This window comes from Capricornis sumatraensis, chromosome 5 (assembly GCF_032405125.1).
Source record: "Capricornis sumatraensis isolate serow.1 chromosome 5, serow.2, whole genome shotgun sequence".
Classification (NCBI taxonomy): Eukaryota; Metazoa; Chordata; class Mammalia; order Artiodactyla; family Bovidae; genus Capricornis; species Capricornis sumatraensis.
Window position 1 is genome coordinate 103,541,850 of NC_091073.1, and position 116,157 is coordinate 103,658,006.

At 46.1% G+C, this 116,157-nt stretch overlaps 2 protein-coding genes and 1 pseudogene across 2 annotated transcripts; 2 read left to right on the top strand and 1 right to left on the bottom strand.

Moving 5' to 3' along the window:
• Window positions 1-317: 317 nt before the first annotated feature.
• On the top strand, window positions 318-18,948 carry STRA8 (stimulated by retinoic acid 8). The gene is made up of 8 exons (XM_068972622.1): window positions 318-461; window positions 4,281-4,356; window positions 4,967-5,051; window positions 8,187-8,399; window positions 9,474-9,750; window positions 13,421-13,494; window positions 15,519-15,630; window positions 18,772-18,948. The coding sequence occupies exons 1-8, from the start codon at window positions 318-320 to the stop codon at window positions 18,844-18,846; spliced, it is 1,056 nt and encodes a 351-aa protein (XP_068828723.1). The 3' UTR covers window positions 18,847-18,948.
• Window positions 16,829-82,875, bottom strand: LOC138079868 (solute carrier family 23 member 1-like). The gene is made up of 12 exons (XM_068972621.1): window positions 82,791-82,875; window positions 68,380-68,523; window positions 65,011-65,168; window positions 51,837-51,996; window positions 36,908-37,089; window positions 35,108-35,228; window positions 33,749-33,905; window positions 32,823-33,076; window positions 24,639-24,803; window positions 24,153-24,261; window positions 22,798-22,893; window positions 16,829-21,378 (listed from the first exon to the last, which is right to left on the bottom strand). The coding sequence occupies exons 1-12, from the start codon at window positions 82,830-82,832 to the stop codon at window positions 21,134-21,136; spliced, it is 1,833 nt and encodes a 610-aa protein (XP_068828722.1). The 5' UTR covers window positions 82,833-82,875; the 3' UTR covers window positions 16,829-21,133.
• On the top strand, window positions 28,062-28,572 carry LOC138080166 (small ribosomal subunit protein uS19 pseudogene; annotated as a pseudogene).
• Window positions 82,876-116,157: the final 33,282 nt, after the last annotated feature.

Here is a 116,157-nt window from a genome sequence, read left to right on the forward strand (position 1 = left end):
AGAACCTGCAAGTTCCTGGAGACTTCCTGCTGTAAAGCAGCAGTGCTCTTTGACTGTAAGTCAGGTATGAGCACCTTGGGTTTTCGGGAGTCGAGCTTTGATAACAGGTTTTGTATCACCTATGGTTGATTGTGTATCTGTTGTCGATTATACTCACTGGTTTGGGAACTTTTACTTGGGAATTGTTCCCCATTTGGCTACAATCTACCTTCCTTTCTCTTTAATATTTTACCTTTACTATTTAGGGCCAAGCCAAGCCTAGCACCTTGCAGCTTCTCATGGAGACTGCAGGAGAAGGCGGCAACACTGGCGGCAGAATGATGCCCCGGCGCCTGCAGGAGCTGGAGCAGCGGGTGGCCCGCAGACGCTTGTCCCAGGCCCGCCACAGAGCCACCCTGGCAGGGCTCTTCGGCAACCTCAGGAAGGCTGTTTACTCCCACTCTGATCTCACAGCCTCAAAGGTATGGGGACCGGAGGGTAGGGAGGAAAAGCTCCCACACATGGAAAGACTGTGGAGCCAGGGTGGGGACTGGCCTGGAGCTCCACCCCCGAGGGCTGTGGCTCAGGTGGGTCAGCGGCCCGCAGAGGACACCTCACAGCGCTCTGTCTGCTCTGGGCCCTACCTACCTGCTGCAGACAACCCTGGCCTCAGGAGGGAAATAACCCGCCGAGAGGCCGGGTGAGCCAGCCACACCTATGCCCATCCCTCTCATGGGCCGTGGTGAGCCTCCAGCTGCCCGGACCCTGCATTCCCACTGCAACACACACAACTCCCTCTCCCCAAAGCACACCCCCCACTACAGGCGCATGTGTGTCCCTCAGGTTTCATGCACTAACCAGGTCTTTCCCTAGGTGGCAGGACTCTCCAGGTAAGCATTTGTCTTTTCCTGATCTTAATTCTGCCTTTCTCCTTCCTGGGCTGCCGTACTGCTGATTGGTGTCTCTGGCGGAGCACAGAAGGTTTGCGTGGGTTCGGGTGGTGATGGAAGGATGGAGTTGGTATCACCAGAGGGAGCAGTCAGGAGGTCTCCAACGTGGGGGAAGTTGCGGTAGCCTCAAGGCCCCTCACCCTCTTTAACGGAGGGAACTGGAATTCAGACAGGACCTGCCAGCTGCCAGGGAGAGGCCAGGTTTGGGGATCCAGGCCAGACCCTCTTTCCACCGTCCATCTTTCTGGACCAGCCCATTGCCCTGAAACTGTGGGTTCCCGTCTGGGCTGGTGCTGCTTCCAGAGCAGGTGAACAGAAGAGCACCACCCCCCACCACTCGAGGGCACAGGGCCAGAGCCTCTGTGGAAAACAGAGGAAGGTGCCCCAAGTGCCCTTGTGCCCGGATCCAAGGGGGGCAGGAAGAATCTCAAACGAGCTCCCACCTGCTCCTCTAGAAGGGTGTGGGGGTGAGGGATTGGGGAGCACTGCTCCTCTGCCCAACACCCAGCTGTGGGCACCTCACGGTGCTCTGTCTGCTGCTGCACGCGGCTAAAGCCTGAGAGCCGCGCCTTAGCTGCCCGCTGCAGACTAGGCCACATCCGGGCCTCTCAGCAAAGAGCCTGCCCAGAACAACTCTGCTCTGTGTCCCTGGGTGACATGCATCCAGGGGTGCACAACAACCCCAAGGCCCCTGTCACTGGCCAGTGAAGAAGTATGCAGAGACAGGCAGCACGACTGAAGAAAAAAACAGGTCCTGGGGTCTGGCAGTAAGGAGTGGAAGTAAATCTAGAGGAAAACCCTCTGCACCCCTGAAAATTCACACCTCATGATGTGGTAGTGAAGAGCCTGGCTGTTAAGTGGCATCAGTCCACATGAGGTAGGTTCCTCACTAGGCTTCAGTTAACACACCGTTTAAACAGGGACACCAGTCACGGCTTTCTGAGGCCTGCTGTGGAATTTAACAAGAAAAAGCATGAAAAACATAGCACGGTCCTGGGTGGTTTAGAATGTGAATATCGTTTCCCCATGCATCACCTCATTTATTCCTCCCAACTCCGTTCATCTCACCCTCACTCTGCAGAGGAGCAAACTGAGGCTCCAGAAAGTTAGACTATTTGCCTGGGATGGCACAGCCAGGGGGCAGCCTGGAAATATCTTCTGTCCTGTCCTTCCTTTGCGCTCCTGCTGGAGGGAGAACGCTGAATTTTGCATGTGTGGTGTCCATGCAGACAGGATTTGCCTTACAAGAGTGAGATTCAGACATGTGTGGCAACAAGGTCGTACTAGTTTTCTGTGGCTGTCAAAACAAAATACCATACACGAGGTGGCTTAGAACAACAGAAATGTTTCAGAGGTCTAGCCTCTAGAGGTTCAAAATCCAGGTGCTGGCTCCCTCTGACTGCCCTAGGGGAGAACACTTCCTGCCTCTTCTGGCTTCTGGCATTTGCTGGCAATCCTTGGCCTTCCCTGGCTTACAGAGGCGTCACTCCAGTCACTGTGTGTGTCTGTCTCTGTGTCCGAATTTCCCCTTTTATAAGGACACTGGTCATACTGGGTTAGAGCCCACCCTCATGACCTCATGTTGACTTGATTACCTCGAGAAAGGCCCTGCTTCCAAATAAGGTCACGCTCACAGGCCTGGGGTTAGAACTTCAACACATCTTTTTTTAGCGGGACAGAACTCAACTCAGACAAAGGTCCTAAGAAAATCAGCCTGCCAGAAATGTTGTAGATACAGAGTTTCAGTGAACAGCACCTGGCCTACATGGCTCTGTTCTGGCCCAGGTGACGCAGTCAGACTGCAAGGTGGCCATGGGGTGGCCGTGCTGCGTGGACGCAGGTGACTGTCCTAGACCAGAGGGCTGGAAAGTCCTCGCCTCCCAAACCTGGGGTTCGGCCAGCCCGTCGGCCCCAGGTATCCCGAGTGGACAGAGTCCTTGCTGACCCAATGGTGTAACTCTGAGCCCGGGACGGGGGCCAGCAGATGGTGTAGGACGGCAGGGGCCCTGCTCTAAAGGAGCAGTCGGAGATCCCCGTGGTCTGCTGGATCTCAAGTCGCCGTCCCATGGGTCTGCAGAGTGGCGTACCTTTAGTCGCCTTCCAGTCTCCTTTTCACACACCAGTGGGGCTCAGTCGGGCCCTCCAGGAGGGGGGGGTCCCTCCACCTCCCCTGCAGGGTGCTCCCACGGTCCTCTGCGGCGCTTACCGAATTCTCCCGTTAAGAGGGGCTGTTGTGTGTTCTGTGTGATGAGCGGTTGTCTCCACGCTCACCTTCCCTATTAGAATGTCAGCAGCCTGAAAGCCGGGCAGTTTTGTTTACTCTGTGACCCCAGGTTGGGCATACAGCTGTTTGCCCTTGTGCATGCCTGAGGTCTAGGACTCCTCACAGGCACTGGGCGGTCTGAATAATACACAATATTCAGCGTTTCTCATTGTTGTAAAATCTTGCAGTTACCATTTTGACTTGAATAATGTTATATCCAGTGGTAAAGAAAGGGAAGGAGGGAGCAAGGAAATGCTTGTGATTCTATTTTTGCAGGACAGGAAATTCATAGTTCAAGCTGACAGAGCATTTGATAAGACTTTAGGTCAACTAGAATGTATGCATCTGGCAAACAAAAATACATTTTTGTATTTTTACTAACTAGTACATTTACTGGGAGAAGGCAATGGCACCCCACTCCAGTACTCTTGCCTGGACAATCCCATGGACGGAGGCACCTGGTGGGCTGCAGTCCATGGGGTCGCACCGAGTCTGACACGACTGAGCGACTTCACTTTCACTTTTCACTTTCATGCGTTAAGGAAATGGCACCCCACTGCAGTACTCTTGCCTGGAGAATCCCAGAGACAGGGGAGCCTGGTGGGCTGCCATCTATGGGGTCGCACCGAGTCTGACATGACTGAAGTGACTTAGCAGCAGCAGCAGCAGCAGTACATTTACTAATACTAAACTAGTACATTTACCGTTAACCTGCCTGTAGCACACTGTGCGAAGTGAGCAGAAGTTAATGGGGGGAGGAGGGGGCTTTGTGCTGCCTCTACAGACATTGTCCATCCCAACTTCACAGCGCCTCTATAGTCGTTTGCAGCCCTAACTGTCTGCTGAACACAGCCTAATGGTTTCCAAATGCTTTGGTATTTCTCTGAGAACCATTCCCAGAATGCAAAGTAAATGTGGTGCCTTCTGTGGCTCAGAACTAGCTCCTACCCTTTCTGTCGACGATGTCAAAGACAGACTTCGCACCCTAGGTGGGGGTGGCTTCAGGCCAGGAAAGGGGCTTCCGTGTCCACAAAACCAACTCTGCGGGGGGAGGCTGGCTTCTCCGCACTGTCTGTCTCTGTCCTCAGTGGCAAGTTTTGAATAAGGCGAAGAATCGTATTCAGGAACTGGAACAAACTTTGGATAATCTGCTAAAGCTGAAAGGTAAGCGGTACCTGCCACCCCTCTGCCTCCCAGTGTAGGGCTGGTTGGTTTTTTCTGTTGAAACCAGAGAGATTGGGGTAAGCCAAGTGAACATATATTTACTGAGAGCCTACTATGTGCCAGGCACTGCACCTGGGCCAGGGGTACGATGAGATCCATGCCCCTGTCCTCAGTGAGTTTAGGGTCTGGCAGGATGGACGAACGTCAGCGGGCTGTGTGAGCAAGAGGATTTTCTTCCCAGGTGTCTGACCTCCTCTTGAGAGGCCAGAGAAGTGGACCAGGGCTGTCCAACTCGAAAGCAAAGGGCAGAAGCTGTCTCCCTTCTTTGGCATTCAGGCTGGACATTGGGGTTTCATGAGTCAGTGGAAGCTGAATTCTCAACGGGGTGCTCTCCATGCCTTGACTGAGAAGGGCCGGCTCAAGAAGCTCTTCCCCTGTCCCTCTCCCTCTCCCATCTAAAAAGAGAGGTGAAACTGGGCTCTTGACCCCTAACACTGAACCTGGGTGGGCTCAGCAACCACCCATGGTCCACACAGTCCAAAAAGGCAGGAGAGACTGGACCAAGTCCCAACTTTATCATGTGTGACCCTTGCCTTCAACTCCTTAATAGGATCTTTCAACCTGGAGGATGGGAATGCAAACAGCTTAGAGGAGGCCAAGAAAGAATATGCCAGCATGTACTCCAGAAACCCCAGGTAAAACCCCCAAGCACCAGGAGACCCAGGACATGCCGCTCTTCTGCCACAGTGCTGCTGCAGCTCAACAGCCCACCCTTCCCTCCAGAATGCAGAACAGAGTGAGAGGCACTGCTTATCTATTTAGAACAGCTTTGTGCTGGAGAGTCCTCGTCTCCGTTTTATCCTAATCACATGTATTGGATTTTTCCTGAATATAAAAATAATCCTACTTATTAACAGAAAATGTCAAAAAGAACAGAAGTACCCGAAAAAGACCATGAAAGTACTTATCTCACCACTCAAAGAAAATCAATGTAAACCATAAAGAATATCCTCATTTTTTTATTTTGCATATTATTTTGTAGAGAAATGAGATCACAGTATTCATATAGTACTATAGCTTTAAAAAAAAAAACTTACCTAATGGTTTTACTGAAGGATATATAAGAAGATAAGGGAAATCTAAATCTCTGCCTACTTTCTAGCTTCACAGGAACCTAAGAAAAGCTAAAAAGGATGTCAGAGAAGAAAGGAAAAAGTAGTACATGCGAGTTCTACAAGGGGAAGGGGTGCTGAAAGGGGAGCCTCGTTTATAACAGCGCACTCAGACAAGAGAGGCTACCTGAGTAACGTCTCTCTCACACTTCTGTGACCTCACGTGGGACATTTAACGCTCACACCTCTTGACATGCACTTTGTAGCCTCCGTCTTTGCTGTGCTCTCAAAGGCTGGCCCAGGCCCCACGCCACCTTACCCTGCACAGCTGCTCCAAGCGCGACCTGGACTCTGGGCACAGTGGCCGGGCCCTCATCACCTCTGGTGGCACCAGGGTGTTCCCAGCACGGTGTGAGCTTAGACCGGCCTCCAAGGAGGCGCCGGAGTATGTGTGTAAACAGTTTTACTCACTCTGAAAAGGGGACTGCACATGGCTTGTGATCAGAGTCTCCCGACAACCTGCGGAAGCCAAGTGAGGTTGTTCCCCTCGTTTGGGGTGGTGTTACTGATTTCTTATATGGTCTTCTCTGCGCTTTTCTGTATTTGCAGTTTTTTAAAACAGCGAATGTGTACTATATCCTAAAGGAAATAATCAGGAGAAAAATGATTTAATTAAATTCACATTGTAGACACTGTGAGAATACAGAAAAGTATTACGAAGGATGTAATCACCTATAATCATAATCTGCACTGTTTGGTCATGTGGAAGGGAAAAGGCAAGTGGTGTATGTGTGTTTTGAGTATACGTGGCAGGGTATTTGTGGCCATATTTTACAAATCAGACTGGCCCCAGCTAGAAATCAGCCTGGGAGATGGTATCAGTGAGGCAGACGTTAGCTATTGACTCCACCCCCCATTTATTACAGACGCCATGCTCTCCCTCCTGATTTAACATATGAACACTATCACATACTAAAATCTTATTAATACTTGTATCACCCACATGTGGGTGGCTAAATTTCTTTCAGAATCATATTAATTAGGGAAGATTTTTCACTAGAATTATTATAAACCTGCAATAATTAAAACTGTGGTACCAGTGGAGGACTAGATTGATTGCATTTTATAGTTACTATATTTTGAATTAATTAAATTATGAGTAAGCTTAAGTGCCTTTGTTCAAGGTCATTTGTATTTCCCTTCCTGGAAGCTTTTTTTTACCTATTTTTTGCCCATTTTCCTGTTCGGTTGGTGGTCTTTTTCTTATTTAGTGGTAGAAGCACTTTATGTATAATGAGAAATCAGCTGTCCTTCTAGCATATAGATTACAAACAATCATACTTTGGTTGGTTGTTTTACTATTTCAGCATTTCTGTTTTTTGTTTTGTCCATGCAAAAATGAAGTCTAATCTGTCTATCTACAATGGCACCTGATGTTATGTGAATAGTCAGAAAGACTTCTTCCACTCTGAAATTAAACAGAAAGAGAGACAGCGAGAGGCTGAGACCCCTCCTATGTTTCTTCTGGTGTACTTGCTTTTTAACTCAATCTGATGCCTTGGGGATTATTCCTATCAGTATGAAGAGATTCTGGGTACAAGTTTTGGTTTTCCAAATTGAGTCATACTGTTTCATTTTCTTAAAACTATCTTCTGAAGAGCAGAATTTTGAAGTCCAATTTATTGCTTTCTTTTTTAGGTGGGGCTTTTAGTTTAAACCCAAATATTTAACCATGGTTTTGGGTGCTACTGTAAATGCTACTTTATAAAATTTCAATTTCCAGTTATTCATTGCTAGTATACAGAATACTACTGGGTTTTGTATATCAACTTTGTATTCTGAAACCTTGCTTCCTTCTTAGTTCTGGCCACATATTTTTAGGTTCTTTGGGATTTTCTGCATAGATAATCTCATTGTCGGCAAAGACAGGTTTATTTCCTCCTATCCAATCTGTACACCTTTCATTTCTTTAGTTCACCTTATGGGGTGGGCTATAATCTCCAGCATAATTTTGAATAGAAGTGGTAAGAGAGGACATCTTTCTCTTGTTCCTGATCTTGGCAGATAAACAATCTTTTACTACTAAGTATGCTGTTAGCTATAGGCTTTTTATAGATGCTCTTTATCGGGTTGAAGAAATTCCCTTCTATTCCTAGTTTCCTGAGAGTTTTTAAAAACCATGAATGAATGTTGAATTTTGCCAAGTGCTTTTCTGCACATATTGAAATTAATATTTTTCCTTTAGTCTGTTGATATGGTAAACTACACTGATTGATTTTCAAAGCTTGGATAACCATCTTATATTCCTAGGATAAACTTCACTTGGTCATAATGTATTTATACATATGTAGGGTAGGGTAGGTAGGGTAAGAGGACCATGTTGTCTGCATGCTTGGGCCATCACTCATGTCCAACTCTTTGCGACCCCATGGACTGTAGCCCACCAGGCTCCATCGTCCATGGGATTTTCCAGGCAAAAACATTGGAGCGGGTTGCTATTTCCAACTCCAGGGTATCTTCCTGACCCAGGGATCAAACCTGTGTGTCTTGTGTCTCCTGCATTGGCAGGCGGATTCTTTGCCACTGAGCCATGGCGGAAGCCCACTTATGCATAGATATAACATATATAAAATACGCTAAAACTGCGTTTAAATGTTTAGTCTTGATGTTCATGAAGGAAATTAGTCTGTAAATGTCTTGTTTCTACTTCCTCCCCAGTCTGGTGTCAAATAAAATTCATTGGAAAGGCTCGGACACTTGGTGCTCCTTCGAGGCAGCCAGGAAGGATGTGGAGGAGGAAGAAGAAGAGGAGGAGGAGGAAGACCAAGAAGAGGAGGAAGAGGATGAGGAGGTGGAGGAGGAAGAGGAGAAAAAAGTGGAGCTCTCACACTCCTCCGTCAGTGTGCTGCCAGACCTGTTGGAATTTGAACGGTGTGAAAGGCCTGGCGCCCGTGGGGGAGGGGACAAGTGCTCCAGCGGGAGCACCCTGCAGGCCCTGAGTCACGGGCCCTCCGGATTTCCGCATAGGAAGGGCTCGGGGGTGGGGCTGGCAGAGGGGCTAGAGAAATAGTCTTGAAACCACATTTGCACAGCACATGCACTGTGTTTCCTCAGACTGACTTTATCTGGGGTGCACTGTGGGGGATTTGAGGGCTAAAATGCCTCCCCACCCCCACAGCATTGCTGGTCTTGGAGCAAGGGAAGCAGTGAATGGCTAGCCCAGATTCCACCTGCTATTCACTGCTGCTGCTACTGCTAAGTCGCGTCAGTCGTGTCCGACTCTGTGCGACCCCATAGACAGAAGCCCAACAGGCTCCTCTGTCCCTGGGATTCTCCAGGCAAGAACACTGGAGTGGGTTGCCATTTCCTTCTCCAATGCATGAAAGTGAAAAGTGAAAGTGAAGTCACTCAGTCGTGTCCGACTCTTAACGACCCCATAGACGGCAGCCCACCAGGCTCCTCCATCCATGGGGTTCTCCAGGCAAGAGTACTGGAGTGGGGTGCCATTGCCTTCTCTGTGCTATTCACTGCTCCTCCGCAAACTCAAGGCTGAACACATCCATGTATGTGGGCTTGGAGGAGTTGGCCCAACAGAAAGAGGCTTACCCCACAGCTTCCAAATTTAAGCGAGCTCATACCATGTCTGCATATTCCCAGGCTCTAAATTCGAAGCCATGTTCCCCTGGTGAGAGAGTCAGCCTGCCCTGCCTCTCATCCTCTCTTCTGTCGGGCAGTGAGCTTCACAGAGGGCGCTGGGAGGACTTAGGAAGGGACCCCAAAACACAAAACTAAGTCGCCCGTGGCCCCCAAGCTGGCTCTGCACTGCTAGGGTCAGGGCTGGCAGGGACTAGTGAGGCTGAGTCCCTGGTGAACCACAGTGCGGGGCAAGGCCTGTGCTCTTCACCACCCCGCTTCCCCACCACGGGATCCCAAGGAGCCGCCGCGGGTTGGGGGACCTTGGGCCACTGGGTCCAGGTCTGGGGGTCACTGCCCTTTCGGTTGCAGGTACCTCAGCTTTTACAAGCGGACGATGGACTTTCTGGTCAGGAACAGGATCATCTCCTCCAAGGAGGTGACGCTCCCCATCGTGTCCGCGGCCATCTCCCATCTGTGGCAGACCGTCTCGGAGGAGAGGAAGACCATCTTCTTGAAGGCGTGGGAGCAGGCACAGAGCAGCCTCGTGGGGTCCTGTCCAGAGCCGGCCTGCCCTGAGGGCAGCATGAAGGACAGCGGGGTTGACAGCCAGGGGGCCAGCTGCTCGCTGGTCTCCACCCCTGAGGAGGTGAGCCAACCCAAGGGTGAGATGGAGGGTGGATAGGAAGGAATGACTCCATCACCTGCCTGGAGACGCCCGGAGAAGTTAGCAGGGTTCCCACAGCCACCTGGAGGTGCTGTCTGGATGCTGGTGCAGTACGTTTCTAATTTTCCCGACATATATGCACAACCAGAGAACATTTATTTTTCTCCTGTTACCTTCCTGGCCTTTCCATGGGGATTACAGAAGAGACGGCTTAGAAGGCTGTATCCACTTGGATTTTTTCAGCTTCAAGTACTCGCTCATTAAACCAAGAGGTGATGTACTCTGCCCACCCGGGAGGGCCTGCGCGGCAGGAGGACTTCCGCTATGTCTCCCGGCCGTGTGGCCGTAGATTCGGTTCTTTCCTTCTCCCTGCTCTGCCTCCTCTCAGGGCTGGTATCTCACCTTTCCCACCCTCCCCATTTACCGCACGGGGTATAATTGTGGAATGGCGGCCGGTAGCAATCAAGTTATTATTCCTCCTCCTCTGCATCAGTTCAGTTCAGTTCAGTTCAGTCGCTCAGCTGTGTCCAACTCTTTGCGGCCCTATCTATGGACAGCAGCACGCCAGGCCTCCCTGTCCATCACCAACTCCCGGAGTTTACTCAAACTCATGCCCATTGGGTTGGTGATGCCATCCGACCATTTCATCCTCTGTCATCCCTTTCTCCTCCTGCCTTCAATCTTTCTCAGCATCAGGATCTTTTCCAAGGAGTCAGTTCTTCACATCAGGTGGCCAAAGTATTGGAGTTTAAGCTTCAGCATCAGTCCTTCCAATGAATATTCACGACTGATTTCCTTTAGGATGGACTGGTTGGATCTCCTTGCAGTCCAAGGGACACTCAGGCGTCTTCTCCAACACCACAGTTCAAAATCATCAATTCTTCGGTGCTCAGGTTTCTTTACAGTCCAAGTCTCACATCCACACATCCTCTCCTTCAGGCAAGAGAAAAGACTGCCTCTGGCTCTTTCTTAAGCATCAGGGAGGAACATCTCCAGAAATTTCCACCCTCAGTTCCCTCCCACCCCACAGAGTATTAATAGAGCGGAGGTACCCACACCTTTACTGTAAATGCTCAGAGTTGGAGCTGTTAACCCCGGCCATGGTCAGCCAAGCGGAGCGCTGGTGGGCGTTAGCGGTAGCTGAGCGCTGAGATCAAAGTGGGCTCCTCCGCTGCTCTTTCAGAATTAGGACAGCCCGGAAGGCTGCTGCTCCCACTTGAGGCCGCATCTCTCCTCCCTGCTCTAGTGGGGCGGGCGACTCTTTGCTTCTCGGCTGCTAATCTAGTGCTCTGCAGGACATTCAGCTTGCATGGCACCACCGCCCTGCTTTGCCCTGACTTTTCAAACATTCCTCAGTGGGTGGTTTCTTTAAGGAGATGTCCGGTGTCTCTCTGGGGAGTCTTCAGCCAGAGAACCTCCAGATGCCTCTGATGCTGGGGGAACAGCCCTTGTTGCTCACTCAGTCGTATCTGACTCTTTGTGACCCCCCTGGACTGCACACGCCAGGCTTCCCTGTTCTTCACTGTCTCCTGGAGTTTGCTCAAATTCATGTCCATTAAGTTGGTGACGCCATCCAACCATCTCATCTTTTGTTGTCCCCTTCTCCTGCCTTCTATCCTTCCTTAGCATCAGGGTCTTTTTCCAATGAGTTGGCTCTTCATATCAGGTGGCCAAAGCATTGGAGCTTCAACTTCATCAGTCCTTCCAATGAATATTCAGGGTTGATTTCCTTTAAAACAGACTGGTTTAATCTCCTAGGTGTCCAAAGGACTCTCACGCGTCTTCTCCAGCACCACAGTTAGAAAGCATCAGTTCTTCAGCAGTCTTTTTTATTGTCCAGCTCGCACATCCCTGCGGGAAAAACCATAGCTTTGACTAGACGGACCTTTGTTGGCAAAGTAATGTCTCCGCTGTCTAGGTTTGTCATAGGTTTTCTTCCAAGGAGCAAGTGTCTTTTAATTTCATGGTTGCAGTCACCCTCTGCACTGATTTTCAGTTCAGTTCAGTTCAGTCACTCAGTCATGTCCGACTCTTTGCGACCCCATGAACTGCAGCACGCCAGGCCTCCCTATCCATCACCAACTCGATGGACATGAGTCGGTGATGCCATCCAGCCATCTGATCCTCTGTCGTCCCCTTTTCCTCCTGCCTCCAATCCCTCTCAGCACCAGAGTCTTTTCCAGTGAGTCAGCTTTTTGCATGAGGTGGCCAAAGTACTGGAGCTTTGGAACCCCCCAAATAAAGTCTCTCACTGTGTCCATTGTTTCCCCAGTTATTTGCCATGAAGTGGTGGGACCAGATGCCATAATCTTCATTTTTTGAATGTTGAGTTTTAAGCCAGCTTTTTCACTCTCCTTTTACTCCTTCATCAAGAAGCTCTTTAATTCCTCTTTCCTTTCTGCCATAAGGGTGGTGTCATCTGCATATCTGAAGTTATTGATATTTCTCCCAGAAATCTTGATTCCAACTTGTGCTTCATCCAACCCGGCATTTCCCATGTACTCTGCATACAAGTTAAATAAGCAGGGTGACAGTATGCAGCCTTGATGTACTCCTTTCCCAATTTGGAACCAGTCCATTGTTCCATGTCCAGTTCCAACTGTTGCTTCTTGACCTGCATACAGGTTTCTCAGGAGGCAGGTAAGGTGGTCTGGTATTCCCATCTCTAAGAATTTTCCACAGTTTGTTGTGATCTACAAAGGCTTTACCTTTGAAGTAGTCAATGAAGCAGAGGCTTTTCTGGAATTCTTTAGCTTTTTCTATGCTCCAGTAGACAGCCCTGGATGCCCCATTCTCTGGGGGACTTCCTAGACACCAGGACCCGGGCATGGAAAACTACTGTCGCCTCACCCAGTCCTTCCAGTTCACAGGTGAGGCCCAGCATGTGGGAGGACCTATCCAGGATACCTAATTCCTGCTCTAAGGATTGCATCCTTCATCACATATTCTTTTTTTTTTTTCAAATCTCTGCCCTTTGGTCTCTAGTTTATTGCTGACCCTCCAGACTTCTCAAGTGGAGTTTAGTTAAAAGGCAGGCGCTTGGCTATTACTCTAGACCCACTGAATCTGAGTCTTTGAGGGGATGGCTCAGAATCTGTTTTTATCAAGCACCCCAAGTGACTGGTGTGACTGCAAGGGACTCCCAAGGTGGAGTGAGGTTGGGGCAGGGATGTGGGAGGGAGCGGGTTGACTGTGGTATATCCACCCTGGGAGTGGGCTCTCTGCAACCTAACCCCCCAGCCCCCTTAACCTCTGTTCCCCTAGCATGAAACTGCTAGACTGTGGATCCTGGGCTCAGTCTGTCCCTTGGGCGGTGTAGATGAGCCCTTTCCCATGTAAACAAAGGCTCACCTCTGGCTCTTGCCTCTCCCACCTAAGCTCCCACCCTCTTTAGAAAGAGGAGACCGTGGTCCCCAGTGCTTCCCCATCTCTCAGCCACTCTCTGGGGTTGGCAGTTTTTTCTGGGTGGTCAAGAACTTAATATTCATCCCCTGTAAAGGTCACCAAGCAGAGACCCTGGGTTTGGGCCTCAGCTTTAACATGCATCCCTTTGGGGACAGGGGGTAGGGAGACTTTCTATCCCTTGGCAACCAAGAGCAAACATCAGAGTGTGGCAGATTTCTGACACGTGAAGTTTTGTGGTTTCTTTCAGATCCTTTTTGAAGATGCCTTCGATGTGGCAAATTCCCTGGACAAAAGTGAAGCTCCAGGCACATCTAGCCCCAGGTGAGGAGGAGTATGAGACTGTGTGTGTGTGTCCCTGTTGGGGTGTTTAGGACCCTCTCCCTTGCAGCCTCTCAGAGGGGAGCATAATTCAGTGGAAGTTCTTGGAAATCCACTTTTTCCTGTGATTCAGAAAAGGCTGGTTCTAGGATTGTGCCATTGCCCTGGGGAGGATCTTCTCTGGGGTTTCTTCAGCAGAGACAGTTCTTCCGTTGTGATCCAGGGCTGAGATACATCAGCCAGAGTTGTCAACTCTAGGTGGTTTGAACTGTCTCCTGGGGTGAGCTGGCCATGGGTGGGTTACAGCAGTCAGTCTGGTTTGAGAGGTGGACACAGAGAGGTGTTGAGAGGTTACAGCAGTCAGTCTGGTTGAGAGGTGGGCCAACATGGAAACAGGCCCCATGCCTGAGCCTTGGGGTGAGTGACTGAGTCTCTGAGCTGCACAAGGGGAGAAGCTGTTTTCACAGTGCTGATGGGAAGGATGTAGAAGGAGGGATGACCCCTTGAAGTCAGAAGAGCATCTGGCGAGATTTTAAAACAAGAAGCAGCTTGTTTTTTTTAAACACACACACACACAGAGTTGTGTTTTCTCAGAAAGAGAGAGTTTAGGACTAAAATTTCCTTGCTACTTTGAAAAGCTGTGGTCTTACAACCTACAAGCACAGCCCCCTCAGATACCTGGTTAAAAAGAAGCGTCCAGTGGTTAAGACTCCACACTTTCAAAGCAGGGGGCCCGGGATTGATCCCTGGTCAGGGAACTAGATCCTGCGTGCTGCTAGTAAGACCCACACAGCCAAATAAATAACTTTTTTTTTTTTTTTTAAAGAAGCAAGAACATGTAGCTTTCTGCCTTGGGAATGAGGTGACATTCATGTTCTCATGATCCCAAAGAACATCTCCATTCTTTCTGAGGCCTGTGGCTCCAGCCCAGAGCCCTGGCGGCCTGCAGGCAGATGAGATGTCAACATTTGCAACTCAGCTGCCACCCCCTCCCCCACCCCCAGCCCAGCCAGAGTTGCCCAAAATCTCAAAGCGATTTTCCGTGGTGACTCTTCCCGGCTATGTAGTTTGATTTTGCTGAAACCGGCTGGAGACAGACATTGCTATCTCTTTGTTGGGCTTGGGCTGTGAACACAATTTGGTTGAAAAGTGGCCAAAGTGTACTTGGCAAATAATTTTGTTAACTCCTTACCCTGCTGGTGGAATAGAAAACAACCAATTAGGGGAAAAAATTTTTTTTTCTTTCTTTCCCCAGAAAGGCAGAGGGTTGCTGCCAGGGTTCCCAAGCTGACTGTGAGGCCTCATTCCAGCAGGAAGTGAGGTCAAAGCACCACCAGCTGTCCAGGCCTGATTCACAGTCCTTGGTAGGCTTCTCCCCTTGTCCCAGGAAACAGCAGGAAAAGAATCTTCAGGGTAGCCTTCCGTCTGTGCCAGGGCTGGCGTTTCACGTTAGACCTCCTGAGCAGAGGCATGTCAAGGGACTGAACTTGATCGTGCCCTGTGCTTCCTGAGCCTGAGCAGCCACGGGTGGGGGCAGAGCCTGACTGGGCGGAGAGGAAATCTTGCTCCTTGTTCCCCAGGCCACAGCTCAGAACACTGAACTAGGACCCATGGGCCAGCCTCCCTGTAGTCTTGCTTTCCCAGCAGCTTCCAGACATGATGCTGGAACTGGGGCTGTGCAAACTTTCCACAGAAGGCTCTGGGCCACTAGAGGGTTGAGCTGCGTGCTTCAAAGTGTTTGGTTGTCATTGTAATCCAGATATTTTTAGAGGGTGCAAGCAGAGGTGGAGATTGAGGGCAGGATGAGAAGCAGGCAACAGAGGACGAGATGGCGGATGGCATCACCGAATGAATGGACATGTATTTGAGCAAACTCTGTGAGATGGTGCATGACAGGGAAGCCTAGCATGCTGCAGTCCATGGGGTTGCAAAGAGTCAGACACGACTTAGTGTCTGAACAGCAACAACAAAGTAGAGGTAAAAAGTTAGGATTCTAACTGCTGTTTCTTCCTCCTTTCTGCCCTTAGTTCCGTGCTGGCTGTCTGCAACTCAAAACATCCCGAGGATAAGTTTCAGCTCTACGTGCAGATTATCAATTTTTTCAAAGACCTTTGGTGTGTTAACACTCAAGTCAAACAGGTAGGATGGAGCAGAGTGCAGTCAGGCCTTGGCTCGTCTCCCCTCAGATGGTGGGCTCTGGAGGGGAGCACTGGCTGCAGCTCCCCCAGTTCACACCATGGGGGGACGTTCTTCCATGGATAGTTGACTTTAGTCTAATGCATCTTATGGAAGGAGAATGTCCAGGGAAGCAGGGAAGAGGCAGAGGGATGCTCTTCAGGGCACATCCGAGCCTGGGAGCCTTGAGGCAGGGACCAGACCTCAGAGGCCTGGCTCTTGGCAGGCACTCCTACATGTGTGATTCCTTGATGCCTTTCTGAGAGGCTGAACTAGTTCATCATTTTCTGAGACCCTGGGGTAATATTTGCTGTCAGCTTCTGAAGGATATTAATTTCTGCTTCCAAAAAGCTGACTGTGCAGCCCACAGTGACATGCATTGTGGGGGTCTTGGTTAGAAGGTCCATTCCTGGAAGTTTCCATGGAGGGAGGGGGTTATTCATGAGCTGCCAAGGAGACAGCCCCTTTCAGATGCACTGATTTAGCAAAAATATAGCTGTTTATTTTAAAAGGTACGTAACAGTGATGAAAATGTCCCAAAATAATCAGGGAAGCTTTTCAATGTGGCCCTTTTCCTGCTCACCCTTCACTTCCCTCTGCTGAGACCACTTGGAGCCAAGGCCCTTTCCTGCAGTTTGCTCTCTGCAGCCCCCACCAACCCTTGGCTGCCGGCCCTGACCACTGAGTCCCTTTCTCTGGACACACTGAAGTCCGGTCACTTTACCAAGGCTTTGAGAGCAGATGGATGGGATGGTCTTTGTTTTCCCCACTTCATTACTTTACACATAGCAGGAAAGAAAGAACTGGCAGGACTGGAGCTCATGTAAAGCACGGCGCTCAGACTTGACCCACCTAGGGAGCTCATTGGAATGCAAATTCCTGACATCCCCACACTCAAGATTTCCATTCAGTGCTGTGAGATGTGGCCCCAGGAATCTGTGTCTTGAACAAGCTGCCCAAGTGTCCTCATGCAGGAGGCCTCAGGCCTTGGTACAGGGTGTGTAAAGAGGGCACCTGCATTCTCTTCCTCGTTCATCCCAGTACCTGTATTGGTTTCCTAGGACTGATGTAACAAATTACCACAAACTCAGGGGCTTAAAACAACAAAAATTTATTCTCCCAGAAGGCCCAGTTGTGGTGTTGACCTGCCATGCTCCCTCTGAAAGCTTTAGGGGAGAACTGTCCCTGCCTTTTCCTGGCTCCCGGTGGCTCCCCGCAACGCTGGAGGTCCCTGCACTTGCAGCTGCATTGCTGCCTCCATCTTCTGTGTATCTCTGTGTCCCTCTCATCTTGTAAGGACACCTACCATTTGGATCGAGGGCACACCCCAAATCCAGGATGACTTCAGCTTACAGCCTTAGTTAATCACATCTGCACAGACTCTAGTTTCAAATAGGCTCCAGGTGGACATGAACTGGAGGGAATGCTACTAAACACACTTCAGCACCCAGTCCCAGCAGACACCTCTTACAGCCTAGCAGTTTCACAGATCTGCAGCTGAAGAGTCCCTCATCATCGTTTTCAGGGGCTTAGAGATGGTTGGATGGCATCACCGACTCAATGGACATGAGTTTGGGTAAACTCCGGGAGCTGGTGATGGACAGGGAGGCCTGGCGTGCTGCGGTTCATGGGGTTGCAAAGAGTTGGATGTGACTGAGTGACTGATCTGAACTGACTGAAGGAGGCAGAACATTTGGAATAACACGCAGGCCCTCTGTGACAGGCTCCAGTGTGTGGCTCCCTCCCCAGATGTTTGGCCTCGGAGCATCCTCCACATTCCAGCTCCCCCTTTTCTCAACCTTTGCCACCATCCTCACCCTAAACGAGGGGTCCGGGTGATTTTCCTTGACCAGTTCTTCCCCCTCTTGGATGCTCTGGCTCTGATGTGCCCCACCCCTATCAGGAGGGCACGGCAGATGAGGACCATTCTCTGGAGCTTCATTCTCAGAATCACCCCCAGTCTGGTCCCACATCCATGAGATGGTTGGCTGGATTAGGGGTGCTTCCCAAGGCCCAAGGGAATCAACCCTTAACGAACAGCGCTAACAAACTACAGGGGTGATTTTCTGCTGGGGTGGGGGTATGCAGGAAGAACACAAACCCAGGAATGTACTTTTAGGGGAAGAGGCAATGAGGAATCAGGTTAGCTGGTGTCATCGTTAAGGGAATGAGAAACACTTGCTAAATTAACATAATGCTGTTTCTTTTCAAAATGATCCCCAAATAGCTAACCCATGTGGTTTAAAGTTTAAATGTTACCAAAAGGTGTGCAAAGAAAAGGTAGTCTCACCTACTGATGTTCCTTGTTCCTATTGCATTCCCTCCCCTAAAGGCAAGTATCATGACCAGTTTCTTATACAGTCATCCAGAAATATTCTCCAGCTACTTATATAATCTATCAAATACAAATGGTATTCCCAGGTGGCTTTAGTGGTAAAGAATCTGCCTGCAATGCAGGAGACCCAGGTTTAGTCCCTGGCTTGGGAAGATCTCCTGGAGAAGGAAATAGCAACCCACTCCCATATTCTTGCCTGGAAAATCCCGGGGACAGAGAAGTCTAGCAGGCTACAGTCCATGGGATCGCAAAGAGTCAGACTCAGCTGAGCACACATATGTCAAATGCAAATGGCAGCCCACCATACACACTGCTCTGGACCTCGCTCTTTTAAAATAATGTATCCCACAGAGAAGGATCCCATTCCTTTTATTGGAAGCAGCTGCAGAGTATTCCATGGGTGGGTGCATCGTGATATAATTCATCATCCTCTGTTGAGGGCATCTGGATAAAGCTTTAAGATTGCCCCTGTCTCGCTCATGCGTTCGTTCTTAGAAATCCCCAGGAGAGGAGAGAAGCCAGTTCTACTGTATCCAGGAGAAGCCCTTCTGGAGACTGTAGAATATGGAGTCGAGTGAAATGGAAATGGACTCCCTGCCCCTCATTGCTCTTAACTTCCTGGCTGGAAGCTGGAGGAGAAGATACCGCTGAAGAGATGTGGGGGAGAAGCAGAGGGAGGAGGCATGCCTGAGATGGTGGGGCCATCTCCCCCACCTGAGGCCTGGAGCCCTCAAATAAAACTTGAATCCTCTTCTACTGGTGTTTTGCAGGAACCGGAGCTTCCCGTTGACGATGAGATGATAATGTTGAGGTGCACGGAGACATTTGATGATGAAGATCTGTGATGCAGGAGGGCTGGAAGCAGGAGGGGATGGAGGAGGCTGGAGGCCTCCGGCTTTGAGTTCTGGCAGCCCAAGTTGCCCCTGCCTTGGCGTTTTGGAGTGGGCTGCCCCGAAAGCATTTTGATGGTTGTAGTTTCTGGTTGTTATAAAGTATTTAAGAATAGTGTGGTTGTGTGTCTGTCTTTCGGGGTTGTTTTGAATGAGGTGCTGGCCTGCTGCAGGGGGTACCAGATGCACCCGAGGACCAGGCCATGAGTCTTTCAAGAACAGGACGGCCAGGATCTGTCCCATGACACTGGGTACTTGCAGCACACCTGGTTCAGGGCATTGTGTTGATAGGTTCTAGAGAGCTCTAGCATCCACCTCACATCCTGCAAGCTCTAAAACCCCAGGAGCAATACTGACCTCAATCTTGTGCTCCAAGATGCCAAGGCAGAATCACCTATATTTGCTTCTTCTGACAATAAAGACTCCTGAATGGAGTCCATGTCAGATCCCACAGTACTTGGAATGCTTTTTGGTGAGGCTGCTGGGCAGAATGCATCAGTGCACTTGGGCCTGTGTACTGGGGGTGATGGTTATTATTACATGTCAGCTTGGCAAGGCCATAGTACCCAGGTACTTGGTCAAACATTTTTATAGATATTTCTATGAAGGTTTTAGGTGATTTTTTTTTTTTTTTTAGAAGAGATTAACATTTAAATCAGCAGACTTTGAGTAAAGTAGATTACCCTCCATAGTGTGGGTGGGTCTCATCGAATAAGTTGAAGGACCGGACTGACCATGCTTGAGACCCTGTGGCCCTGAATTCTCCAGGCCAGGATACTGGAGTGGATAGCCTTTCACCTTGGATCATCCCAACCCAGGGATCAAACCCAGGTCTCCCATATTGCAGGCAGATTCTTTACCAGCTGAGCCACAAAGGAAGTCCAAGAATACTGGAGTGGGTAGTCTATCCTTTCTCCAGTGGAGCTTCCCAACCCAGGAATCGAACCAGGGTCTCCTGCATTGCAGGCAGATTCTTTACCAACTGAGCTATCAGGGAAGCCCTAACCTCCCTCAGGAAGAGGGAATTTCTTCCAGTCACTGCCTTCAGATTCCAGCTGCAACTCGTCCCAGCCTGCATGGCCTGCGCTGCAGACTTCAGACTTGCCAGCCTCCACAATCACCTGAGCCCAATCCTGAAGTCAATCTCTCCATCTGCCTTCCCCATATGTGTGTGTGTACATATATATCTCTAGACATATATGTGTGTATATATATATATATGTATGTACACAGACACCCTATTGGCTCTGTTTCTCTGGAGAATCCTGACTAATCCATTGAGGATGCAGAGAGAACAGGTTCACCTGGCTCTGTACAGTTTATAAATCATGACAACAGTGGTTCCACTCCACTGAAGGCCTTTCAAAGGCTTTGGCTGTTTCATGTCCCTGTGAGAACCTGCAGTGCAGGTTAAGTCTTAGGTCCAAACCTGGTGCCATCTGACTCCACACCCCTAGTGCTCACTGCCTCACCATACCATCCTGTGATGCACTATCGGACTCCAAGGACTAGCACTGGGGATATGCAGGGACTGTAGCTTTGCAGACCCTTCAGGGTTTACAGGGGCTTCCCAGGTGGCACTAATGGCAAAGAACCTGCCTGCCGAGGCAGGAGAGGTAAGAGAGGTGGGTTCCATCCCTGGGTGCAAAGATCCCCTGGGGGAGGAAGTGGCAACCCATCCCCGTATTCCTGCCTGGAGAGTCCCATGGACAGAGGAGCCTGGCGGTCTACAGTCCACAGGGTTGCACAGAGTCAGAGTCGGACACGACTGAAGTGACTTAGCACAAGCACAGCGTTTACAAATGGCAGGGGCCTGGAGGGGAGGGGCCTGATTGAGAGGAACCTGGATGGGAGGGGTCAGCAGGCCTCATACTTCTTTGCGGAGGAAGAGAAATGTTACTGTCACCTTTTAGCTAACAGCCCCATCTCTGTTCCCTGCCCCACCCAAAGCCTCTGCCTCCCAACGCATCAAAATACTGCCTAGAGGCTTTCTGTGTGGACACCCGTCTGCCCTGGTTTACCCTGGAGACGGGAGGGCTGAGCACGGTGTAAGGATGTAGCTTGAGGCCAGGCCTCGCTGAGTCGCTGACGGGGTCACAGCACGCTGGCCTGGCCTTCATCTAACACGTATCTAACTCTGCCACCACGTGTGGGGTGCAGAGGCGCTCAGGACGACAGGGCACCTCCCACAGAGGGTGGGGCGAGGAGCACACCGGGTGGGGGCCATGCAGAAGGAGCCGTCTCACATCCGGGTGTCTGTGGCGCTCGGGGGCCGCTCTCCTGAGGAGTCCCAGGGCCAGAGCGAGAGCTGGCTCACTCCCACCGCGCCTTCCCGGGGCCAGAAGGGGAGGTACTGGGCGCAGGAGGACGTGCAGAACCTGGTGCCGATCCCCCAGGGGAGGCCGTAGACCTCCAAAGCCTTCGTAGTCCCCTCAGACTCCTCCTGGACTTGATTCCATGCCAGAAGGCCTCTTTCCTCCAGACTTCCTAATAGGAGACAGCGAGCGAGGTCAGGACTGGGCCCCAAGGGAGCCGGCGGACCTGGGCAGGGGGAGCCTCTGGAGAGTTCGCAATGCCCTTGTCCTGCCGGCAGCTCCTCCTTCTCCTCCTCCCAGCCCATCCCAAGAATCAGCTCAGCTCAACTCCGCCCAACTCAACTCAATGGATGTGAGAGCAGGACCATAAGGAACACTTGAGCGCCAAAGAATTGATGCTTTAGAGCTATAGTGCTGGAGAAGACTCTTGGGAGTCCCTTGGACAGCAAGGAGATCCAACCAGTCAATCCTAAAGGAAATCAACCCTGAATATGCATTGGAAGGACTGATGCTGAAGCTGAAGCTCCCAATACTTTGACCATCTGATAAGAGCTGACTCACTGGAAAAGACCCTGATGCTGGGAAAGATTGACGGCAGGAGGAGAAGGGAACGACAGAGGATGAGATGGTTGGATGGCATCACCGACTCGGTGGACATGAGTCTGAGTAAGCTCGGGAGCTGATGATGGACAGGGAGGCCTGGCATGCTGCAGTCCTTGGGGTCACAAAGAGTCAGACACGACTGAGTGACTAAACAACAACAACTCAGCTCATCACCAGGAGTTTTCTGAGCTCTAGGGTACAACCTTCTATGTACCACTGTTCTTGCCTCATCTTCCAGGGTGGACCTTTCTATGTTTCAATGTTTCTGGAATGCAGGTGTATTTTATATTTGGTGGAGAGAAGAAACGTGGAAAACCAAATATCATGAAGCAGGAGTTATTAGAGAGGTCCTTTCAAGAAACTATCAGAGGACCAAGAAGGGAGCACGGAAAGCCACCAGTGAGGACAACTCTGCACCCTTCACCGGACTCATCCTCAGCACTGATGGGTTTGGGGTGCTCATCACCACACTCGGTGCCCTCTATTGTAATGGTCTGTGGTTGTGTCTCCCTTTCCTACAAGCCTGTGAGGCTCCAGAAGGCCGGGCATGTCCTGCTGCTCTCTATACGCTCAGTACAGAGCACCTGGAGCTCAGCACACCAGCTATGGCTTTTGCTGGAATGTGAATAGATGCATGTGTTCTCTCCCTCCCCAGCTGGACTGCAGGCTATAAGAGAGCTGGGGCTGTGCCTTTTGCGCCTTGCTTCTGGTATATTTCCCACCTTAGAGTCCTTTTATGGGCTGAACTGTGCTCACCCACCCACCCCCAAAATCATATGTTGAAGCCCTAACCCCCCTCCTCACATTCCTCAGAATGTGATTACATTTGTAGACAGGGACTTTAAATCACCCACCCAGACCCTGGACCCGCTCAGGGTATGCTGTAGCCAGCCTCACATGGGAACTGGGGCTAGGGAAGCAACGTGGGTGGCCCTAATGCTGACCGTCTACCCAAACTGCCAGCTTACAGGGCAAAGATGAGCCCTACCAGGGATGGTGTTGTCCAACAGAAATCCCAGAAATCCACCAACAAACATGCCCGTGGTCAGCAGCACCTGGATGACTTGGTCCAGCTGAATAATCCCTAGAGTGGAGACAAAAGTGACAGGGATTTAAAAACGGGCATAGGATCTTGACAGAGACTTTTCCAAAGAAGATGTCTAGATGACCAACGAGTACCTGAAAGGTGTTCAGCCTCACTGATATCAGGGAAACGCAAATCAAAATCACAGTGAGATATTCATCTCACACCTGTGAGGATGGCTTTTACCAAAAAGAACTAAGAAGTGTTGGCAAGAATGTGGAAAAATAGAAACCCTTATGCGTCATTGATGGGACTGTAAATTAGTGCAGCCATATGGAAAAGAGCCATATGGATGTTCCTCAAAAAATTAAAAATAGAACTACCATTCAGTTCAGTTCAGTCGCTCAGTTGTGTCCGACTCTTTGTGACCCCATGAATTGCAGCATGCCAGGCCTCCCTGTCCATCCATATGACCCAGCAATTCCACTTCTGGGTATTTATTCAAAGAAAATGAAAACACCAACTCAAAAAGACAGATGCACAACCACCTTCACAGTAGCATTATTTACAACAGCCAAGATATCGAAACAACCTGTGTTCATCAGTGGATGAGCTACTAAAGAAAATGTGTATGTTTACAATGGATATTATCCAGCCATAAGGAAAAGAATGAAATGTCGCTATTTACACAACATGGATAGACCTTGAGGGCATTGTGCTGTGAAATAAATCAGAGAGAGAAAAACAAATATGTATGATCTCACTTATTATATGTAGACTCTTAAAAAAAAAAAAACAACTCATAGAAAAAGAGATCAGATTTGCAGTTACCAGAAGTGGGAAGTGGGAGAAGAAGGAGGCGCTGGAGGAGGGTGATCAAAAGGTACACACTTCCGGTTATGAGATAAGTATGAGCAGTGTAATGTTCAACATGAGAACTATAGTTAATGCTGCTGTACGTTAACCATACAGTTCTTAACAGAATAAACCCTAAGAGTTCTCACTACAAGGAGAATTTTTTTTTTCTTTTTCCCCCCACTTCTCTTTATTGTATCCATATGAGATGACGGGTGTTAACTAGACTTATTTTGGTAATCATTTCACAATGGATGTACATCAAGACTTTATGCTGTATACCTGGAACTCATACAGTGATGTATGCCAGTTATATCTCAACAAAACTGGAAATAAGTAACGGCGATGTAATGTACAACATGGTGACTATAGTTAATTTAAAAGAAGTGACAGGAATTCCCGGGAACCAAGGGCCCCACTGGCTCTGCTCCTGGAATGGTCACAGTCTAGAGATGGAGAATCACCTGTGTGGAGCCTCTCTGGATTCTTGTTCACCCAGTTGGGAATGGCAAGCCCACAGAAGATGGAGAAGCCAAAGATGAAGAGATTTCTGGATGAGTTCAAGTCCACGTACTGCAAGAGAGAGGCCCGGAGCCATCAGCACCTATACTGAACACCAAGCACCCCTCCAAAGTGCCCCCTATTCGCCCATCACTGGAGGGTGGAGGGGGAAGTCGGATTCAGAGGGCACAGGCTCTCAGTCAAGTCCCAACTCCCCCTTGACCCTGGGAGCTGAGTGGTTTGGATAATCCAATCCAAACAGATGCAATTTTGTTTTTCAGAAGTTTGGATGCTCCTGGTTACTTCTTCCCTCCATTTGGCGCTGGTGCATTTGCTGGGACTGGAAGATTCCCTTCTCCCTGTCCCCAGCCTGTTCCATTCATCTCCATCCCATGGGCTCCTCTCAGGAGATGCAATGCTGCTGCTTTTCCAAGGGTGCCTTTCCTCACCTGCAGATTGGAAATCCCCACGGCAGTGATGACCCCGAACATCACCAGGAACATGCCTCCGATCACGGGTGTCGGGATGGTGGCAAAGGCAGCTCCGATCTTCCCAAATATGCCCATCAGGAGCAGCACGCAGCCCGCAACGACAATCACCATCCTGCTTCCTACCTGTAGCACTCAGGAAGAAGGGATACAGATGGTGGCTGAGCTCCAGCCAGGCCACATGCCCTGGAGACCTCTGTGCTCTTCCTGGGGAATCACAAACAACAGCTTCAGGGGACCTGCAGGAGGACCCCCCTCTACTTCTTATGGGGCTAGGGAAAGAATGAGGGTGTGACCTTGGGTCCTGGCCTCTGCCCTCTCCTCTCCTCTCTGCTGCTCTCATACCTATCTTCAAGTCCGGACTCCAGTGCTCCTTCTCTGGGCATCTTTTTGTGAAGAAGTGGCAAGAAGTCTCTTTTGGGAAGGAGTGGCCCAATGCTTAAGAATGGGGTTTGAGAGCCAGTTCCAACTCTGCCTTTAACTATCTGTGCGGCTTTATGCATGTTATCTAACCTCTCCAAATATCAGCCTTCAAATTTATCAAGTGGAATTAATGATACTTACTTCGCAAGCTTATTATAGGAGGCCAGCATTACCCTGGCAGTACCAAAGCCAGATAAGGACGCTACAAGCAAAGAAAGTACAGGTGACCCTTGAACAATGATTTGGAACTGTGTAGCTTCCTTCACATGCAGATATTTTCCAGCAGTAAACGCTGCAGCACTGAACAATCCGCGGTAGGCTGACTGTGAATGTGGAACCACAGATATGATGGAACCACGGACATGCAGGGACCACATGTACCAAGACCTGACTGTAAGTGATGCAAGGGTTTCTGGCTGCGAGGAGGGTTGGTGCACCTAATCCCACCCCATTTCCCATATTGTTCTAGGGTCAACTGTACAGACCAATATCCTTGATGAATATAGATACAAAAACTATCAAAATATTAGCAAACCAAATTTAACAGCACATTAAACGGATCATACACCATGATCAAGTGGGATTTATCTCTGGGATGCAAGGAGGTCTTGGCATATGCAAATCAGTAAATGTGATACACCACATTAATAGAAGATAAAAATATATGATCATCTCAACAGATGCAGAAAAAGCACTGGACAAAATTGAACATCCTTTCTTGATTAAAAAAAAAAACTTTCAACAAATCAAATATAGAAAGAATGTACCTAAAGGCATATATAAAAAGCCCAGAAACAAGACTAGGGTGCCAACTCTCACCACTCCTATTCAACATATTACCGGAAGTCCACAGCCATAGGAACCAGGTAACATAAAGAAATAAAAGGCATCCAAATAAAAAAGGTAGCAGTAAAATTATCTTTATTTGCAGATGATATGATCTCATATGTAGAAAATCCTAAGACTCCACTAAGAAATTGTTAGAAACAGTGAATTCAGTAAAGTTACAGGATAGAAAATCAACATACAGAAATGTCACATTTTTCTACACTAATAATAAAACATCTAAAAAAGAAATAAAACATACCCATTCATAATAACATCAAAAACAATAAAATATTTAAAGATGAATTTAAACAAGGAGGTGGAAACTATAAGACTTTGATAAAAGAAATTGAAGAAGACACAAATAAATGCAAAGGTATATTATGTCATGACTTGAAGAATTAGTATTGCTAACTGTCCATATTACTGAAGCCATCTACAGATTCAATGCAATCCCTATCAAATTTTCAACAGCATTTTCACAGGAATAGAAAAAAAATCCTAAATGCTTATATATAATAGTATAGTGTCAGTTGTTCAGTTGTGTCCACTCTCTGCAACACCATGGACTGTAGCCCACCAGGACACTCTGCCCATGGGATTCTCCAGGCAAGACTACGAGTGGGTAGCCTTCCCAACCCAAGGATCAAACCCAGATCTCCTGCATTGCAGGGGGATTCTTTACCATCTGAACCACCAGGGAAGCCCCCTAAAATGCTTATGTAAGCACAAGAGATGCCAAATAGATAAAGCAATCCTGAAAAAGAAAAATAAAGCTGGAAGCATCTCAATTCCTGATTTCAAACTATATTACAAAACTATAGTAATCAAAACAGTATGGTGCTAGCATAAAAATAGACACGTACACCAAGGGAACAGAATTGAGAGCCCACAAATAAGTCCATGCGTATATGGGCAATGTTTGACAGGGCTTCCCAGGGTGCAAGTGTCATCCCTGGTCATGGAACGAAGATCCCACATGCCATGTGGCCCAGCCAAAATGTAAAAAACAAAACAAAGAAACAAACAAAAACATTAAAATGATACTCCAGGGTAGTTTGTTTGATAGGAATAAAAAGCTCTGGAGATCTGTTGCACAGCATTGTGGATACACTTAATAGTACTGAATGGCACACTTCAAAAATATTAAGATTGTAGATTTTATGTTATTCTTTTACCACAATGTTTAAAAATTTTAAGATACTCCAGTGTCAACAACTTGAAGTCTGTTAGTGCAGTGATAAAGTAGCAGATTTTACCTTTGCTTATTTTTCTTCCCAGCTTAAGAGCACATTGGCCACTGACTGCCACCTGGTGGCTGGTGAAGGTTGACACGCTCAGCGAGGACCAGCAGTGGCACAGCCAGGGCACCAGTCACGTTCTCCAGCCACCAGTCACGTCCTCCGGCCACATGGAGTGGCTGAAGGGCGTGCCCCTGCTATTCAGGGCCTAACAAAGCATGGCCCACTGGAGAAGGGAATGGCAAACCACTTCAGTATTCTTGCCTTGAGAAGCCCATGAGCACAATTTATTTACCTGACTTCATAAGAAAACATCTGATAAGAATTTACCACATCAGCAGGCCTCCCTTGCGTGCCCGCTGCATCTCTTAAAATTATCCTATATTAATAAATCTACTTCTTGCCTATCAAAAAAAAAAAAAAAAAGAATTTACCACATCAAAGGAAACTTCTGTTTTGTTTACAACCCTAACAATGAACTGTGGGAACTAAGCATGAATCTAAGCACAATAAATCAACTTGTCAGGTTCAACCAACGCCCTTTGGATATACTGATGATCTCATAAGCGGCAGGTCCTCCCAAATCCTACCACCACAGAATTTACCACGCAGCCCTGGGCCTCTTTTGGTCTCAGGATTGACCTCTGGGCTGGAAGCTAGGACACCCTAGAGAAGTGATGGGAAGTCTCCGACCAACCTACTTCCTCCGCTGCCACCACCACCTCCCGCTGTCCACTGTCCCCCACTTCCCACCCCACCAACTAGGAGAGAACCAAGAACTAGCGAAAGGCGAAGGAGAGAAGGAAAGATATGCCCATCTGAATGCAGAGTTCCAAAGAATAGCAAGGAGAGATAAGAAAGTGAAGAGTGCAAACAAATACAGGAAAGCGAAAGAATGGGAAAGACTAGAGATCTCTTCCAGAAAATTAGAGAGAGAACGAAAGATCCTTTCTCAAGAACCGGCAAGACGGCGGAAGTAGAACAAAAGAAGAAGCGGACCTTCCGCAAGTCCACCGACCCCGGCGTAGACCTCGACCAGCTGCCGGACATGTCCTATGGGCAACTGATGCAGCTACGCTGCGCGCGCCAGCGACGGCGGCGGAACCGCGGCCTGCGGAGGAAGCAGCTCTCGTTGCTGAAGCGGCTGCGCAAGCCCAAGAAAGATGCGCCGCCCGTGGAGAAGCCCGAGGTGGTGAAGACGCACCTGCGCAACATGATCATTCTGCCCGAGATGGTGGGCAGCATGGTTGGCGTCTACAACGGCAAGACCTTCAACCAGGTGGAAATCAAGCCTGAGATGATTGGCCACTACCTAGGCGAGTTCTCCATCACCTACAAGCCCGTGAAGCACCGCCGGCCTGGTATCGGGGGCCACCCATTCCTCCCGCTTCATCCCCCTCGAGTAACCTGCTGGCCAATAAAAGCAGAGATTTCTCTAAAAAAAAAAAAAGAAAAAAAAGAAAATTAGAGATACTAAGGGAACATTTCATGCAAAGGTGGGCAAAATAAAGGACAGTATGGATCTAACAGACACAGAAGATATTAAGAAGAGGTGGAGAGAATACACAGATCTATACAAAAAAGAACTTAATGGCCCCGATAACCACAATGCTGTGATCACTCATCTAGAGCCAGACATCTTGCAGTGTGAAGTCAAGTGGGCCTTAGGAAGCATCACGAACAAAGCTAGTGGAGGTGAAGAAATTCCAGTTGAGCTGTTTCAAATCCTAAAAGATGATGCTGTGAAAGTGCTGCACTCAATATGCCAATATTTTGAAAACTCAGCAGTGGCCACAGGACTGAAAAAGGTCAGTTTTCATTCCAATCCCAAAGAAGGGCAATGCCAAAGAATGTTCAAACTACTGCACAATTGCACTCATTTCACATGAGAGCAAAGTAATGCTCAAAATTCTCTAAGCCAGGTTTCAACAACAGTACATGAACCGTGAACTTCCAGATACACAAGCTGGATTTACAAAAGACAGAGGAACCAGAAAGCAAATTGCCAATATCCACTGGATCACAGAAAAAGCAAGAAAAATCCAGAAAAACATTTACTTCTGCTTCACTGACTGTGCTAAAGCCTTTGTCTGTGTGTATCACAACAAACTGGAAAATTCTTAAAGAGACAGAAATAACAGACCACCTTACCTTCCTCCTGAGAAACCTGTATGCAGGTCAAAAAGCAGCAGTTAGAACCAGACATGGAAAAACGGACTAGTTCCAAATCGGGAAAGGAGTACATCAAGCCTGTATATTGTCACTCTGCTTATTTAACTTATATATAGAATACATCATGCACAATGCCAACCTGTATGGAGCAGAAGCTGGAATCAAGATTGCCAGGAGAAATATCAATAACCTCAGATACGCAGATGACACCATCCTTATAGCAGAAAGGAAAGAACTAAAAAGCCTCTTGATGAAAGTGAAAGAGGAGAGTGAAAAAGTTGGCTTAAAACTCAACATTCAGAAAACTAAGATCATGGCATCCGGTCCCACCACTTTATGGCAAATAGATGGGAAAACAATGGAAACAGTGACAGATTTTATTTTCTTGGGCTCCAAAATCACTGCAGATGGTGACTGCAGCCATGAAATTAAAAGATGCTTGCTCCTTGGAAGAAAATCTATGACCAACCTAGACAGCATATTAAAAAGCAGATACATTACTTCACCAAAAAGGTCTGTCTAGTCAAAGCTATGGTTTTTCCAGTAGTCATGTATGGATGTGAGAGTTGGACTATAAAGAAAGTTGACTGCCAAAAAATTGATGCTTTTGAACTGTGGTGTTGGAGAAGACTCTTGAGAGTCCCTTGGACTACAGGAGATCCAAACAGTCAATCTTAAAAGAAATCAGTCCTGAATCTTCTCTGGAAGGACTGATGCTGAAACTGAAACTCCAATACTTTGGCCACCTGATAGGAAGAACCGACTCACTGGAAAAGACTCCATTGTTGGGAAAGATTGAAGGCGGGAGGAGAAGGGGATGACAGAGGATGAGATGGGTGGATGACATCACAGACACGATGGACATGAGTTTGAGTAAACTCCTGGAGTTGGTGATGGACCAGGAAGCCTGGTGTGTTGCAGTCCATGGGGTCACAAAGATTTGGACATGACTGAACAACTGGACTGAACTGTAGTCCATGGGGTCACAATGGGTAGGATACAACTGAGCAACTGAACAACTGGATTTGCAGCCTGCTCATGTACCTTCACCCCACTCTAGTACTCTTGCCTGGAAAATCCCATGGATGGAGGAGCCTGGTGGACTGCAGTCCATGGGATCATGAAGAGTCGGACACGACTGAGTGACTTCACTTTCACTTTTCACTTTCATGCATTGGGGAAGGAAATGGCAACCCACTCCAGTGTTTTTGCCTGGAGAATCCCAGGGACAGGGGAGCCTGGTGGGCTGCCATCTATGGGGTCGCACAGAGTCGGACACGACTGAAGCGACGCAGCAGCAGCAGCAGCAGCAGCAGCATGTACCTTTCTTCCCTGCTCCTTCCTTCTACTCTCAGTTCAGTTCAGTTCAGTCGCTCAGTCGTGTCTGACTCTTTGCGACCCCATGAATCGCAGCACGCCAGGCCTCCCTGTCCATCACCAACTCCCGGAGTTCACCCAGACTCACGTCCATCGAGTCCGTAATGCCATCCAGCCATCTCATCCTCGGTCGTCCCCTTTTCCTCCTGCCCCCAATCCCTCCCAGCATCAGAGTCTTTTCCAATGAGTCAACTCTTCACATGAGGTGGCCAAAGTACTGGAGTTTCAGCTTTAGTATTATTCCTTCCAAAGAAATCCCAGGGTTGATCTCCTTCAGAATGGACTGGTTGGATCTCCTTGCAGTCCAAGGGATTCTCAAGAGTCTTCTCCAACACCACAGTTCAAAAGCATCAATTCTTCGGTGCTCAGCCTTCTTCACAGTCCAACTCTCACATCCATACATGACTACCGGAAAAACCATAGCCTTGACTAGACGGACCTTAGTCGGCAAAGTAATGTCTCTGCTTTTGAATATGCTATTTAGGTTGGTCATAACTTTTCTTCCAAGGAGTAAGCGTCTTTTAATTTCATGGCTGCAATCACCATCTGCAGTGATTTTGGAGCCTAAAAAGATAAAGTCTGACACTCTAAACAGCCTTAATTTAGAAATTATACATCAAAAAAATTTTTGTTCCATTTATTGAGTATAATTTTCTGTTCTGCATGATATTTGCTTCCTTTAGCAGAAAAAATAGTTGCTGCCTTTTACTCATATAGCCCATTCCTGTTATATTTCTGTGTGGGTCAGTGGTCCTCACATGGAAAAACATCCCTTTCACTTGCACTAAAGGTTTGGAAACTTTGGGAAAATACCCAAGCGTCCATGGTGTCAATTGCTCCAGGGGTGGGTGCTGGCTCTGCTGTTGCTCACACGCTTTAGCTCCCACTGTGGGCCCGAGGTCATGCAGATACAGAGGTGGATAGGTCTGAGGGAGCGATCAGAAAATGCAGAGAAGGGAAATGAGTAGCAGGCTCTGTATTCTCCAAAGCTGACTTCCCTTGTTCTGAGAAACACCGGCACCTCTGCACTGAAGCAGACAGGAAAGCAACATTGTAATAATATTCTTTTCTAAGCCTTCTTAGAAAGCACCGTCTTGAAGAATTCATGCTGAACTTATGGGGCTTTCCTGTGGAAAATGGGAGCCCAGAAGAGATTTTTTTTTTTTTTTCCAGAAGAGATTTTAAGTAGGGACTAATTTAATTGGGTTCTAGAAAGATCCTTGGGCAGCCACATGGCAGCTAGATGAGAGATGGGCAAGGTCCTGGGAAGAGATAGTTAGGGATGCTGCCATGTTCAGATGGTTGATCAAGCTGTGGTCCTGCTTGGAGAAAAGAGGACAGGAGGGCCACAGGCACACTGAGAAAACAGAATCCACTGTGAGGGGTACACGACAGAGACGATAAGGATGCCCTGGGTGAATTCACTAGGACAAGGTAGACAAGGAGGAGAGGTAAGACAGGGGCGTGGACTGAACATCACAGAGGCCATGCTAAGTAAGAGGTACCCTTGGGACATGGAGGTACAGGTGACCGCAACCAAGAAGGTTGAGAACAGTAAGCAGAATAATGGCTCCTCAGAGATGTCCACATCCTGATCCCAAAACTCACATGGCAAAGGGGACTGAAGGATTTTGAGATGGAGAGAGCATCCTGAATTACCCAGGTGGGCCCAATCTAATTACACATACCCACATAAGCAGATAGTCTTTCCCAGATGTAGTCAAAGGGAGACATGATAAAGGAAGAAAGGTCAGAGAGATGCAATGTTGCTGGCTTTAAGATGGGGGAGAGGGGCCATAGCCAAGGATGTGGGGAGCCTCTAGATGATGGAAAAAGCAAGGCAATGGATTCTCCCCTGGAGCCTCCAGGCAGGAATGTGACCCCGCTAATACCTTTACTGTAGTCCTGTGAGACCTGTGTTGGAGTTCTGACCTCCAGATTGGTAAGATAATAAATTTGGGTTATTGAAAGCCATTAAGGTTTTGGTAATTTGTTGCAGCAACAGTAAGAGACTACGACATGGATGACAGATCCAGGTACTTAGCCTGCACACCCACTACCCACCCCTGCCACACACATACCCATGGACCACTGTCTGCAGCCTTACCTTGGTGATGCCCAGTGCACCCACATTCTCGCTGTAGGAGGTGGTGCCATTCCCTGTCCCCCAGGCCCCTGCCAGCAGGCAGCCCAGGCCCTCGATGCCGATGCCTCGGTTGATGGCGTGCTTTGGAGGGGGTGGTGCCCCCACCAGGCGGGCACAGGCATAATAATCGCCTATTGACTCCACCATTGAGGAGATTACCCCTGCAATGATCCCAAAGACCCCAGCCAGGCTGACGGTGGGGAGGCCCCACTGACCTGAAAATGCAATGCAGAGGGAATATTAACCCAGAAGACAACAGGTTGCTGGACCCCAAATAATTTCTTTCTGAGAGGATTCTCCAGAAGGCTTTAAAAACTGGGCAACACGTCTTCCAGCCCCCACAACTGTCCTGAGACTTTGTCTTGAACCCCTGCCTTACCCATGCCTCCCTGAGGGTAGATCAGATGCCCTGACCTTGAGGTCACAGTGCGCACAAAGAGCCAGCAACCCGATCTTTTCCCAGGAAGGCCCTGAAGCATTCTGAAGTCAAGATACTCAGGGAGGCCGTAGCTCCCTAGCCCATGAGGCCACCCCTGCCTATCACCACTGAAACGTGCTTATTCACACAACCTGAGCCAAGAACTGCAGGGAAAGGAGACCAGAAGAGGCCTAAGGGATGGCCTTGACCTCCAACCCAGAAATGTTCTCATTCAGTCCTGAGCCTCCCTTGTGTGGGACCCACCAAGTCCAGGAGGAGACCCAGATACTGGCTAGAGGTCGGGGTTCCTCTGTGCTTTTCCCCACCACAGGCTGTTGTCAGATCCCTTGGAGAAGATTCTGCCCCCCACCGCCTGGCTCTATTCACCACCCGCTCTGGTGCCCTGAGCCCCATGGACAGACCTAGGAAGCATGTGTCCCAGGCAATAAGGGCCCAGTCTTCTCATTACCTGGGTAAGGGAAGCGAAACCACGGAGCCTGGCTCAGGACATTGCCTTTGGTGTCAGTGCGGGCCAGGTACCCGTAGGCTGTGGGTGCTGAAGGGAGGGCTTCGGTGACTGTGAGCACAAAGCAGAGCAGCCACGAGATGCAGAGCCCCAGCAGTACCTGCGGAGGGAGGTGCCCTTCACACCTGGTCCCACTCCCTGCCCCTGTCCACACCTCCCAGCAGGGTTGGGCAAAGGAGAGAATTCAGGAAAGCTCTTCAAAGTGAGGAAGTGCTGGATTAGGAACCCTTCCGGTAACAGAAATCTGCGTGTCCCTGGATGAGTAACGCAGTGAAGGGATACAGACAATAGACCGGAGGGAGGCCTTATGCCGGGTAGAGGCAGAAAAGTCTAGGAACGCGGACAAGGCCTGGGTCAGGAGGACTGCAAGCTGACTCCCTTTCTACTGTTTGCTGGTCACATGACTTGCTTCAAACTCCTTGAGCCTCAGTTTGCTCATGTATACAATGGAATTTCAGCCATTGCTCTGCAGAGCCTGAAGCAGGATTTCTTAAAGTGGGGTCCTCAGATGTATTTATTTATTTATTTATTTATTATTATTATTTTTTTTACTTTATTTTACTTTACAATACTGTATTGGTTTTGCCATACATTGCCATGAATCCACCACGGGGTGTATACAAGCTCCCAATCCTGAATCCCCCTCCCACCCTCAGATGTATTGATTTATAATCTCTGGTGGTAGAACTCCAGACATCTGTATTTTTAGCAATGTTCCCAAGTGAAAAAGGATCAATGAGATCATTCTATGGAAGTATCTTTTTTATAATGCAGAATGTAGTTCATAGGTGAATCAAACCTGAAAACACCTTTATGGGGTTGGCAACTGCGCCTGCTTGACAGACTGGGACAAATTCAACAGAGAAGGCTCTGAAAAAGGAGGCACCATCTGAATCATCCAGGAACCAATGAGAAAGAACCAATGAGAAAGAACCTAAGCGTCTTGGCCCTTCGCTTTGCACCCACAGTGGTGATCCTGGCTATCTCCCCCAGGGCCATGCTCTGAGGATGTCCCGGGAAACACGAGGAAGCTGTCCCGCACTGGCCACCACTGCAGCAACCTGGGGCAAGCTCTCTGCTCCCGCAGGAGAGAAGCACTGCGGGAGGAGCTGTAGGGCACTAAGCCAGTGCTCCCACCACCCATGGGCAGGGTGGGGAGGAGCAGTTAGGGGAGGCTGAGGAGGAGAGGCCACTGCGGGTAGAGAGCATTTGACCTGAGGCCCATCTGGGTGAGCAAGAGGCTGCCCCTCACTCTCCAGGTGAGTCAGCTAAGAATGGCGGCGGGTGGGGAGTGCTTCTTACAGGGAAGACCTGAAACAGGTAGAACTTAGAGGTGTGACACTTCTTCTCTCGTCCATAAATGGGCACAGGCACTGCGATGTTTTTCAGGTACTGAGAAAACAGCACGATGAGGAAGATGGTCCTGAAACAGAAACAAACCACACCCCACCTGGCGAGCTGGGGCTCATCCAGAGCGAGGATCCAGGAAGCTGGGCCACCGTGTGCCTCTGGGTCTGGGGAGCGGGGGCTGCGCTAGGAAGGTCCTCATCTAGGCCCTGCTCTGCATCCTGCCAGCTGGGAACAGGTGGGCGGGCCCCTTTCAGAGGCTGCCGGTGGCTGAAGAGGAAGAGTGGGCAGAGGACAACTATCCCTTGGGACCTGAGAAATGAGCATGACAGCTGCATAGATCCAGACTGGAGCCGATGAGGCCAGGTTCAAAGCCCATCTTCTCTCCCAGGAGGTCCTGCAGGCCCTTGAGGTCAGAGTGAATGAACACATCCATCTGTTGTTGCCAAATTCCTCCTGCCCTCTGTTTAAATGTTAAGGGCCTCTTCCCCACCCAACTCCTAAGCCTTCCTGACACTCTTCCCCTGTCCTCTCCATCCCCCACAAGCTGGCTGTCACTGCCCCATTCCCTGAACAAGCTTGACACTCTGGGACCCTCATCACTGTCTCCTGGTATCACAGGTACTTGGACTCAAGTCTTAACCCTCCGCTAAACTACCAAATGCATGAGAGCTGGGCTATGTCTCTGTACCTTTCCCAGGAGCTGGAGGTGTACAAATATTTGCTCAGTGAAAACCTAGGAGGCAAGGGACAGGTAGCATCAGCCATCTGTGGACCCTGCACTAAGTGTGTTTAGATACTGCCTGTGATGAACTCATTGTCTGTGAGGACTAACAACAAATAAATGGTAATAATACATTCTAAATAGCCATTTCACTGCTTTTTAAGGTATTATAACTAGAGAGCCTCTTGATGAGGGTGAAAGAGGAGAGTGAAAAAGTCAGCTTAAAACTCAATATTAAAAAAATTAAGATCATGTCATCTGGTCCCATCACTTCATGGCAAATAGAAGGGGGAAATTTGGAAGCAGTGACAGAGTTCCTCTTCTTGGGCTCTAAAATCACTTCAGATGGTGACCATAGCCATGAAATTAGAAGACAATTGCTTCTTGGCAGGAGAGCTATGACAAAACTAGACAGTGTGTTAAAAAGCAAAGACATCATTTTGATGACAAAGGTCCATCTACTCAAAGCTATGGTCTTTCCAGTGTCATGTATGGGTGTGAGAGCTGGACAATAAAGAAGGCAGAGTGCTGAAGAATTGATGCTTTAGAACTGTGGTTTTGGAGAAGACTCTAGAGAGTCCCTTGGAAAGCAAGATCAAACCAGTCAATCTTAAAGGAAATCAACCCTGAATACTCTTTGGAAGGACTGATGCTGAAGCTGAAGCTCCAGTACTTTGGCCACCTGATGCGAACAGCTGACTCATTGGAAAAGACCCTGACACTGGGAAAGATTGAAGGCAGAAGGAGAAGAGGGTAACAGAGGATGACATGGTTGGATGGCATCATCTATTCAGTGGACATGACCTTGGGCAAACTCCAGGAGATGGTGAGATATACAGGGAACCCTGGCATGTTGCAGTCCATGGGGTCACGAAGAGTCCGACACGACTTGGCCACTGAACAACAACAAATGTTTGTGAAAGTACTTGTAAACCACCTGAGCTTGCCAATATCCAGGACTCACTCTTTTAACTGGGTAACCTTCCTCTAGAGGGAACTCAAATGGCCCTTGCACCACGGAGGGTACTTACGTGGCAGCAATCCCCCAGTGGATCCCGGCGTCGTCACCCAAGGAATCAAAGAGAGGCAGGGCCACCAGGGAGATTGTGGGAGCAATGGTCAAGGGGCCGATGAAGCGCATGAGGAAGCCAATGAGGCCGGAGAAGCCCACCAGCATCTGGACACAGGAGGCAACCATGACGGCTCCCTGCAGCTGAAGAGGAAGAGTGGGGCTCATTGACTGAGAGCCCTGTGGTGGGGCGGGGCCTGCGGCGGGGCGGGGCCTGTGGCGGGGCGGGGCCTTAGCCCAGCCCAGCCCACCGGGATGGGTGGTACCTTCAGAGGCAGGGCTGGGGGCAAAGCTGGACCCTAAAGGAAACAACGGAAGGCGAGCTCTAACCTCACTCCTCTCTCCAGTCCTCTATTGCCAACTGTCTGTTGGACATTTTCACCTTATGTGAAGTTTTTCAGAAAGTAGACTTCAAGGTTATCATGGTGATCATGCTGATGACTTGTAATACTGGTGTTACCCAGTAGTGTATTGACCGTCTTGCTGCTTTACTTTTCTCTGGTTTCCTACTTTCTGTCTCAGAGGCTGGCAAAGGGGACAGAGAGTGAATTGTTGAGGTTCTGTGGGCTGTCAGGCTCAGTCGAAACTTTACCAGACAAGATGGGAACAAATGAGCTTGCCCATGTTCTAATAAAACTCCATGGACAGGGCTGAAATTTGTATTTTGTACAATTTGGACTTGTCATAAAATATTCTTCTTTTGATTTTTTTCAACCATTTAAAATATAAAACCGTTTTTAGCTTGCGAGCTATTCAAAAAACAAACAGAAGACAGGCAACCGGCCAGATTTGGCTCATAGGCTGTAGTTTGCCAACCCCTGAGCTATAGGACTCACTGAGTTTATTTCTCTTTTTTTTACTTTACTTATTTGGGTGTTACACTTTCCTTTTTATCCCTTGCTTTGAAGTCTGATTTCCCAGAAAAGAAAGAAGTCTGATTCCTGCTTTCTTTTGATTAGTGTTAATATAGTATATTCCTCTCCATCTATTTACTTTTAATCTACATGTATTTTTATATTTAAAGTAGGTTTCTAGAGAAAGACAAATATAATATGATATCACTTATATAGAGATCTTTTTTAAAAGGGTACAAATGAACTTATTTACAAAATAGAAATAGAGCCACAGATGTAGCAGATGAACTTATGGTTATCAGGGGATAAGAGATCCCCTGACAGGGGAGGGGTGAATTAGGAGACTGAGGATGACATATGCACACTAGTATATATAATACCGGTAACTAATAAAGACCTGCTGCATAGCATGGGAAACACGGCTCAGTACTCTGTAGTGGTCTATACATAAGGGGTGGATATATGTATATGTATAACTGATTCACTTGGCTGTACATCTGAAACTAACACAACATTGTAAATCAACTCTATTCCAATAAAATCTTTTAATAATCAAAGTAGGTTTCATCTGGACAACAGATGGTGGGGTCTCATTTTTTTATCCACTCTGACAATCTCTGGTCTTTTAATAAGTGCCTTTAGAGCAATGATGCTCAAAGTAGTTATTGATCTAGTTGGATTAATATCCACCATATCCATTACTATTTTCCATTTGTTGCCCTTGGTCTTCATTTCTTTTTTTGTCTTCTACTCTTTTTCTGCCTTTGATGGTTTTAACTGATATTTTTATATGACTCTATTTTCTCTCCTTTCTTAGCATAACTGGTATCCTTTGGTTTCCCTTTAGTGGTTGCCTTAGAGTTTGCAATAAACATTTACAGTGAACTCAAGTCCACTTTCAAATAACACTATACGACTTCCTGAGTCGCATGAATAAGTTATAGTAACAAAAGAATCCTAATTTCTCCCACCTAGCCATTTTATCATTGCTGTCATTCATTTCACTTATAAATAAGCATACACACATATATAAAATTTTTTAAACCACCATAATACCAGAAGGTGAAGTTTAAATTGATCTAATGTGTTGAAACCTGAGCTCGCCATCTCTTCCCTACCACCATTTTCTTATAATGACTATTCACCTGTCCTCTCTATCACTTCTTATCTCCCAGAAAGAAATGAAATGACTACTGATCCTGTATTTGCCTCACTTTCATTGGTGGCTGCTATTGTGATGTAGAGTTGGACTGCTAACCATTGGTGGTTTCAAGACTTGGGATGTGTGTAAATAAACATAACCCAGTGGAACATGGAAAAATCTACCTTGAATTCCAATAGGCTGGCTCAGTGAATTAAACCAATCCATTGATCAGTGAAAGGAAGTTGAAACTTGCAAAAACTTTCCCATGTTTACAGCACTGGTGAAAAACCCTGGACCAGCAGATGGAGCTAAAATACCACAGCTAATACTCTGGGTTTGTGCTCACTCTCAGACACTTGGAAGTGATGTGGGAAAGAAATTGTGGAGGCTACTGTTCTGGATCTGGGCAAGAGGAACCCCTACCCTGGGCCCTGTGCTTTAGAGCAGGGGTAGGCAAACTTTTTCTGTAACTGATCAGATAGTAAACATTTCAGGTTTTGTGGGCCACATGTAGTTTCTGTCACATATTCTTTTTTTAATTTTAAACAATTTAAAAATGTAAAAACCAGTGGTCCGGTGGTTACAACTCCACCCTTCCATGTCAGGGGGCAAAGGTTCAATAACACACACCCAGTAGCATGGTGTGGCCAATAATAAATAAATAAATAACATGCAAAAACTATTCTTAATTGGTAAGGAGTAAAAAACAGATTGAGTAACTTCCCTGGTAACTCAGCTTGTAAAGAAACCACTTGCAATGCAGGAGACTCCAGTTTGATTCCTGGGTCAGAAAGAGCCCCTGGACAAGGGATAGGCTACCCACTCCAGTATTCTTGGGCTTCCCTGGTGGCTCAGACAGTAAAGAATCCACCTGCAATGCAGGAGAACTGGGTTTGATCCCTGGGTTGGGAAGATCCCCTGGAGGAGGGCATAGCAACCCACTCCAGTATTCTTGCTGGGAGAATCCCCATGGACAGAGGAGCCTGGTGGGCTACAGTCCACAGGGTCGCAAAGGGTCGGACATGACTGAGCACAGCACAAAACAGATTACAGGTTAGATTTGGTCCAAGAGCCACAGTTTGCTGACTCTTGCTTTAGAGGACTCAGAAATACAAGAATGGTGAACATACTAAAGAAAACACGGTTATGTCTGTCACTTGGGATCCTGAGCTCGGTGCAGGCTCAGCATGACCCACATCCCTAAACATCCTCTTACTACTAATACTGGGTCCTCAAAACAAGGTAACTGCTTCTGACTATTACAGTGTTAGAGCAGCCATGTCATTAGAACACAGGAAGGATTTGAGCAACAGAAGAGCTCAGGCAGGAGAGGAGACAAACTAACTTGTTGGATCTTTCTTCTCAGATAGTACGAAGGCCAGAGGTTCTTGCATAAGAAATTTTACTTCTTGTGGCTTTCCTGGTCACTCAGTGACAAAGAATCCACTTGCCAATGCAGGACACATGGGTTCCATCCCTGATCCAGGAAGATCCCACATGACGCAGAGCAACTAAGTCCATGGGCCACCACTATTGAACCTGTGCTCTAGAGCCTGGGAGCCACAACTACTGATCCCACATGCCTCCTCTACTGAAGCCCAGGTACCCTGGAGTCCACGCTCTGCAACAAGAGAAGCCACTGAAATGAGAAGCACACGTACCACAACTAGAGAGCAGCCCCCGCTTTCCCATGCGCAGCAACGAAGGCCCAGCCCAGCCAAAACTAAATTTTTAAAAAAGGAATTATAGTTCTCAGTAAGTCTAACTGAAAGGGAAATTGTGCCCCTGGCATCTAGCAGATTAGGGTAAAGAAACTGATGAAATAAAATTCATATTCTAAGGCAGACAAGAAAAAAAATTAAATATAAAAGATGATTGCTCCTTGGAAGAAAAGCTACAACAAACCTAGACAGCATAATAAAAAAAGCAGAGACATTACTTTGCCAACAAAGGTCCGTATAGTCAAAGCTGTGGTTTTTCCAGTTGTCATGTATGGATGTGAGAGCTGGACCATAAAGAAGGCTCAGTACCAAAGAATTGATACTTTTGAATTGTGGTGCTGGAAAAGACTCTTGAGAGTCCCTTGGACTGCAAAGAGATCAAACCAGTCAATCCTAAAAGAAATAAATCCTGAATATTCATTGGAAGGGCTGATGCTGAAGCTGAAGCTCCAATCCTTTGGTCACCTGATGCAAAGAGCTGACTCACTGGAAAAGACCCTGAAGATGGGAAAGATTGAGGGCAAGAGGAGAAGGGGACAACAGAGGATGAGATGGTTGGATGGCATCACCGACTCGATGGACATGAGTTTGAGCAAACTCTGGGTGATGGTGAAGGACAGGGAGGCCTGCATGCTGCAGTCCATGGGGTCACAGAGTCAGACACAACTGAGCAACTGAACAACAACAACAAAGGAAGACAGGAAAAAAATGAAATATTAAATTCCTCCTGTTTGTTTGGGCCTCCTCCCTCCCCAAAATGCAGTGTGCATCCACATTACACATTAACCAGAGCTCTTCAAAGATGGAAGGGCCAGATAAACTGTAAAGCAGTTTTTTTTTCTTTCTTCTGATGCTAACAATGTAACTTCGTTTATTTATTTATTTATTTATCTTTTACTTGAAGGATTAGTGCTTTACAGAATTGTGTTGGTTTCTGCCAAACATCAACATAAATCAGCCATAGGTATACATATGTTCCCTCCCTCTTGAACCTCTCTCCCATCTTCTTCCCCATCCCACCCCTCTAGGTTGTAGCAATATAACTTCTTGAAAGAATAGTGTTCTTCCTCAGCTCTGTTGGGAGTCATGGTGACCTGCTACTCCCTTCTATGTGCTTACCTGGACAATGTATACCTGGTGAACTTTACATGAAATATCAGTATGTCATTTTAACAGATGATCTTTTTTCTCAAAAATATATATGACTATGAAGACTCTGATGAAGACTCTACACATGGACATCACCAGATGGTCAACACCGAAACCAGATTGATTATATTCTTTGCAGCAAAAGATGGAGAAGCTCTATACAGTCAACAAGAACAAGACCAGGAGCTGACTGTGGCTCCGATCATGAACTCCTTATTGCCAAATTCAGACTTAAATTGAAGAAAGTAGGGAAAACCGCTAGACCATTCAGGTATGACCTAAATCAAATCCCTTATGATTATACAGTGGAAGTGAGAAATAGATTTAAGGGACTAGATCTGATAGATAGAGTGCCTGATGAACTATGGAATGAGGTTCGTGACATTGTACAGGAGACAGGGATCAAGACCATCCCCATGGAAAAGAAATGCAAAAAAGCAAAATGGCTGTCTGGGGAGGCCTTACAAATAGCTGTGCAAAGAAGAGAGGCGAAAAGCAAAGGAGAAAAGGAAAGATATAAGCATCTGAATGCAGAGTTCCAAAGAATAGCAAGAAGAGATAAGAAAGCCTTCTTCAGCGATCAATGCAAAGAAATAGAGGAAAACAATGGGAAAGACTGGGAATGGGAAAGACTAGAGATCTCTTCAAGAGAATTAGAGATACCAAGGGAACATTTCATGCAAAGATGGGCTCGGTAAAGGACAGAAATGGTCTGGACCTAACAGAAGCAGAAGATATTAAGAAGAAGTGGCAAGAATACATGGAAGAACTGTACAAAAAAGATCTTCACGACCAAGATAACCATGATGGTGTGATCACTCATCTAGAGCCAGACATCCTGGAATGTGAAGTCAAGCAGGCCTTAGAAAGCATCACTATGAACAAAGCTAGTGGAGGTGATGGCATTCCAGTGGAGCTATTTCAAATCCTGAAAGATGATGCTGTGAAAGTGCTGCACTCAATATGCCAGCAAATTTGGAAAGCTCAGCAGTGGCCACAGGACTGGAAAAGGTCAGTTTTCATTCCAATCCCAAAGAAAGGCAATGCCAAACAATGCTCAAACTACCACACAATTGCACTCATCTCACATGTTAGTAAAGTAATGCTCAAAATTCTCCAAGCCAGGCTTCAGCAATACGTGAACCATGAACTCCCTAATGTTCAAGCTGGTTTTAGAAAAGGCAGAGGAACCAGAGATCAAATTGCCAACATCTGCTGGATCATGGAAAAAGCAAGAGAGTTCCAGAAAAACATCAATTTCTGCTTTATTGATTATGCCAAAGCTTTTGACTGTGTGGATCACAATAAACTGTGGAAAATTCTGAAAGAGATAGGAATACCAGACCACCTGATCTGCCTCTTGAGAAATCTGTATGCAGGTCAGGAAGCAACTGTTAGAACTGGACATGGAACAACAGACTGGTTTCAAATAGGAAAAGGAGTATGTCAAGGCTGTATATTGTCACCCTGCTTATTTAACTTATATGCAGAGTACATCATGAGAAACACTGGACTGGAAGAAACACAAGCTGGAATCAAGATTGCCAGGAGAAGTATCAATAACCTCAGATGTGCAGATGATACCACCCTGATGGCAGAAAGTGAAGAACTAAAAAGCCTCTTGGGAAAGTGAAAGAGGAGAGTGAAAAAGTTGGCCTAAAGCTTAACATTCAGAAAACTAAGATCATGGCATCCGGTCCCATCATTTCATGGGAAATAGTGGAAACAGTGTCAGACTTTATTTTGGGGGGCTCCAAAATCACTGCAGATAGTGACTGCAGCCATGAAATTAAAAGATGCTTACTCCTTGGCAGAAAAGTTATGACCAACCTAGATAGCATATTCAAAAGCAGAGACATTACTTTGCTGACTAAGGTCCATCTAGTCAAGGCTATGGTTTTTCCTGTGGTCATGTATGGATGTGAGAGTTGGACTGTGAAGAAGGCTGAGTGCTGAAGTATTGATGCTTTTGAACTGTGGTGCTGGAGAAGACTCTTGAGAGTCCCTTGGACTGCAAGGAGATCCAACCAATCCATTCTGAAGGAGATCAACCCTGGGATTTCTTTGGAAGGAATGATGCTAAAAGTGAAACTCCAGTACTTTGGCCACCTCATGTGAAGAGTTGACTCATTGGAAAAGACTCTGATGCTGGGAGGGATTGGGGGCAGGAGGAAAAGGGGATGACTGAGGATGAGATGGCTGGATGGCATCACGGACTCAATGGACGTGAGTCTGGGTGAACTCCGGGAGTTGGTGATGGAGAGGAAGGCCTGGCGTGCTGCGATTCATGGGGTCGCAAAGAGCCGGACACCACCGAGCGACTGAACTGAACTGAACTGAACTGATTCCTTTGACTTCTAACAGGTGAAACAGTTCCCAGAGCTTCCTGACAATCTGCTGCCTGGGTTATAATCCTCAGTTTGGCTCAAACAAATCCACCCCCCCCCTTTTTTTTTTTCTTAACTTGATAGTTAATTAAAATTTCCGCTTCTTATTCTTTGCTTAGTTTTAACTTGCATTTACCAAAGCCAAGTATTGCCTCCCTGGGGGAGAGCAGAAACAAAACCAAACCTCAAACCACATGTGTTTTGTGACTCATGCTATTGATGATATAATACAAATAGGCTGCACTGAAGAAGAAATACATCATGCTTTGAAAAAAGTTCGACAAATGGTATTTGAAGGTTAGCCAACTGACCTGGCAAAAATCCAGGGCCCACCAGCTTGACAAGTGAAATCCTTAGATATGTCTTGGTCTAGATCTACACGGAAAAGTTTATTAAATATTAAAAACCCTTAAATCTGAGTCCACCTTGAGAAAAGAAAGGAAGCACAAGGGCTTGATAGATCACTGAAGTACATCCGCATCTGGCGTGCTCTTGGACTGCACATCAGAGCACAGACATGTGCAGAAAGGCTGTTTTTGAAAGGGAAGAACAGCAGAAAGGTCTGGCTGAAATTCACAAGTTATGGCTCAGACTGGTCTCAGACCAGCATCCCAACCAGCACAGCGCTCCTGAGATAAAAGAAGTATTGGTGGTTGAGTCCACGCTGAATGAGGGCTGACCCTGGCAGATGCCAGATGCTTCAGCTCTGAGTGGGGCATTTGGTGCAGAGGTGGCCCAAAGGAATTACTCAACCACTCTCCCTCTGAAAGGCCATTCCTAACTAGTCTGCTACTCGGCACTGTTTGGAATTAGAGCTCTACTGACTGGCACCAAATAACTCCAAGATCAGAAATCTCAATGATATCTTGAATGCTGTCAGAAAGACATTCAAATAAGGAAGGGGCATGCGTGCATGCTAAGTCTCATCAACATAACTTGCTGATTAAAAGGAAATAGTGACATTCAGGAGAAGAAAACACAGTTACACAAGGAGGAGTTCATAAGATCCATGAAAAAGTGACAGTCCCTGCCTTCCTTGGGTGGACACTACTTCACAAGATAATCTAACTCTAGCAACCAAGATTTGGATCTCGCTATGTGGGTCTTTGAATTCAAAAAGCAAGTTGGAGTCTTGCTGAAGGTACTGCTCATCCACCTGAGAAAGACTGAGACTGAATGTAACATTTCAGTAGAAGGGCTTTGATGGAGGAAGGAAGGCAAGTCTAAGTCCAGCGAATGAACAGTGCTTGTGATGTGCCAGTGGACACGAACTTACCCAGAATCATCCCTTTAGAATTTTAGGTTCTCAAGCTGTGGCCAATGGACTAGCAGTTTGGTCTGGCAAGTCGGTCAGAGAGGCTGTACTGAAATTTCACCTTTTATGGGACAGGACTTAATATTCAAATCTCAGATACTGGTGGTTCATATCAATGTCCCTGTGTCTTAAAAAAGAGGAGGGAAGTATGACTTTGAATGTAGTCACTAGGGTCCAGGAGATGACACCTTGGGTCACAAGCCATGCACACGTGGGCTCACAAACTGCACAATCTCCATCTCTATCTGACATTGTTTGTGTTTCCCAGGATGATCCAGATTGATGACAATGATTGATTGATTGATGACAGTGGTGGGCACAGGTGCCTCTGGTGGCAGAACATGAGGATAAATGGCCCATCACAGAGCTGGTAGGCTGCCCAAACCAGACAGTCCACAGAATAGGGAAGGTTTTTAACATTCTTTAAAAACCTTGTGGTTCTGGAGAACTGTGATGCTGGAGAAGACTCTTGAGAGTCCCTTGGACAGCAAGGAGATCAAACCAGTCAATAAAGGAAATCAACCCTGAATATTCACTGGAAGCTGAAACTCTAATACTTTGGCCACCTGATGTGAAGAGCTGACTCGTTGGAAAAGATCCTGATGCTGGGAAACAATTGAGGACAGGAGGAGAAGTGGGTGACAGAGGATGAGATGGTTGGGTGGCATCACCAACTCAGTGGACATGAGTTTGAGCAGGCTCCAGGAGACAGTGAAGGACAGGGAAGCCTGGCCTGCTGCAGTCCATGGGGTCGCAGAGTCAGACATGACTTACTGACTGAACGACAACAAGAAAAACCTGGTATGGACAGTGTTTCTGATTTGAACGTTGCCTATCCTATCACTGAAGCCCCAGCCCAGGCTACAATATAGAGACTAGCAGCCCAGACTGAAATCACCATGAAGATCAGCTTATATATTAAACAGCTCAAGGATCACTTTTCACAGCATGAACATGACAGGAATGGACCAAGAAATACAATATCAATTGATATTTTCATATTTCATGACACTGTACCCCAAAGCAGTAAAATTACTGCAAAATTAGAATATGTGCTTGAATAAAATGTGGGTAACAAAGGCAGGAAGGGCAGGCTTTGCAGGGTAACACAGTGGAAGCTCAAGCTGAAAATGGGGCACAAAAGTGAGTCGCCAATGGAGCAGTTGGAGCAGAGGGTAAAGAAATCTTATTTTTCCAGGACTAGAGCTTTGGTTGTGTTCCTTAAGATGGAATACTAGAACCAATTTAATTTGACTTGCTGGTATTCTGATGGTATTTATGGGCCAGATTGGAAAGTCTGGTGTTTTTCAGGGTGCATCCTACCCAGTGGAAAGAATCCAGTGACAATATATTTATTAAATCATGTGAAAGTACCTTGGGAAAGGACACACAAAGGAAGATTTAGCAATGTTATTTTTCCTGCCCACTATTAAAAGTTAGGGGAGAAAAACTCAAAACCCCCTCTAGGTGCAAGAAAATGGGTTGAGAAGGGCTCATCACGGGAAAAAAGAAGATGGTGGAAGAAAGAATTGGAGTCACCAAATCTTCCATCAAATAATGCTACTTTTGCCCATTGTGTTTAAAATGGAAATAAGAAAATGATTTCTTTGTCATACTACTAGATACATCTTCAATCTGGGATGAGGGGTGCTGGCATCATAGTTGATTCTATGCAACTGAGCACATCTAATGAAGCTAGACCCAAAGTATACTGGGCTGTACTGAATGGACAATGAGGAATGAACACTGTGAAAGTAGCCAGTACCTACAGTGATGCTGGCACATTTTTGACGTGGTCTGTTGTCTGAACTTTAAGATTAAAAGGTCATAGACAGGTCATAGACTAACTATGAGCTCACAGGTGAATTTACATAATACTGCAGGTGGTGACTGCAGCCATGAAATTAAAAGATGCTTACTCCTTGGAAGGAAAGCTATGACCAACCTAGACAGCATATTCAAAAGCAGAGACATTACTTTGCTGACTAAGGTCTGTCTAGTCAAGGGTATGGTTTTTCCTGTGGTCATGTATGGATCTGAGAGTTGGACTGTGAAGAAGGCTAAGCGCCGAAGAATGGATGCTTTTGAACTGTGGTGCTGGAGAAGACTCTTGAGAGTCCCTTGGACTGCAAGGAGATCCAACCAGTCCATTCTGAAGGAGATCAGCCCTGGGATTTCTTTGGAAGTAATGATGCTAAAGCTGAAACTCCAGTACTTTGGCCACCTCATGCGAAGAGTTGACTCATTGGAAAAGACTCTGATGCTGGGAGGGATTGGGGGCAGGAGGAAAAGGGGACGACCGAGAATGAGATGGCTGGATGGCATCACTGACTCGATGGACATGAGTCTGAGTGAACTCTGGGAGTTGGTGATGGACAGGGAGGCCTGGTGTCCTGCGATTCATGGGGTTGCAAAGAGTCAGACACGACTGAGCGACTGAACTGAACTGAACTGATGAAATGAAAGTCACAGAAATAATGATAAATAACAAAATCTATATTGGGATATTGAACTCTAGTCACCAGTTAAAGGGCTTCCTAGGTGGCACAGTAGTAAAGAATCTGCCTGCCAATGAAGGAGATGCAAGAGACTCGGGTTTGATCTCTAGGTCAGGAAGATCTGCTGGTTTAGGAAATGGCAACATACTCCAGTATTCTCACCTGGAACATTTCATGCACCGAGGAGCCTGGCAGCTACAGTCCATGGGGTCACAAAGAATCATACATGACTGAGCATACACACACACACACACACACACACACACACACACACACACCTGTGAAGGTGGCAAGCATAGGAGCAAAAAAGAGTCCAGGTGTTCAAATAGACCTATAAGATGAGGACAATTACAGTTAACTCTGTATCATTCAATAGCATCATAAAAGAATGATACAAGTTTACCATAATGTACTCAGTAGAGTGGCTAACATGAAAAAGCTAGAAAATGTTGGTGAGATCGTGGCGTAACTGGGACTCACATATGATGCTGGCAGGAAGGTAAATTGGAACATCCATTTCAGAAATGTATTTGCTAGTGTTTACTAAAGTGGAACATATACACAATGTGATGGTGAATTTTATATGTCAACTTGACTAAAGGATGCCCAGACAGCTGATAAAACATTATTTCTGCAGTGTTTCCAGAAGAGATTAGTATTGGAATTGGTGAACTGAATGAAGCAGATGGCCCTACCCAAAATGAGTATCTCTCTCTGCTAAATCACTTCAGTCATGTCAAACTTTTTGTGACTCAATGGACAGTAGTCCGCCAGGCTCCTCTGTCCACGGGATTCTCCAGGCAAGAATATTGGAGCTGGTTTGTACTGGTTATATTCCAGGCAAGAATACTGTGTGCTCTTCTCCAGGGGATCTTCTTGACCCAGGGGTTGGAGCCATGTCTCCTCTGTCTCCTGCACTGGCAGTCGGGTTCTTTACCATTATTGGCACCTGGGAAGCCCACCCAATGTGAATGAGTGCCATCCAATCCTTTGAGGGACTCAATAGAACCAAAAGGCAGAGGAAGAACATTTTTGCTTGCTGCTTGAGCTGGGACATCTGTCTTCTCCTGGCCCTCGACATCAGCACTCCTGATTCTCAGGCCTTTGGAACCAGATCAGGACTTACATCATTGTCCCTCCACCCCCCCATTGGAGTGTTTTGTCAATTCTATTCCCTCTCATTGGTTGAACTTGGGTGAAGTGAAGTCAAGTCACTCAGTCGTGTCCAACTCTTTGCGACCCGTGGACTGTAGATCACCAAGCTCCTCCATCCCTGGGATTCTCCAGGCAAGAATACTGGAGTGGGTTGCCATTTCCTTCTCCAGGGGATCTTCCCGACCCAGGGATCGAACCCAGGTCTCCCACATTGCAGGGAGACACGTTAACCTCTGCGCCACCAGGGAAGCCCCTGAACTTGGGTAAGAATAGGAATCTTGTCAGGAATGTGTCTCCTCTATGTTACCTCTTCCTTCATCTGTCACGTTCTGAGAATGTGACCCTTATTGCAGCCATGAGGCTACTGAACCTGGACTGGGTGGGATGCTGGATGGACCCTGGCTTCACTAAGGCTTGTCAGGTAGACTCCCAGGGATATCTACTAACAGACTCTGCTCTAGGTCCAAAGCCCTGAGTTTTGGAATGCCTTTGGTCCAGTCCTAGAGAGCTTGGGGGAGGCACACTAAGACAATAAGTGAGGGCTGGAGTAATGCCTGAGCAGACTACCTTGTACTAGAAGGACTGGAAAGGGTCAGTTTTCATTCCAATCCCAAAGAAGGGCAATGCCAAAGAATGTTCAAACTACCCCACAATTGCACTCATTTTACATGCTAGCAAGGTAATGCTCAAAATCCTTCAAGTCAGGCTTCAACAGTACGCGAACCATGAACTTCCATATGTTCAAGCTGGATTTAGGAAAGGCATAGGAACCAGAGATCATATTGCCAATATTAGATGGATCATAGAGAAAGCAAGAGAGTTCCAGAAAAACATCTACTTCTGCTTCATTGACTACACTAAAGCCTTTGACTGTGGATCACAACAAACTGTGGAAAATTCTTCACGGGATGGGAATACCAGACCACCTTACCTGCCTCCTGAGAAACCTGTACGCAAGTCAAGAAGCAACAGTTAGAACTGGACACAGAACAATGGACTGGTTCCAAATTGGGAAAGGAGTACGTCAAGGCTGTATTCTGTCACCCTGCTTATTTAACTTACATGCAGAGTACATGTTGTGAAATGCCAGGCTGGATGAAGCACAAATGGAATCAAGATTGCCAGGAGAAATATTAATAACCTAAGATATGCAGATGATACCACACTTATGGCAGAAAGAGAAGAGAAACTAAAGAGCCTCTTGATGAAAGTGAAAGAGGAGAATGAAAAAGCTGGCTTAAAATTCAACATTCAGAAAAGTAAGATCATGTTATCTGATCCCATCACTTCATGGGAAATAGATGGGGAGACAATGGAAACAGTGAAAGACTTTATTTTCTTGGGCTCCCAAATCACTGCAGATGGTGACTGCAGCCATGAAATTAAAAGTCCTTGCTCCTTGGAGGAAAAGCTATAACCAACCTAAACAGCATATTAAAAAGCAGAGACATGACTTTGCCAACAAAGGTCTGTCTAGTCAAAGCTATGGTTTTTCCAGTAGTCATATATGGATGTAAGAGTTTGACCATAACGAAGGCTGAGTGTCGAAGAACTAACGCCTTCAAACTGTGGTGCTGAAGAAGACTCTTGAGAGTCCCTTGGACTGCAAGGAGATCCAACCAATCCATCCTAAAGGAAATCAACCCTGAATATTCTTTGGAAGGACTGATGCTGAAGCTGAAACTCCAGTACTATGCCACCTGATGCAAAGAACTGACTGATTTGAAAAGACCCTGATGTTGGGAAAGATTGAAGGTGGGAGGAGAAGGGGATGACAGAGGATGAGATGGTTGGATGGCATCACTGACTCAATGGACATGAGTTTGAGTAATCTCTGGGAGTTGGTGATGGACGGGGAGGCCTGGCATGCTGCGGTCCATGGGGTAACAAAGTGTCAGACATGACTGTGTGACTGAACACCAACAAGAAGAACCCCACACCATACAGTATTTGTGTAACTCTGCCCCTGCTCCAGAGGATGTGGGCCTTTGAGTTGCTCCAGGATTCCATATTTAAAGTCAAGCTGGGAGGGAGATGATTGGACTTCCTAGAAATCTCAGGCGACCTTCACTCATATATTATTCCACCCATGAGCCATCCTTGACGCCTCACCTCCGAGGCCAGATGAGGATGTTAGAGTCTGGAAGCTATGAGGCCTACTGTCCCTGAGGCTGTGGCTGGGCTTTCTGCTGACAATCCTGTGTGCTGGCTTCCTAATCTGTCATTTAGATAAGCCAACCTGGAGCACGGGCATCCTGGTGACTCAGAGTGTAAAGAATCTGCCTGCACTGCAGGAGATCAGGATTCCATCCCTAGGTTGGGAAGATTCCCTGGAGGAAGGCGTGGCTACCCACTCCAGTATTCTTGCCTGGGGAATTCCATGGAAAGAGGAGCCTGGTGGGCTACAGTCCATGGGGTTGCAAAGAATTGGACACAACTGAGGGACTAACACTCACTTAGCTCAACTTATCCTGGAGCATGGCCAAACTTTAAAGCCTGCTTCAAGGCCACCAGTTTCTTTCCCTGAATGACGCAACTGAATTAAACAAGGACCAAGTATCTTAAAGTTTGTAATCTTGCCTAGCAGTGAGCTGAGAAAAGGAGTCAACTCCGAAGCCTCTTTTGAGGACCACCCCATTCCTCGCACCCTGCCCCCTCAACCCATTACCTCTCGGATCCTCTTCTGCCATTCCTCAGTGAATTCAGGTGAGCTGGTGTTCACCTGGCTGGCATTGAGGGTCCACGTGGGGCACGTCCAGGTGGGAAGAGACAGCATGGCCAGGGAGGGTCCCAAAAAAGCAAATGTCCCTCCCTGGAGAATGGGCAGCCTGGAGGAGGGGAAAGGAGACAGTTACCCATTAGCCCCTTTAACACTGGCCTGTCACTGGCCCCAGCAGAGGCCTTTTCATCCCAAGTTCTACCTTGGTTTCAGGGCAACACATGACTCCTGCAGTTCTCAGTTATAGGGAACTCCTGCTGCTTCTGCTGCTGCTAAGTCGCTTCAGTCATGTCCAACTCTGTGCGACTCCACAGACGGCAGCCCACCAGACTCCCACGTCCCTGGGATTCTCCAGGCAAGAACACTGGAGTGGGTGGCCATTTCCTTCTCCAATGCATGAAAGTGGAAAGTGAAAAGTGAAAATGAAGTCGCTCAGTTGTGTCTGACCCTCAGCAACCCCATGGACTGGAGCCTTCCAGGCTCCTCCGTCCATGGGATTTTCCAGGCAAGAGTACTGGAGTGGGGTGCCATTGCCTTCTCCGACAGAACTCCTATCAGTCTCCAAGTCAGATCCATGAACTGTGCCACACTTTGGACAGGTAGGAGAGGTGGGGAGGATAAGACCAGCAGACCTAATCCCAGTCCTGGAGATGCGAGCCCAGGAGCAGAAAGTCACGTACTGGGAAACGATCTGGGGCAGCACAGAGCTCAGGGAGCAGAGTTTGGTGGGTGCCACTGTCTTCCTCAGTCCCAGAGAAACTTCCCCAGACCCCAGGATCAAAGCACAGTTCACACACGTCAAGTTCCCCCACTGACAAGAGATGCACAGCCTAGAATCTGGGTGGCCAGATTCCTTTGCGCCTTCGAAAATGGAAGGCGATTCCAGACCTCTACCTCCAGGCTCCTTTTTATCACATGGACTGAACAAGTTTGAGGTCCATTATCAGGGTGTGTGCCCTACACAGGCCTTTCTTCTTCCTGGTCAGCATCTCACTATGGCCTCTGCGAGAACTTCCAGCAGTGTCCATCTGACTTGTCTCCCTTCAAGGTGAACATAGCCTGATAAGTCAACCTCCAATAACCCTGTCTTACTAGCTGGTCAGAAGCTGTTAAGGCTGCCCTAGTCTCCTCCCCCTGCATATTATAATCAAACTGGTGCGGAGGGAGAGTGGAACAGAGGATCTTAGCCTCTTGCTTGCATTTGCCATGGTTTAGCGCACCCAGTTTAGATACTTGTTCTTAACAGTACTAAAAGAGTACTTTTGAAATCAGGATTGCATGAAGATAGCTTAAAGAGTCTTCTTGAGAATGAACAATTTTATTTAATGAAAATATAAAGTGTATTAAAGAGTTTTACTGCCTAACTGGATTTTGTCCTGGCTGAACATAGGAACTAGCAACGCCTGAGCATCAGCCTCAGATGAGTTCACAGGCTGGTCAAGAGGGTGCACCCAGGCATGGAAAGAGCTTAGACCTCCAGGTGATTCTAACATCAGCCAGGGTTGAGAACAACGGATCTAGATTCATAAATCTAGACCCATACGGCTCCAAAATAGATTGGAGTATATGGCACACACAGGGCAGGAAACATGGGTGATGGAATGGGTATGTATGAGTGATTTTTTTAGTTAAAAAATTATGGTGGGGAGAGATAAATTAGGAATTTGGGATTAACATGCATGCGCTAATATATATATAAAATAAGTAAACAACAAGGACCTTCTGTATAGCACAGGGAACTATAATCTATTTTATAATCTATAATGAAAAAGAATCTATATATATGATATATATTTATATACATATATAACTGAATCAATTTGCTATATATTTGAAACTAACACAACGTTGTAAATTAACTATACTTCAATTAAAAATTCATAGAAAGTATGAAGCTAAGTATCTTGACAGAGAAGGGAAACACACTATACTTATATCATTACAAAATCCCTTTTGAGCTTTTAAAATGAACATAGACGTCTTTGCATATCATAGGTACAGACAGTATGTAATACAAGATTTCTGTTTCAGTTTTTTGCTGTAATTTCATATGCACATTTCATTCATTCAACAAATATTTACTGAGGACTTGCTCTGTGGGAGGCACTGGTTGTCAGCTGTTGGAAACACCACAGTGAGTGAGACAAAATTCCCACTTATATTCTAGTTACATATTTCCTGGTTAGCCCTTGTACTAACAAACTAATCATTTACAGTAACGCACTCTCAGGGGTTCTTTAAACAGTTTGCAGTTATACTTATAAACAGTCCACCATTGCTATACCACCATGGCCTCAGCCATTTCAGTATTACTGGGTTCCATGAGGGCAGAGAAGTCTATTTTCCTTTTCTATCCCTCCAGTACCGAGGTTAGTGTTACAAAATCTATCAACACTGGGTTTTCTGATTTCATTTTTTTAGTTTAATAGGTATATAATGAAATCCTGACAAATGTGAGTTTGCATTTTGTTAAGTCACAAAAGATGTGATTTTATGTCTGTTTTTCCTTGTCTATAAACTGTTTTACTCATTACATAGAAATTAGATACTGCAAAAATATATTTAAAACAGTTTTACTGATGGTGAGATTTGTTTTCACTTAAAAAATATTTTCTGTTATTATATCCCTAACTTAGAACTTATTTAAGGGATATTTCAAAATTTTCAAGTAGTTCAGCATTTTTCTAACTCTGTTCATGTTATTTTTTTTTCAAGATTATTACATGTAGTTGGGACAATGCACTAACATGATAGTTGCACTTTTTACCTTTTGTTTTGGCTGATGAATCTCTCAGCTTGCAGAATCTTAGTTCACCCACCAAGGGAACTTGCATCAAAAGCACTGAGTCCTCACCAGTGAACCACCAGGGAATTCCCTCTACCTTTTTGAAACTACTAAATACATTTTATGTTCAAGAGCAAGATGAATTGTTTCCATTAATTTACTAGAGTGTATGCCTATGTCCTACAGTTAGATTCACACAACGTATCCATAAATTCTTCCTTCCCTCTCCTATACTCAGATCTTCCAATCCCATTTTCCATCCATTCCTGTCCCCCTCCCCACCTTGTTTTATGAGCATTACCACTTTGCTCATAACTTCTTACTGATACTCTTTTGACAGAGATCTATGTATATTTCTTGTATTTCTACTAGTTTTTCTTTTATGCACTTTCTTGGTACATGTTTCAGATCGATGCATTCAGTATTACTACAAGGCTTTCATTGTTCTATATACATTTTACCTTTTTTGGTGACTTTAATGTGTATCTTAGAGCTGCTTTTAATTTCACAATTAATTTCATCTTATTTCAAAATTTTTACCTTGAATATGATTCACTATTATTATACATGTGCCTTCTAATTCTTTTGTCAACCACAGATTGTTGATTTTTAAAATTAAACATTTTAGAAATAGAAGGGCCATTTGAAGCATATCCAACCTGGCCTTATCACTTTATAGATAACTGATCTGGAGCCCAAGGTCACAGAGTTAACCAGGATGTCTTGGGTTTTTTCACCACGGTGCTATAACACCAGTTATGAGCATGGTATAGACCAAAGGCAAGTTTGAATACGACTTTGCCTTATCAGGCGTGTGACCAAGCCATGTTGCCCAACTTCTGCAAGCCTCAGTGTCCTCTTTGACAAAATATAGTAGTAATCTCCCAAGGAGTAATTGTGAAGATAAAATATATGTAAGTGATTAGCACGATGCCTAGGGAAGAGCTCAATAAATAGAATAATTTTCATTATTATTCACTCTGAAATGTGTGGTTACTTCTGGAAAGGGTTAGTCAGTCAGTTCAGTCACTCAATCATGTCAACTGTTTGTGACCCCATGGACTGCAGCACACCAGGCTTCCTTGTCCATCACCAACTCCCAGAGCCTGCTCAAACTCGTGTCCACTGAGTCAGTGATGCCATCCAACCATCTCATCCTCTGTCATCCCCTTCTCCTGCCTTCAATCTTTCCCAGCATCAGGGTCTTTTCTAATGAGTTGGCTCTTCGGATCAGGTGCCCAAAGTACTGGAGCTTCATTTCAAGCATCAGTCCTTCCAAAGAATATTCAGGGTTGATTTCCTTTAGGATGGACTGGTTTGACCTCCTTGCAGTCCAAGGGACTCTCAAGAGTCTTCTCCAACACCGCAGTTCAAAGGCATTAGTTCTTCAACATTCAGCCTTCTTTATGGTCCAACTCTCACATCCATACATGACTACTGGAAAAACCATAGCTTTACTATCTGGACCTTTGTCGGCAAAGTCATGTCTCTGCTTTTTAATATGCTATCCAGGTTGGTCATAACTTTTCTTCCAAGTAGCAAGCGTCTTTTAATTTCATGGCTGCAAGTCACCATCCGCAGAAAACAAAGTCTGCCACTGTTTCCACTGTTTTCCCATCTATTTGCCATGAAGTGATGAAACCAGATGACATGATCTTAGTTTTTTGAATGTTGAGCTTTAAGCCAGCTTTTTCACTCTCCTCTTTCACTTACATCAAGAGTCTCTTTAGTTCCTCTACACTTTCTGCAATAAGGGTGGTGTCATCTGCATATCTGAGGTTATTGATATTTCTCCTGGCAATCTTGATTCCAGCCTGTGCTTCATCCAACCTGGCATTTCACATCACGTACTTTGCATACAAGTTAAATAAGCAGGGTGATAGTATACAGCCTTTGCATACTCTTTTCCCAATTTGGAACCAGTCCATTGCTCCATATCCTGTTCTAACTGTTACTTCTTGACCTGCATACATGTTTCTCAGGAGGCAGGTAAGGCGGTCTGTTATTCCCATCTCTTGAAGAGTTTTCCACAGTTTGTTATGATCCACACAGTCAAAGGCTTTAGTGTAGTCAATGAAGCAGAAGTAGATGCTTTTCTGGAATTCCCTTGCTTTCTCTATGATCCATCTAATATTGACAATATGATCTCTGGTTCCTCTGCCTTTTCTAAATCCAGTTTGAACATCTGGAAGTTCACGGTTCATGTACTGTTGAAGCCTGGCTTCAGTCATATGAGGACTTCCATCATAGCTCAGTTGGTAAAGAATCCACCTCCAATGCAGGAGACCCTGGTTTGATTCCTGAGTCAGGAAGATCTGCGGGAGAAGGGATAGACTACCTACTCCAATATTCTTGGGCTTCCCTTGTGGCTAGCTGGTAGAAAATCCGCCTGCAATCTTGGAGACCTGGGTCTGATCCCTAGGTTGGGAAGATCCCCTGGAGAAGGGAAAGTCTACCCTCTCCAGTATTGTGGCCTGGAGAATTCTATGGACTGTAATGGGGTTGCAAAGAGTTGGAAAAGGTATGTATACCAAAACATTTTCTTAATGTTTCCTTAAAAAACATGTTATAATATGGGCTTTTTGTTTTGTTTTTAAAGCTGTTGCCTGGCATTCCCATTTCTTGAAGGTTGGTTCTCTAAGATGTGCTTCCTAAGACTCTTGCTGTCCATTCTCCCCTTCCCTTCACTCTTTACTATCTCATCTGTATGCTCAAGTCTGAAGAACATTCCCCACCACTTTCTTTTACAACAACTTGCAAAATCTACAGTCTCAGGAACAGTCCTTAGAAATTTGATAGGATTGGTATTTTAAGTGGTCAAAGCCACAGATATGTGTCCGTGGGGGTACTATCAACATCTAAGCTTATATAGTGTTTTAAAGTTACACAGCATTTTCTCATCCTTATCTCAAGAGTATTGCAAGGTGTGTAACACAATGCTGCTTTGTCTCTATATGAAGAAACTGATACTGGGGGAGGTGCCAGCGGCAGGGTTCAACGGGGAAGTGCAGAGCCCTGATCAGAAAGTATGAGTCAGGGGGCCAAATTGTGACCCAGTATGTTTGTTATAAGAACAATTGATAAGAGGACATGAGGTAAGAACAAACTTCTTAAACAGTTTATGGTAATGATTATGTGAGTAATTTTTCTCATCTCTTAGTATATATGAATACTTCCATTTGGGCCCATAAAGTAGGAACAGCTAACCTTTCAGAAGTATTGGGAAGTTAAGCTTCAATCCTTCTCTCTGAGTTCTCATGCACTTCATAAAAATAGTATACATGACACTTGTTAAAGACATTGAGTCAGGCTTTACTACAAAGGGGCTACTACAATGGAATTTTGTAATAGGGGAGAGAGATCAGGCTCAACTCCCAATATGACAAGGAAAGGTGAGAATTTATAGCCAAGGAGGAGGGTGGTGTTCAGTGGATAGAAAATTACTAAGAGGAAGCATCAGGGTAAGGAGAGGATTCATGATGAAAACAAGACAAGGTGATCAGACATCACCTGGGGATGATGGAGAATGAGGAACCCAATCAGAGAGTCAGGGTGGATATTCTGGCTACAGGCATTGAGCAAGATTCTTGCAAAAACTGGACCCTGCAGAGGCCAACATGGATGCTCAAAAGTCAAGCCTAGTTGAACAGTTGTTTATTGGATGTAGCTGTAGGATGATCATAGTCAATCTTCTGTGTTAGACACTATGACTAAATGGATCTCTTCCAGTTAAATTGACTCAGCACAACTTGGGCCTGTACAAAATACTGCAGCAGAAGGGGGAAGATTGCCTAAGACTCTGGAGTTCCTAAAACTACACTGGAAACTAGAAGGCAAGGGAACAGTGATTTCAAAATTCTGAAAAAAAATTTTTTCCAACCTAAAATTCTATGTCCAGCCAAGTTATCAATCAAGTATGAGAATAGGATCAAGATATTTTCACATATGGAGAGTCTTACAAAATTTATCTCCCACGTGGTCTCTGAGGAAACTACTGTGTAATCATGTTCCTCCAAGAAGAGAAAGGCATGGGATCAAGAGATCTAGACTTGAAAACTGACATGAGGAGAACTGCCAGGATAAGAGTAAAGAGGCGTCTCAATATGACACATCTAATATACACCAGGCACACATAGCGACTGTTCCAGACTATTCCAGACTACAGCAAGTCAGAGAGCCTCAGGGGGTAGTTCATCAAGAAGATGAAGCTGATAGCTACCTGATGCGAGGAAATTTTCAAGAAGAGATTTATACAACAGGCAGAGAGCTTATCGTTGAAATGAAAATAAACAGAAGCTTTAAAATATTTTTTTTAAGATATTAATTTTAGAGAAAACACACAGGCTTTCCTATTGGCTCGGTGGTAAAAAATCTGCCTGCCAAGATGGGAGCCATGGGTTCAATTCCTGGTTTGAGAATATCCCCTGGAAGGAAGGGGCAACCCCTTCCAGTACTCTTGCCTGGGAAATCCCATGAACAGAGGAGCCTGGTGGGCTACAGTCCACGAGGTCTCAAAAGAGTCAGGCATTACTTAGTAACTAAACAGCAACATTATAATGCGAACACTCAATGTTGACCTATGCTGGGAGGATGTGATTATAGGATGATGGAAAATATGCTTATATGTGGTAGGAGTGAGGGGCTGTGAAAGAAAATGAAATCAGTCATCCATATTGGCACTTAAGTCACTAGTGATAAGACAGAAGTGTATTAATTAGAGACTCCAGGGAAAATAGCTAAATAATCAGCTTGAAGGGATGAGAGTGCTTGCCTCTGCCTAGAAGAAAGGGGAGGCAGATAGATCTCCTTCTCTGGTAGGAGAAGGCTGTTTGTCTGTCTTCTTTAAACCCATCACTACCTACTGCCTTGGGAGTGCCTTTGACAGCCACCCACATTGCTCCAGTCCTCCTTTGTGATCTGCCCCAAAGATTTGCACACCTATTCTTTTCTTTTTCCTTTTAAGGGCTTTAATGCTGACCACCACAGGGAAACAGATTGGGAAAACAGAGATAAAAGCAGGTGAATGACAAAGGTTGCAGAATCTGGGAGGTTGTCTCAAGCCTGGAGCCTTGAGCCATATCTCCCAGCCCCACTTCCAAGATGGTAATGGGAAGTCGACTGGACTTTTGCTCTCAGGCAAAGTACATCATGTGAAATGCTGGGCTGGAAGAAGCACAAGCTGGAATCAAGATTGCCGGGAGAAATATCAATAACCTCAGATATGCAGATGACACCACCCTTATGGCAGAAAGTGAAGAACTAAAGAGCCTCCTGATGAAAGTGAAAGAGGAGCGTGAAAACGTTGGCTTAAAACTCAACATTCGGAAAACTAAGATCATGGCATCCAGTCCCATCACTCCATGGCAAATACATGCGGAAACAGTGGAAACAGTGTCAGACTTTATTTTGGGGGGCTCCAAAATCACTGCAGATGGTGACTGCAGCCATGAAATTGAAAGACGCTTGCTCCTTGGAAGAACAGCTATGACCAACCTAGACAGCATATTCAAAAGCAGAGACATTACTTTGCCAACAAAGTCTGTCTAGTTAAAGCTATGGTTTTTCCGGTAGTCATGTATAGATGTGAAAGTTAGACTATAAAGAAAGTTGAACGCTGAAGAATTGATGCTTTTGAACTATGGTGTTGGAGAAGACTCTTGAGAGTCCCTTGGACTGCAAGGAGATCCAACCAGTCCATCCTAAAGGAAATCAGTCCTGAGTATTCATTAGAAGGACTGATGCTGAAGTTGAAACTCCAATATATTGGCCACCTGATGAGAAGAACTGACTCACTGGAAAAGACCCCGATGCTGGGAAAGATTGAAGGTGGGAGGTGAAGGGGACGACAGAGGATGAGATGGTTGGATGGCATCACCAACTCGATGGACATGAGTTTGAGTAAGCTCCAGGAGTTGGTAATGGACAGGGAAGCCTGGTGTGCTGCAGTCTATGGGATCACAAAGAGCTGGACACGACTGAGTGACTGAATTGAACTGAACTGAAAGATTCACAGGGTGTGGGGCTCATGAAACATGTCCTGATACTTTTCTAAGAAAAAGTTTTAAATGGTTCTTATTTCTCCCAGTTATAAAGCAACACATGGACTCTGCAGAAAAATTAATGGTAAATAAAAATACAAAGCATAAATCACCATAATTCCACAACCCAGAAATAATTATTAACATTTTGTTCTAATCATTTTTTAAGCCTTGAGTAGATAAACTTTATCAGCACACATACAATATTGGTACATACCTTTCAATGTGTATCATCCAGAAATAACCTTTAACATTTCTTTGATTCATTTTGCCATCTTTAACTAGATAAATGATTATCAATATACATAAGATGTATTTCTCTCATGGGCTTCCCTGGTGGCTCAGCAGTACAGAATCTGCCTGCAATGCAGAAGACCCAGGTTTGATCCTGGGACTTGGAAGATCTCCTGGAGAAGGGCATGGCAACCCACTTCAGTATTCTTGCCTGGAGAATCCCATGGACAGAGGAGCCTAACAGGCTACAGTCCATAAGGTCACAATGGGACATGACTAAAGCGACTTAGCAAGCATGCACAGATTTCCAGTGGTATATTTGGTAGCTTGTGCAATTTGTCATCGAGGCAAGGGCAAGGTGGCTGCAGACCTCTGGCTCTGGGCATGGACTTTCTGCAGAACCTAGCAACAGATACAGAGCTTGGGCAGATCAGAGCCCAGCTGCAGGCAAGTCCATGGAAGAAAAGGACCCAGGCTGATTTGGGCAAGACTATATAGAAGCCAGGTCTGAATGTACTTTGGACAGAAATACCACTTGAGACATTCCCAGGAAAATAAAAAGGGAGATATATCACTTGGAACCACTCCAGGAAAACAAAATCCCAGGTAAAAATGAATAATTCCAGAAATGGAATTAAGACCCAGAATTACATAGTCAATATTTCATTTCCTTTAGTGATTGCATTTAAACTTATTGCTTTCTTTTGAAATGAATGGTTACATAAATTCAGAACTGAACACCTCAGTGGGAAGGCCCTTGGGGGATACACCCAAGACCCCTAAAGTCACACTAGGGAGGCAGCCATCCCTCTGCCAAGGGTTGCAGCTGCCGGCCCACAATAGGCACTGCACTCTTCAGCTCTTATCAGGGAAGCTGTTTTTGCCTCTTATCATTCCCTTTGACTATTTAACATGGTTTTAATCATTAACATATTCTGAAATCTTATTGCAGTATCAGCATTTTTGTCTGCAGTCTAAAAAGTACACATTAAATACTGTTTATCTAATAACCTGCAATCAAACCTACTAGACCTTTGCTTCACAGGCTATCAGCTAGTTTTATAATTTCTAATGTCTCCTGCCGGGGTCCAGCCCCGGTGGATCCAGGGAATTCAAAGCATGGACGGCGTTGGTGTGAGAAAAATGTATTCACTGATTGATATAAGATTAGATTAAGAAACAATAGTGTAGTAGGAAAATAAGTGTAAGAAGAGGGCTGAATAACTTGGATTACGCGGAAGACCAATAAAATTCCAGACAAGGAATTTGCACCATCTACGTTGGGCCACCGGCACTCGCTTGAATATCTAAGGGTGCCTCACCTTAGGCTCCCTTTCACGTGGGTCTTAACAGCCAGGGCAAGTAAGTAGACTTGGCAAGCCTCCGCGCCCCAGATGGAAATTCAGCCTGAAATTAGAGTGAAGAGGAGAGGAAAAAGAGAGAGACACGGGGGAAACCAGTCCAGCAACTAGCTCCGTCCTCTATTGTTCAGAAGGCCTTTTATACTTTTGATAAAACATGGGGATCAATGGGTAACACAAAGTTGTGCAGCGTTAGCAGTCAGACTCTTATCAAAACCAGGCTTTTCTCTCTGCACACCTAACTGTATACAAAAGTCTTAGGTAATTTACATCATCTTCCAGCCAAAAGGGCCAATTAACATTTTACAGCCTTTTTTCTGATAAGGGTTTGTCAAGCAGAAGACTTATTTGTGTTGATCTTCCCAAGGTCTGGTGCCACTCTCAGAAAGCACTAAATAAAGTTACATTCTTACACAGCAAAGATACAGCAACTTATAACAAGTAGAGGGAGTACAGTGATTTACAGCAAAAGAGAAGCAATTAACTCAAAAGTCTAGTGTTGCTAACATCAAAACTACTATGTATCTTTTTCTACATCCTGCTTACATTGAGTAACATCCTTCCAGGTGCCTAAAAGATAAAGAATATGGAGGTCTGGCAGCAATCCTTGAGTCAACAGTGAAAACCCGCCACCAATATGATTTTTAACTCTTTAGAAAAGGCTGTGTATCTTTAAGATCCTTTTAAGCTTTGTGCCTCTCACGGTTGGGGGGCTGTAAGTAATTCACAGGCTGTAAGAAGTCTGGGGAACCTGTTAGGCAAGCTAGAGAGCTATCAGAGGGGGTTTAACTGAAACATCCCTTTCAAATGCAGAAGGCTAAAGCCCAGATTTGACTTTTTCCAGAGAATATCAGAAGAGTGGAAAAGCAGGCAGATTCTTATTTTTTTTTTTGGGGGGGGGGAGTGGATGCTCAGGAAATTTCAGGGGGAAAACCTGAGGTCTGATTAGCCTTGCCATCAGAGCTCTTGCCGCATGACCTTGTCACGGGTGGAATTCCTCACGCTGGCTCCCGGCAGTCTCCAATGAACAACTGTACTTGTTAGTCTCTAAACAGAAAGCCTATTTCAGGGAAATAATCTCAGGTGTATTCTTGTCCCCACCTTAGTCTAAGACATTAGCATGGCTTTATTTCTTAATTTTATTCCCCTCTTTCTCTGCATGTTTAATTAGGCTGCAGATTCTTTTAACTCTGTCTTCTGATTTTGTTTTGTCTTTCGCAGGGCTTACCAGAAGGCGAGCCCCACAAGCACCCTCAGTACTGAGATTCCAGTTGGAGCATAGTACTGCATCGTCTTCTCCGTCAACAACACAGGTGTCCACACATTAGAGATGGACTTATAGTATGACACACCTCAACTCCCTCATTTTACAGACGAGAACGCTGGGTTTTAGAGAGGGTAAATGGCTTGTGCAGCTTTCCACAACACAGAAGCCAGACCTAGAATTCAGGCCCCCAGCTTCCAAGATCAACATTTTTCCATTATTACAGTGAACACCATCTCAGTTTAAGGCAAGGAGCTTCCCCATCCAGAAGAGCCTTGTGTATGTAACTCTCCGTGGGGCGGCTCAGGGGTGGGGGCTCCTGGGTGTCCAGGCAGGTGGCTGCAAGGCCTCTCTACTGCAGCACCTGTCACTCCAGGGACTGATCCTGGAAAGGTAGGAGGGGTCCTGGATATCAGGGACTAGGGAAACAGACCAAACCAAACCTTAAACCTCTCTCAGTGCTTGGTGGGGGATTGGGAAAAATCTTGGCTCTCAAAGATGATGACAGAAGAAGGAAGAGAGAACAGGGAAATAATTTGACAAAGATGTAGGCTCTAAAGCCCTCTCCTCAACAAAAAATGGGCGGCCTTAAGCACTGGCATATCTCCTGCAAATGACTTGCAAAAGTAGCACTTTGGAAAGAGCCTTTGATTTGATTTAGGCAAAAAGACTAGGTTAGGAAGGAATATTCTCTAGATACTCTCTACAGGCAGCCTATCTTGGAAATAATCAGCCACCTTGTAACAGCCCTCACCTGTAGTTTGATTCAGATAATTGATAAAGGACAAAAGTTCTCATCAGAAAGAAATTTTTTTTCCTGTTTCTTTAATTTTGTATCTATGTGAGATGATGGATGTTCATTAAATTTACTGTGCTAATCATTTCTTGATGTATGTAAGGCAAATTATTATGCTGTACACTTATACAGTGTTGTCTTTCAATTATATCTCAATGAAACTGGAAGGAAAAAAATGTTTCCTCTCAAGTCATTTTTCTCATAAGACAGGTTGGGCAGAAGCACATCATAGGGAATGTTTTCCATTTTCCTCTGCATCTCCGAAACTGGGCACAGACTTGGCACAGATTAGGTCACAAGCAGGCTTACAGTGAAGATTCCCTCACTTGCACTGCTCCTTCTGAAGTCCAGGGAGGAGTCCCCACAGCGTGTTCACTAGCCACAAGCCTTGTAGAATTTGCAAAGGTAAAAGGTTTCAAGCATGGCCATCTGTAGCTATTTGTATCACTTTAACGAAGAACTCTGGCCAATGTAGATAGTAAATGTTGGCGCTGGGACTTCAACTTATGTGCTTACTTCTGGTCCTGTGCTCCCTTCTATCATGTCACACCAGCTTTCTAACTCATCTCAGGCTACAAGCCAAGCAAACCTTATTGCTACCCTGGGAGATAAAAGTTAGAATCCACGGAGAGGAGTTTTACCTACCTGATTCCTAAAAATACTTGCAGGAGGGTGCAGATGCCAGAGACGAAGAAAATGGTGCTGATGAGGTAGCTCTGGGTCAGGGGATCATGCTGCAAACACAGGCCCTTAGCCAGGATGAGCGGCACTGCCACAAGCCCCGCTAGGGCCGTGAGGAAGTGCTGTAGGCAGAGCAGAGAGAGGAGACAAACTTAGAGATGCTGTGGCTGCCTACTCCACCTAAACCTATTCCTTCTACTGCAGGCTCAACCTTCAGTCTCAGAGGAGATCCAGGCAAGTGGCAAGAACTAGGAAGGCCTGGCAGCAAGAAGCAGGGACACAACCAGAAGGTCTGGGGTTTCAAGGCAGGAACCCAGGGCTGAGAACTGCTGTTCTAGGTAAGAAACCAAGGTAGGGACGCAGTGCGTGAGGACATAACAGGAACCAAGGAGGTGGCCTTAAGAATAGGAATAAGACAAGAGGCCCATTATTAAAATAAGGCACAAGGTGAGGGCAAGACCACTGACCAGGCCTGAGCACATTCTTCAAGACTGATTATACATTAGGTCACAAAACACCATCAGCAAATTTAAGAAGACTGAAATCAAACCAACGATCTTTTTTGTCTGCAGTGGTCTGAAACTGGAAATCAATAAGAGGAAGGACACTGGACACAAGCTAGTGGAAATTAAGAAACACACTCCTGAACAACCAATGGGTCAAAGAAAAAATCAAAGGGGAAATAGAAGATGACTTAAGACAACTGAAAATGGAGCTACAACATACCAAAACTAATGGGATGCAGCAACAGCAGTTCTAAGAGGACAGATTATAACAATATATGCCTGCATTAAGAAAGAAAAAAGTCTCAAATAAACAACGTAACTTTATTTCTCAAAGAACTAGAAAAGGAAAAACAAGCTGAGTCTCAAGTTAGAAGAGAGGGAAAAAATACGGATCAGGACAGAAATAAATGAAATGAAAAACAATAGAAAAAAAAATCAACAAAATGAGAGCTTTTTAAAGGTAAACAAACCCTTAGCTAAACTCAGAAGAAAGGAGAGAGGACTCAGATAAAATGAGACATGGCACAATAGAAATACAAAGTGCCATAATACAATAGTAACAGTACACACCAAGAAATCGGATAACCTAGAAGAAATGGATAGATTTCTAGAAACGTGCAATTTACCAAGACTGAATCATGAAGAAATAGAAAATATGAACAGACCAATGACTAGTGAGGAGACTAAAACAGTAATCGAAATGTCCCTGCAAAGAAAAGCCCAAGGCCAGATGGTTCTACTGGCGAATCCTATCAGATGTCTAGAGAAGAATTAGCACCAAGCCCTCCCAAACGCCTCCAAAAACTGAAGAGGAGGGAACTCTCCCAAACTCATTCTACAATCCAGCACAACCCTGATGGGGTTGTGGCTCAGACGGTAAGGGAGCTGCCCGCCATACAGGAGACTCAGGTTTGATCCTTGGGTTGGGAGGATCTCCTGGAGAAGGAAATGGCAAACGACTCCAGTATTCTTGCCTGGAAAATCCCATGGACAGAGGAGCCTAGCAGGTTACAGTCCATGGGATCGCAAGGAGTTAGACACAACTGAGCAACTTTCACATAACCCTGATACCACAGCAAGATAAAAACCCTACAGGCCAATATCCCTCATGGATATAGATGCAAAACTGCTCAATGAAATTCCAGCAAACAGCATTCTACAGTACATTAAAAGGGCCATATGCCATGATTAAGTAGGATTTTTATCCCTGGAATGTTAAATATATACAAATCAATAAATATGATACACCATATTAATAAAATGAACAATGAAAATCTTATCACCCCAATGGATGCAGAAAAAATCATTTGACAAAGCTAAACACCCTTTCATAATGAAGTATCTACATTATCCATTTTATTGGCTCACAATTATATTTTTTAAAATAGTAAGACATTTGCTTCTCTTCTTTTGTGGAAAAGCACAAGGAAGCAAACAAAAAAGTATATCCCACCCCTGATATTCCACATTGAACATTTTGGGATTAAAATGAAAATTAATCCATCTATGAGATTAAATATTCAAGCTACAAAATTTACAAAGCTAATAGTGAAAGTTGAAAGCTACTTTCCTTTTTCTAGTTCTTCAACCCAAGGTTAAATACCTCTATTAGTTTCTTATGATTTCTTCAAGACATGCAAAAATTACTGCTGCTAAGTCACTTCAGTCGTGTCTGACTCTGTGCGACCCCATAGACGGCAGCCCACCAGGCTCCCCCGTCCCTGGGATTCTCCAGACAAGAACACTGGAGTGGGTTGCCATTTCCTTCTCCAATGCATGAAGGTGAAAAGTGAAAGTGAAGTCACTCAGTTGTGTCCGACTCTTAGCGACCCCATGGACTGCAGCCTACCATGCTCCTCCATCCATGGGATTTTCCAGGCAAGAGTACTGGAGTGGGTTGCCATACATATACTTATTTCTGCTATTCTATCTCTCTTTTTGTTTGTTAGTCTTTAACGTAAAAAAAGATCACACTATACACAATTATTTACTTGACTTTTTTCACTTAATCTACGTTGGTGATCATTTTTTAACTGCAAGGTAAATATATCTTTCTCTTTCTAACAGCTACATTAAAAAATTATTTGTTAGAATATGCCACAGTTCTCTAAGATGGATATTTTGGGGGTGTTTCTGGGTTTTGTTTGTTGTTGTGATCTTATGATTAATCAATAGAACATCTTTGTACTTATCTTAACAAGTCTTGCCAGCATATCTAGAGAGAAATTCTTAAAAAAAATTTTTTTTAATTTGGGCATGGCACGCGATTTGTGGGAACTTAGTTCCCCCACCAGGGATTGAACCTGTGCCTTGGCAGTGAAATGATGGACTTCTAACCACTGGCCACTGGGGAATTCTCTACAGAGAAATTCTTAAGCATTAAGGCCTGGATTAAATAACATGTGTTTTACCAGTTAATAGAAAAGCTGCACCAGATAACATTCCAACAAGTATTTGACAATGCTTGTTTTCCAATATTCCCCAAGCACTGGTTATCAAACATATTAGTTGTTTCCAAACAAATTATAATTGATATCTTAAAAAAAAAAAAAAACTCACAATGGCCCAGTTGGTGTCCTTGATGTGACCTAGTAGCTTAGCATGGGGGAGAATCTTCCCCTAACTCCCTGCCTCCATCCCCAAACTCCTTGGGAGAAAAGAGAGGAAAAAAAAGAGAAAAGAAAGCCTTGAGTCCCTTAAAGGTCAACAACATGGAAGCCAAGAACATGAGCAACTGAAGTTAGATCTTGACTAATTTGACCCGGGTGTATTGATGTGTCTTTTGAGACAGAGACTCCTTATACCCAGTCCTTCTGTGTGGCAATACCTGGATCCCCAAGAAGATGCAGAGATACCATGGTGGGATATCCAGGATGCCATAAGCCAGGTGGCTGCTGCTGGGACTCTTGAGCTGGCCATCCTTCTTCCTGCCTTTGTCACCTTCATGGGAGCTGAGCACACCATCACCCCTCTGCTGGGAAAAAGACAAAAACATGTTTGAGCATTTCAAGAGGAATCAAGTGCATTTTGATGCCAAAAGCTTGGCCTCTATGTACCAGTGTCAAGTCAAATCTCAGAGACAGAGTTTTGGATGAAGTAGAAAAGAATAGCTTATTGCTTTGCCAGGCAAAGGGGAACCCAGTGGCTCCTGCCCTCCAAAACTGTGTCTCCACCCAGAGGGATTTGGTGAGAAGTTTTATAGCAACAGCGCAAACATGGGGCTGCTAATAAGATTAGGCCATGTACAGTTCAGTTCAGTTGCTCAGTCATGTCCGAATCTTTGAGACCCCATGGACTGCAGCACGCCAGGCCTCCCTGTCCATCACCAACTCCTGGAGCTTACTCAAACTCATGTCCATCGAGTCGATGATGCCATCCAACCATCTCATCCTCTGTTGTCCCCTTCACCTCCCGCCTTCAATCTTTCCCAGCATCAGGGTCTTTTCAAATGACTCAGTTCTTCCTATTAGGCGGCCAAAGTATTGGCATTTCAGCTTCAGCATCAGTCCCTCCAATGAATACTCAGGACTGATTTCCTTTAGGATGGACTGGTTGGATCTCCTTGCAGCCCAAGAGACTCTCAAGAGTCTTTTCCAACACCACAGTTCAAAAGCATCAATTCTTCGGTGCTCAGCTTTCTTTATAGTCCAGCTCTCACATCCATACATGACCACTGGAAAAACCATAGCTTTAACTAGACAGACCTTTGTTGGCAAAGTAATGTCTCTGCTTTTTAATATGCTCTCTAGGTTGGTCATAGCTGTTCTTCCAAAGAGCAAGTGTCTTTTAATTTCATGGCTGCAGACACCATCTACAGTGATTTTGGAGCCCCCCAAAATAAAGTCTGACACTGTTCCCATTGCTTCCCCATCTATTTGCCATGAAGTGATGGGACCAGAGGCCATGATCTTAGTTTTCTGAATGTTGAGTTTTAAGTCAACGTTTTCACTTTCCTCTTTCACTTTCATCAGGGGTTCTTTAGTTATTCTTCGCTTTCTGCCATAAGGGTGGTGTCGTCTAAACATCTGAGGTTATTGATATTTCTCCCGGCAATCTTGATTCCAGCTTGTGCTTCTTCCAGCCCAGTGTTTCTCATGATGTACTCTGCATATAAGTTAAATAAGCAGGGTGACAATATACAGCTTTGATGTACTCCTTTTCCTATTTGGAACCAGTCTGTTGTTCCATGTCCAGTTCTAACTGTTGCTTCCTGACCTGCATACAGATCTCTCAGGAGGCAGGTCAGGTGATCAGGTATTCCCATCTCTTTCAGAATTTCTCATAGTTTGTTGTGCTCCACACAGTCAAAGGCTTTGGCATAGTCAATAAAGCAGAAGTAGATGTTTTTCTGGAACTCTCTTGCTTTTTTGATGATCCAACAGTTGTTGGCAATTTGATCTCTGGTTCCTCTGCCTTTTCTAAATCCAGCTTGAACATCTGGAAGTTCATGGTTTATATACTGTTGAAGCCTGGCTTGGAAAATTTTGAGCATTACTTTGCTAGTGTGTGAGATGAGTGCAATTGTGCGGTAGCTTGAGCATTGTTTGGCATTGCCTTTCTTTGGGATTGGAATGAAAACTGACCTTTTCCAGTCCTGTGGCCACTGCTGAGTTTTCCAAATTTGCTGGCATATTGAGTGCAGCACTTTCACAGCATCATCTTTTAGGAATCAAAATAGCTCAACTGGAATTTCATCAAGTCCACTAGCTTTGTTCGTAGTGATGCTTCTTAAGGCCCACTTGACTTCACATTCCAGGATGTCTGGCTCTAGGTGAATGATCACACCATCGTGATTATCTGGGTCATGAAGATCTTTTTTGTACAGTTCTTCTGTGTATTCTTGCCACCTCTTCTTAATATCTTCTGTTAGGTCCACCTCATTTCTGTCCTTTATTGTGCACATCTTTGTGTGAAATGGACAGAATGATCTCAGTTCATTCCCAAGGCAAACCATTCAATATCACAGTAATCCAAGTCTGTATCTTGAACAATAATGCTGAAGAAGCTGAAGTTGAATGGTTCTATGAAGACCTACCAGACCTTCTAGAACTAACATCCAAAAAAGATGTCCTTTTCATTATAGAGGACTGGAATGCAAAAGTAGAAAGTCAAGGAATATCTGGAGTAACTGGCAAATTTGGCCTTGGAGTACAGAATGAAGCAGAGCAAAGGCTAATATAGTTTTGCCAAGAGAACGCACTGGTCACAGCAAACACCCTCTTCAAACAACACAAGAGAAGGCTGTGTACAGGGCACTGCTTTAATCTGGTCTCAGATAATCTGATGAGAACCTTGTTCTTGGGCTTCCCTAGTAGCTCAGATAGTAAAGAATCCACCTACAATGCAGGAGACCCAGGTTTGATCCCTGGGTTGGGAAGATCCCCTGGAGAAGGGAATGGCTACCCATTACAGTAATCTTGCCTGGAGAATTCCATGGACACAGGAGACTGGTGGTCTGCAGCCCACAGGGTTGCAAAGAGTCAGATATGACTGAGTGACTAACACAAACAATCTGATGAGTTTGAGGTTCCTTTAATCTGGAATGAAGAATGGTGACATCTTCCTCCTTAAAACACTAGGAATAAACCCACCATATGACCCAGCAATCCCACTCCTAGGCGTATACCCTGCGGAAACCCAAATTGAAAAAGACACATGTATCCCATTGTTCATCGCAGCACTATTTACAACAGCTAGAACATGGAAGCAACCTAGATGTTCATCGACAGATGACTGGATAAAGAAGTTGTGGTACATATTCACAATAGAATATTACTTAGCCATAAAAAGGAATGCATTTATTTGAGTCAGTTCTAATGAGGTGGATGAACCTAGAGCCTATTATACAGAGTGAAGTAAATCAGAAAGAGAAAGATAAATATCATATACTAATGCATATATACAGAATCTAGAAAAATGGTACTGAAGGATTTATTTGCAGGGCAGCAATGGAGAAACAGAGAGAATAATTTTATGGGCATGGGAGGAGGGGAGGACAGGGTGAGATGTATGGAGAAAGTAACATGGAAACTTCAGTTCAGTTCAGTTCAGTTCAGTCACTCAGTCGTGTCCGACTCTTTGCAACCCCATGAATTGCAGCACGCCAGGCCTCCCTGACCATCACCAGCTCCCGGAGTTCACTCAGATTCACGTCCATCGAGTCAGTGATGCCATCCAGCCATCTCATCCTCTGTCGTCCCCTTCTCCTCCTGCCCTCAATCCCTCCCAACATCAAAGTCTTTTCCAATGAGTCAACTCTTCTCGTGAGGTGGCCAAAGTACTGGAGTTTCAGCTTTAGCATCATTACTTCCAAAGAAATCCCAGGGCTGATCTCCTTCAGAATGGACTGGTTGGATCTCCTTGCAGTCCAAGGGACTCTCAAGAGTCTTCTCCAACAGCACAGTTCAAAAGCATCAATTCTTCAGCGCTCAGCCTTCTATGTTTCTATTAAGTAAAATAGATAGCAAATGGGAATTTGCTGTATGTCTCAGGAAACTCAAACAGAGGCTCTGTATCAACCTAGAGGGATGGGATAGGGAGGAAGATGGGAGGGAGGGTCAAGAGGGACCAGATATATATATATACCTATGGCTGATTCATATTGAGGTTTGACAGAAAACAACAAAATTCTATAAAGCAATTATCCTTCAATTAAAAAAAAAACAAATAAATAAATAAATAAACAGAATGGTGACATCTTCCATTTATTGGGGGTTTTAGTCCTTTTGTTATTATTGTTCAGTCACTAAGTCATGTCCCACTCTTTGTGACCCCATGCGCTGCAGCACACCAGGTTTCCTTGTCCTTCATTCTCTCCCAGAGTTTGCTCAAATCCATATCCATTGAGTCAGTGATGCTATCTAACCCTCTCATCCTCTGTCATCTGCTTTTCCTTTTGCCGTCAATCTTTTCCACCATCAGGATCCTTTCCAGTGAGTGGGCTCTTTGCATCAAGTGGCTGGAGTATTGGAGCTTCAGCATCAGTCCTTCCAATTAATATTCAGGATTGGTTTCTTTTAGGATTGATTGGTTTGATCTCCTTGCAGTCCAAGGAACTCTCAAGAGTCTCCTCCAGCACCACAACTTGAAAGCATCAATTCTTCAGCAGTCAGCCTTCTTTGTGGTCTAACTCTCACATCCATACATGACTACTGGAAAAACCATAGCTTTGACTACACGGACCTTTGTTGGCAAAGTGATATCTCTGCTTTTTAATATGCTGCCTAGGCTTGTCATAGCTTTCCTTCCAAGGAGCAAATGTCTTTTAATTTCATGGCTGCAGTCACCATCCACAGTGATTTTGGCGCCCAAGAAAATAAAGAGACTGTTTTATCTCTTGAGGTGGAACCAGGACCCTGCCCAAAGCCTGCACTGTTGTTTCCTGGCTGCTCTCTGTTGTCTCTGAATCCCCTCCTTTCCCTGATTAGCAACTGTTTGAATCTAACCTTTGGGACTCAGGGAAGGTCATGGAGGCTGGAGTCTGTTCCCCATAAACAAGGAACAAGAGACATGGAAAGGCTTCTGTACCCAGGAGCCCCAGAGGCTCCTGCTTAGTTTCATTTTCTTATTACAACCAGACAGATGGACAGCTTTCTAGAGGCAAGAACAATGGTATTGTGATATATGCTGGCCAGCTTGTGGTTTCTAGATTCAGACTCAAAAGACCAGTGACTTTCTATACTATACATCAGCAGCAAGACCTAATAGAAAATAAACTTTGTGGAAGAACGAATGGGGATCAACTCCATGGTCAGAAAATGGGCAGAGGAATTCCTTGATGATTCATTCAGTGGTTAGGACTTCATGCTTTCACTGCCAAGAGCATGGGTTCAATCCTTTGTCTGGGAACTAAGATCCCACATGGTGTAGCCAAAAATAAAAAAGGGGGTTTCTCAAGAAAATGTGCAAGGAAATGGGGATTCTGACCCAGATGGTGTAGCTGCCCTTGTTTATGCTCCCACAGGCCAGGCCTGTGCCAAAGCTTTGATCATAATGTGTGTATTATAATGGACTATTTCCTTACCCATCTCGTCTGCTAGAACTGAGTTCCAAGAATGCACTCACTGTGCCTTACTCTCCTTTGTTGTCCCAGCTTCTAGAACAACCCCAATGCTCAGTGTAGACTGAGTAAATGGAGGAATGAATGGACATAACACAAATGTAAATAAGTGTAGAGCATATAGAATGCTCTAGGGTCAATAGCCAAGTTACATTCCTATCAGGTTACTCCATATTAACTTTGAATCATAAACTCTCTCCTCCAATTTATTGGCTATATAGTTTACCAAACTTGGGCAAAGTATTAACATGTATAAGTCTTATTTTTCTGATCTATGTCACAAAAATGTTAATAACACCTACTTCATAGATGAAAAAATTAAATTGGAACATGAAGAAATGGGGAGATGTTGCTCAAAGGATATAAACAAATAGTATAACATGAATAGGTTCTGGGAAACTAATGTACAGTGTGGTGATTATAGTTAATAATATTGTATTATATATTTGAAAGTTGCTAAGAGAGTGAATCCTAAATGTTCTCAGCACAAAAAAGAAGTGATGACTCCATGCCGTGATGGAGGTGTTAACTACTAATAACTGCTGCTAAGTCACTAAGTCACTTCAGTCATGTCCGACTCTTTGAGACCCCGTGGGCCATAGCCTGCCAGGCTTCTCTGTCCATGGGATTCTCCAGGCAAGAATACTAGAGTGGGTAGCCATGCCCTCCTCCAGCGGACCTACTCGGCCCAGGGATCAAACTCAAATCTGTTAAGTCTCCTGCATTGGTAGGCGGTTCTTGACCACTAGCGATACCTAGGAATCTATTAATAACTGCTATGGTGGTAATCATTTTGCAGCATATAATTGTATCAGGTCAATGTCTTGGACAGTTTAAGCTTACACAATGTTATATGTCAATTACATCTAATAAACCTGGGGGGAAAAACAGAGCATGAAGCACATAGTCCAGTGCCCTGCATGGTGCACCTACCCAATAAATTAGCTGCTATAATTATGATAAGATTCTGGCCCCATGTTTCAAAGGCTTTTAACTCACACTTGAGTGACATCAGAGCATCTGTAGGTGAAGTGACATTAGAGCAGCTGTAGGTGAGAGGAATAGGAAAGCAATGTCGTCAGTGTGGCCAGAATGGGGCAAGGCCACCAGCATGAAGATCAGGCAATTAGGTGACAAGCCCCAGCAGGGTCCTGGGCCCTGGTCAGATCACAGAGGAATAGCAGGTTCTGCACAGTGGCACAGCCAGGGTGCCCTGAAGATAGTGTGGGCTTCTCACAGAGAAAGTTCTGGAAAGGATGTTAAGGGTACCCCTACCAACACCAACCTCCATAGTCAAGCACCCTTTACTTCAGCACAGCCTCAAAGAACAACTTCTGAACTGAAGCTGCACTATGACTCCTGGGAATGCTAATCACTTCAATGCTATGGATTCTTCCTGTACAGGAAATCTGCTATTTTTTGTGACTATATTGATATAAAGATACATTACTATATACTAAAAATTTTCTCTTTTGTCTAAAAATTAATATTTTTTTCCTTCTGATTTTAAAAGAAATGGGAGCAAAACTATGGGCACAGACACTATGGCTGCTCTCCCTAAGGATCAGTGGCCCTGCTCTGGAGAAGTAAGAGAAGCAGATGAGTGGGGGGCAAGGGGTTACCAGTTGCTTTGAAGTGGAGAGAGACAAGAAAGCCACCAGATCAAGAACTGGGTGTTTGTCCGCTTCCAGGACAGCACTGGTCCCTAGGGAACATTATATTCTGAGACAGGATTTCTCAACCTCAGCACCATTGCCATTTTGGACAGGATAATTCTTTCTTGTGTTGAGTGTGTTCATGGCAGGGGTTGGGGCTGTATCATGCACCCTAGGACATTTAGTAGTATCTTTGGCCTGGACCCACTAGATGCCAGTGGCAAGCCCCTGCCCTCACCTTCAGTTGTGACAATCCAAAATGACTCCAGACATTGCCAAATGTCACCAGCAGGGTAAAAATCATCCCGTTAAGAACTGCCATTTTAAGGGTCTTGTTCAGATCCCACCAGGGGAGCTGCAACTAAGGACAATTCTGGCTGATGTGGAGAGTGGGTGGGATAGATGTGCCATCTCCACGTGGAGACAGAGGAAGTCAGTCCTCCTCCTCCGTGGGATGGAGCACAAATCGGATCTCAACTCTTTCCCAGTACTCGGGGGCCCCATCACTGGCGATGGAGAAAATTTCCCAGAGCACTAAGGTCCAGGTAGCGGGAGGAGCTCAGGGCTGCGGTCAGGCTTGGAGAGAGTGGGTGGACTGAGTCAGCCACAGCACAGCCCTGCAGAGTCACCCTGTTCCTGGGGCTTGGTGCAGCATTTGCCCATGACTCTATTATTTAGTTTCTGAGACTTAAATGGAAGAGTTTTGCTTCTGCTCATCTATTCAGCAATGCCTGGAAGCATGCCTCCCAAACCTGCTCCAGGAAGCCCCAACTTCTCTCCACTCCCGCTCAGACTACAACCCCAGCATGCCTCACAGCCATAACATGGTTTTCTCATCCAAAAGGCCACAAAGTCCCATAACTTCTCTACTCCATCGCTAGCACAGAGTAAGTGCTCATAGCACAATCTGTTGAGTGAAAAATAAATAAATGAACACATGTGCCGGGAGCCAGCGTGAGGAACTCCGCCCATGGCAAAGGTCATGAGAAAGGAGGCTTCGGCATATGCAAAGGTGGGATCGAGCCTCAGGAAACCCCTTGTTCCCGAGCATCTACCCCCAAAACCAGAGTGCCTACTTTACTGTTTTATACTCTCACCTATACCTCTGACTTTACGGGGGCTGACCCCCCACCACCTCTCTCGGAGAAGGAGTTAACTTGCAGCTCCAGTTAATAAAAATTCCTGGGCGTGACAAGAGTGTTTCAACTTACAAACTCCTCTGAAGGTTCTCTACCCTGCCTGAGCAGATTCGTCCGGCCACATGTGATTGTTTACAGCCTCCCAACCGTGAGAGGCATGAGATGCTTTAAAACTTTCTAAGTACAGACTCTTTTGAGAAGTTAGAAAATTATTAGTATAGTATAGTGGGTTGATTAGAAATTATATTGGTGAAGGGTTTTTCATTTGTTACATATTTGCTGCTAAATCTCCATATTCGCTGCCCTTATAATGAATATAACTAACATATAGGAAAAATAAGTATTAACCTTTAAGATTAATCATCTTAAACCTTAGGCTAAGTAAATTCCTTTCTTTGATTGTAACCCACTACACCCTCACCCTATCGGATGCAACTTTATTTGGAGGGTGGCTCCTGGTTTAAGAAAAAAATCACCCCTGGAAAAAATAAGTTTTCTGGTTGACCGTTATCAGAAAGGGTCATAAAATGTCAGCAGGCCTCATGGCCAGAAGATGATGTAAAACCCCTAAGACCTTTGTATAATTTTATATGAAGCACCTGATTTTGACAAGGGTTGGGTCTGCTGACCCCGCGTGACTCTATTCATCCCTATGTATAACAAAAAGTGTATAAGCAAACCTGAAAATAAAGAAAATGGATCAGTTTCTGGAAAGACTGACTCCCCCATGTTTTTCTTTCTTGTTCTCCATTTTTCTGGCTGAATTCCCATCTGGAGCATGGGTACTCACCAAGCCTGCTAATTTTGCCTGGGCTTCTAAGATCGGACCGGGGAGGCCCCAGTGCCTCCTCTTCTTTGGGAGAACGGAAAGACGCCTGTGGCCTACGTAGGTGGTGCAAGCTTCTCGTCTCGAAGCTTTATTGGTATTCCACGTAAACCAATTTATTCAGCCTCTTTTTCTCCACTAATTTCCCTACTACACTATTCCTTTCTAATCTCTCTTTATACTTCTAATTAAATAGCTTTTTCCTAGGACACCGATTCCGTCTCCCCTTTGAATTACCCTGGATCCACCAAGGCTAGACCCCGGCACACGTGCATAAAATAATGACCATAAAGATTCTCTCATCGACTTTTTAAAATAAATACATAACTGGTTAGAACTCTTTGGAAACATTATGCTGATCCTATTTGGATTCCTGAAAAGAAGGCTGTCCTGATGCAGCTTTGGTACTTGGATTGGCTGTGAAAGAAGGGTGGTCTTGCCTAAGCAGGTCAAGGCCAAGCCAAAGATAGGCTGGAGGGTGTCTGAGGGAACTCCGGAGCACTTATCGGGAGGTTTTAGTGACCCTGTGGCGCAGTCCTTGAGCACAACCGCAGAAGAACCGGCTGAAGAAAAGAGGAGGGGCAGAAGGAAAAGAATGGCTGTTGATTGGCTGGCTGGTTGATTGACGCTGCGTAGGCTACACAGAACAGCAGAGCACGCAGTTTGAACTGGGGCCACGGTGGTCTGTCAGTCCCCTGCTTGGCAGCCATTAGCACATCACTTCCTCTCTCTCAGACTCCGTGTCCCCTTCTGACTCTGGGAAGGTTGCAAAAATACCCAAAAGCGTATATGGCTTCCTGTTATGTGCGCCTGTGAATGAACTCACACGACTTGGGCAGGTACAGCTCTAGCAAACTCACCTCATACCTTCTCCCAAGACCTCTTGGAATTCTCAGAAAGGTGAAGGGGTGGGGGAGGGAGGAGGTTTGGCGGGGGACAGTAGGGGGGATGTTAGTTTGGGGCCTCCCCCCGCCCCCGCCCCCCCCCTGCCCCCCGCCACCATCAAGAATCAATGAATGACTCTTCATTCTTTATGGCAAAAAGTAAAGAAGAACTAAAGAGCCTCTTGATCCAAGTGAAAGAGGAGAGTGAAAAAAGTTGGCTTAAAGCTCAACATTCAGAAAACTAAGATCATGGCATCCGGTCCCATCACTTCATGGCAAGTAGATGGGGAAACAGTGGAAACAGTGGCTGACTATATTTTTCTGGGCTCCAAAATCGCTGCAGATGGTGACTGCAGCTATGAAATTAAAAGACACTTACTCCTTGGAAGGAAAGTTATTTCCAACCTATACAGCATATTAAAAAGCAGAGATATTACTTTGTCAACAAAGGTCCATCTAGTCAAGGCTATGGTTTTTCCAGTAGTCATGTATGGATGTGAGAGTTGGGCTATAAAGAAAGCTGAGTGCCGAAGAATTGATGCTTTTGAACTATGGTGTTGGAGAAGACTCTTGCAAGTCCCTTGGACTGCAAGGAGATCCAACCAGTCCATCTTAAAGGAGATCAGTCCTGGGTGTTCATTGGTAGGACTGATGTTGAAGCTGAAACTCCAGTACTTTGGCCACCTCATGCGAAGAGCTGACTCATTTGAAAAGACCCTGATGCTGGGAAAGATTGAGGGCAGGAGGAGAAGGGGACAACAGAGGATGAGATGGTTGGATGGCATCACCGACTCAATGGACGTTGGTTTGGGTGGACTCTGGGAGTTGGTGATGGACAGGGAGGCCTAGCATGCTGTGGTTCAAGGGGTCGCAATGAGTCGGACACGACTGAGTGACTGAACTGAACTGAACTGAATGACTCAGGACTTCCTTGGTGGTCCCATGGTTAAGATCGCCTTCCAATGAAGGGAGTGAGGGTTCGATCCCAGGTCAGGGAGCTAAGATCCTACATGCCCAGTGGCCAAAAAAACAAAACATGAAACAGAAGAAGTATTGTAACAAATTCAATAAAGACTTTGAAATTGGTCAACATCAGAAAAAATCTTAAAAAAAAAAGCTGTCAATGACTCTAAGAGTGTTCTCAGCCTGATGACCCTGAATATTCTAAGTTTTGTCTGGATATCAATCTGGACCTGATGAGGTTATGGAAACCACTTCTGTAATTGCTTTACAACACTTTTCTGGGAAATTGTCCTTGTATGAGGCCTAACATGGAAAAAAAATTAGAACTTAAGAGTGGAGAAAAACGTATCTTCCTTGAGAAGAGCTGGTTCTTCATTCTGATAAGAGTGTGTGACTTCTGTGAAGCACGTCAGCTATGGCTGGTAGAACACACAGAGCCTGATCAAAATACATCTTTTGCTGTAAAGCACTTTGTGTCACTTACATAAAGTGCTGGGGCAAAAAATCAAATAAGCAGGTACACAGTGGGCTAAGATTCCTGTGTGTCAGAGATGAGTCACTAGCATATTAAAGATGTACATAGAAATGTGACATCCCAGAGCTACTGTAGAGCAGGGGCTTCCCAGATGGAATTGGAAAAAGCCCCACCTCCGGGCATATCCAGATGGGGGAAGTGACTTTATCCAAGGGGAATCCCTGGTCAGTAAAATTCTGTAACTCTCAGACTTCCCTGGTGGCCCAGTGGTTAAGATTCTGAGCTCCCTATGCAGGGGGTCCAGGTTCAACCCTTGGTCAGGGAACTAGATCCCACATGCCTCAACCAAGAGTTCACATGCTGCAACTAAGACCTGGGATGGCCAAATAAATAATTTGTTTTCAAGTCTATGACTCTTATAGTGGCAGAAGAATGCCTACAAGCCCCTTTTTGAAGGAAGAATAAACTCTTAATGAAGCTTCCCCATGAGTCAGCACTGGTATGAGAAGACGGGCCACAAGCTTTTCTTCTGATTGGAAGAGTCTATCAGCTCAACACATGGGCTGTAATGTCACCAAAACACTTGCTCAAAGAGGCATTCTGTTGACGTGTGGCATTTTATAGTGCTTTACAGTTTGCAAAGAGCTTCCAATGCATCCTCTCCTTTGATTCTCACAACCCAGTTTCCAGAGAGGAGATTGAGGTTCAGTGAGATTACATGACTTGTCCCAGGTTCCCTTGTAAATGGGAGAATGGAACTCTCCTCTCCTGGTCGAGGGCAGTTGCTGGCAGGTGCATTCCTGTGTGTGTGGGGACAGCCTGTCATCTCTCTAGAGCAGAGCAGCAAAGCAGGAGGAGGCAGGCACAGAGGGAAGAGCAGTGGGAAGGAGGATTCCTGGGGGGAATGAATCCCTTGGCCCTCTGACTCCAGCCATCCCCCACACAGCCTCCTGCTCCCCAACTTGCCCCCTAGGTTTGTTTCCTAACACTTCCAGTCAACTGATTCTAGTCATTGGGATTGTCCAGGTCTCTCCAAACATGGCTAGGGAATCTGTCTTCCCCATGTTTATATCCCTAGAAGGTTCTAACAAAGCAATATGCACGTGAAAACCAAAACATCTCAGAACAGTGGCCTTTTAATCTGGGTGCTGAGACTGAGGCTTTGAGGAAAATGAAAAGACAGTTCACTGAATGAAGACAGATATGTGCCCAGACCCTACCACTCCCTACTGGCTTCAGGTGTGCTAAAGATCACAGCTTTCAGAAATAGAGTCTTCAACTTATTTCTCAAGTTGTTGTGGTTTTTTTTTTTTTTTTTTTTACTTCTATGAGATGGTGACAGAAGTGTTAAAAAAAATGTTTAAAGTCCAAAATGGAGTAACTAATGCTAAGCCCATATCAGCCTACCAAGACTTAATAAAGTGAAAGAAAGTGAAGTCGCTCAGTCATATCCTACTCTTTGCCACCCCATGGACTGTAGCCTACCAGACTCCTCCATCCATGGGATTTTCCAGGAAAGAATACTGGAGTGGGTTGCCATTTCCTTCTCCAGGAGATCTTCCCAACCCAGGGACTGAACCCAGGTCTCCCACATTGTAGGCAGACACTTTACAGTCTGAGCCACCAGGGAAGTTCTAACCTGATATCTAACCTAATTAATTGCATGCAGTTTTGGTTTCTCACAGGGAAGTAACATTTCGCTAGTCTGTCTCAAATTATCTGGTCAGAACTAGTGAGGTGATCTGCCTGGTAGACTCCTGCTTTTCAGGAAAGTGACCTGGCCTGAAACAATCCACTCTTTGATAGAATAACTTTGCCATGCCTCCTTCTGCCTATAAAACTCCTCCATTTTGTACAGCTCCTCAAAGCTCCCTTCTGTCTTCTGATGGTATGCTGTCCATTTCATAAATCATTAAATAAAGTCAATTAGAGTGGACTTCCCTGGCAGTCGATCGGTTAAGACTCCACACTTAACCGTGTGGAGTCACTGCAGGGGGCCTGGGTCCAAACCCAGGTGGGCGAACTAAGATCCTGCATGCTGCAAGGTGTGGCCAAAAGAAATAATAATAATTTAAAAGATAAAGCCAACTAAGCTTTAAATTTACTCAGTTGAATTTTTACTTTTAGCAATAGGAATTCTGAGAGGAAAGGAAATTTCTCTCAGGTGCCTGTCACAATTTTCCAGAAGAGTCGGCCACAGTCTCTTTGCCAAAAGACTGACTAGCATTAGGCAAGGTCTGGTAGCCGGCTCCAGGGGACAGTTCTGAGGGCCCAGCCCGGGCTCATGCGTGGCACCTGTCGCACAGATGCCATGGCCGGGCCTGGTGGGGAGAGGCTCTGTCTGGCTATGGTGGGCAGAGGGTCCCCACTCAGTCAGCTCCCCTCACAGCGGCCCTGGTTGTTTTTAGGTGGCCAAACTAGGCTGGAAAAAATGGTGGGAGCAGGGCTCAAGGACTAGCTTGAGCCTCCAGATGGGTTATTGTCACTTTACTTCTCTGGGCCTCAGCTTCCTTATATGTAAAATGGGAACAGAGGTGTATGCCTCGGGTTTGAAGGAAGAAAATAAAGAACACAATTCTAGGACATATCAGCCATTCGGTAAACAGTAGTCCCGTGCCTCTCTCGCTCTCTGTGTATGTGTGTCTCTCTCCCTCTCTCATTCTCTCTCTCCCTGCCTCATTCTCTCTCTCCCTGCTTTCCTCTTTCTCTTTGCTTTGCTTCAGAAAGGCTTTCTGATCAAAGAAATCATAATGCTGAGAAACCTGGAAAACAAACACTTAGATTCCACAGAGTAAAACAAAGAGGACCTTTCAGCTCTCCCTTCCTTTGTAATTCATTCACGGAGTTCAGCACTGAGGGTGGAATCTTTGCCTTGTGAGGGTGGCGGCAGGAGAACAGCTGCAAAAATTCAAAGTCTCACTTAGAACACGAACCACCTTCTTTAGGAATCCGCATTAGAAATCCACACTGGGACCTTCCTCCAGGGTCTTTCCTCTTTTCAGCTACCCCACCAATCTGCCTGCAATGCAGGAGACCTGGGTTTGATCCCTGGGTCAGGAAGATCTCCTGGAGAAGGGAATGGCAACCTGCTCCAGTATTCTTGCCTGGAGAATCCCATGGACAGAGGAGCCTGGCAGGCTACAGTCCATAACATTGCAAAGAGTCGGACAGGACTGAGAGACTAACACTTAACACACACCCCAGCTCTATCATCCCCTCTCTTCTACCAGCACTCACCAAGGGGTTGGGGTGCTCACAGGTGGGGATGGCAGAGTTCATGGCCTCTTGGGGTCTTCTTTTTTGGCTTCCTCTCAGAACAGAAAAGAAGCTAAGCCGCTGCTGGAGAGGAAGATTAACTTCTCACAGCCTGCCAAAATAATAAGAGGGAAAGACGAAGATCCAAGAGGGTGGGGCCTCCAAGCCCCACCTACTGGTCTATAACAGACACCCCCTCCAGCCCTCTGCGGCCACTGCAGGGGACCAAGGTACATCCAGTGATAGTAAGCGTTGCATCATTTGAAAAGTGTGGGTAGTTGCAGAGAAGTTAATGATCCCCCAAGGCACCAAGGAAACAAATCAGGGTGCAGCCTGTTGAGATGTGGCGGACAGCACTTTCCGGAAACCAGGTTCCCAGGGCAAGAGAAGAGGGGGGTGAGGCTCTGGGCCAGACATAGAGGCTTTTCTGTTTTCTAAAGCTGGTTTCTAGTGACTGGTTGAACTGGAATGAAAGCATTGCAAAAGTGACACAGCAGCCTGGCCCCTGAGATACACTGACACGGTCGTTAGGGAGGGACTGCTGACCCTAAATGCTGACCTGGGAGAGGCTACTAAGTCTCATGGGTGGAGCAAAGACCTCAGGTGAGAGGCTGAGAAAAAATGCTTCCACAGCTTGGGTGCCTGTCTCCCTAATATGCAGAAACTTCTAGTAACCTACCTATTGGAGAGACAAACCCAGGAAGGCATAGTCTTGGTCTTATCCTGCACAGAGTACTAAAATGCTCCTCTAAAACTCTCGATAAACCCCACTCTATGAAGTCCAAGGGGCTTCCCAGGTGGTGCTCGTGGGAAAGAACCCGCCTGCCAACGCAGGAGATGTAAGAGATGAGGGTTCAGTCCCTGGGTCGGGAAGATCCCCTGGAAGAGGGCATGGCAACTAATGCCAATATTCTTGCCCAGAGAATCCCATGGACAGGCAACCCTGGTGGCTACAGTCCACAGGGTTGCAAAGAGTCAGACACAACTGAAGCAACTTAGCATGTATGCACATGAAGGCCAATGCAAGCAAATACCTGTTATTTATAATGATGGAATGTTCTGGAACAGATAGCACTAGGACTCAAGTTTCAGGAAACACATAGTGGGACCTACATAGACACTGATAGGAGTCCGTCCAAGAGGAAGACCTGAAAACCACAACAATGAGAAGTTTGACATGGGAGGGGACAGAGCTGACTTAGGCTATAACAGAAAAACCAAGGTCAGAAGAGAGTCAACGGTCACTAAGTAGTTGGCCTTTGCTGAATACTTGTCCATTCTGAAGGAGATCAGCCCTGGGATTTCTTTGGAAGGAATGATGCTAAAGCTGAAACTCCAGTACTTTGGCCACCTCATGTGAAGAGTTGACTCATTGGAAAAGACTTTGATGCTGGGAGGGATTGGGGGCAGGAGGAGAAGGGGACGACAGAGGATGAGATGGCTGGATGGCATCACTGACTCGACGGACGCGAGTCTGAGTGAACTCCGGGAGTTGGTGATGGACAGGGAGGCTTGGCGTGCTGCGATTCATGGGGTCGCTAAGAGTCGGACACGACTGAGCAACTGAACTGAACTGAGCATTGCACCATAACTTTTCTGTTTCTCTTACTAAATGTTCACTACAAACTAGCATTCATATCCTTATTTTACAAAAGGATTAAAAATCCTATAAATTCAGATTTTTCTAAGATTAAGAAATATGCGTGTCGATGGGTTAAGCTATTTGCCCAAGATTCATAGCAAGTGCAGGAGCTGAGATTCAAGCCCAGACAGTCTAGTCCTGCAGCCCACGGGACTCAAGGAGATGACCATCAGAGACAGGCAAGTGTTCTGGGCCTGAAGAGGTCTCAGGGGACACAATCCAGGGAGTGTGGTCAGAGGGGCTTCCCCACACCACCCGGTAGGGAAATGTGGATCTTCCCCAAAAGGCACCAGGGGCCCCAAGTTCACCAGAGAAGGGGAAGCGAGGCTGCTCAGCTTCAAGGGGGTGGGTCCTGCGGGGGTTGGGATCCCCAGAGCAGGCTGATTCTGCAGTCCCCAGGGCGGGGAGGGGCAGGAGGCGAGGAGAGAGGGCCAGTGCAACATTTACATGGACGATGAACAGCACACACTCTGTTCGTTGCTCCAGGAAGACCTGGCTTAAGGGTGGCCAGGAGGGTCCAGGAGTGGGGAGTTGACTGCACTGTCCCCGCACCCCCCACCCTCACAGACCTGTGGGCAGGGCAGAGTTGGGGTCACCTTCAGGGACAGCGAGAAAAGAGGCGTCTTCTCAGAATCTGTCCTCCCCACACTGGAGGTCTGGCCTCGCCAGGCTCTGCCCTTTCCTCTCGCTGCCAATTTCTTGGATGTACAATTAAACTCTTCTATAGACTGAGGTAAAACGACACTGGGTTAGCCACGCAAGGAAGGCAAAGCAGAGAGATGGGCTTCTCTCACCCCTTCGTCTGGCTGCCTGTACAGTGTGCTCAGCGTCTTCCTGCCTCTTCAACATCAGCACCTCTCTTCCGGGGCTGACACTCTGTCTCACAAGGCTCTGTGTTGGGCGTCCTCTCAGCATTGGCCCTTTGGCCTGTGGTCTCTGCTGTTGTTACCTTCTCACTCAGTGCTGTGAGGAGCCAAGCCAGCACCCCCTACTTTTCCTCCACCTTCTGCACCTTAGAAGTCATTTTCAGGGAATTCCCTGTGGTCCAGTGGTTAGGGCTCGGTGCTTTCAATCCCAAGGGCTCCAGTTCAATCCTTGGTCAGGGAACTATCTCATGACCCTCACAGCCAAAAAAGGAAAAAAAAAAAAAAACTAAGTTACTTTCACAGATTTATCCCTCCTCTCATCATTGACTGGGCCTGGCTTTGAAACAGGAGGGAAGGGCCTTTGAGGACTGGCTAGAACTGACTAGATGGTGGAAGAACTGACTCCCAGCAGCCCCTGGGGGCCCATTATAATATATTAAGATGCTGACGACACACCCACAGGCACCATGACACTTCCGCAGCTGACCATCAAAGGCCAAAAAATGGGCAGTGGCCCAGTTCCTAGAAATCCCCACAGCCTTTCCAAGATAGTTGAAATAATCCTCCTGCTCATTAGCCTACAAAATTGTTGTTGTTTATTTGCTAAGTCCTGCCAGACTTTTTGCAACCCTATGGCCTATAGCCCACCAGGTTTCTCTGTCCCTGAGATTTCTCAGGCAAGCATACTGGAGTGGTTGCCATTTCCTTTTCCAGGGGACTCTTCCCAACCTAGGGATCGAACCTGCATCTCCTGCATTGGCAACAGATTCTTTACCACTGAACCACCAGGGAATGCTCAGCCTATGAAATTACCCAGTTGGTAAAAACTAACCATCCCATGTTTTTGGGCCTCTTACCTCCTAAGATGGCCCACATTCCATGGAGTGTGCTTCTTCCGTGACAGCACTCACATTCTGAGATGACCTCATGCCCTCCAGCTGCTCTTGCCTTTTGAAACCGTCCGGATACTGTCTGTGGAATGTGTATTTCTCCAAATAAATCCATGTATTACCCATTGCTTTGTCTCTCACTGAATTCTTTCTGTGCTGAGACGTAAAACCTGAACTTCAGTAATTCTTGAGACCAGGTGTGTGATTTTAATTAAAAAACAGTGGGTTCAAATCTCATCTGAGTTATGTGGTTTCAGCTTTTGCTGCCATTTCTCACCCCAAGGCCTCAGTGGTACCCCAGCTCTCCCATTTCCTCAGCTGTCCCAGATGCTGGCTCAGCTCTACCTCCCTGATTAGGATGATCCTGCCACCCTATACACACACTAGCCTGAGATTCTCCACTACACATTTCATACAGTCACATATGATTATTTACTACCCTGTGTTTCAAGTTACAGAAATCTTGCTATTCAGTTGCTCGGTCGTCTCTGCCTGTTTGCGACCCCATGGACTGCAGCATGCCAGACCTCCCTGTCCATCACCAACTCCCGGAGCTTGTTCAAATTCATGTCCATCAAGTCGGTGATGCCATCCAACCATCTCATCCTCTGTCGTCCCCTTCTCCTCCTGCCTTCCATCTTTCCCAGCATCAGGGTCTTTTCTAATGAGTCAGCTCTTCACATCAGGTGGCCAAAGTATTGGAGCGTCAGCATCAGTCTTTCCAATGAATATTCAGGATTGATTTCCTTTAGGATTGCCTGGTTTGATCTTCTTGCAGTCCAAGGGACTCTCAAGAGTCTTCTCCAACACCATGGAAATCTAGTAATTAATTCAAGCAATGACAGTTTTAAGAATATGAAATAAGAATAAGAAACTGGTTTTAAGAATATGTGGTCTCTCTAGGAATCTATCGGAGAAGGAAATGGCACCCCACTCCAGTACTCTTGCCTGGAAAATCCCATAGACAGAGGAGCCTGGTAGGCTGCAGTCCATGGAGTCACGAAGAGTCAGACATGACTGAACAAATTCACTTTCCCTTTTCACATTCATGCATTGGAGAAGGAAATGGAAACCCACTCCAGTGTTCTTGCCTGGAGAATCCCAGGGACGTGGGACAGAAGGATGTGGACACGCAGAGACAGAGACGAGCTAAAGGATTAACAGAAGCATTTCGTCTACACAAGAACAGAAAGAGAAAAGAGTGTAACTGGCAAATTGCCTGGTATGTTCCTATTAAGCCACAACAGGTGATTGCTTCTGTCAAGCAGCATTGGAAGAGAAAAACAAAGAGGGATAGCAACTGAAAAAGAGAAAATAAGACAGATACACATTATGTAAAATAGAAAAACAGCAAGGACCTACTGTAGAGCAATATTTTGTAATAATCTATAATGGAACAGAATCTGAAAAGAATATATAAAAAAGAAGAGAAAAACAGAATTTTTAATGAGTTTGCGGTTGTAGGAGGGAATCTGCTGGGAGACAGGCATGGGGCAAGACACACCTGGTGGCAAGAATGAAAGAGGCCAACAGAGTTTCTCAGAAGGTCAAGCTAAACTAAGGGCTTTCCCACTGAGAATCTGTTCAGCCTTCCCCGATTTTCTGAGCAGAACCATGCTGGCCCCACAGCAGCCAGTCCACGGACTTCAGGCAGAGTTTACTCTGCCCCTGGCTGCCCAGCTTGAGGGTGAGAGGCCAATTGTGTGCTCAGTTGCTCAGTTGTGTCTGAATCTTTGTGGCCCCATGGACTGTAGCCAGGCAAGAATACTGGAGTGGGTTGCCATTCCCTCCTCCAGGGGTTCTTCCGGACCCAGGGATCAAACCTGCATCTCTTGCATCTCTGGCATGAGGGTGAGAGGCCAGTTGGAGTGCTGCAAGCTCCTGGCCACTGCCTTGGATGTGTGATGGGCATGATAGCCAACCAGAGTAACAGATGCAATGGAATTTTGCAGGGGTTTGGGGAAGGGAGGCATTCTCTCTTCATCACTAAACCCGAACCTACAGGATGTAGCTGCCAACAGCCACCTCATGACACAGAGTCTGTGAAGGAGGCCAATATGAAGAAGAGAGAACAGGCCCTAGTCTGGTCCATACATGAATCCATACATCAAGCCATATACCTCAGCTAATAAGTTCCCTTTTGGGCTTAAATCAATCTGATTTTCATTTTCTGTCATTTGAAGCCAAAAAAAGAAAAAAAAAATCGCAAACTTACACTTTTATCTCTAGTCCTAGACTGATTCTTTTTCTGGAATAACGTGTACACAACATTTACCAAGGTTTTACTCTTCACGAACAATGATTGTTAAATTTCAAAAGCAATAAAAATAACTTAAAATTGATTCCAATGCAGACAACCTCAACATGCTTCTACACAATAGAATCCATTGTTTAAAATGTGACACACACAACCCAAGAGAGTAATGAGGAAGCAGTGGAAAGGCTACTTGTCTCTGAAATTCTTCACTCAAATGAAAACCTGATTTGTTCATCTTTTTTTTTAAATTTTAATTGAGGGATGATTGCTTTACAGAACTGTGTTGGTTTCTGCTAAACATCAACATGCTGATTCGTTAATCTTATACTCTTGATGTGAAAGACCAAAAAATCGACATTAGTCATGGAGGACATAGTTATGGAGGCTGGGATTTTCTAAATGTTCATCAAGTCCTGACCTGTTTTAACAGAAGCTGAATTCTGTGTAGACTTTTAGGTTTGATTTTGCAAACTTATTTACTTCAGATTTTGATACATGCAGCTTGGGAAAATACTTCAAGTGGATGGTGGCTTTTAATGTATGACCTCCTGGTCTAAATATTAATAATTCCCATACTCAGTTAAATCTCTGTTATAATGCAGAGATTGGCAAACTGACTCACAGACCAAACCTGGACCATGGCCCATTTCTGTAAATAGAGTTTTCTTGGAACACATCCCTGCCCATTCATTTACATATTCTCTATTGCAACTTTGGTGTTACAAGGGCAGCATTGAATAGTTGTGATGAGATAGAAAGCCTAAACTAATTTACTACCTCACTCTTTATAAAGAAAAAAAAGTTTGCTGATTGCTGGTATAGAATATCAGTCTGAAAATTAAGTCTTCAGCATGTAATTTTTTTCATCTATAATGATACAATGGAGGTACAATTTAAATAAATGAAGTATAGCTAAGAACTCATTAAAAATTCTGTTTTTCTCTTCTTTTTTATATATTTTTTTCAGATTCTGTTCCATTATAGATTATTACAAAATATTGCGCTACAATAGGTCCTTGCTGTTTTTCTATTTTACATTCAGTAATGTGTATCTGTCTTATTTTCTCTTTTTCAGTTGCTATCCCTCTTTGTTTTTCTCTTCCAAAGCTGCTTGACAGAAGCAATCACTTGTTGTGGCTTAATAGGAACATACCAGGCAATTTGCCAGTTACACTCTTTTCTCTTTCTGTTCTTGTGTAGACGAAATGCTTCTGTTAATCCTTTAGCTCGTCTCTGTCTCTGCGTGTCCACATCCTTCTGTTGGGCAAGCGCGGCCCTGGGAAGAATATCCAGGTGGTGTCAGGGAAGACAGGGCTGAACCACCTGGATGAGATGGTACTGACCAGGGAACTACTGTCTGTAAAACCAAAATCTGAAACCAGCTTTTGGAGAGCAGGGTTGAAAACTATTGAGACAGGGCTTCCCCGGCGGCTCAGAAGATGAAGTATCTGCCTGCAATGTGGGAGACCTGGGTTCGATCCCTGGGTTGGGAAGATCCCCTGGAGGAGGAGTATTATAGAGTATTACTCTATCCAGTACTTGCCTGGAAAAGAATCCCCATGCACAGAGGAGCCTGGTGGGCTACAGACCACAGGGTTGCAAAGAGTTGGACATGACTGAGTGACTAAGCACACTCTAATACAACCAGGCAGATTCCAAAGTTGGAAGACAGTTGCCAAAATCTAACGGCTGCTCCAAGCTGCCCGTTGCCCTGCAGCCAGCTCTGGTGCCTTCACAATTCTAGCTCTTCCTACAGCATGCTCTGCTAATCCCCACCCCTCCACCTCCATCAGGTCAATAAGGCTGGGAGAGAAGCATGGGGCTGGCTGGAGGAGACCACTGAAAGTCAGGTGGGCTCTCATGCAGAGACCCTTCTGGCATGAGCAGTCCTGGGATTATAATCCAGACTCCACCAGCTTGAGGTGCCCCATCTGATCTTTTCCCCTGCCTGAGCACCATTCGGCAGCCTTCGTGGGTCACCTCGTGGCCCACATAGCCAGAGGGCTATCTTCCAGAGCATTTTTGGCAACCCATGACCCATCCTGCTAGCGCCTGGCCATTGGAGGAGCTGGGAAATCAGAGGATGCCTAGTAGGGGAAATCAAACACTATGAGTTAGCATTCTTAGTTGCAAACAACAGAAATGGACTGTGACCAACTTAAGCAAGAAATGGGCATTTACTTGAAGAACTTTGGTAGCTCAGAGAATGAAGAATTGACCAACCAGAAGCTGGGAAGGATGGCAGCTGCGGATCTAGAATCACAGCGGCAGGAACACGGACTTTGTCTTTCCAGGTATTACCTTTCCCCTCCACTGTCTCTGCCTTGTGCCATCACTCAGAAGTCAGACTGTAGGAGACGGGATCTGATTGGTCCCGCCTGGGTTATGTGCCCACCCCTGCAGGCAGCCCATGGCACTGGGGTGGTGGTGGGGTCCTACAGCTGGCAGCTGTCTGAGGGACACCTAGAATGGGGAAGGGGCAGTTTTTCCAAATGAAAGGGAAGAAAAGCAGAAGGAAGGGGTAGAAAGGAGATGATCATTTGACACCATCACCATAATAGGAAGCATTCGGGTGGAGGAACCCAGCAAGTTTTCCCAGGCAAGTTCTGTGCTATTGCAGGCAAGTGAACTGGCCACATGATCAATAAGAAGTACCAGTGCAGTTCAGTTCAGTCACTCAGTTGTGTCTGACTCTTAGTGACCCCATGGACTGCAGGATGCTAGGCCTCCCCGTCCATCACCAACTCCCGGAGTTCACTCAAACTCATTTCCATCGAGTCAGTGATGCCATCCAACCATCTCATCCTCTGTCATCCCTTTCTCCTCCTACCCCCAATCTCTCCCAGCATCAGGGTCTTTTCCAATGAGTCAGCTCTTCGCATCAGGTGTCCAAAGCATTGGAGTTTCAGCTTCAACATCAGTCCTTCCAATGAACACCCAGGACTGATCTCCTTTAGGATGGACTGTTTGGATCTCTTTGCAGTCCAAGGGACTCTCAAGAGTCTTCTCCAACACCACAGTTCAAACATCAATTCTTCGGCACTCAGCTTTCTTTATAGTCCAACTCTCACATCCATACATAACCACTGGAAAAACCATAGTCTTGACTAGACGGACTTTTGTTGGCAAAGTAATGTCTCTGCTTTTTAATATGCTATCTAGGTTGGTCATAACTTTCCTTCCAAGGAGTAAGCATCTTTTAATTTCATGGCTGTAGTCACCATCTGCAGTGATTTTGGAGCCCCCAAAATAAAGTCAGCCACTGTTTCCCCATCTATTTGCCATGAAGTGATGGGACCAGATGCCATGACCTTATTTTTCTGAATGTTGAGCTTTAAGCCAACTTTTTCACTCTCCTCTTTCACTTTCATCATGGGTAGAGGGTATTTATCAGACCTGGTATCACTGGCTGGGACCAGGCAGGGGTCATGGGCCATCAGGTAGGAAAGGAGGGGATTTACCGGAGAGGTCCCAGGTGCCCACCCAAAGATGGGGGCCAGGCAAATGCAGAAACTGAGCTCAGGGAGGATTCTGAACTCCTAGGAAAGCTAGAGCAAATGAGGCATAGTTTCAAGAGATCTCTTCAGAATTTGGGGCCTATGGGTATCCTTTTTGCTGTATTTCTAGGACTTTCTGCCCTTTCAAGGGTGGCTTGACCCATAGACTTGTGAACTCTCTGTTGAAAGTGTGAAAGTGAGGTGTGGTGGGGAAGGCCTCAGGAGACCAGGGGGACAGAGGCAGGAGCGCTGAGGGCCCCACACAATCCTACCCCCAGCTGACCCTACACCCATATGATGGCAGATGGCTAAGACCCAGGGACAAGGACTGGACAAAGCAGATATAGCTGGAGGCTGGGGGCAGGTGGCCACCCACATTCACTGCTTGCCTTTAAAGCCAAGACCCCAGGGAATAAAGCCCTACCCCCTACCCTCACTTTCAGGGAAGACACTCAGAGACTTATCCAGATTCAAGGAAAGCTATGCTGGTCCCCTGTATGGGAAGGAGAGAGAGAGGGGCAGGCATGGTGCCAGGAAGGGAGAAGAGATCTTTGCCCAGTATCCAGTCTCAGCCAGCTGCCCCCAAGAGACCCTAGGAGTGGCTGACCTACAGAGCCAGGCACTCATTGTGCAGGGCAGAGCCAATGTCTCCATCTTTGTGAGGACATCAGACTTATTAGGAAGACACTGTGGAAGAATAATGTTTTGGAAATAATAATAATACTGGGTTCCTCAGACTGAAAAAAAAATGCTCACCATTTATAAAGGGAAGGATTTCACACTACAGGTAGTTGAGGGGGTCAATGATGAGCGGAAATGCAAAATGTCAGAGCCTTGAGGATCTCCGAGAGGTGGCTGAATCCCACTTCCTGGGGAAAGAGTCCCACAAGAGGCCAGGAAGACCCTGAAGGGACCATCTGCACGATGGGTCCAAGTGGCAGGTCCAGCGGCACCCTTCCAGGAGACTGAGGCAACTGAATAATTTCTGGGTCCTCAAGCCAAAGAATCAGAGAATCAGAAATGGTCATGATGGCTGATGGCCTGAAATGATGAGGACCTTCGCATGGGGACATACGTGAACTGAAGAACATGGACCAGACAGAAAACAGACGTCCCCGAGGACACCTTTGAGCACAGCTGTTAGTCGCTCAGTCATGTCCAACTCTGTGCAACCTCATGGACTGCAGCCCGCCAGGCTCCTCTGTCCATGGAATTCTTCAGGCAAGAATACTGGAGTGGGTTGCCATTCCCTTGTCCAGGGTATCTTCCCGACCCAGGGATTGAACCCAGGTTTCCTGCATTGTAGGCAGATTCTTTACCATCTCAGCCACCAGGGAAGCTCTGAGCAGAAGTGACTCAAGGCCAAATGGGACCTTTCCTAAAGCCCTGGCACGACCCATATGCTCTCAAACTTAGCCACAAACTCCAGGAAAGGGGGAAACCCCAGCCGGAAAGGTTGAACATCTACCATCCTAGTAGAATGGAGGATCACAAAAAAAATGAACGTTTTTTTCTCTTTGCCCACCTACATTTTTTTACAGGAAACCTTAAGGAGGAGGGCTGATGCTTTACACAAGTAGCAAATTGCTCCAGGAGTAGCAACTGTGGTTGTGTGAGCAATGGACAAAGCAGAGTGAGTGTTTGTCTTCCCCACACTCCCCCTTTGAGCTCAAACCAGGGACTAGATATCATGGAGATGCCCATGGTGGGCCATTCTTTGCACCATCCCCAGTGTTATACTGGAGACAGTGGTGTCTTGGCACTGGGCTCCATTGCAGCTCTTCTGCTATCCAGGGGTTGATGGCAGCGAGGGGTTGGGGGCGGGAGCCCAGAGCCAGAGACCTTCTAAGATCTGTGCTCTTGTGCTCCCCCCAAATTCATATGTTGAATTCTGATGCCCAACATGATGGTCTTTGGAAGTGGGGCCTTTGAGGGAGTGATTAGGACATAAGGGTGGAGCCCTCATAACTGGAGTTAACGCCCTTATTAAAGAGACACCAGAGAGTTCCTTCACCCCTTCTGCCCTGTGAGGACACAGCAGGAAGATGACTGCCTGTGAACCAGGAAGCAGCTCCTTACCAGACACGGAGCCCGCCAGTACCTTGATCTTGGACTTTCAGCCTCCAGAACTGTTGTTAAAGCCAGTCTATGGTATTTCTGTTATTACAGCCCAAGTAGGCTAAGACCATCCGGCATGTGTGGAATTCCCTTGTGATTTGATTTACAAGAAAAGAGTGGCTTTAGCCTCTGGCCCTTTCTTCACTCGATTTCTCTCAATAGGAGTTTGACCTAAATACTTCCTGCACGTGGTATCCATCTTCTTGTCGAACGTTTCTAAGGAGACTGAGAAGCAGCAGAGCTTGGGCTACATATCAAAATGCTCCTCCTGAGGGGCACACCAGGTGGGCATCAGGGGTGGTGTCTGCCCAGCTCTGACCAAAATCCATGTGAACTCAGTCCTTCTCTGCATGCCGGTCTGGCAAAATAGCAGCAGCTGACTTCAGAGCCCACCGGGGTAAACATTGCTTCTCTCTCTCTTCATCTTCTTGCAGAGAAGTTTCTGGCAAGTAGGATTCTAGTTGATGAAATCTGGAAAGAACTATAGAAGAAACTAAGGTCCCGAGAAGGACAGAACCTGCTCCACCCACATATCTCATCTCAGTGAAGGACACTAATGTCCACCAACACCCAAGCCAGAGCTCAGTCCACCATACGCAGTTCTTCCCAAGTCCTGTCCAATTCACCTCCTAAATGCACAACACGTGTGTCCAGTTGTCCAGGGGTAGCAAATGTATAATACTGATTTCATCTAAGCTAACCTCATTGAGTCAACTCTTAAAACATAAATCGAGTCTTGTCATTCTCCTTTTTAAAACTCTTCCTGACTCACCTGTGCCCCAAGGTTACAGTAAACTGAATCCTTGGCATGGCCTATGATGGCTTTCGCAATTTGCCTTCTCGGAGCCCCACGGCTCACCACTCCCCATCACTCTGAGTGCCACACACCAGTAGGTCCTCCGTGAAGAAGAGTTGGATTGAATCACATTCTCCAGACGTATTCAGTGTGTCTCAGTCATTAAGTTGTGACTTTGAACTCTTGTCCACAAAGAGGTGGAGACTCCAATACCTCCTCATCCATGGGGCAGCCTTTCTGTGAGCCCCAGATGCCAGAAAATAAGAAAATACAGTTAATATGCTAAGCACAGAAGAACTGGTGCTTTTGAACTGTGGTGTTGGAGAAGACTCTTGAGGAGATCCAACCAGTCCATCCTAGAGGAGATCCAACCAGTCCATCCTAAAGGAGATCAGTCCTGGGTGTTCATTGGAAGGACTGATGTTGAAGCTGAAACTCCAGTATTTTGGCCACCTCATGCGAAGAGCTGACTCATTTGAAAAGACCTTGATGTTGGGAAAGATTGAGGGCAGGAGGAGAAGGGAACAACAGAGGATGAGATGGTTGAATGGCATCACCGACTCAATGGATATGAGTTTGGGTAAACTCCGGGAGTTGGTGATGGACAGGGAGGCCTGGCATGCTGCATGGGGTCACAAAGAGTCGGACACGACTGAGTGACTGAACTGACTGAACTGACAGTTAATATGATGCTGGATGGAGAGGTTTGGAGTTTCTCAAGAGCCCACTGCTCAGCAGAGCAGCTCCTCTGGCATTACGTTTGCCACCTTCCCCTTTGTAACGAGGGCTTCCCAAGTGGCACAGTGATAAGGAATCTGCCTGCCAATGCAGGGGGTGTGAGAGGCTCAGTTTCGATCCCTGGGTTGGGAAGATTCCCTGGAGTAGGAAATGGCAACCCACTCTAGTATTTTTGACTGGAGAATCCCACGGACAGAGGAGTCTGGTGAGCAACAGCCCATGAAGAAGCAAATAGGTGGACACAGCTGAGCCACTGAGCACACACATACACCTTTGTAACGACACTTCTTCCCTGGAAAGGGCCCATGGAGAAGGACCTTAGGAGTCTTTCGGGAGGAGAAGTGAGAGTCTGAAATAGAACTTTTCTTTGCCATCCTTTCTAAACAAGCTTTGCACTTTGGTGGGACAAAATAGACTGCTGTTGGAGCTGAGATAGAAGGGAGGGAAAGCACTAGAGATCTCAGGGGAGAGTGGCTGCTAGATGGCTCAGGATGGCCCTGGGGCTTGAGGGCCTACTTCTTAGTCACCTGGCTTTTGGTCTGGGATCCAACTGGACAAAGGTCAGTCGTTACTGATGTCTGCTTCCTTCCTTCGCTCAGATCTGCTCTGGGTAGGAGCAAAGTGTGTAGAGGGCTGGGAAGTGGGGGCTAAGACACAGCTGCTGATACCAAAGCAGTGGCACGGGGAATCTCCTGGTGGTCCAGAGGTTATGACTTTGCACTCTCACTGCCAAGGGCATGGGTTCAAACCCTGGCTGGGGAACAAAGATCCCTGCCCCTCACCGTCACTCCCATCCCCCAAAAAGCAGCAGCACAATCAGGCTTAGCGAGTTGGCTTTGTGGAGAAGGAGGAGAAGGAAGTTATTAAAGGAATGGGTCAACAGCTCTGAAAACTATAAACAGGAGGGGGGTGTGGGAGCAGGCAGTTCTGTTGAGGGTGACTGAAGAGAGAGCCGCCCAGGCTGAACTTGGAGGTCTAGTCAGGTCCTTGTCTCTCGGAAGTTTCCTTTCAGGAAACGTGCACACATCTGCATAAGTCTACACACCCTCCTTCTGATACTGTCTGGTTTCAGTTTTGACTTTTTTTTTCTTTCCCAGGATCAGGAAAGTGCAAAGGGCTGGACCCCCATCCACCTTGTGTCTGGTGTCCTGGAAAAATCTCACAGCCACTCTGATTGCTGCTGGAGATGTGAACAGCTTCCCGAGCAATGGCACTCCCTGGACCGACACTCAGAAGAATTTGAGGGGTAGGTTCAGAAGTCCCCAGAGGGGGTCTAAGTCATCAAGTCAAGCACACTTCTCCTGACAGTCTGGGAGAAATGACTTCAGTGGCCAGGACACCCTCATTGACTAGAGGGTCTCTGGCGGATGCTGTGAGTGTGTGTTTGGAGGATGGGGGCAGGGGAAGGATGATAAACATGAAATGATGGAGCAGGGCGGGTAGAAATCAAACGGCATTGTAACAGTAAATTCAGTGTCAGTGAAACAGAGCAGGGTCTGATGGTCCTTGCCGCCCGCCCCCCACCCACCATCTCCTCTGCCTGCCTTTTGTCAGTGGAAAAACTCTAGTCAAAGAATAATTTAATCAGAGAAATGAGAACATATAAAGACAAAGGAGAACAGTCCAAGGAGACTGAATAATAAAAAGATAGTCATTAGGCAGAGTCAAGGACTTTGAGTTCTTTCTCAAGGGCTATAGAGAATATTCTGAGCCACAGCCGGGGAGCTGTCTTACAGGTGCTAGAACGCCAGGTGGGGAAGTTAACCACATTATCACCAGACTGTTCCCAGGACGAGCTGCCACAATTCTGAGAATTGGCCACGAAGAAATGGGAACAAATGGGCCCTGGAACTGAAGGTTAATTGCACCTAAAACAACCACAATGATGCTGGTCAGACCACTGATGACCGATCTGAAGATGACTGTTAGAGATGACGGTGCTGTTTCTGCATGAAGCCCCAGCACCCCTGACTGTCTATAAAAGCTCTCACCCCTGCTTTTTCAGGGGGTGAGGGTGGAGCTGGCTTTTTCACAGATATCTGCCCCCCGCCCCTCACCAGTTGCTGGCATCTGAAATAAAGCAAACTCTCCTCTCCACTAACCTGGCCTGTTTATTAGTTTTTGAGTGGCAAGCAGCCAGACCCACCACACCTCTTTCAGTGAAAGTAGGTGTCTGGGGCAGGCATGTTAAATTTTAGGCTGAAGGACTTCCCTGAGGGTCCAGTAGTTAGGACTCCATGCTTCCACTGAGGGGACACGGGTTCAATCCCTGGTCAAGGAACTAAGATCCCATATACCACAAGGCCCCCCACCCCAAATTTTTTTAGGCTGAAACCAGACACTTTAAAAACTTATGTGGAGGCTCAGAAGACTGGCAAATCAGAAGCAGAGTGGCATAAAATGACCAAGTCATGGCAGGAGCATTTGAATAAACTAGGACCCAGGCCAGGAGCATCCTTGTGTGAGAGCCTCCTGAGGGACCCGTTGCTCAGGCCTGACCTTCCCTTCTGCCTCAGACATGGTGACCAGCAGCCTCACAAGGCACCCTTCTGGCAGTGAAGCCCTGACCCCACTGTCTCCTGAACCCAAAGGGAGTTGTTTTCATGCGACAGCAACACAGCATCCTGCTCTCCAGCAGAGAAACAGCCTGGCACTCTGGACCGTCATCACACCTCCAGTAACTAGCTTAGAAAAGTGTTCTCAGGCCAGGGACCACTTTGGGAACCCAATTTGTGCCCTTAGCCCTTTAGATGACTTGAATGAAAAAAAATCCAACAAAATGGATTTTGGAGGGAACGAATAAAGATGTCCTGCCGGGAGGGTGGCGTCTGTGCCGGATCTTGTCGGTTCAGGGAGGGATGGGGGAGGCTGAGCAGTGAGGACTGGAGGGGGTGGGGCTGAAGGCGCAGAGGCTACACGCCTGCCCGCTCCCCCTTCTCTTGTCCGGTGTGCCCCCACTGAAGCGGTTCCCATAGCCATTCAAAGGCTGTCTCTGTTGGGGGTGAAACCAGGTCACACTCCCAGCGGATGGCACTTTGGCTGATTTTACACTTGATGACACACTTTCTTCCATAACTGTTTCCTGGCATAGAGATACAAAAATTGCTTCACTCAGCTCTGCATCCATGCTAAGTCCCTTCAGTCATGTCTGACTCTTGGCGACCCTGTGGACTGTAGCCCACCAGGCTCCTCTGTCCATGGGATTCTCCAGGCAAGAATACTGGAGTGGGCTGCCATGCCCTCCTCCAGGGGATCTTCCCCATCCAGGGATCAAACCCTTGTCTCATGTCTCCTACTTTGGTAGGCGGGTTCTTTACCACTAGCACCACCTGGGAAGCCTCTCACTCAGCTCTAGGCCTGGCCAATGAAGATGAAACAGACACACATCCTGACCTGGGGACAGTGGGAACTGCCAAGTGACTTCTGAGATCATTTGGGATGCTCTGTGATAAAAATGCCTGTGGGTTTTTCTGCTCAGAATGAAATATGATTTCTGCAGGACTGGAGGGCTGTTCTCTTGGACATGAGTTCTCTTAGTTCTGGTATTTCCTCTGAGTCCTTCTAACAAGCCCCAGGGCCCAGGCCACTGCCTTTCTCCTTTCAGCTCTGACATCCTCGAGGCAGGCTCAGCCACTCTCTGGGCCCCGGTGCTGCGTGGGGAGTCAGCTAACAGGCACTGTGCTGCTCTGTCCCTGGGGAGGCAGTGCTGCAATCTGGAGTCCCTGAGGGTGGGCCAGCGCACTGTGAACCCTTTCCATGCCAGTGGGACTGGCCAGGGCCTCATGGAACCCTTGAGCCCTCCAAGGATGTTTTCCGCAGGGCAGTGAGTGCAGCCGACCCTAATCTTACCGCTGAGGTCAAGTGGGGTCCTGCCTGCTAAGTAGCATCAAAGACTAAAAAGCCATCGCTAGGCTCCCAGCCAGCCTTCTCCGGACTGACCCAGATAATGCCTTCCCTGTTCCCCACTTGGCGGAGAGGGAGGGACCTCCTTTGCATCATGACCTTGTCGGCAGGTGGAGCCTGTGTAATGGAGAGCAAGGGGAGCAGTGACACCCAGTGGAGAAATCATCACCATCCCGCTCCAACCGGCCTGAACCCTGAACACATCTCACCTCCCCAGCTCTGGGCTTGAGTCCTGTCCATGGTGCTGACATCCTGGAGTGGGGAGGAAAGGCAAGCTGACTGGAAGGTGCCAGAAGGGCCTGACATGTGACATCTGTGGCCCCAAGGGAAGCCCACAAAGCCACTCCTGGCTCCCAAGTGCCTCTCCGAGGACCAGCCCGCTTCTCTCCGCTCTCCCCAGGTTCTACCCAGGGAGATGGCCCTACACAGGAGACTGATGGACAGGGCTGGACTGGGGACGCAGAGCTACCTTCCTGCCCTTTACTCCATCAACTCACCACCCCTATAGCTGAGGCTTTCAGAGGGAATGTCTCAAGCTGAACCACGCCCTGATCTTTGTGCCTGAAGGCCTGGGCAGTCCACCAAGGTGGCAGTCCTGGTCACTCTGAGGTCAAGCTACCATAATGGAATTTTTCCTTCAGGCCAGGGAGTGGTGGGCTTCCTCAGTTGGTAAAGAATCTGCCTGCACTATAGGAGACTCGGGTTCGACCCCGGGGTCAGGAAGATCCCCTGGAGAAGGAAATGGCAACCCACTCCAGTATTCTTACCTGGAGAATCCCATGGACAGAGGACCCTGACAGGCTACAGTCCGTGAGGTCACAAAGAGTCAGACACGACTGAGCAACTAAACCACCACCACCAGGGAATGATGGGCTGAGTGCTGCCTGTGGCCCAGAGTCTGGATCTGGTGACCGGTTTCTTGCCCCCATATTTTCTACTGGTGCCTTAGGGTCCTCTGGCTCAGTTTTCCCTTGTCAGTGACCAACATCACTCAGCTCCTGCAGAGGTGGGCTTCATCCCCTGGAGCGGCCTCCTGCTGGTCGCCCTCCTGCCCTGCCCGTGGTGCTGGCTGGCTCCTCCTATGCAGCCAGGCTCTCAGCTGTGCCTGGGCTTTGAGCGAGCTCCCTCAAGGCCCCAGGTCCCAGCCCTTCTTCCCACTCGATGCCCAGTAACCAGATGGCTACCTGGACTCCATTTGCCTGATGACAGGGGGACGGTGTGAACAGACCTCACTCCCATAGCCAATCAGTGCCTCTCGTTAGATGGTAAACAGGTTCGTGGTGATACAGGAGTGGGGAGCGCCGTGTGTGACTGAAAATTGGCTAGAACGGGCAGCAGACTGCCCTCGCTGGCTTTATTCCTCAAAGGCAGGGGAAAGCAGTGGAAGTGAAAGGTTGTTGAATCGCGACGCCGGGATTCTTGGCCCCGGGAGGAGAAGAATTCAATCCGGGGCCGGAGACGAGGCTTGATCGCTCAGAGCTTTTGTGTAATAAAGTTTTATTAAAGTATAAAGGAGATAGAGAAAGCTTCTGACATAGGCATCAGAAGGGGGTAGAAAGAGTACCCCCTTGCTAGTGCTAACAATGGAGTTATATCCTCTCCAGTAAATCAAAAGAATGTCTGGAGGTTGTAAAGACCTCATCAGACCTACTCCCATAATTTACATTTTAAGATAACGGAATTAGCCAGAAGGTTTAATCCAAAGACTGTCCTCAGGCAGAATACACAGTACATTGTTGTTATATAATCCTTGTAAAGAGCAGGTCTACTCCCATAATTTACAGAATTAGCCAGAAGGTTTAATCCAGAGACTGTCCTCAGGCAGAATACATTGTTGTTATATAATCCTAAATAGAGAAGGAAAAAAAAGTTCGTCCTTTCTTCCTCCTTGAGAATTCCAGACCCCTTTCTCCTTGGGGACCCCTAGACTTCTTATCAACCTGCCTAGGAAATGACTCTCTCAGAAGGACATGCCACAGGAGAAAGTACCCATCCTCGAGTCCAGTGAAGATGGGGGAGGAGGCCCACCCTCCCCCCAGAAGCAGAGAAAACATCTGAGTCTGGAGAGCAAGACAGCACTGAGTGCCAAGACACTCAACCCTGCGGCGGGCCCCCACAGATGGCATCCTGGGTCCCTCGCATCTCCCTACCTCTCTTCTCTGCCACTTCATCCTTCATCCCAGGGACGCCTCTTCAGGCCAACTAGCAGGCCAGAGTCTCCCTTCTGGAGTCGTCACCAGGGGCCCTGCCAGCAGCTCCAGGGGCTGCGCTCTGCTCAGGTCTCGGAAGACACACCTCCCCGAGGCTGGGACCCAGGAGAGCCGGGATCCCTGGAGAGCTGGGAGGGGCAGCTAGCATGATCCCTGCTGCCCTGGACTCCCCTTCCACCTGCCGAGCCAGCAGGGAGGTATCCTGGGCAGGCTGCCTTGTGGAGACTTCTCCCCGTTCCCCCCACATCCATCCCCACCCCGGGTTCTTTGATGAGCGAGGCAGGAGACGCAGCTGTTGCTCACTCAGCCATCCGTCCTGTCTTCTTCATCGCATTGTCTGTGGGGCCCAATCCAGACCTCTCCTAGGATGGGCTGGAGAGAGCAAGCACCCGGCTGAGATCCGACTGCAGGCTCTGTCCCCATCAGCAGCATTCACCATGTCAACAGAAAGATCTTTCTAACTCACCTCGTCCTGTGCCTTAAGGGAACTGAACTTAAGGAAGATGTCCTAAGAAGGATATGAGGATGAACAAGGAACAGGATACTCTGTGTCCCTATAAAGCTCTAGAGAGAAGACAGACTGCCTGCCCATGTCAGGAGCATGGCTGGGGGACCCTGCACCCTTGACGTGGGCCAGCCCCGGGCACACACACAAAAGGAGGCCAACGCACCCCGTGTCCACTGAAGGGTTACAAATCCCACTGACACGCTGTGAATAAGTCGGTCCTGTCATTCCACCCTGACACACGCACCTTCATAACCACCTGGGAGCCGGCTTGCATTTAGGATTCTCTGCCTCCTGGGAGTCTGTGCTCAAATGCACCAGCAGAGCAGAGCGGGCCTTGACTCCCAGCCCCACCCCCAGCTTTCCTCACCCTGCTGAGTGGGCTTCTCATTGAAATCAGACGTGTGAAGCCATACATAATTAAGAGTGAGGGTTAATGATAAAACCTCTAGTGTTATTTGCAAAGGAGATGAAGAATCTCACACGTGTTCATGAGAAATTACTCTCCGCTGACCACGTCCATGTCCTCACACCCCATGCACCTCTTACCCCGCTGTGATCGCTCGGCTACCTTCCCTCCAAAAAAAAAGGTCATCAGTGACCCCAAACGTCTAATCTGCCAACTGTGTTGTCTTCATCCTAACTAACCTCCATAGCGTTTGACCTAATTGACCACGACACTCTTCCCTCTCTTTGCTTCCATAAAGCCATTTCCCCACCTTGGTTCTTCTTTTCTGTCTGTGTCCCCCAGTCTCACAAAGCTGATGTTCTCCAAAAGCCTGCTTATGGTTCTCTTTTAGTTCTTTCCTCCTCACTCTTCCCTGAATGATTTCAGTTCCATACTACCCACCCCTGAAGTGTCATCTCTAACTCTATGCACTTCCCTGATATCCAGTGTGTGTGTGTGCACGTGTGTGCATGAACACACGTATGCTGTCCACTGTAGATGATACCACCCAGCATCAAACTCCTCCTTCCCTTCCTCTTCAGCCAATACACACACAGCTGTGTAGAAACCAAAGACCTCTGTCATCTCTGCTTCCTTCTTCCTTGACCTTTTCACCCAGACACAAGTCCTGCCAATTACCTCTCAGGAATGTCTTTTCAACTTAAATCACTCTTATTGGGGGAAAATTTAATTATTTTTTCCTCATTAAACTCATTATCTCAATTCAGATTCATGTGCACTTTCTTACCAGGACAACTGTTTTGTTTTTCTTTTTTTTTTAAAGCCAAAAATGCATAACATAAAATTTACCATTTGAACCCTTTCTGAGTATACAGTTCAGTGGCATGAAATACGTTCACACTGCTGTGCTATCCATCTTCAGAACTTTCTCATCATCTCAAACTGAAATGGTACCCATTCAACAGAAACTCCTCACCCCCTTTCCCAGGCCCTAGTAATCAGTATTCTACTTTCTCTGTGGTTCTGACTATGTGAGGCCCCTCATGCAAGTGGAATCATATAATATTTGTCCTTTTGCGTCTGGCTTATTCTCAGTAGTTTTTGCAATTTTTCATTATTTATTTTTAAATTTTTATTGGCGTATAGTTGCTTTACAATGTTGTGTTACTTTCTGCTGTACAGCAAAAGTGAATCAGCTATACAGATACATATATATGCTCTTTTTTTACTTCCTTTCCCTTTTGCTCACCACAGAGCATTAAGTAGAGTTTTCTGTGCTATATATTAGGTTCTCATTAGTCATCTATTTTGTACACAGTATCAATAGTGTATATATGTCAACCCGAATCTTCCAGTTCAGCAATTGTGTTTTAACTGGTTTCATTATGTCTGGGGCTTCCCAGGTGGTGCAGTGGTAAAATACCCGACTGCCAGTGCAGGAGATGCAGGTTCAATCCCTGGGTCTGGAAGATCCCTTGGAGAAGGAATTGGCAATCCACCCCACTATTCTTGCTGGAGAATTCCGTGGACAGAGGAGCCTGGTGGGCTACAGTCCATGGCAACACAACTGAGCCACACACACACACACACACACACACACACACACATTACATCTTGTTTTTATTTTCCAACACTTCTGGTACAATACAATCCAAATTACCTTTCTAAGACATGAAAAGACTCTTTCACACTGACTCCAAAAGAAATCCACACTCTGGCGCGGTGGTCAAGGCCTTTCAAAGCCTGGCCGCCACCTACCTTTCCAGCGCCACCTCCCACACCACCAGGTAAGTCCTCCTACGCCTTTCTCGAGTGTCCTGCCCCTGCCGCCGCCTCTGCTTGGAATGCCATATCCTCTCTGTCCTTTGTGCCCTCCTTCAAACCTTTGGTCTTCACTTAGCAAGCTCTACTCATCCTTTGAAGCCCAGCTTCTGTGTTTCTTCCCCAGGGAAGTTGGCCTTGACCTTCCAATACTGATCCAGTCCCTCCCTCCACCATGTTACTAGACCACGGCGCACATCTAGGTTTTATGTACTTTCTATTATGTCTTACATTTCTCATTCAAAATGCTTTAAGAAATATTGATGTCAGTCTCCCCTTCGAGCCTGTGATTTCTTTAGTGGTTGAGAACATATCCTTTCCTTTCTTTTAGGGCACTCTAGCTGGTGGGTACTCAGTAAAATGTAAGTTCAAGGAATAAATAAGCAAAATATTCATCCGTCTATGTCGGGTTACAATTCAGCCTTCTTTCTTTTTTTGGCTGCATGTGAGATCTTAGTCCTCTGACCAGGGATTGAACCCATACCCTCTGCATTGGAAGCACAGAGTCTTAGTCACTGGACCACCAGGGACGTCCCAGCCTTCTCTGATATATAAGGACACATTTGGTGGTCCCTAAATGTCTTCTTAGATACAGGGTTCTGAAATGCACTTTAGATACCCTGCCATATAGCGTGTAGGAGCGTCTGCTCCCAACACGAAAACCTGGAGTAACAGTGGTTACCACAACAGCTGCTTATGATTAGAACCTCTTTAAGTGTCGAATATAATAAGGGTAGTTACTCAAAGCTGTCATCTTGATCGTCTGAGGCAATCAAACCCAAAGCAGTGGCTTTCCCCCAGGAGCATTGGTAGCAGAATTCAAACCTAGAAGTCACTTGAACTGAAGGTCTTCTTGAAAGTAAACTGTGGGTGCCATTCCCAGGGGGAGTGACAGCCACATGCAGTGTGGCCGTGGAGGGCTGTCTGGGTGGCTCCCTGACTGACACTGATGAAATCCACATGACTGTAAGCGCACGCCCGTGTTCCCAGCCAACAGCCTGCCACCTGACAGCAGGATTTCAGGAGAAGAAAGCACGTTAGCAATAAATCATTACACACTCTTTCTTTGCATTGGCACTGTACTTCCTTTTCAAAGCATGCTCATTTACAATATTTCATTCAAGCGTCACAGCCACATGAGTATAAAGATCTTGATGTGTGGATGAAGAGGCCAGCGCTGGCAGGGCAGTCTTCCCAAGGCCATGGAGTCAGCAGTAGCACTCTTTGCTGTTTCATATCAGGGGTTTCTCAGCTACATTATGGTTATTAATACATAGGAGGCAAGGATTCTCCCCTAGCCTACTGTGGATCTAATTTTGTTTATAGTGTTTGTTTTATAAGTCTTAAATTTAGGTTTAGTAAATGAATCAATATTTTTCCTTTTGGGTCTAGGGTGATAAACATATTTTTCTGCACTCTTTTTCTTGGCCAAGCCACAAAGCTTGTGGGCTCTTAATTCCCTGACGTGCATGCACATTCAGTTGTGTTCAACTCTTTGCGACCCCACAGACTGAAGCCTGCCAGGCTCCTCTGCCCCTGGAATTTTCCAGGCAAGAATACTAGAGTGGGTTGCCATTTCCTGTTCCAGGGCTTAATTCTCTGACCAGGGATCAAACCCCAGACCCCATGAATGGAAGCCTGGAGCCCTAACCACTGAACCACCAGAGAATTCCTTCCTCTGCATTTTCGACATGAGTGCATAGTCACTGCTGGACTGTTTGTTTAATGGTCAGCACTAACACTCAAGGATGAATTCTAAGAAAGAAGGAGTTATGCCTGTTTTGTTACCCACTGTATCCCTAGAGCATATCACAGCCTAGTACCTCTGGCTCAAGAAATATTTTGAGTGGGAAAAAAAAAGAATTAAGGGGATACTATTAATGAGAGAACACAGACACCCCTGGAGGAAAATCAACATATGTAATTTGATTATTGTGAATTTTATTTTGATAATTCTGTGTATAGTCTATTACATTTTACACTCAGTTTTGAATTCTGGGGATTGCCAGCTTCTATAGCAACCCTAAAATAATCATAAAATCCTAAATGCTGGAAGCAACTTTCGGGACCAGGGAGAGGTCCAACGTCTTGGTTGGTATGGCACCACCACCCCCACCTCCCATTCGGCTCTGCCCCGAGAAGAGGCTGTTTAGTGCGTGTGCACAACCTCATTGGCACCAAGCCCTGCCCCAGGAGACTGGCGCATGGCTTAAGAACATCCCCTACTGCTGGCCTTCTCCGGGTCCGAAGCTGGTGGTAATAGCACCGCTCTTCCAAAGCACCAACCCCAGGGTTTTCTGCCGTGTCTATTTTCTAAAAGTCTGGGCACTCTCTACTGCCTGCTTGCCTTTCTTCGCTGTAAGACTGTAAAGTATTTGGGGACGACATCAATTTATTCTGATTGGGTCCATTGCAGATATATGCTAACTTCAACTAGGCCCTTGCTACTTATTTACCACTCTTTTTATCCATTTTTTTTTTTAAAACCTTCCTGCGACATTTTCCTAAGTGCTAATTAAACATTTTATCTGTTGTTAAGCTCCAAACCCTGAGTCTACCCCTGGCCTCCTCATTATGCTGAGCTTATAGGTTCTCTTAAAATTTCTTGTCTTGCGTATAACTGAATCACCTTGCTGTGCAACTAAAATATTTTAAGTCAACTCTATTTAAATCAATGGAGAAGGAAATGGCAACCCACTCCAGTGATCTTGCCTGGAGAATCCCATGGACAGAGAAGCCTGGTGGGCTACAGTCCATGGGGTCACAAGAGTTGGACATGACTTAGCAACTAAACCACCACCATACTTAAATAAAATATATATGCTAAAAAAAGAAAAGATTTCTTGTTTTTAACCTTGAAACCCTCTCTCGTACTTGCTACTATTAATATCTTGGAGGAAAAAATATCCCTCTTTCTATGAATAAATCTTCACATGTGCTCTTGATTGAATTTGGCTTTCTTGTTCAAATTTCCTTTTCCAGGTAGTTTTATGTTCTCTGACTTCTAACAGGCTTCTGGCTTCCTGGGGGGCAGGCGGAGGGGTGGGGCCGGCAGGAAGCTGCTTGTACTCTAATTTGGCCTCTGAAATCGTGTTGTCATCATCTCTTCATCAAACGTCTTGGCCGTTCATGTCTCTTAATTCTTTAATTCCTACTCATTCTTCAACCACAGCAACTGGCTTTCAGGACCTCCTCTGTATTAAAACCAGTCCCTTGAAGATCATTACTGATCACCTACCAATAAAATTTAATAGCAGCCCACCACCCAAAGTTTCCTTCCCTCTCTCATTTATGCAGATAAAATGGCAGGCAGTATGCTAAGCCCTGGGAACATGTGGACAAAAAGAAAGAAAACATTACTCAGGGTATGAAAGGTACCAAGGACCACCAAAATTTGAGAGCAAGCTTCAGGGAGCAGATTACCAGGCTGAAGATGAGATTGGTGTGGATATTCCAAGTTGAGAGAATGGAAATGCATGGAACAGAGTCTTGTGAAACACGGAATATCACTGTGTGCTGGGGAGAAGGCACTGGCTACCACCCTGGCGAAATTTAAACTTCATTAGGAACGTGTTGGGAGTGGGGGCTTTGGAGAGTTTTGAAGGGGAGTGACATGACCCATTTTAGCTGCTCTAAAGCACAGGTGCCAGCTTTGTTGACAATTAATCATCAGCCCCACATCCTGCTACCCTTTCCTCTGCGTCACAGTTCTCAGATTCCCTCCAACAGGATCCCAGGCTAGGCCCCGCTGATAAGAGGCCCAAAAGTGAAATCTGAAAGGTGAGAAAGAAAAAGTTTTACTCCTAGATCAGCAGCTATGGGCAGGCGACTGGCCACTGGCAAACACAGGGTTTTGGTAGCTACTTCCCGCAGCCTCCTAAGAATCCCAACATAGCGCTGCAGGCAGTTGAGAGGGAGCTCTTGGGTGAAGGCTTTCCTCGGACCCCAGCACGCCCAGATCTGCTGCAAGCCATGAGGTCCTCCTAGCCTTTCCTCTCCCAGCCTTCCTGAGGGTTGTGAAACCCCTGGTTTCCTGACGAAAGCCTCACACAGGATGCCATTTTGAGTAAGTCTTGCCTAGAAACAGTCCTACATTGACACCATACACTCAGGTCTTTGTGTCAGACCACTCGTCTCTATTTCCCCCCAGATTTCTATCTCACTTCTCGCCACTATAAAGATGATTCCAAAACTATACTTTCTACCTCTGGTCTTTCCTCTCAAGTTCCACATCCAAATTTCCAACTATTTCCTGGACACTTCCATCTTGATGACCTGCTGAAACTTCAAACTCAACACATTCGATAAAAATCACCTTCTTTTCAAACTAGTTGCTTTTCACGAGTCCACAGTTCTTTTAAGCACAATACAGTTATTTATTCCAGCTATCTGGCTGCAAACCACAGCCATACCAGATTTTACTCTCATTCAGGTAAACATTTATTGAGAGGTTACTATGTGTCAGGCCCTTTGCTAAGTGCTGGGACTAGCATGGCTAACAGGTAGATATGGGGACCTCCCTGGTGGTCCAGTGGTTAAGACTATGCGCTTCCACTGAAGGGGTGGCAGGATCCCACATGCCACTCGGTATGGCCTAAACAAAAAAATGGGTAGATGTGTTCCTTGCTCTCAGAACTTACAGTCTAGTGGAAACTTCTAGAAACTTCAACATGTTTACAAAAAAAATTTTTTTTAATCCTTAACCTGTCACTTGGAAAAATTCAAGATTCTTAAATATCTTTTGAATTATTTCCCCTTCTCATCTTCTCACCCCCTTATCAATCAGTAACCTTCATCTGGACTATTTCTCTTGTTTCCTAGCTAGACCTTTTATTGTATCGTGGACTTTCCTATGTTTTGAGGGAACACACATGCACATACCTTATTTCACAGAAAATTTCAGGCGGTCATCAACAGTCCCCTTGAGGCAAAACCCCAGACTCTTGGGGTTTTCCATTAACCTAAAGAATCCCACTTCAGTGTCTCTCCCATCTTCATCATTCCTGCCTAGGGTTGTGTATTCACAAAGGACAATCTTATAATGTCTCTCTCCTAAAACAGAAACTGGAAACAGGCTCATTTCCAACAAAATCAGAGTCCAGAGCTCTTGAAAGCCTTCTTTCTCACAAGTCCCCTGCACAAACCCAGGTTCCTTCCAAACTGAGATGCAGTCCCTAAACACGGCCTATGCAACTTCATCACAAAGCCTTTCTTTGCTCAGGATGTCCCCCCACCCAAGTCTTAGTTTATCCAAAGCTCATATTTCTTTGAGCTAGTTTGATATTTCATACATTAGACATTCATATCCAGTCTTAGTTTTTAATTTTTTTTGGAGGGTGGCATATGAGATCTCATTTCCCTGACTGGGGATTGAACCTGTGCCCCCAGCAATGGAAGCACGAAGACCACCAGAGAAGTCCACAGTCTTAGGGTTGACTATCCAAACCTTTTCAGAGTAAGAGAACAGGAATCACCTTATCTTTGTACCTCCTAAAGCACCTGGCATAACGCCCAGCCCAAGGTAGATGTTTGAAAATGTTAGACTTAATTAAGCTCAAATTTCTCCTTTACATCTCAGTCTCAGTTGTGTCCTTCATCCTTTTTCCTCTCCTACATAACTGTCCTTCAAATGTTTGAAAACAATTACCTTGTTCCTCTTTCTCATCTGCCCAAAAGCCAGGAGATACTGGCTAACTTGGTAGTCTATGTAAACAAAACTCAACATAAGCCCAACATAGTCAAGAAGTCCCTCAGCGTTCTATTTCCCAATCAACCTTTGACTCACCCTCTATGATTTGGGACAAGCAGTATCTCTTCACACCCTTTATTTCACCACCACTCTGCTAAAGTAAGGAAGAAAGAAAAATAAAACAAGGGGGAAGCAGATAATTCCATCCTTATCTTAGTCATTTTACAAATATAAACAAGAAGGGTGGCAAAGCACTTGGAGCTTCAGAACAGAAATGGAGTATGAGCAAAGTAATGGATACGTGTAGGTGAGAATGGGCAACAACGAGCTCTGCTATTAAATCTGTGACCCAGGACAAAACTCAACTTCTTTGGGTCTATTTACATTCTTTTTGCATATTAAGGAGACTGATAAAAGCCAAGGAATTCACACTACTGAAACTATATATATATATACCCTTTGGGCTGTATGTAATCTTCTGGACCTTAGGTATTTTATTAATAGGATCTCAGGTTTACAAATGCTAAAGCTGAAAACAAAAATATCCCACAGATCATTGTTTCTCCTTATTGTTGTTCAGTGGCTCAGTCGTGCCCATCTCTTTGCAACCCCATGGAGTGCAGCATGCCAGGCTTCCCTGTTCTTCACCATCTCCCAGGACTTGCTCAAACTCATGTCCATTGACTCAATGATGCCATCCAACCATCTTATCCTCTGTCATCCCCTTCTCGTCCTGCCTTCAATCTTTCCCAGCATCAGGGTCTTTTCTAGAGTCGGCTCTTTGCGTGTTTCTCTTTAAATTCTCTTATTTATGAGCCTTAGTTTTAACCCAGCCTACCACAAATATTCTATTTGAACTATTAACCTCTATTGGTCATATATACCTACTCCCATCGGCTCTGGAGGGAAGCTGTGGAAGGAAGTGCAAGGACTCCACTTACAAACACTTGCAGACACACTCAGAGACGGAGCAAGCGCCGAATGCTTTAGAATGGCCAGTTCTGAGATGTGCCTTGAACATTTGGGTCAGTGTTTACATCCATGCTCAAATTATTTGGGTTACCACCAATAGAAACTGTTATCTTATCCTTTAAAGGGATTTTCCCCCCATAATGATGTACTCATTTCTTTAAATCAATTTGTTCAGTGGCAATTTTAGAAATGAATTTTCAAAGGCAGTTCTTTCTGGTAGGAAATTGCCTGCATGTTTAAAAGCTATGTCTAGACTAAGTTAATAATGTGTTAAGCACAAAGAATTGAGTACTGATTTTTGTGACAAAATAAGTATTTGGTTTTTAAAGAATTCATGTTAACGTCCTCAGTCATCTTTCACTTGGATAGATCGCTTGAGTGGAAATCGCCATATCTGACAAAGGATACGTTTCATTACCATGTTTAAGGTATATAAGCTGTCAACTCTTTAAAGTTTACATACCCTAAATATAATAAGGGCCTTAAATCAAATGATGATGGTAAAAACGTGATAGAAAACTGGAATAACGTGCAGTGGATGCCATGTCTTTAAATTCAGGCAGGGGGTGGGGAGCGCTACTGCACTCAGCTCTGTTACAGGTTGTCACGGCCTAATTTCCTTGTGGAAACACACTGTTGACACTTATTACTTGTTCAGAAAACATAATTCATACAGTGCTAAGGGTAGGCTATTTCCTCCTCTGCAATTTCTAGAACTGCTCTAACTCAGTGTAGCCTAGAAAATGACCCACATCCATCTGACTTGCTATGTCCCCTAAAACTGCAGTAAATGTGGACATCTAGATTAAAATTTTATTGTCATCCACACAGTCAAAGGCTTTGGCATAGTCAATAAAGCAGAAATAGAAGAGGAACTAAAAAGCCTCTTGATGAAAGTGAAAGAGGAGAGTGAAAAAGTGGCTTAAAGCTCAACATTCAGAAAACGAAGATCATGGCATCTGGTCCCATCACTTCACGGGAAATAGATGGGGAAACGGGAAACAGTGTCAGACTTTATATTTTGGGGCTCCAAAATCACTGCAGATGGTGATTGCAGCCATGAAGTTAAAAGACGCTTACTCCTTGGAAGAAAGTTATGACCAACCTAGACAGCATATTGAAAAGCAGAGACATTACTTTGCCAGCAAAGATCCATCTAGTCAAGGCTATGGTTTTTCCTCTGGTCATGTATGGATGTGAGAGTTGGACTGTGAAGAAAGCTGAGCACCGAAGAATTAATGCTTTTGAACTGTGGTGTTGGAGAAGACTCTTGCAAGTCCCTTGGACTGCAAGGAGATCCAACCAGTCCATTCTGAAGGAGGTCAGCCCTGGGATTTCTTTGGAAGGAATGATGCTAAAGCTGAAACTCCAGTACTTTGGCCACCTCATGCGAACAGTTGACTCATTGGAAAAGACTCTGATGCTGGGAGGGACTAGCGGCAGGAAGAGAAGGGGACGACAGATGATGAGATGGCTGGATGGCATCACTGACTCGATGGACGTGAGTCTGAGTGAACTCCAGGAGATGGTGATGGACAGGGAGGCCTGGCGTGCTGCGATTCATGGGGTCGCAAAGAGTCGGACACGACTGAGCGACTGAACTGAACTGAACTGAGATTAAAATTTTAACCATTAAAATAATCCCCTGTATGACAAGCTTTGGGAAAACAAACTAGTGATTGTAAATCAAAAGAGCTTCATTGGAAAAGAGGATATTAAAAAGAGAGAAACCACTTCAAGGTCAACAAAACAAACATGTGGGCAGGTGCCATTCAAACCATATATACACATATACGTACAACATGGCGGCTAGTGCTTGTTCCTCCAGTTTATTGCCTAAAAAACTATGCCGATTAGCTTATAAGATCAGAGCACAAAACTGGACTAAGATGGTAGATTAAACCTACATACTTAAAATTAGAATAAAGAGAAAAGCAGGGAGACCCTGACAGGAGACGACAGAGCAGAATGCGGTGACCAAGAACGTGGCAGTTTGTGCCCTGGCTGATGAGAAGTCTCATGCTAGCAGCAGGGGATGCTGAGACCCAACCCAAGTCACACCAGAGTCCTCAAGGGCACAGACTGACAGTGCCAGGTGCCCTGAGAACCACGGAGAAAGTGTGTGGGGCGGGGCTAAAGCAAAGCTTACTGAGAGAGCTGTTTCAAGAAGTTAGTTCCCTAGATTCAGCCCCCCACTCCACACCATAGTGCAACCACACATTTCTTAAATGGGCAGGTATTTACCTGGAGACAGTCTCTGGAGAGAAAAGGACTGAAAACAAGGATGAAGTAAACATACTCATAATGAATACAGAGACCACCATAGCAGCTCTGGCCTCAGACCCTCACCCCATGGCCAGCCATCATGAGACTCTTCTCTAGACAATCTGACCAGCCCAGAAGAAAAAGCCCAAAGACAGTGACCATAGGTCTTTCCCAACAGAGCCCATCCAGACCTTCCCAAAGTGAAGTTCAAAGCTGGCATGCCTTCGTGTTTACAAAACTTCCTGTCAGCTTTTTAGTCTTATTCATGAGCGGATATCAAGAGTTACCAGGGATCTGCGAAGTCTCTAATATGAAAGACAGAGATCAGACCAACTGGGAGGAACAGAAACAATGCAAAGAGACAATTGTACGTATAAACAAACTCGAGATAAAGCTTCCTAGAAAGAGCGAGACCAAGTCAGCAAATTGGAAAAAAAAGGAGAAAGTCCAGAATACGGGCATTTTTAGAAAGGAAGAGCAGAGAAAATAACTGCAAGAAATTCACTCGTGAAATAAGTCAAGAAAATTTCCTAGAATTGAAGGATATGAGTCACCAGGTTTTAAAAACCTAGTGTGTACCCACTATGCTCAGCATAGACCCATACCAAGGAACACAGAAGACAATTTCTACAAGCTTCCAGAGAGAGAGAGAGAGACAGACAAAAGGATTACATACGAGTGGCTTTGGATTTTTTTTAACAGTAATACTGGAAGCAAGAAGACAAGAGAGTAAGCCCTTCAAAGTTCTAGAGGAAAAAAATATCTACAATTTTCTATCCACCAAGCTATCAACTGAAACAGTATTTTCAGGTATGCAAAATACTATTTATTTCCCATATGCATTTCTCAAGGGGTTTCTGGAAGATGTCACTCCAACAAAATTAGAGGAAAAAAGACCAAGATATGGCATATAGGAATACAGGGGGGAACAGACCCAAGAAAGGAAAGAGGTAAAGGGAACACTAGGAATGTCAGCAGTGCATCAGATCTAAGAACTGTGAGCCCAGAGACAGACATTGAGGGCTGTCAGTACCAAGATGCCTACTGCTGTTATGCCAGCAGACTGCCTAAATTGGTTCGGTCCAGATTCTTTTTTGCACTTATCTGATTTTGACCAAATGTAATGAAATTTCTTTTCTCCCCTCCATGCCCTGGTGAATTGATCAGCTGACGCTTCTTTTAAACCATCCCATTCCCATAGGTCGGGCTTTGATCAACTCCAAAGGACTGGAGGGAAACCACAGAGAGCTCGGACACAGGAAAACAGAGCAGACTACTCCGTCAGAGTCTCTGCCAGACGCCCAGGATCAGGCTCACGGCAGCCCTGTCAGATGCCCCACTGGCATCCCTTTTCTGGGACTCACTCATGACCTTGCAGTCTTCCCCAGAACTGGCTTTATAAATTACCAGAGAAACTAAAGCCAAACTATGACCTAGAGAATCTGTTCAATTTATCTTCTAAAATCCTGGATCTGATAGTGATAATACTCCTCTTCCTTACACATTTAGGTTTTGGTTTGCAACTTAGCTTTTTAAAAAATGAAACAATGCATTATTCAGGGATATGTATGTCATGGCAAGACTTTAAAAAGAAAGATTAGCACAGAGATCAAGATCATGGTTTTGTTGATGGGAAGGAAAGAAAATTGGAAAGGGAGAGATAGGAGGTCTTTCAAGATATTGTAGGTTCTATTTCTAACTGAGGTGGTAGGCATATAGGGTTTTATTATTCTTTAAATGGTATTTACATATTTTATAAGGTCTTCTGTATGTATGATTCGTTAAGCATATATACAATCATAGCACATCCATGCAAAATAGAATTGCCCTCCTTTTACATTTTTATTGATATACCAACCCCCCTGGCCCAAATGCCCCAAAGCCTTGATTATAATTCACGACTACCTGATATTACTTGTGTGTTGGGCCACCACTCTGCAGCAAAAAGTAAAGATTTAGGCAACTGGAAGACGCAGGCAACTGAAGCAAAGCTTACAGACCAGAGAAAGCCTACAGCCTAGTCTCCTATCACAGGTCACACTGTAGCTAATTTTTAAAAGATAATTTGATGTTCACCCAGTCATATCTACTATGGTGACATGTATTTGAGACAATCTGCTTCACATTCTTCAAAGATTGTTAAAACATTTTTTTGGTATCAAATAGAAGTACAGATTAAAGGTAAGAAGAAGGCGAAAAAAACCCGAAAAAAAACCAGAACGTAAAATCTCAAAAGATCTACTTAATTCATCCCACAAAGATCTGCTTAATGGAGGGTAGCTGGAAATATACCAACTCCAGCTTTGGACTTCTGAATGTAACCGAAATCACGCAGATTTCTAGCAACCTCATCCTCTCCGTTGGTCAGTGGTGTGACTCTCTCTCTCTCTTAGGTCCTCCCTAGAACAGCTCGTCACAAAAGACGCCTCTGTGGGTTTCCCGCATCAGTGTTTCCGATCTCTTTCCTCTTTCCCGTCGCAGCACGCGCACGTGCCGCTTCTCGGATGGCGCCCTGCCTGCTGGTCCTGCCGGGTCTCCTGGAGACCACCACTGTCTCAGCACGACACAGCCTATGTACTCCTCTGTGGCACGCGAGGCCTCTCAGTTGGGAAGGTGTGGCCCACACAATGCAGCAGCACAAAGCAGCATCTTCTACTGAAAGCCACTGGAAGAGGAACTCTTGAAGATAAGATGGGCTGATCATCACACATTGGCAATGCCTGACAATAAGATTAATTTTTTCTCTAGTTTCTTCTTCTAACCCATCTTCC

Excerpts from the sequence above, each read along its gene's own strand:
- STRA8 (XM_068972622.1), top strand. The coding sequence starts at position 318 with ATGATGCCCCGGCGCCTGCAGGAGCTGGAGCAGCGGGTGGCCCGCAGA. Across the intron at positions 462-4,280 it reads CTGATCTCACAGCCTCAAAG|TGGCAAGTTTTGAATAAGGC; the intron begins GTATGGGGACCG and ends CTCTGTCCTCAG. Across the intron at positions 13,495-15,518 it reads CCAGGCACATCTAGCCCCAG|TTCCGTGCTGGCTGTCTGCA; the intron begins GTGAGGAGGAGT and ends TTCTGCCCTTAG.
- LOC138079868 (XM_068972621.1), bottom strand. The coding sequence starts at position 82,832 with ATGAACTCTGCCATCCCCACCTGTGAGCACCCCAACCCCTTG. Across the intron at positions 68,524-82,790 it reads GTGAGCACCCCAACCCCTTG|AGGGGTGATGGTGTGCTCAG; the intron begins GTGAGTGCTGGT and ends TTTTCCCAGCAG. Across the intron at positions 33,906-35,107 it reads ACCTGTTTCAGGTCTTCCCT|GTACTGCTGGGGCTCTGCAT; the intron begins GTAAGAAGCACT and ends CTCCCTCCGCAG.